The 121896-nt window shown below is 38.8% G+C and overlaps 1 protein-coding gene and 1 long non-coding RNA gene across 6 annotated transcripts; one reads left to right on the forward strand and one right to left on the reverse strand.

Annotated features, from left to right (window-relative positions):
- Positions 1–48588: 48588 nt before the first annotated feature.
- Positions 48589–121692, reverse strand: atg4c (autophagy related 4C, cysteine peptidase). Of its 5 annotated transcripts, XM_059984422.1 has the most exons (12): positions 121529–121587; positions 108927–109106; positions 108414–108552; positions 93166–93249; positions 81667–81900; positions 79760–80102; positions 67345–67415; positions 63803–63948; positions 60981–61059; positions 53232–53308; positions 51614–51733; positions 48589–48956 (listed from the first exon to the last, which is right to left on the reverse strand). In XM_059984422.1, exons 3-12 carry the CDS (start codon positions 108487–108489, stop codon positions 48780–48782), a joined length of 1407 nt encoding a protein of 468 aa, XP_059840405.1. In that variant the 5' UTR covers positions 108490–108552; positions 108927–109106; positions 121529–121587; the 3' UTR covers positions 48589–48779. The 5 variants fall into 5 exon arrangements, with proteins under 5 accessions (XP_059840405.1, XP_059840403.1, XP_059840404.1 ...); XM_059984420.1 differs by lacking the exon at positions 108927–109106 and having other exon boundaries at positions 121529–121689; XM_059984421.1 differs by lacking the exon at positions 121529–121587 and having other exon boundaries at positions 108927–113716.
- LOC132401999 (uncharacterized) lies at positions 81909–108400 on the forward strand. The gene is made up of 3 exons (XR_009514771.1): positions 81909–90375; positions 94047–94198; positions 107512–108400. It is a non-coding gene; the product is annotated as an uncharacterized LOC132401999 (long non-coding RNA).
- Positions 121693–121896: the final 204 nt, after the last annotated feature.

A 121896-nucleotide genomic window follows, 5' to 3' on the forward strand; every position in this document is an offset into this window, starting at 1 on the left:
TTGCATCATCTGTTACAGGACTGAGATGGATCGGCTGGGTGAGTGGAGTTGCAACCTTGCACTCGATGTCAGCGAGGCCAAAGAACTGATTGTGGTCTTCAGGGGGAAGTTAAGAAAACAGACTGGGATTGAAGGAATGGTGGGAAATTTCCAGATCAGGGTGATATGTAACTTGAAGAGGAGACTACAGGTCCCAGTGCTGTCATGACTCTGCTGCTCTGCACAGTAGGGAATGCAGCTTTGGGAGGGGCAAACAATAATTCAAGGCACATTGATGATGTGCATCTTGCACTCTTGCTGCATGGGTAGCTGGCAGAGTCAATGGTCAGATGGTGTGCCCATAAGCCAGTCCCCTTACTCTGGGTTGTGTTGAGGCTCTTGACTGTTGATGGAGTTACACTGCTCTAGGCACTCCATCATTTTCAGGAGTTGTACTCTGAGGATTCCAGTGATATTCCCACAATAAAATAACCTTTTCCAACCAATATCTACAAAACTTTGCTTTTGAATGCTGTGAATACTGTCCAGACATCTTAATTTGAGACATAGTCTGTTTCATTCGCTGTAGAACGTTGATCCCCACCATATTCACATTTGTTCTGACATTGAAACATGGCATTTTGAAGGTAATAATACTGCTCCCAAAAAAAGAATATTGTTATCCCCTGGACATGGTTGCAGACTCGTTGTACAATAGGCCAAGCTCAGCAAGGCCTGCATCTTGCATTCAATTTCCCACAACCCCAGCGCTCACAATTATTTTTTACAGCCCTTGGGACAAATCAGGCTCCAGAATTCACCTCCATTGCTGTCTCACCAAATGAAGCTAACCACAAGCAGCAAATGTGCCTCAGGTGGCAGATCCTGAGGCACTGTCCCCACTGCCCTGATGGATCATGTTGTCAAAAGCCTTTCCAACTCCCTCTAATTGTCTCTGATGATCAGAAAAATCGAAAAGCAATTGAAATAGTAAAAAAAATCAAAAACATTTAAAATAGTATTTTATTTAAAGACGTATCAAACATCCATTAATTAAGAGCAGAACAAAATCAAATAAGAACTATTTCCAATGAACTTTTCAATATTGTGCTACATTGATCAAACAGCAGAGCTAAGTACGGATTTCTGAATCTAACATTGGACTGGGAGGCCAGGTATCCCTGAACTGACATGCTCACTCTAATACATGGGTGCAGAACTGAGGAATGTGTTGAATTGCACAAAGCTATCAGCCAATGTTCTCTACAGAATAACTGTCAGAAGAAGAGAATAATCAGGGCCACTATGGCAGTAAACATCATTTTATTTTGTGAACATATGAGGATTCTGAGTCTAATATGGGTGCAGTCAATGGCTCCTTTCGCAGTCTGGCATCTCATTACCTTGGTAAATCTCCATTCTAGCTCAGGGTCCAGCTCTGCACCAAGTAAAAGGAATCAGGTGCTCTTTTGAGTACAGAGCCTCTGACAATCCATCATAAGCTACCTAATACTGAAAGACATGCTTTGAGAATTTGTGAACAGACATAACAGGGACTCGGAGTAAATGGATCATTTTCGGGTTGAAAGGTTGGGATTAATAAGATAGCACAGGCGAACTGCTAAAGAAACTCAGCAGGTCATGCATCAATTATAGAGAAGAATAAACAGTCAACATACCAGGGCCTTCCCTAGGAGTCCTAATGAAGAATTTCAGCTGAAACATCAACTGTTTATTCCTTTCCATAGATGTTACCTGAACTGCATTAATAAGATGCTGTCGGAATTGGAAGTGGATTGTTAATTTTGCCATAAGGGGAGATTTGAATAGAATCAGTCTATTCTCTCTTGAGTATAAAAAAAATGAGAGGTCATCTCACTGTAAGATAGAAAATTCTAATGGGCCTTGAAAGATCAGAAGATGATGAGACATAGAAGCAGAGTTAGCCACTTGGCCCATCGAGTCTGCTCCACCATTCTATCATGGGTGATTTATTATCCTTCTTAACCCCATTCGCCTGCTTTCTCGCAACCTTTGACACCTGACTAATCAATAACCTGTCAACATCTGCCTTAAGTATGCCCAATCTCTTGGCCTGTACAGCTGTCTGTGGCAATGAATTCCACATATTCACTACCTTCTGGCTAAAATGTTTGCTCATCTCTGTTCCAAATGGATGTCCCTCTATTCTGAGGCTGTGACCTCTGGTCCTGAACTCCCCAACTGTAGGAAACATCCTCTCCACATCCGTTCTATCTAGGCCTTTCAGTATTCGATAGGCTTCAATGAGGTTCCACCTCTTTCTTCTAAATACCAGCATGTAAAGGCCCAGAGTCATCAAATGCTCCTCTTATGTTCTCCATATCCAACACATCATTCTCTGCAATTTCTGCCATCTCCAAAGGGATCCTACCACCAAACATATCTTTACTTCCCCTTTTCCCTCCGCTTTCCGTAAGGATCACTCCCTCCGTGATTCCCTTGTTTATTCATCCCTCCTCACTAATCTCCTACCATGCACTTATCCTTGCAAGTGGACAAATTACTACACCTGTCCATTCACCTCGTCCCTCACCTCCATGCAGGGCCCCAAACAGTCCTTCAGGATAAGGCACCTGTGAATGTGCTGGGGTCATCTATTGTGTCCGGTGTTCCCGATATGACTTTCTCTACATTGGCAAGATCCACGTAAGTTGGGGGACTGCTTCATTGAGCACCTCTGTTCCATATGCCAAAAGGGAACTTCCCATTCCCCTTCCAACAAGTCAGTCCATGGACTCCTCTTGTGCCACAATGAGAACACCTTCAGCATGGAGGAGCAACACTCCCAAACTGATGGTGTGATTATCAATCTCTCCTTCCACTAAGAAAAATCCCATCCCTCTTCCCTCTTCTTCTAATCCCTACTCTGGACTCTTACCTCTTCTTACCTGCCTATCACCACTCCCTGGGTCCCCTCCTTCTTCCCTTTCTCCTATGGTCCAGTCTTCCACTCCTATCAGATTCCTTTCTTTCTCACCCATCTGGCTTCACCTATCAACTTCTAGCTATCCCTGTCTACTCCTCCTACCTTTTTATTCTGACATCTTCTCACTTTCTTTCCAATCCTTAAGAAGATGCTGCCTGACCTGCTGAGTTCCTCCAGAATTTTGTGTGTGCTGCTCATATGTTAAATCTTTCATTATTGGGATGATACTCATGGACCTCTTCTGGACCCTCTCCACCACTGGTCTATAATTTCCTGGGTTATCTCTACTCCCTTTCTTGATCAAGGGAACAACATTTGCAACCCTCCGATCCTCTGGTGGTACTTCTGTCCCTATTGATAATGCAAAGGTCATCACAAGAAGCTCAGCAATCTCCTCCCTCACTTCTCACAGCAGCCTGGGATATATCTCACCCGGTCTAGGTGACTTTTTAAATTTAATGCTTTTTAAAAGCTCCAGCACATCCTCTTTCTTAATATCTATATTCTCAAGTTTTTCAGTCTGCTGTAAGTCATCCCCACAATTGCCAAAGTTTTTTTCCTTGGTGAATACTGAAGCAAAGTATTCATTAAGTACCTTTGCCAACTCCTCCAACTCCATGCACACATTTCCACTATCGCACCTAATTGGTCTATTCTCACACAGTTTAGCCTCTTGCTCTTCAGATACTTGTAGAATGCCTTAGGGTTTTCCTTAATCCTGCTCACCAAGGCCTTCTCATGCCCCTTCTAGCTCTCCTAATCCATTCTTAAGCTCCTTTCTAGCACCCTTATAATTTTCTAGAGCTCTAACAGTACCTAGTTTCTTGAAGCTTTACTTTTCTTCTTAACTAGATTTTCTACATGCTTGTACACCATGATTCTTTTACCCTACCATCCTTTCCTTGCCTCGCCTCAATGGAACATACCTATGCAGAACTCCATGAAAATGTTCCCTGAGCATTTACCCTATTTCTGCTGTGCATTTCCCTGAAAACATCTGCTCCCAATTTATGCTCCCATGTTCCTGCCTAATAGCATCATATTTCCCCCTACCCGAATTAAGTGTTTTTCCAAATTGTCTGCTCCTTACCCTCTCTAGCTCTATGGTGAAGGAAATAGAATTGTGGTCACTGCCTCCAAAATGCTCTCCCACAGACACCTGACCAGGTTCATTTCCCAATAACAGATCAAGTACAGCCTTTCCTCTAGTTGGTTTATCTACATATTGCATCAGGAAACCTTCCTGAAGCCACCTTACAAACTCCACTCCATCTAAACCCCTTGCGCTAAGGAGATGTCAATCAATATTAGCGAAGTTAAAATCTTCCATCACAACAAACCTATTATTATTGCATCATTCCAGAATCTGCCTCCCTATCTGTTCCTCAATATCCCTGTACTATTGTGGGGTCTATAAAAAATACCCAGTAGTTATTGCCCCCTTCCTGTTTCTGACTTCCACCCACACTGTCTTAGTAGACAATCCCTCCATGACTTCCTACTTTTCTGCAGCCATGACGCTTTCCCTAATTAGCAATGTCACGCCCCACCTCTTTTGCCTCCCTCCCTGTTTTTTTTTTGAAACATCTAAAGCCTGGCACACTCAGTAGACATTCCTCAAACATTTCCAACTGATTTGTCACGCAAGATTTCCCCTTAAGGAATCCATGCTGACTTTGGCCTATTTTATCATGTGCTTCTAAGTACCCCAAAACCTCATCCTTAATAATGGACTCGAAACTCTTTCTAACCACTGAAATTGGGCTAACTGGTCTATAATTTCCTTTCTTCTGTCTCCCTCCCTTCTTAGAGAGTGTAGTGATATTTGCTGTAAAGGGAAAGAGTGGATGTTGAGATTATGTTTTCTCCTGGATTGGGTGTTTGAAACTAGAAATCACAGTCTCAGACAAATAAAGAGTTTTGTCACTTCCAGATAAAGATGAGAAAAAAAAATTCAGCCGGTGGGTGTAATGTTGGATCAGGTTTGTGGGTTTGGCAAGTGAGACAGAAGACACTGACTGCGAATAAGTACATTAATAATTACAAAGTGAAAATATTCAACCAAACATTCATTTTCCCTAGTTACAGACGCTACAAAGCTAAATATTCAACAAACATACTTAACTAAAAGTACACACAGAGCATACCTTTCCAATGGTTATGAGCACCACATTGCCATGAACAAAGGAAGAAAGAGCAAGCCTCTTCCTCATACTATTTTATACCTGGGATATTTGAAACTGGACAGCTAACCAATGGAAAAAGAGCTGCTGGTTCTAAACTAACCAATCAATACAAAGCGACTTTTGACAATTAGAATAAGCCTCGTCCCCCACAGGACAGTGGGTAGTGAATCTTAGACTACCCCATGTGGAGTGACCAGCACCAAGTATATTCAAGGAAAGGATCAATGGGTTTTCAGATATTAAAAGATTTGGGTTAGCACAGGAAAGTGGTGCAAGTGTAAAATATTGCTCATGATTGTGTTGTATGGTGGAGGAGGCTCGAGGAAATGAATCATCTACTCCACTTAACTTACAATGGTTTTAACCTGAACTTGTGTTTTCCAGTACTAGATTCAAAGAGCCAAAGGCATAAAAATTCAGTAAAGCTGTTATATTGACAGCCACTGACAAAGCACTTCTGGCCTTGCTATGAAGTTGAAGTGATTGCAGCGTAAGGCTAGATCTTGAGGGCCATCTTAGAGAAGCAGCGTGTCCTCAAGCTCTACTCTCAAGGCAAGTGTTACCAAGAAATCCATTGTTAATACAGCCTCCAACTCAGTCTTTCTGCCACTCTTCCCTCCTCTTCATTTTAGCATGTTGCTCTAATTTACCTCCAAGACCTGGTTGCCCTGGTGGTATTGCCACCAAAACCCAACTCATGAATGGGACTGTTATGTCTTAAACCTCAGTTTCTAAAATTCATCCATGACAGAATCATTTTTTTTGAAATGATACAAAAACACCTGTTTTCAACTTTTCTTTCCTCAAAAGCCTGCTTCACTCCTCAAGGAGATATTTTTTATATGGACAGTTTTGTGGATTACATTCACAGTCTGCTCCTGTTGCTCAATAAAGAGAACTCCTGAGATATTTAAACCAAAGTAGCATCACATTAGATTGCAATCAAGAGTGACAACGTAGGTTGACATTCCCTCTCACTATCACATGACCCAGTGCAGGCTAATAGAATAACTGGTTTCAAGAAATAAAATTTTTGTGGTGCATATAATATCAACTGTAGAACATACTTCTCCAGACCTTATGCAAGAAACAGTGACTAATATATATACAGACACATGCAATTTCTATTTGGAGCTTATGACAGATGTCAAAAGGAGGCATCAGTACAATAGGATAAAATGACAGATATTGTATTAAGTACATTGTGACAGCATGATGGCATAGTGATTATCTATTACAGTAACAGCGACCGTGTTCAATTCCCACTACTGTCTGCATGGAATTTGTACATTCTTCCTGTGACTGTGTGTGTTTCCACCAGGTGCTCTGGTTTCTTCCCACATTACAAAGACACATAGGTTAGTACGTTAATTGGTTATATGGGTGCCATTTTGGTGTCACGGGCTCGTTGGGCCAAAAGAACCTACTACCATACTGTTTGCCTAAATAAATCAAAAAAAATAGTAGAACTTGAGACCTGGAGTTACCAACATGGTGCTCAGTGTAAATTCTCCAAATCTTGTTCTGTTCCCATCAAGATCCATGATCAAACTAATGTTATATTAGTGTGTACTGCAGTTATCTTCCGCTGAATAGTCTGGTAGCCACACAGACAAAATGCTGGAGGAATTCAGCAGGCCAGGCAGCATCTATGGAAAGGAGTAAACAGTCAACGTTTTGGGTTGAGGCCCTTCATCGGGGATGCCTACCCTGAAGAAGTTTAATTCTTCCCTTCAGGGATGCCTACTCTGGCAGCGTCTTTTATTTTAAGTAATAAATTTATGAACACTGTTCAGCCCATAAAAAAACCCTATCCTTAGAGATCATGTAAAATTTCCACAATCAGGAATTCTCTCCAATTTATTAAATCTGCAAGACAGATGTGAATGCTTCTGTCCTAAGAAATACTGAAATGATTATTTTCTACCATACACCAACAACAGAGGAAAATGCATTTCTATCCACATTTCTTTTACCTAATTGCTCCATAGCCATCAGCACTTTTAGAAGTTATTCAAAATTGTCTTACTGTCCTGTTGAACTCCCTCAAGAATCATTGCAGAAAGTTCCTTTAGGAACAAGGACAGGGTTGTTAAGTAAGAATGGGAATGACAATAAACACTTAACGAGTTACAATTAACAAAGGAGTTAGAAGTTTCCATTGGAAGGCAGGTGGCAACATTTCATTTGTGGACAGTTTGAGAATGACTGAATATTAAGTGAATCAGCTCAATTAATTTTGGGGGTCAGAAATAAGAATGCCAGAGGTTTAAGTGGTAGATGGTGGTAGAACAAGGCTAGAAGGTAATCATTCGCTATTTTTCAAATTTATTTAATTACGTAGAGATACAGTGCAGAGTTGGCACTTCCCACCCTTTGAGCCACACTGCCCAGCAACCCCCGAGTTTACTCTGGCCCAATCCTGGGTCAATTTACAATGACTAATTAACCTTATAACCCTTCGATATTTTCCTTTTTTTTTAAACCATTCCTTTGCTAATGGTAAAGGAGATAATATAAAATGGTATGTGATATCAAGCCAGGAATAACTACTATATGAAAGAAAAACATTGCTTCTGTGCCATACCATAATGCCTACCAATGTGGCATTTCTCTGTACCTCACTACCAGCCATCTTAGGGTTTCTTTGATAAGATTGGCAGTATTATCTTTTCAGCTAGGTGAGTTACATGCCATCAGCCCATGCAGATCAGAAAATTAATTTTGTATTGAATCCTCGTGGCTATCACGCAAAGGCAACTTCATCCCCATCAGCATGTCCTGGACTTAAATATTGGTATTGAAACTAAAAAAACGTATCACACAACTGCACCACCCAACTCTCCTGCTGTATTCTTTCCATCTCTCTCCCCAGCAGACTGCACAACAATTGTAGCGACAATAAAAATGTATTAACTCCTGAATCTGGGAACCATTTGCTTTGTTTGATTAATTTATCCCAAACGGTAATGGCACTTTTTGGGCCTGTATTTAATGTTTCAAAGTCCTTACATATTGATCTAGCATATCTCATATTGTTGGCAAGAACACCAGAAATGATATGTCATATGCGGGTGATTATCTCATCTTTTGCTCAAACCTTTAAGGCTGTGATAGATTTACATATACTTTATTGAAACTTTGTAGTCTTTGCTTCTTCATTCTTTGAGCCTAGAAATTACAGCACACCCGATTAGATGGCAAATCTGTCAGGCCTGCACATGCAGTCTCCACCCAGCTAACAGGAGTCACCTGCCACTTGTTTTCAACTCATCACCTGCAGCCTATTTAAACCCAGCTCTCATCCGAAATCTTTGTTCACCCATCGAACTAGCCAGCCTCAGCCAGTTGCTCCTGGTCTTCAGCTACCTTGTTGCTTCTGAGTCTAGCATCTGTTCTCTCTTGTTTTGTGTCCCCTCGTGGCTTGTTGTTTTGCAGTTCATTAATTAAGTTATCTCTCACTGCTAAATTACCTCTGTTGCTCTGCTCTTGGGTTGAGTCTCCCTTGCATTTCCTGATAGGATAAGTGAACCCTCCATTGACCCAGAAATGTATGCTCATTTATTGACATGAGCACATGATCCAGAAGCAGCAGGAAACTGTTGATCACCTGCTGGCCACTCTGAACCAACTCTCGGTCTCGGCAGCCCAGTAACAACCGGCCTCCTCCCTCTGTGTCCCAGATTCCGGTGCAAACGCTTGGTGGATCGCCAGCCTGATGCTGCAATTTCCTGCTCCAGTGCATCTTGCATTTTGAGTTCTAGTTACTTCTGCATTCTGTGGACTGAGCCAAGTTTGCCTTCACCATCACTCTCTTGACTGGGCGATCGTTGACCTGGGCTGCTGCTAACTGGGACAATAAAACAACCGTTTGCAGTATGAGGAATTCACTGCTGAGATGCACCAGGTTTTTGACCATCTGGGAAGTGGAAGGGGGAAGCAGAATGGCTGCTTTCCCCTTGTCGAGGCTTGCCCACACTCGGTGCTGGACTACACCGTGGAAATCAGGAGCCTAACAACAGAGTGCGGCAGCAATGCAGAAGCACTGCTGGCCTCTCAGAGTGCCTGAAAGACGAGCTGTCTAAATGGGAGACGCCCACTGACCTCATCACTCTGGCCTCTGAACAGACAAGCGTCCCCATTTTCCCCTGTGGAGGAGCCAATGGTGAAGATCCTGTCCACCAGGGACTTGGTTCACTGCTGCTGGAATGCTTGGAAGAGAGCATGGAGGGACCTCTTAGCAGGCAACAGGCCAACTGCCAGAGGTGCTCAGCCAGTCTACTCCAGCCTGAGGATCATGCCTGGCTGTCCACCTAAGATCTGTGCCTACACACCAACTCCCATGAGCTCTCACCCTAGTTCATTAGTCCCTTCAAGATTACCTATCGGATCATTCCAGCTGCCACCATCCCTCAATATCACAGCTACCTTCCACGTGTCCTGTCTGAGGCCTGTTGTCCATGGACCAGTCAATCCACCTAAGCCTGCAGCTCTGGAACAAGGTGCTCCAGTATACACAGTTCACCAGTCAACGGATTCACATTGTTGTTGACGGGGTGTGCAGTACCTCACAGACAGGAGGAGAGCTCTTGGGTGCCATCCAGTTACATCTTAAATCCATCACTCTTCAAGGATTCCATTGGACCCATCAGGATCTTCCTGTGCCATCAGGGACAAGCCATGGAGTTGGGGGGGGGGGGGGGTTGTTGTCCTGTCAAGCCTACACAGCTAACAGGAGTCATCTGTCATTTGTTTCCCACTCATCACCTGCAGCCTATTTAAACCCAGCTCTCATCCGACAGTCCTGTGTTCACTCATCGATCCAGCCAGCCTCAACTAGTTGCTCCTACTCTTCAGTTACCTTACTGCCTGGTTCAGTATCTGGTCCCATTTGTTTTGTACTAGTTATTTTATTATTAAAATTGATGCTCACTACTAAATCATCTCCGCTGTTCTGTTTGGGGTCAAGAGTCTTCTATATTTCCTGACAGTCTCTATCACAGCCCCCTTCACTATAAATCCCAGTTACACTGATGTTCATTTGAGTACAGGGCTAAAGAACAGTCATTTGGAGTTGGAGTAGAGATACCAGCATATAGTTTTACATGGAGGGTGAGGGTGAGTGGAGGATAGCAATTCTGTGATGAATGGTTGATGGGGACAAAAGCAGGAGGCCAGCAGAATGATGCATGGTTTTGTTTGGGATTGGGAAGGGCAACAGATCGGGGTGAGAGGGCGCAGGCTTGTCAGAGCCTTGTGAAGGAGCTGTCAGAAATTGAGCAGTGCGGGATGTGGGGCGGCGGCAGAATAATATCGGCGCACAGGGTAGCGGTCGGAACTCACGTAATAAAATTGATCCACCTGACAGTGCACTAGGAGGACCAGATTGTCAGAACAGTGACTCACGATAGTCACACCTGAGACAATGTGGTTTAAATTCCCCTGCAATGCTATCTGTTGTGGACAGCATATACACATTGTTGTTTGTTGTAATGGTACGATATCATCCCCTTCACCCTGATACAGAAACACTGAATGATGTCCATCATGTTTTGCTCTGGGGGTGGGGGAGGTTAAGATAAACAGTGTTTGAATTTCTACGTATTCATTACTTGTTCCAAACCCCTAATTTTTTGCATCTTCTCTTGTGTTGAGATCAAAATGATTACAATGCATTGTATTCTAACTTATTCTTTCATTATAACCATGTAACTGTTTTCTATATTCATCCATCTCAGTCTTAAATGCTTCTTGCAATCCACGGTTTTCAAAACTAGTTCTACCTCTGCTTAACTGTTTTTTTTCACTGCTCTTCTCTTTTTCTCCCCCACTAGTGCTGTTTTGTTCTACATGCTTCAGCTATTTATTTACATTTCATCAGTAGTATTTTTCAATATTAGAAGCCAAGGGGAAAATAATCTGAATTTTCTAATCCCTTACTGCAAAGCTGTGCCTGATATCCATCTCAAAGAAAATCCAAAAACTGGTGAACAATATATGGCTATTTAATTTTAAAAGAGGTGACTGGATATTGAATAATTTTGGCCCTTCTGAAATATCTCATTTGCTAACTGACAACAGAAAGTAACAGGTGAAAAACAGTAAGGAAGATTACAGGAGATCAAGATTAAAGCCTCAGCAGACAACCACGTACCACAAAGAATTTGGTTTAATTAATAGCACATTTTACATAATGATTACACTGTAATTGCGCTGACTAGCCCGGTGTCATTAAATATATCCCTGCTCTTTTACAACACCCTCAGGCTAAAAATAATGAGTTACATTGAAAATCACCGTGCAACAGGTTTATAAATAACATTAAGCCCCTACAAGATTAGTACTTATAAATAATAAATATTTGCCTTTGTAATTGAACAAAAAATGATGGCATTCCTTCCACCTTCAATGGTAAATTGTCATTTTATACAGCTGAAAAGAAATTTTTCTCCTTCCTTGTAAGACGTGAATAATTTATTGCAGCTCCACACATCTCTATTTCAGACCCCATGCAGAGTCTAGATTGCATCTTTTACCTCTCAGCCTAACCATAACTAAACAGGGTTGATGAATGCCATGTAGCTTATCATAATGCATGCAGATTCTAAATATGATTCACTCCTGATCCTACAGAGTGTATGTGTGCAATGGTGAGTGAAGGAAAAATAACCTTTAGAAATTCTTCTTGCTGTCTTCACTGAGTGTGTTTAATGGCTGGGCTTGTCAATAGATTGAAATCGCTTGAAATGTATCAAAAACCAAGGAGGGAATATCAAGAGCGCCTGTCAGCAGCATTACGATAGCCATAGTTTGATGCAAATTATTTTTCGTGTTTCCGATCATCTTATAATCTAGAAATACATCAAGAGTTGACATGTAAATTTCGTGGTTTCTGCTTTCATTTCCAGCAGTAGTGATCAAATACAAGCTGGTCAACTGCAAAATATATGTATAAATAATTTTTGTTTCTAACATATTAACAGTCAAAATATCAGAATTTGTCATGACAGGTTAACATAATTTAAGTGCGCCAGGTAGAAAAAACTACATTGTTCAATGCCAACAAGAAATTAATGACCATCCTGAAAGGAAAGAATTTGCAAATAATTTCAGAAAAGATATTCACATAGTGCTAGTGCTGATTTTCACAGTTTATTTAGTTTAATTCTTGCTGTTATCATTAACCTGACTACAATTCAATAATACAGATTTTGCAATCAAAAATTACAGGAATATGGATGATCCCATTTAATGGATTTTTCTTGAAAAGGTAGAATTGAAGTCTAATATTCTCGCACTGATGTGTGTTACAGCCACTCTTTTATCAGCATACGGGAGTCATAACTCATTGGCCGTGAATATACCAGCACAATCTTAAACATTCTTTCTGTTCCCTTTTTTTTCTCATCTCCCTCTGGTGACTCAGTGGGTAAATTAACCCTTCTATTTTTCTTAATTTAATTTACAGGTGATGGGCATCATTTATAGGTGTACACTTTATTGACCATTCCCTAAATGCTGTTGAAAAGATAGTGCTTATAAGTCACAACAGCTTTCCTATTGAAATAGGGCATTTCAGCATTTTGGCTTAGTGGCAATGCAGGATTAGCAGGATGATACCCTGTCAAAGTAGCATGAGACTTGGAGGGCAACTTGGAGATGACAGTGTTCGATATGCCTGCTCTTCTCAATCCATTTGGGCTGGAGATGACAAGTCTGGAGAGGGCTGCTGAAGAAGCAGTGTGGCTTGCTGCAGTGTAGGTTCTCTATAGTACGTACTGCGGTCAAGTTGAACCCGTGCTGGTGAAAAACATGTTCAAGACGGTGAAAGTGTGGCAGGTCCATTAGGCCACTTTGTGCTGGATGAAGTTGAGCTTCTTGGGGTTTGGAACTGCATGTGTGTGGAGAAATTCCCATCATGTTCCCGGCTTGATCCCAGCACGTGGGCTTTGGGCAATAAGAGCATAAGTGGAACCAGCAAAGAATAACCAGCCTCCAAAACAGAAAGTGTTTGGTCCATGGTGCCTCGCATATGTTGATGTTGAGATCATAGTGATGCCAGGAGCATTGAATGTCATGGTTAACTGCTTGGGCTCTGTCTTATTGGAGACGATCACTGGCAGGCAATTGTGGCAGGCAACAGAAAAATCTTACCTGTTGTTTATCAGCTTGTGCCCGAATACTATCTAAGTCTTCTTGCATGTAGGCAAGGACAGTTACATTATCTGAGGAGTCACTAGTTCACCATAAGCTCCAAAATTCAATCTGATTTGTACTGATAATTTGTAAGGTACCAACTTGAATGCTGCAGTTACTTTCATTATCCTTCATCCGAGCAGTCAGGAAAAAATTGGCACGTTCGTGATACCCTCCTAAACTGAATGAGACCTTACTCTCTTGACTTATATTTAAGTAACTATTTAGGTGAGATACCATAAGACATTATGTGTAAGAGGAACAATTAACCAGCAAAGAGAGCCAATTCCTGTATTGTTTGAGGCGTTGCTTGGGAAAGAGATTAAACTCAGTTTGAGATCAGCATGTTAGAGAGGAAAACACCAGGACATTAGATCAGATGACAAGTAGGGATAGAGAAGCAGTAGTTTTCCTTATTATACAGCTTTGGCTGAGTGCAGCCTCAACCCACATCATCAAATGCCTACTCCTCATCTCGACCAGCATTAAATATATGATCTAGAACAGGGGAACATGCCAAGAAGAAAATTTTCTGAAAACTAAATGTACTCCTCTGATTGCCTGGTCAGTGGTCAACATAGAACGTGCCTACATCAAACAGCACTCATACTCAGTACCTGGATTATATTGAATTAGTTGGCATAAACTGAGATCTTTAATATTAAGATACTATAAAGCAATTTCTATTTTTATAATTGGCCTAAGCACTCCTGCAGTTCAGAGGAGAGAATATTTAGGCAGGACCCCCTTTTCTGGCCACTATCCAGTAATCCCTGCTGGAATATGTGTTTCTTGATATGAAAACATAAAATTCAGCCTGTCATAGTCAAAAAGGCCACCCACGTTCACTGTTCAGACTTGTACATGCCTATTTGGCTGAGGTTGCAGAGCTCTGACAAACATCGTGGAAATCTACCTCAGTCACAAATTGAGGAGAGGACAGATAGAAAATCCAAAAACCTTTAAGATCTGAGAACATATTACTTACCACATTCAGGAAGTGAGTGAGATGATATATTCCGAAAGTCAAAAAGGCTGGAAAGCAAATTTGTTTACTAACATATCAGCTTCTATGCTTCATTTAATAGACTCGGTATAAAAAGGTTGGAGGTGTTGTAGGAAAAGGTTTTACCTTGATGATATTTCCAGTGAAGCAATATAATGGACTCTAATTTCTGAACTGAAAGAAGTACATTGACATTTGATTTTCCTTTTCCTTGTACTTTTTTCAGAGCCATACATTTACCATTATGCTAATTCAAGCGTTATATCTGAAAGTGTTTACATGAATGACACAAGTGCCGTGTAGGTAAAGGGCTGTGAAATGGTCTGTAAACAGAAAGGAATTGATTCTGGGCAAAAAGCAATGCTGTTAGTGACATAGACATTGAATGCTGAGAGCTGTGGTTTGCCTTCCTGATTGCAAGATTGCAATAGACAGGAGCACCACTGCTGCAGAGTAAAAGAAGGGTGGTCAGTATTCAATAAAATTGGGGCTAGCATTAAATATTATGAAAGCAATCATTACAATTTTAATTTTTCAAGATTTGTCTGAAAAGAACAAAGTACATATTGGTGTGCATTATAAAAGAAAAAGGTCCAGCTTCTTGCAGCTTTCATTGTGCATTGCCTAGCCTAGTGCTGAGTTATCCATGTTCTGGGTGTGCTGGGTTTGTTCTTGCATAAGTCAGTCTCCGCAAAGTGAAATTAGGGTTAGTGGTTTGCCTCAGTGTGCTGCACCTATGAGCTGGGAGGAGGAAAATTACCCAGTTTCCACTTCTAATTGTTATCCAGTGACACCTGCTGGAAAATCTGTGTACATGTTCATCAGGTAAGGATCAATTTACTTAGTAATCATTCCCAGAGTTAAATTGCCTGCCAGTGCTCATTGTCAAGACTGGCAAAAAGAATGGGTACTTTAGAATGTACCAAGTATGCATTTGGAGAAGGACATCCTGGTGTAGGTTACAATAGAAGGGGAGAAATATAAAAAAAAGGTTAAATGAAACAAAAATTGTACAACATCTATACTGATTAAGGTTATGTCCTAAACACTTGCCAATTTTTCTCATTCAGCTACTGTGTGATCAGCTATGCATTCTGGCTTTTTCCGTTCTAAATTTTCAGTTTTATCTTTATTTTATTTCAGGTTGTTATTCTAAATTGCTGGATGAGGTCAGTGCAAATTGTTTACCCGAAGGCTAAGATGTACCTACTGTTCTTGTGCAGATTTGACCCCTGCTTCTTGACCTCATCTCTCTTTGTCCCTTTCTGACTCGTATAATTCACCGGATTATCTATAATCTTGTTATTGGACATAAATTTTACAAGCTGTTGAGAGTGCGGAAAATCAATACCCTTTAAATGCTGTTTGTGTGTGATTAACGGTTAATATCCTCACAAATTATTTAATATAATAAGGTCATTTGTCTTTTGCATGGGTTTGGTATCTAGCAAAGAATAATAGAATAATAAATGAGGACACTGGAAAAAGAGGAAATTTCAGATGCTTTCCTGGGTATGTTTTATTATCCTTATCAGTTTTACAGCCACAAAGCTACACTATGGTTATTTTATGCAAGTAATAAAATTAGGCTGAGATGGAATTAGCAGACTCAAAGCCCTTTATAGGTCAAGTCGGTGTTTTATGAGCCTGCGACTCCCCAGCACTATTGTCAGGAGGCTAGTTAGAGGGGTCTTTAAGCATGATTTAATATGTCCATGCTTCAGAAAATAGTTAAATAGCTAATTAAATGTAGGAGTTAATTTACATATTAATTGACCTTGCAGTAATATTTATATTGATACTTACACGAGAAGCCTTTTTGCCTTCATTGCCTTTCATCATAGTTAGTCTGAGCAAATATGGTGGAACTTTTTTTTTGTTTAAACTAAAGTTTCTTTTTTTTATTGTCACCAGAGAGTTGTTGCAAACCCTGAGAATAGCATTGTACATCTGGCCCCAGGTTTTTCTATATTAACACCAGCTATTGTTTTAGAATAATAGGGAAACATTTAGTAGACCAGGAAGAGTTGCAGGAAGCTCTTGGATCTGCGTCTGTTTCAAAGCTGGTGTTAATTATGATAATCATCACGGCTCTTCTGTCAAGCAGTCCCTTGGGTATCTAGCTCCGTGACCACGTGGAGAAATTAGCATAACATTTTACCAACAGTTATGAGTCCAGACCATCAACCCACTCTGTTACAGCAGTCAGTGGCTGGCATATAAAAATAAAAGATTACAGTGATGTACGTAGCTGCTCAACAAATACAAGCTATTGGCAAAAGCAGCTGTGTCCAGGTGAATCCACAAGAGCCACATGATGTCGCTATTCCATTTTAACACCTAATTTTTGTTTTGTAATTATTTAATTATTGGGCATCTGATTCAAAGCCTATTGTGAAAAATAATTTTCATGTCTACATTAGCTGTTATCAGCTTGTGAAAACTGGCATATTGCTGTTTGCACAACAGATACAAATGAGGGGTAAAGCTAGGTGATTGGGGGAGGGGGAGGTGTGGGGGGCTGTGACATCTGTGCACTGACAATTATCCAGGGCTCTAAACCCCAGAACATGCTACAATTTCCAAATGAATGACTCTATAAATGGACACCTGTCATGCTCTGAACGTGAATCATCGTAGAGGAGATGAGCACAAGTAGAGGAACAGTCACGGCTAGTTGGCTGCTGATGTGTCAAATACAATTGCTACTCAGGGTTCAGTGCTTCTGCCAAATATTAAAGTTATTTGTTCTTGTCAATAAACCCAAACTTTACGGTGACCCCATAGTTTTTATTATGCTACGTGTGCTTTAAGGTAGGTCTTTATTACTCGGAGTAGCTATGAATTTTTCCAGCTTTCTCTACAAAGTGTCATAATGTACTTTTTTTAAAGACATAGTGTTTTACAGAACCAGTTCAAACAAAACTGGAAAACAGATTGCTGAAATACTTTTATTGGAAACTTTAATGTATTAAAAATAGTGTTTGTGTTAACTTCTAAATAAAAAAAATACACTTTAAGGTGAAATATTAAATCTAGGCCTGGCTGCCAGTCTTCCACAGTTCTATTGAATGGAGGTCAGCTAATCTCTCAATATCCTTGTCAATATTCTTCCCTCAACTGACATGATCAAAAACTGATTAACTGGCCATTTATCTCATTATGGGATTATGTTGTGAGCAGAACGGCTACCCATTTGCCTCCACAACATCCAAAGTGGCTCATTGTAAGTGAAGTGGCTTAGAATGTATCCACCACAGACAGGGATCAATGATGATACTGTACCATATATAAACACATAATACTAGGCACTGTTGGAACAAGTCTTAATACCCTGCTCTTTCTGAACAGGAGGAAACAATATTCCCTGTTAAGTAGAGATTGTTTCTTATTTTTATTTTGAGATACAGCACGGTAACAGGACTTTCTGGCCCAACAAGCCACACCACCCAATTACACCCGTGTAACCAATTAACCTGCTAACCCTCATGTGGGACAAAACCAGAGCGCCTGGAGGAAACCCACATGGTCACGGAGAATATACGAACTCCTTACACACAGCGGCGGAATTGAATCCAGGTTACTGGCTCTGTCCACCATCATACTGTGTCACCCATGAACCTAATTTTCTTTCAGGTTATGCAGCTAAGTGAATGCGGGTTACTATACACCTTATATTTCTTCTAAAGTTAATACTTCTTGAAATATTAAGTGCAGTTCCCCAGTTTTCTGTTCACTTCTAGGCACTGATTTATATTAAGAGCACATTCCAAAAATTTGACCATCTTCTCGAACCTTGCCCATGTAATAATTCCAACTCTGGGCCACATCACAGATAACCTTGTTTCCACGCTCAACCACGCACCATTCACCCTCTAATGTACATGACTAAATTGGCATTTACCAAATGTAACTTTTCTGTCTCATGTACGTCACTTTCCATGGCAAGGGTCTGAAGACTACCCAACTATAAAAAAGTTCAAGCTGTGACTTATCCTGCTATCAAATGACATTCATTTTCCAATAGAATAGTATTTAGAGGCAAGAATCTCCTTATATATTTTTTACTCCTGTCTAGTGAGGGGCAAACACACCAGTTGTAGCATTCCGACTGCAGCGACTGAAGTCATGAGCCAACAGAGCACAGTTGGAACTCATTCCTTCTGGTCCACATAGATTGATAGCATACAGTTCTACCAACTGTGTCAAAAAGGAGTTTTAATAGTACAGTTCCAAAACAATGCCACTGAGCTTTTCTTACATGAGAACTTATGACACCTTCTATGTTATTATCACTTGTGCTTATGTGAGGATTACACGGATGACCAGTCAACCAAAACTTGTCATGCCTTTGACTGAGTAATCTATTTATAATTTCTCTTGAAATGCTATACCTTAATATTGTTTATATAATGCAAAAGAAAATAATTTATTTTAAAGAAAATGTTACATGACAGTAATGTTTTATTTGCTAGCTTTATGAGCTTTGCAGTCTTACATTGAATATAAATACCTCACCTGACTTTGGTATACATCTTTTCTCATTATTACTAAGTATTAGATGCATATTAGTATAAATGAACAGTAAATATGTCGATGTTTACATTATTGAAAATTCATCTGAGCATTGTATCCTGTATGTACTAATGCTAACCTGCCTGTGTTTGTAATAATACCATGCTTTTCAATGTATTAGCAATTCATAGTCATTCCGATTAGAAACAGAGCAAAACTTTAACCTCTTAAATGATCTAATCCTAAATTCAAAATAATACTCTCATTTGCAACTGCTTTACATTTTAATGTTCCACAACAGCTAACCTATGCATTATGACAGAGATAACCAATTAATGACAATTTAGACTTCCATACCTGTTGAAATCATCAGCTTGCACAGAAAGGAGGGACTCATCTATTTAACAAGTAAAAGTTTCAAATGCAGTGGGAGTAGTTTTCAAAATCACCGCTGGAGTATTAACTGGACAGGTTGGAATACTCAACTGCAAGGGAATTGGCCCCATTCCAAATCAAGCTGGCAGCTTATTATGACTAACCCTATCCAACTGAGAAAACTGAAAATTACCCTCAAAGTGTACTATGTAGTATGAAGATGTAGAAATTCGAATGCATATCCAGCCAATGATGAAAATACCCTCATGCGTGAAGGTGTAGCTCACCCTCAGAATTTCCATGGTTGCATAACAAAAGGTGTTGTTATCACTCCAGAAGAAAAAGCTTTTCCTTTGCAGTCAAAGAACTGCATTTATAAATTGAAACTGTGCCAGTTAAAAGTGTAATTGTAGTTGGATAAATCTATAATATTTCATTGTTTTGGCTGGTACTGTTATAATATGTAAACTAATGTAAAATCAAGATTTTACTGGCATAAGTTTCAGTGATTTTTTTTTTGCCAAAGTTTAAAATATTGCAAATGAGCCCTTTTGTGTTTTTAATATAGATATATTTTACTTTCTGGTATTTCTTGAAGATATCAACAAAGGTACAAAAGCAGGCAGACTTTAGATTCTCAGTCTATATTCAACCAAAATGCACTTACACCCTAATAAACATGTAATGTTCTTATCAGTAAAACGTCAGTTCCTGTAGTTCTCTTAAGTTAGTCAATTTATGTCTACCTTATTGTCTTAGAAACATAATGGGCCAAGAGAAAAAGCTAATGAGAGTGATTGTTCAGCTCTTCTTTCCTCTCCAAATCATGGGTATCCTGTACATTATCATGCACTTTGAACCATTTTGAGCAGAACTGCTAATGTAGAAGCCCAGACTGACAATCCAGAGACTGAATTCAAACTCAAAAATTTTCCATTCATAATCTGTAATTTGGAAAAATCCACTCTGACAACTCTGGGTATTGAGTGCAAAAGCTACTGGGTTGTTATAGGGTAGTTTCAATGAGAGTAATTTTCAACATTATTAATATTCAGTAACTACTTTTATTCAAGTGGAAATTTAAAGTTATAATATTATGTAATCTTAATTGTGTGTTTATTTTAGAGTGAAGAATTTTAATATTTTCTATTTCATACTCATAAGGAATGCCGTTTCTAAATTTACATCCAGTTCTGTAATTACAATACTAGCTTAGTACTAAATTTAAATGGATAAATATGTATGTATTCTACACATGAAATAAGATCTAGAAAATTCTGTAGCATAGTAAAATGTTTGCACAATAGAACCTATGGTGGTAAGATAATGATGTAATTTATTTAAGCAACTCAAAGCTTATTTTTCAGAACAGTTGGAAAGAGGTTGTACTTATCAAATGAAGCATTAAAATCATTAATTTTGACACGTAGTAGAAACATAAATTAATTATTTTGTATGTATGTGTTTTTCTAATTTGCATCCACTTTCTAAGTATATCCATTTGGCAGTAACAGCGATATTAAAAACAAATTTGCATTTATGGGAAAGCATATCATAACATAAGACGATAAGACATAGGAGCAGAGTTAGGACATTTGGCTCATCAAGTCTGCTCTGACATTCCATCATAGCTGATTTATTATTCCTCTCAACCTCATTCTTCCGCCTTCTCCCTGTAACCTTTGACACCCTGATTAATCAAGAACCTATCAACTTCCACTTTAAATATAGCCAATGACTTGGCTAGCACCGCTGTCTGTGGCAATGAATTCCATAGATTCACCACCCTCTGGTTAAAGACATTTTTCCTCATCTCTGCTCTAAATTCATGTCCCTCTATTCTGAGGCTGTACCCTCTGGTCCTAGACTCCCCCACTATAGGAAACATCCATTCCACATCCACTATAGCTAGGCCTTTCAACATTCAATAGGTTTCAATGAGATCCCCCATCATTCTTCTAAATTCCAACAAGTACAGGTCCAGAGCCATCAAACGTCCCTTTCATTCCTGGGATCATTCTCGTGAATCTCCTCTGGACCCTCTCCAATGTCAGGACATCTTTTCTTTGATATGGGGCCCAAAACTGCTCACAATATTCAAAGTGCAAGTCTGACCAATGCCTTGTAAAGCCTCAGCATTACATCCTTGACCTTTTATTCTGGAAGTGAATGCTAACGTTGCATTTGCCTCCCTTACAACTGATTCAACCTGCAAGTTAGCCTGCACGAGAACGCCCAAGTAACTTTACACCTCTATTTTTTGTATTTTCTCCCAGTTTAAGAAATAGTCCCTGCTTTTACTCCTTCTACCAAAGTGCATGACCACGCACTTCCCTACACTATATTCCATCTTTGCCCACTCTCCCCATATAAATCTTTCTGCAGACACCCTGCTTCCTCAACACTACCTGCCCCACTACCTATTTTTGTATCATTTGCAAACTTGGCCACAAAGTCATCAATTCCTTTTCCCAAATCATTGACAAATAGCGTGAAAAGAAACAGTCCTAACACTGACCTCTGCAGCACAACACCAGCCAACCCAGAAAATGCCATAGAATACCATGAGCTCTTATCTTCTTAGGGAGCATCATGTGTGGAACCTTGTCAAAGGCTTTCTGAAAATCCAAGTAAACAACATCCCCTGACTCTCCTTTGTCTATCCAGCCTCTTATTTCCTCAAAGAATTCCAACAGATTAGTCAGGCAAGATTTCCCCTTAAGAAAACCATGCTGACTTTGGCCTATTTTGTCATGTGCCTCCAAGTACCCCAAAACCTCACCCTTAATAATAGACTCTAACACCTTTCCAACTACAGAAGTCAGGCTAACTGACCTATAATATCCATTCTTCTGCCTCCTTCCGTTCTTAAAGAGAGGAATAGCATTTGCAATTTTCAAGTCCTCCAGAACCATTCCAGAATCTAGTGATTTTTTTGAAGTATCATTACTAATACCTCTTCACTCTCTTCAGCTACAGTACCTCTTTCAGAATCACGGGGTGTAGTCTATCTGGTCCACCTGACTTATCTACCTTCAAACTTTTCACTTTCCCAAGTACCTTCTCCTTAGTGATAGCATCCACACTCACATTTCTGGCATTCTGCTAGTGTATTCCACAGTGAAGATGGATGCAAAATACTTATTCAGTTTGTCCCCCATTACTACTTCTCCAGCAGTCTGATATCCACTCTGGTCTCTCTTTTACTCTTCATATATCCAAAGACACTTTTTGTATCTTTTATAATAATGAGAAACTTAACTTCATATTTCATCTTTCCTCTCTTTATAGCTTTTTTAATTGCCTTCTGTTGACTTTAAAAGCTTTTCAATCCACTATCTTCCTGCTATTTTTTGCTATATTATGTACCCTCCCTTGATGCAGTCTTTGACTTCCCTTGTCAACCATGGTTCCCTCATCCTTCCCTTAGAATACTTCTTCATCTTTAGGATGTACCTTCTGTGCACCTTCCAAATTTCCTCCAGAAACAGCAAACTTACTGTTCTGCCATCATCCCTGCTAGTGTCCTCTTCAATTCATCTTTGGCCAGCTCCTCTCTCATGCTTCTATAATTCCCTTTACTCCACCGTAATGCTGACACATCTGATTTTAGCTTCTCCTTCTCAAACTGTAGGGTGAACTCTATCATATTATGATCACAACCTCCTAAACTTCTTAACCAAATCTGGGTTATTACATAACACTCAATCTGGAATTGCTCTTCCCCGAGTGGGCACAAACACAAACTGTTCGAAAAAGACAGCTCATATACATTCTACAAATTCCTTCTCTTGGGATCCAGCACCAACCTGATTTTCCCAACCTACCTGCATATTGAAATCCCCATGATTTTCACATGCTTTTTCTATCATCCATTGTAATTTGTAGTCCACATTATGACTACTGTCCAGAGGTCTGTATATAATTCCCATCAGGGTCTTTTTATACATTTCTTAATTCTACCCACAAGGACTCTATATCTTCTGATCCTATGTCACCTTTTTCTAAGGTTTTGATTTTTTTTTACCAACAGAGCTATCCCACTCCCTCTGCTTACCTGCATGTCCTTTCAATACATTGTGTATCCTGGGATGTTAAGCTTCCAACTATGATCTTTCATCCATGACTCAGTGATGCCTAAAACGTCACACCTGCCAATCTCTAACTGTGCTACAAGATCATCTGCCTCATTCTGTCTACTATATACATTCAAATATAACACTTTCAGTCCTGTATTTATCACCCTTTTTGATTTTGGGCCCCTGTTACACTTTATCTCATCCCATTGACAGCAATTTTGCCTTGTCATTTGCCTGTTCTTTCTCACAACCTCACTACACACTGCATCTAATTACCCCACCCTCAGCCCTATCCCTCTGGTTCCCACCCTCCTGCCAATAATATTTTCAATAATTTATAAAGACTTTAATGAACACTTTTGAAAAGTCAATCTCTATTGCTTCCATAGGCAAATGGTATACTGTCTGTGACAAGTAATTTGCTCATTGCAATATCTTACCGAAAGTTAATGATACAAAACATCTCTCTATTTCTTCCTATTGTTTAGGGAATGAAGTAATGACAGAGACAAATAGATCTCTTTTTGCTTTCCTTTTGTCTTTCTGAACAGGTAGTCAGGTTCTTATCTCCATAGCAACCCTAATATCACCCTATCATTGATATTCTCCTGTCTAATCTATCCCTCCACAACCTTCTCTATGCCTTAAACTAACTTGGCTTTTCCTCTTTACCCATTCAGTCAGAGCAACTTTGACCTGAAATGCTATCTCTGTCTTCCTTTGCTGAGTGTTTCCAGCATTTTCGGTTTTTATTTCATAGTTATAATCATTTATCTCAAAAATAGCACCTTTAATAATACAGGAGCCATTCATATATCCCTAAAATGTTGATCTAAATCAGTACTTGAAAATTTGCAAAATACTCAGTCTATGCCAACATTTGAGGGAAAACAATACTTGTCTAGTTAAAAGGTCCTTCCTAAATCTAAGAATTAATTAATTAAACTATAAAGTCGACACACTCAAAAGGGAAATAAATTTAGTTAAGTGATGTTAAGATGTTATTTTTAAATGAGAAAAATATTTAATATACTTTAATTACACATTCTTCTCATAAAAACATTCTGAGTATCACCTGCTGGATAGAGAATATCTGGTAGCGCTTATTTATGGAAATCTTTGTGTGAAATTATCCAATTAATAAGACTGGTACTATTGGTGTATAGGGAAAAACATGAAACCCCTACAAGAGGTTTTCCATACAAATGACTCAGTAACATTAATCTTTAACTATTCTTGTTAACAAAAGACAAATACTGGAGATAATTAGAAACATACTTTTGAGAATGTTCAGAAATTATTAGGCTTTTAATAAACTTTGGTTCCACTTTTGATGTTAACATTTGGAGTTGAACTATTCTTACCTTTCAGATTAATTTAGATTCATATTTTCTTCATTAAAATATATACGTCAAATTATCTTGTTCTAACACGTCAGGGGTTTTATACTTAAAGGTTGTCATCACCAGTGACATTTAAATACCTCAAAAAGTATGAGGAAACATGGTGCCGAACCAAAATCCACACTGCAAGATATTGCTGCAGTCGAAAATGTATCATTTGATTATATAAATCAATTAACTCCAACCATTCCAAATAACAGCTCTTCTGGTTCACATTTGGTTAAATACGTGACTCTCTATTAACACTTGATGAAGTCATTACAGTTGTTTCTATGTGCTGGTCAGTCCTGGGAATTTCTAAGGGTACTTGATGTGTGGACTGCCATCATGCCAAATATACTTTTATTTATTTTTAGTTTTTTTAGGAACTCTCTAATCAAACTAGCTCTATTATTATAGTCTTTTGTAATCTTTGGGGTTCCTCCAATCTGGATTGGACTCATGCACCCCAGATTCTGAAACTTTGAAAAATTGTTAAACTTAGTAAAGTAATTTCAATGCAATTTTTTGAAATCGAATTGTAGGTTAGGAAGAAGAGTGGAGAAAATGGGCAGAGTGAAGAGACTGGGTACAGAGTAAGGAGTTGCATAATTTTGAAGTCCCTAGAGCATATAAAAGTCCAAATATATTTAATATCAAAATGGGATGTATGGAGGTGGAAGAGAATATATTTGGTATATACAATATACCAATATATATGTTTGAGCAGTAAGATACACTCTGAAAAGCATTGACCAGAGAAGTTTTTAAAGAAATAATGCAAATGAGTGTTTGCCAAAGTGAGTTATTTGTGGCCTTTCACTTCAAGAACCTAGATTTCAGTTGACTTCAGACTAATATATCTTGTAACAACAATGCTTCTGGGAAATTATGTGGTTAGAGTCTATCAGTATGAGCTAACTTAGTCCAATTTATGATGATGTAGCTCAAAGCTAGAGCTAAGTGGCTAAACAGAATCATTTTTGTATTTTTCATTCTCCTGTTTTGATATATTTCTGGGCAACTGTAGCCAGTTAGCTATAGCTTTGATCTGTACAGTTCACCACAAACTGTAGGAGTTGCCCATATCTGCTTGAAATTGAGAACATTTTAAGCTTTACTGTTTCTAACTTCATTTTATTGGATTTAACAGAAGTTTAATTGATATATCTCAATAGCTGCAAATAAATCTATTTTGATAATATTCTTATGCTGCAAACATAATTCCACTTCAGAAATTCAGAATAGTTTGCCTCTTCAGTTAATTCTTTGAGTACAAAACTGCATTTCACTTGACATTAATTAGCTAATTCACTGTTGTAAAAATAGATGGTATACAAACAATTTAATCGAGCAGTATAGTTTTTATCCTCAGAAAACAGAGCTATTATACAAAGAATTACTAAAATATCATTGTGTAGAATTTCTTCACACTGTTAATATAATGTACGTGTGCCCAACATAATAATGCTTTTTCTGAACTCTGTAATGTATTTTGATTTGAAATTTAATTTTTTTGTTCCCATTTCTGACCATATTTATCAGAGCTCTTCTTTGGAACATAAATTATTTAAACTGTAATAAAAAGCAATGTGGAACTTGTCACAACAAAACTGATCTTTTATCCATACCAAGCATTTTTTTCAGGAATGGCATGGAATTTTAAGGAGCAACTTCTACTCCAGAACCAGGTATTACAGCCAAAAGCTACAGGGTAAATCACCTGGGGCTGTGATGAAGAGAACTTTCTTCAACAAAGGAATAGTTAACCCATGAAATTCTCTACCACAGAGAGTAAATGAAGCTAAATCATAAAATATATTCAAGAAGGAGTTGAATATAATTCTAATGGCTAAAAGGTCAAAAGGTGTGGGGAGAAAGCAGCACAGGATACAGAATTTAGAAGAAGAATCACGATCATAGTGAATTGCAGAGCACAGGCCAGCATTCATTGTCCACCCCCAAGTGCTATTGAGGAGATGATGGCTCATCACCACCATTGACTGCGCTGTCCTTCAGGCGCTTCCACTACGTTGTTAGAGAGGGAGTCCCAGATTTAGTCCAAGTAATGATGAAGGCACAGTGAAATATTTCCTTGTCAGGATGGTGCTTGACTTGAAGGATAAAGAGTTGGTGCTCCTAAGAACTTGTCCATCCTGGTAATGAAGGTTGTGGGCTTGGAAGGTACTATTGCAGTCACTAGGATGAGTGAGTACAATACCTTTTGAAGGTAGTGTACACTGCCGCCATTGTGCGCAGGTGGTGAAGTTTTAGGAGTAGATGTTCCCAACTTCCTGGCAGTTGCTGGAGCTGCGCTAATCCAAGCAAATGAAGAGTATTCCATCACAATATGGAATTGAACTACATATGAGCCAATGTTCCAGCTGAGCTTCTGGTCAATGCTGATCCCTCAGGGTACTGATCATTCCACCATCTTTTGTTGGAGATGGTTATTGCCTGGCACTGCTGTGGTACAAATGTTTTGAAAAATATATTGAAGTATACTCAGTGGCCACTTTATTAGAGCATTCAGAGATGCTTTTCTGTACACCACTGTTGTGATACATGGTAATTTGAGTTACTGTTGACTTCCTGTCAGCTTGAACCTCCTCTGAGCTCTCATTAATAAGGCCTTTCTTTGTGCATAGAACTGCTGTTGTCTGGATTTTTTTTTCCACACCATTCTCTGTAAACTTTAGACACTGTTGTGCACAAAAAAATCCCAGGACATCAGCAGTTTCTGAGATACTCAAACCAACCTGCCTGACACCAACAATCATTTCAGGGTCAAAGTTACATAGATCAAATATCTTCCTCATTCTGATGTTTGGTCTAAACAACAACTGAACCTCTTGACCATGTCTGCATGCTTTTATTCATTGAGTTGCTGCCACAATTGGCTGATTTGCATTAACGAGCAGGTGTAGTGGTTTACCAAATAAAGTAGCCACTCACTGTATATCATTGCATCACTCACAAGTAATATCTTGATTGAAATAATGTTGTGGTCTCTGTATCTCTCCTGCATCTAACTTGTGCCCTGCCCACAATCACACCAAAAAAAAGCAACATCTACCTCATGTAGACACTGTCATTTTAAGATAGAGCAATGATCCTAAAAAAAAAGGTGCCAAGTTGTAAACTTCTCATCGTGATGACCCACATGTAATTTTCAGTCATGTAGCCCTGTTCCTGTAATAGAAAATAGCTTGAAATGCTCGACAGTAATAATGTTAGCTTACTCAATTTTGGTTGTGAACCTTCATCAATCATTCTGCCATGAATCAGAAATGTGGTCAAAAGATCACAAGTCTTACCAATCCTCATTTACCGCAGGGAGACTCCTCTCTCCACCCTCCTCTCCTATTGTGCGCAGACAACTAGACTGTAATCTCACTAAATGATTCAATTTTAGTATCGCATATACTTAGCACATCACCAAATGATAATTTGGAACATCAGGGAGCAGTGGCAGACCACATATTATTACATGAAGCAAAGGAGCGAAATGGTGACACTGACAAAACACTGTCACTGGAACCATCATCTGCAATGAACATCTTATCCACAATGTTAAAAGCTTTCTGGAGGAAAGAGCTCTATCATTCCATGCACGAGTCTCTGTATCCCTTTAATCACCATGCAATTCCTCTCCCTCTTAAAATGCATTTACAATCTTTCCTTGTCAGATTTTAAAACAATTACTTTTCAAGTCACATTCTTGTCTGAAATTAAATTAGATCATTTTTAAAGAATGTTGTCTTATTATTTTTTTAGATTATTTTCACCACTAATTTTCAACCTTAGCCAGTTTTTACCTTCATGACACCAGAGATTTTAAGACTATTTGAAATCAACTTACTGAATCTGAATAATGCATTTTCCCAGTCAGTAGATCTCGACTAAAAACCCCCTTTATTCTTTTGTTTTTCTTGTAAGTTGACTATTAGCCCTGAACACGAAGGATAATGATATAAATGTCCACATTTCTAATTGCAGCTTATTCCCTGGCAAACTAGTGGGACAAATAAATTGTGACTGAAAATTGGGGTGTAGAGCAGTTTCTTTCACTGTTTTTATTCATGCCTGATTTGCATCTTCCCACTGCCCCTCCTGTTTCACCCAATGTTCTAAACCTTACCAATCCCTGCGTACCACAGGAAGATTCTACTTCCGACCTGCTCTCCTGTTGTCTACAGACAACTGCACAGTAACTTAACCACACCATTTATCTTTTTCTGGCCCAAATCCTCTTCTTACAGCTGTTTATCTGAGTAAACCAATAATTTTGCTCTACTGGGTCAAACTTAGGAAGTAATGGGGTAATTGAGACCACAAGACATAGGAGTAGAATTAGGCCACTCAGACCATCAGGTCTGCTCCACCGTTCCATTATGGCTGATTTATTATCCCTCACAACCCCATTCTCCTGCCTTCTCCCTGTAGCCTTTGACACCTTGACTAACTAAGAAGCTATCCACCTCCTCCTTAAATATACATAAAGAATTGACTTGTACAGCTGTCTGTAGCAATGACTTCCACAGATTCGCCACCCTCTGGCTAAAGAAATTCTCATCTCAGTTCTAAATGGACATCCCTCTTTTCTGAAGCTGTACCCCCTTGTCCTAGATTCACCCACTATAGGAAACATCCTCCCCACATCCACTCTGTCTAGGCATTTCAATATTTAATGGGGTTTCAATGAGCTCCTCTCTCATTCTTCTAAACTCCAGCAAGTACAGGCCCAGAGCTATTAAATGCTTCTCATATGTTAACCCTTTCATTTCTGGAATCACTCTCGTGAACCTCCTCTGGACCATCTCTGATGCCAGCACATCTTTTCTTAGATGAGGAGCCCAAAACTGCTTACAACACTCCGATTGCAGTCTGGCCAATGCCTTAAAAAACCTCAACATCATTCTTTTGCTTTTATATTCTAGTCCTCTTGAAATTAATGTTGACATTGCATTTGCCTGTCTTACCACCACCTCAATCTGTAAGTTAACCTTAGGGAATCCTGCAGAAAAACTCCCAAGTCCCTTTACATCTCTGATTTTTGAATTTTCTCCCTGTATAGAAAATAGTCCATGCCTTTATTCCTTCTACCAAAGTGCATGACCATACACTTTCCTACACTGCATTCTATCTGCCACTTTGTTGCCCAATCGCCCAATCTGTCCTTCTGCAGATTCCCTGTTTCCTCAACACTATCTGTCCCTCCACATACCTTTGTATAATCTGAAAACTTGTCCAAATTGCCATCAATTCCATCATCTAAATCGTCATCATATAATGTGAGAAGAAGTGTACTGACTTACAGAACACCACTAGTCAGCAGCAGGTTCAGCAAATGTTCAGATCATAACCAGAAGTCACCTCAGCCATAAGACTGGCCAGCTCCTTGAATTCTGTTTTAGAAATTTTATTCATATTTCCCTCACCTGCACACCTTGCTGCCTGCACCACTTACAACTTTGTTCCCTTCTATCCTGAGTATGTTGACTCCTTGTTGAGCGATCATTTCCGATCCACCTGTTCTTCTCTGAGAACTCATGCAATATTTTTTTCATGTCTGAACATGAACAGTAGATGTTTTATTTAAACTCCTTACTCAACCACAAATAATCAGTGCCCGGATTTGTCCTGTGCACCCCTAATGTTCACGTCCACACACTTTAACAGCAATAGACACTAGATAATGAGCAGCTGAACTCAAGCTGATTGTTCCCCTCACTCAGCCAAGTTCGCTGAGGCCCATTGTAACGCCTCTACCAGCTGAGAACAGCTTATGTTCATTCAGTCCTCTCCCTCCCATGTATCAGAAACTGAATACACTTTTTCCCCTTCGGTTAGTTTTCTTTGTGCAATGTAGATTCAACCAAATATCCTTTGTACTATCATTACTCTTTCTTTATTCTGTAATGAAAATAAGCTTCAATAATCACATTGTAATCTGAAAATGTCAGCTCAGATGGACGACAATTAAGGCTCAAAAAGGGAAAACTTCTGCACATTAGAATGACGGTACTCTTTGTATTTGTGTAGTAAATGATATATATTGCTCTGTTTATAGGGATCTAAATGAGACCAGCTTACTTTTCAAAGATAAGTTTGGGTACTGATCAACATTATTTTGAATAACAGATGTTTGTTCTCTTATATATAAAGAGAAGGCTTAGAGCCTAGGGTGCCTAGGGTCACGAATTGCTCAGCTTCTGTCTAAACTGTGTGCGTTTAGCTAGCTGCTGGTGGCAAAGTGCTCCAGAACTACAGAGTGGCAGAGCAGCAAAGATTACTGATGTTGATCACAGTCTGGTCCTTCTGGTGTGAAAATGAGTATCAGTTGTGGACAATGTCAGGCTCAGCATTGATAAGCTACCAGTCATATATCTTGTTGACATGTAGTGAGGTCCCACTCAAGAGGTATGAACACAAAAAAAACTAGGCTGACATTCCAGGGCAGTCTGCAGATGTTGTTGCACTGTTAAAGGAGATTTCATTTGGATGAGATATTAAACTGAGGTCCAGTCTGCTCCTTCAAGTGAATTTAAAAGATCCCATAATATTATTCTGAAATGTAGGAAAGGAGTTATTCTCAGCAACCAAATCAATATTTATCCCTCACTCTATGCAACTCAATATTCCCTTGCTGTGAAAGGAGTTTGCTGTCCGTGAATTGGTTGTTATGTTTCCTACATTATTAGTGTTGATGACATTTCAAAAGTACTTCAGTATCTAGATAAGACCATGGAATGCCCTTAACAGAGTGTGGGAGATGCTATGTAACTACAAGTCTTATTGTTTTGTCTAAAATTGAGGTGTTGGAACATGATGGGTATTGGTGCCATAGAAGTGCATCTGTGTGCAAATTACAGGGAAGAAAATATTTATCAAAACAAGTAATAAGATGCTTTTATGTATACTAGCTCCATGTAATTAAATGGGGAAACATACATGTAATCAATTTGGTACACAGCCCTCTCCTAATCCAATTCCACTCTAAATCCAGACGAGATTGATGGGATAAGTATCTTTTCTTTGTTGGATTAAGAACCCAGTTTCACTCCAGTTCATAGCAGCTATTGAGCCAAATCACAAACCAATTAGTACCAACAGCTACCAATTAGTAATTTCACTCATTAATGCCTAGCTTGGCAAACATTTTGTGGGCGGGGGGGGGGTGTTTCAAATATTGTACTTAAATGTATTGAGCTACCCTAACCAGGGAATAATTGTTCTATTTAACACCAGGAATCTTTAATAAGGAAAACAACTAGTTTCCTAGAACTAACCTATGGACCATTGGTATAAAATGAACTGAAATAATTCTTTTCCTTTGAGTGGTCATGGACATCTCAGGCTATATGAGCTCCTACTGAACTATAGATTTATTTAATCCCAATGTGTTAATTACTGATGAGCACAAAATTCAGCATCATCCGTATAGATTTACTTTCAAAAGAATGTAAATATCTTATTGTTTTTATTTTCTGACTACTGTGGGTGTAATTGCTTGATGTCAAATGTTTAGAAAAATAAAAATTTCATCAGATTGACAAAGCTTCTTTTTACTGTGGCTTCACTATTCACTGCAGGCTCTCCTCTATTGAAACTGGCAGTTCACATTTTAGCTCTGGACTGACTCTGTCATCCTGCCCAGAATGTTTCTGCCACTTTACATGAGAGCTCTTCGCTGAAAGACACATGTAGTTTGAATCATACAATCAATAGAACACTTAATGGACAATTAGGGAACAGCTGTAGGCCTGTCAAAGACCCATCTGCACACAAGTTGAGCAGCTTCACCCAGGACAGGGCCTAGAAAACAAAGTAAATTGCTGCAGGGCATTGGTGCGTAATACAAAAATAAGCTCTATAAAATGTTACTGTGGGATTCATTCATCCTCTGTAATAAAAATTTAAACAGGTGCAAGAAATTAGACAAATTCAGTTAAAGACTTTTATCAGCTTGTTCCCAGAAATAAAGGGATGAATTGATCATTATTATTTTTTGTTTGTAATTTGATATCAAATAAAATGTTCTAGTTAACAAAAAGATAGCTTTCTTTTGAGGTTACTGCTGGTTTCAGCAACAACAGTGGATTCACTATTTTCAGTAAATTAGAAGAGGGAACAAGAAAACTTGTACTTCCTCGCCAGTTATAAAAGCTTCACCCCAACTTTTGCTGAGGTAAGTGGCTTCCCTTGTGTTGCAGCTCAATGATGCCTCAACCAACCCCCCCCCCCCCCATTCTCTCAGCCACGTGCACTGTTTTTCTTTAAATGATATAAACAGAGAATTAGCTGCCAGCTGACCATTCACAGTCTCTTTATTTATTCATTTCTCAAGGTACAAGTGCTGCCTGCAAGGCCAATGTGTATTGCCTATTCTTAATTGCCCTTGTGAAGGTGGTTGTAAACCACAGCAGTTCTGCTGAAGTTATTCCATGCTGAAGGGTGGGAGTAACTGGGACGTCGAAGGAATGATAATACATTTCCAAGCAAGGATAATGTGCAGTTTTGAAGAGAAGGTTTAAATTGTGATGTGCCCCTACGCCTGCTGCCCTTGGACTTCTCGATGATAAAAATCATAGATTTGGGTATGCTGCCAGAGTAACCGAGATGAGTAAATGCTGCACAGCGTAATCGCGGTGCACTGATGATGGAGGGAATGAGTGTTTAGCCAGGCACTAATTAAGCATGCTGCTTTATTCTGAATGCTATCAAGTTTGAGTGTTGGAGTTTTACTTGGGTAGCATGTGGATAGTATTCCATCATGCTCCTGCCTTGTTGAAAAGCTTGGGGATGTCAAGGAGAGAGTCACTCACTGTAAGATGCACAGCCACTGACATATTCTAAAAGTTACTCTACTTGAAATTCTGGTTGATGGTTGGGAATACAGAATCAGAAACAGGTTTAATAATACTGGCACAGGTTGTAAAACATGTAGTAGCAGTACATTGTAATTCATAATAAAAAACTATAAATTACAATAAGATATACAGGGGTGATTGATAAGTTCGTGGCCTAAGGTAGAAGGAGTCAATTTTAGAAAGCCAGTTAGAATGCTCTCCATGGTACATCTGTAGAAATTTGAGTCTTTGGTGATGTACCAAATCTCCTTAAACTCCTGATAAAATATAGCCATTATCTTTGTAATTGCATCAATATGTTGGGCACAGGATAGATCTACAGAGATGTTGGCACCCAAGAACTTGAAACTGTTCAACCTTTCCATTGCTAATCCCTCAACGAGAACTGGTGTGTATATCCTCAACTTCCACTTGCTGAAATCTGCAATCAGTTCTTTGGTCTTACTGACCATGAGTGCAAGGTTGTTGTTGTGAGATCACTCAACCAGCTGATCGATCTCACTCCTGTCTGCCTCCTCATCACCATCTGAAATTCTGCCAACAATAGTTGTGACAGTAGCTAATTTATAGAAGATGCTGGAGCTGTGCCTAGCCACGTAGGTGTAGAGAGAGTAGAGCAGTGGGCTAAGCACACACCCTTGAGATGTGCCAGTGTTGATTTTTAGCATGCTGATATTAATTCCCACCTGCTCTGACTGTGGTGAGCAAGTCAAGGATCAAGTTACAGAGGGAGGTACAGAGATCCAGGATTTGAAACTTGTTCATTAGTACCAAGTGTATGATGGTGTTGAACACTGAGCTGTAAACAATAAATAGCAGCCTGATATAGGAATTTATATCGTTCAAGTGATCCAAGGCTGAGTGGAGAGCCAGTGAGATTGCATCTGCTGTAGACTTGTGACAGTAGGCAAATTGCAGCAAGTCCAGGTCCTTGCTTAGACAGGAGTTGATCCTGCCTCTCAAGGCATCTCATCAAAGTAGATGCGAATGCAACTGGGCAATATTCATTTAGGCAGCCCACCCTGCTCTTCCTGGGCACTAGTATGATTGTTGCCCTTTTGAAGTAGGTAGAAAACTCTGACTGCAGCAGTAAGAGATTGAAGATGTCCTTGAACATTCTTGCCAGGTTTTCAGATCCTACCAGGTACATCATCAGGGCCAGGGCCTGGTGCTTTGCAAGGGTTCACCATCATGCAAGATGTGCTAACATCGGCCTCTCAGACAGAGATTTCAGGATCACCAGATGCTGCAGGGATTCACACTATTGTAGTTTTATTCTCCCTTTCAAAGTGTGCATAAAAAGCATTTAGCTCATCTGGGAATAGAGCCTCGCAGCCATGTTAGGTTTCACCTTGTAGGAAGTAATGGCTTGCAAACCCTGTCAGTGCATCCAATTCTCAACCTCAAATGAGATTGTTTTTTTCATTCTTAAAATGACCTGTAGGTAGTACCTGGACTTGTATAGTTCGGGATCACTGGTCTTGAATGCCACAGATCTAGTCCTTAGCAGACTCATCTGTGGCTTTTGATTTGAGTGTGGCCATTATGCTCTCAAAGACACACACTCGTCTTCAGGTCTTGATGAAGCCGGTAACAACCATGATGTGTTCATTCAGATTTGAAGCTGAATCCCTGAATATTGTCAATCCACCAACTCACAGCAGTCCTGTAAGTGCTCCTCCACCTCCTTTGACCATACTTTCTTGGTCCTCGCCACAGGTGTTGTGAGCTTTAGTCTCTGCCTATACAACAGGACTAGAAGTACAGTCAGGTGATTGGACTTTCCAAAGTGCAGGCATAAGATGATACGGTAAGCGTACTTGATGGTAGTATAACGGTGATCAAGTGTATTGGGTGTTCTGGTTCCATGTAGGTGGTAGTTGTCAGAAACTTTTTAAAGGTGGTTTTAATGCAGTGATAATAAGGGAAGTTGGCACTTGCGTAAAACAAATGGTCCTTACCACTTACCATTCCTGCCTGAATGTTGTCTCAGTCTGGCTACTTGCAGGCATGGAGTGATTCATTTGCTGAGTATTGAATAGAATTAAACACCATCAATCATCAGTAAATGTCTCCTTATCTTTGAATAAAAGGAAGATTATTTATGAAGCAGTTGAAGATGGTTGGGCTTAGGCACTGAAGAACAACTTCAGTGATGTTCTGGGATTAGATTGACTGCTTTCCATCAACAAGCAACCACTTGTCTTCCTTTTTAACGCCAGTTGCTGCACCATACCTTTGTTACACTCTGTGAAATGCCACCATGATGTCAAGAGCAGGCACTCTCACTTACATCTGAATTTAGCTATATGGTCTACCTTTGATCCAGGGCTGTGACAAGATCCAGAACTGAGTAGTCGAAGTACAATCTATGTTGGACATTGATAAAAAGGTTGTTGGAGAGCTGGCATTGTCTGCCGAGGGAGTTTCATTACTTTGCTCTGGAGCTTCCTCAGTAAACCTGCTCATCTCTAAACCCCACTTTTCCACTTCTCTGTAAAAACTATCTTTTGAATTAAGCATTTCTTCATTTGCCCCAATAAGAGGATCATACACAAGTTTTCTTTCAGAGCTTGGAAACATGTTTTGAATCTCAGTTGCCCATATTAAGCACAATTAACTGGAACTGGATATAGAGTTAAAATGCTCAAGGTGTGGTTTGATCAGAAATGAACATGGTGTTCCAAGTGTGCCCTCTGTTGATTGATTGCAGTGTATTCTGATTTATATTATAAAATCATAGTTCACCATTCTGTTGGCTTTGTTGATTCTTGCACTACTTTCATTCCCATGTCTTCAACTTCATTCAGTACAGCTTATAGATTATATTTACTCTCCATTGCTCCTAATGCAGAAATCCAAATTTTTTTCTGTTTAAAATTTCAATTCCTAATATACACTCACATAATTCTGGGTTGACTGCTTCCAATTTGACTGCTCCTTTGAATTTTATATCCGCTCATTGGGGAAACATTGAGTTTCTGAAACCAAATTAATTATGAATGAGCACTGCCCTGCTTTGCTTCCCAGGTGTTTTCATCTCTTGTATTGTTTTCCACTGTCATCTAATTTCTTACCCAAATCTAAGTGCTTCCCCAAGTACCCAGCTTTCAACTTAAATAATATTGGTATAGAATTTTACCTGAAGTTTTTGCAAAACTAAGTATGCAATTTGTAATAGTTTGTAACAGCTGATTTGAGTTAAAAACTGAAAATGCTGGAGATGTCCAACAGACCAGGCAGAAACTGTGACAAGAGAAATGGTTAATGTTTCAGGCTTGAGCTGCTTCATCATGAGTTCTGATGAAGGTTCTGGGCCTGAAATGTTTACTGGTTCCCATGACAGAAATGCTGTCTGACCTGTTGACTGCTTCCAGCATTTTCTGTTTTTATTTCACCTGCACATTATAGAAGTAGGAAGGGAAGGAATGTCAGAGGAGGGCGTTTAAAAAAGATACACAGAGTACTGGATGTGTAGAATGCACTGTCAGGGGTGGTGGTAGAGGCAAATGAATTAGGGGATTTCGATGGGCCAATGAATGAAAGAAAAAAATGGAGGGCTATGGGGAAGAGAAGGGTTAGGATCATCTTGAAGTAGGTTAAGTGATCGCCAAAGCATTGTGAGCTGAAGAGCTTGTGTTGTTCTATGTTAAGTTGTTTGAATTTTGTTTATAGTTGAGTTGCCATTTCCTCATTCAACTGGTCAGTGGAATCTTTCCCTTTATCAACTACAATAACTGGCGCTTGTAACAGAAATTAAGATCTTGGTTTACATCCATAAAAATCTGTTGGAGGACTGGTTAGTTATCTTACTCCTACTACTATTTATCCATTAGTTATGTTGGATCATTTTCTTGGAACAACAATTCTGTTTCTCTCTCTACCGCTGCTGCCTGATTTGATGAGTTTTCCCAGCACTTTGCTTTTATTATATTGGTTTACACACCTACCATGGATTGTGCTGAGATTTCAACTGCTGGTCAACAGCTATCTTCAGTGTACTGGGAAATTAAAGTGAAAAAAATCAAACTAGGATTTCCTTTTGATTGCTATTATGAAACCTTATGCACACAAGTGTATGCACATTTGGTGAGGGTAGATTCTTGCTTTACCCCGAGATTCAAAATCTGGACAACACCCACTGCCTTGGGTTACACACAATAAACAACTATTTGGATGAAACATTGGAGCTATCAGCATCTGTGGAACAGTCCATCAGCAAGAGTCATAGGAGATGATATTCTTTGATGATAGCACAAACAGACTATAATCAATCAGTAGCCCCTTCTACACTCTGCCTTATTTTATTTTCCAGTGACTGCAACAGAAAACAGACCTAAGCAGGTGTATAATAGACTGATAATTTACTATCATTAAAGAATATTTTCTTCCTTAGTGCCTTCAGGTAAGTTGATACAACTGGTTAAAAAAAACCCATATGAAAAACTCACCTTGAAATGGTAGCTAATATTTTCTCTGATTATGATAGGATTTTAGTAATCATATATTTAATATTTCTATTCTGGAGTGATGTTAATATTTAAATTTCTCAACATAGCTTGGCCTCTCCCATTCACATTTGGTCCCTCATAAATCCGCTGTATTTTATTGTTCTTACTTAAAGACGTGCATTTCCAGATTGTAAATTATAAATGAATACATCCATGATGAAATGGTCGCAAGTTGCCCTCAGCAAATTAATACAATGATTAGAAGAACAAAACATTTGAACTTATCAAAAGATGAAACTGTACATGCTCAGCTGTCTACACACAAAATACAATCCTTCTTGTTTTTAATATAAACCATTCATGCTCAACAAGATTGGATTAAAACATTAAGTTGATGGTGCTTTGCTCACTGTGATTATCAATTGAACTGATTCATGATCACAATTACAACTGACTGCCAGTGAGTTACCACAATGTTTATTGCAACTCTAAAACAAACTATTAATTGCTTGTGAGCTAAATGTGGACAGAGGCAAGGAATTCTTCCGTTCGCTGTTACTCTGTGGCATAATTGAGGCTGAAATGAACCTTTACAGAGACATGAAGCCTGTCTTTTTCAAGAAGTGTTATTAGCCAATTAAACAAGTCTTTCCATTCATTCATTTGTTGAGATCTGAGTATTGCTGCTATCATCATCCCTAATTGCTCTTGGGAAGGTGGTGAGGAGCTGCCTTCCACGGGGAGCTGCAGTACTTCTAGCGGAAGCTCGTGAAAGTACTTCTAGTCACTCGATTTAGTTGATAAAGATTGACAGATTTTTAGCTATTAAGCAAATCAAGGAACTATCAGGAGAATAACCTACACCTGACTTTATTTTCTTATGTTGTCATTTGTGCAAGTTAGAGGAACATGCAGGTAGTGGTGTTTCCATGTGGCCAAAACACTCACCCTTGTTGGTACAGATATTTGATAGTTTGGGTGACATATTTTACTGGAATAGTACATTGTATCCATTGTGCATTATTGGCAGAGGCATAAAGTATTCAGGTTGGTAGCTAAGATGCTATTCAAGCAGTCATCAGATTTGAATATTTTTGTACATCATAGACTATATTTAATTCAGGTGTCTCAGAGTCCTGATGAAGGGTCTTGGTTTGAAATGGCAACTGTTTATTCCCATCCATAGATACTGCCTGACCAGCTGAGCTCCCCCAACACATTTTTGTATTGTTCTAAATTTTCAGCATCTGCAGTATATCTTGTGTCACAAAGTATTAATCCTTTCTCAAAAATGCAGATTAAGAGACACTACATTCCCACCATATTCTATTTCTCTTTCAGTTTTCCAGCATTGGACAGGTATATGGATGAGAGGTGTATGGAGGGATCAGGGCCAGATGCAGGTCAGTGGGACTAGGCAGAAAAATGGTTCGGCACAGCCATGAAGGTTCAAAAGGCCTGTTTCTGTGCTGTAATGTTCTATGGTTCATTGTGGTTCTTCTTATTCTACATATAATCATCTCACACAAAACATAGTTGAATAAATGAACTTGTAATGAAACAAATAAGCTTAAAGTTCAGAGGTGACCATGCAATGACCGCAATTGAAACATTTGTCTCCTCATTTCTACCCATTTCACTGGTTCCCAAGACCTGCTGAAGATGTGGCATGTAATCAAGTATAATCACAGTTTTGCATATTATTATGGGAAGACCAAGAGACTGGATTACTGATTTACTGAATATCTCTGTCTTGACACTAAACATAATTGTATGCTCCTACACAAACTGCACACTATGTTACTTTCGATTAAGATTTCTTATTAGTCTCATATTTTGGACAGTGTGGGAAGTTCGAGAGTTGATTTCTGGGGTTTGAGAGCCATTTTAGACAAATAGAAATAGAAATAAATATGAAGTTGCAACTTCGCAGTTCCTGTTTAGTTTAGTTCAAAACACAAGAAATATATCTTTCTGGATCTGCAGTGGAAAACTGTATTTAGCAGATGATCTAATAAGCTCATGTGAATTTAAATCTCTGCGGATGATTTCATTCAGCCCTGACAGAACTCTTGTTCCTCTACAACATGCTATGGGATATACCTGGAACATTATTGAACTTTGTAAATAAAGCTCCAAATTTGTACCCAATCATTGCTCCAGAATCCAATCTTAACTGATATGGTGCTAAAATTAATCATAACAACTGCCTTATCCCACGCAACAAAGGGAAAAATTCTACAGGGTTCCCTCTCCTGACTGTTTCTTGATTTGTTGCACTAGAATAAATCAATGGAGTTGCCAGTTCCTAAAGTCATCAGAGCTGCTGAATTCCTTGATCCCTATCGCCCCCACCCTCCTGCTGTCATTACTTAAAATCAATGTTACTGACTTGCCAATACCGCTCCCTCACCAAGTCCCTGATGATCTGTCGCTAGACCTCTACAAGTGAGTGCCCTAGGTACATTTGAAGTGTATTTCTTGCCCTCAAAGTCTGATAACTGTCTCTTAATCCAATAAATGACTAAGGTGGTTTCAAAAACAATTATTGTTGACAGCACTAATATCATAGAGACATAATAAATGTGGTTTCCAGAACTTAGTCATCTTACAACTCTTCTTAATTACCAGTAACTAATTTGATCAGTGATTCTTTAAAATCAACAAATCCAATTTACTTTTCATTTTCTCTCTGTTACTTGCTTTCTTTTAACTTTTATAACCAATTATTCAAAAACATATTGGAGACTGTTAAAAGAAAGAAAACTGGTGTTAATTTTTAAAGTTTAAAGTTTAAATCGACTGAAAAACTTTACATTCCAACTTAAATCATTGCCATTGAGTAACTTCTGTTGGGAAATGCATGTAGATGATTAGGTTTGATTCTTCTTCCCCAGGGAACAGCTGGCCAGCACTCTTTATGTAAACTCATGCATGACAACCTTGGATAAAGCAGCTAAAGACTCAGATATCCTTGGAAGGGGAAAAAAATATTCTTTTTTGTGAAAAAAACCTTACACTAAAAAGTATTCCCATTGTATTTTGAAGTATCTTTCTACTATGAGCTTTTTAAGCCAAATGACTGAAGTTATGCAGCCTCCAGTACCACGTGCCCACAATGTAAGCCACCAATTCTTTCCCAAGGCTGCTCATTTCCGTAGGAAAAAAATCTTTACAAATTAGACACAGTAAATTGGTCTGATAATAGTTCAAAACTGATATCTGAATAGTGTCACTTTATAGATCTCTTTGTAACCAGGAATTTACTCCACAGAATATATTAGATTTGTAAGGTCTGAATGTCACTGACATTATTGGCAGCTGTGTTAACTGTGAAAGGAGTGTGCTGTGTATGCCATAGTTATTAAATTTCTCCAGAGACCATGACTCATTTAATCAAATATTCATACCTCTCTGTAAATACACACTGAACAGTATATCCCCTCAGAGAAAAGCACCCTTTCATGTTAAAAACTGAAACAAAAAATCCTCAGAAAATATGATCATGTTTTTGCAATTACAATGCTAGTAAAACTCTCCGCTGCCATTTCCAAAAAGGACATAACTGAACCCCTCTGACCGATTACAAAATGTTCATGGTCATACAATTAAATTAAAAATTATTCTTTCATTGCTTCATACCAACCATTTCTAATCTGTTACCAAGAGGCCTGCAATGAATTGTCCTTCTGTTCCCTTGTTTACCATCAATTCAATAGGCTCTCAAATGCAGATGAAGAAAGTTAGGCCATTGACCCATTACTACAAGAATTTGTATTTAGCATGACAACAAACTATTGCTTACACTGCCAACAGGACACAATCTTAAAAACATATTTTACTGTGGGGTGTTTCCCATAGTTGCTTAGCAAACAACTATGAGATAAACTAGCAGAGAGCTTTTACACATATTTCTCCACATAATATTTCTGAGATAAAATGCATTCTCCTAATATCATTATAAAATCTGTTCTTAGCAAATTGTCTTTGATTGCGAATAAACACACTTCTTTGGTGAGTTACTTAATAAAATGGATCTTCAGCTAGCATTGAATTAGTTGTTTGTACATGACAGTAGTTGGTCCTCTCAGAACTCCATTTGAAAGTAGAAGCTCAGCGAGCAGACCTGTTGTGGGTTGCTCCACATGGTGAATAGTGAAAATTTACATGCAATTGGCCAGATGATGAAATGAGAAATGGACTGTAACACATTCTTCAATTCCCCACCTTCCACCCCTCAAGCTAGGTAAACAGTCCAGGTCATTCAGAGTCTTGAATTGAACGGTGAGAATGAGAAATGATCTTAATCAGATATTCAAATATGGTCATCTACATTTGGCACTATAATCCACAAGAATAGATCTAAGGGAAGAGACCATCTTTCTATACCCACTGTGGGAGTGCTTAATGGAGCAGAAATTTATCCTGTATATAATTGATGGTACACTTAGCACTGCTTCAAAAAGCAGAGGGAATTTCATATCTAAATCCTACTGTAAATTAACTAGGATAATTTGCTTATGACACTGAGCTTGTAAAATGATAGGTGCCCCATTCCTTATAATGACTTCCCGAGCCTAAAATTAAGAACTGATTATCCCCTCAAAACGTAATACAATGGATTCTGGTTAATTGGGTCACATCAGGAACAATACAGTTTGGCCCAGTTAAGTGGTTACCCCAATTAGCCAAAGTTTCATGGAAACAGTTAAAAAGGTATAAAACAACAAAGAGTAACAATTTATGTATTTAAATGAAATACTGAACAAATTAGAGAACTACTGATACTAAAACAGTACTATAACACTGTATATTTGTTCATAATAGTTATCAATGGAGTAATTCATCCAGTGTGCACTGCTGTGTCCTTTTGATTGACTGTAAGTGAACAAAATCAGCGTAGGCACCTAGTGCAGATAATGGACTGCCTTCAAACAGTTCTTTTGATTATTGCATCCTCCAAATCTTCGTTTTCATTGTAACAGTCAAGTTGATTGTCAATACATTCAAATTTTTCATAGTTTCTGCCTTCTTTAAGTTCATTTTCATTTTCACTCATGGCCATTTCTGACATCTCCAAGCCTGAATACAGTACTTGAAACCACAGAGAGCAAAACAATTTTTAATTGTCTTACTACTTATTTCTCGCTAAATTCCAGTAACAAAAAATTGCTGGTTTTTGAACACAAACACACGCAATGATGCTATTTTAAAAAATGCTCTCTAAAAGCACAGTGTAACATCTAATAACCATGCAAGTGCATGCGACTGACACTAGGTGGAAACTGTTTAGCAATAGTCCCTAATTAAGCAGAATGGTGTCCCAAATAATTTAAGGGAATCCTGGCTATTTTCCTGATTTGCATTTGTTCTTCAAGAGTTATTCCAAATAAGTGGCTGTCCCGATTAGCTGATGTTCAATTAATCAAATCCAATGTATAATAATATGCATATTTCATAAATCTATTGTAAATGGCATCACTATAATTTTGATAAATTTATAGCTTTTATATTTTAAAATAATTATCTTACAACTATTTTCCACCAGTCAAAAATTTCCATATTGACTTCAATTCTTATTTTTGAAATATTATGTAATATCTTGTTTCACTGAATTCTTCACATTAGCTTATAACCTCAGGAAACAATCTTTTCAATGGGTGGAAGCGAGGTGGAGATTGAGCAAACTTCCTTCATAGTATAGTGTCATAATAAGTTCTGATTCCTTAGTATGAAGTTATTTTGTTGATTTCACTGAACAGACCAAGGAGAAAGCTAAGGGCAATATTGTAATTGACAATAAAATCCTGTAAAGAAACTAGTGATATCCGACCTAGCCTTGGCACCCACCATTGGTTACTGCTGAAAAATTGAGAATGATGGGCGTTAAATGGCAAATTGACCTAGTGTGTGGAGAACATTTTATCCCACAGTCAAAATCTAGACATGCACTTCAGAAAGACCCTTTTAAAAACACAAATCCATAGAATGATATCAGCAGAATATCCTGATAAAATTCATTCTTTTACATCTAATGACAATGTTAAACTTGTCAAGAAAAATTATATGTTCTATTATCACTCCAATAAACTCCAATCAAAAATATGAAATTAATCTGCAAAACAAGTCTAAGTCTACAGCTAATCAGGCATCTACATAATATAATTTCTTGATTTAGGTTAGTTAGGGCATAGCTGCCACTGACATATTAACCAATAATAATGCACAAAATGCATCTTCTACATGCTGTACAAGTTCAAGTTTAATTGTCAATCAACCACACATGTCTACAGCTAAACAAAACGGTGTAACTTCAAGGCCAAGGTGCAAAACACAGTACATAGAGTCACAGACAGCGTAACTATCTAGAAAGTATGTCATAAATCTAAATAATGATCAAATGTCATGCATACTTAGAAAAACACACCTAATAACAAATCTTAAATGAAGAAAAAGCAAATTAGCATCTTTTTACCAAACTGATGTATGAAAAATATACTTTCCGCCTTCCCCTTTGGAAATTACAGTCTCCAAAGCGACCAGTGACATTTCACATCAGAATGACAATCAACAAGCATTTCTATTGAATTCTTAATGTACTAACCACTGTTTTATAGAGATACAGGAATAACAAGCACCAAAAAGTGGGAGCAAATTTAAGAGATGAAACAGCAATCGGGGAGGAGGTACAGGAGCCTGTAGACAGATATATATATATCTCCCTCTCTCTCTCTCCCCCCCCCCCCCACCACCATCAGATTTCTGAATGGACGATTCACCCATATATACTACCTCTCTATTTAATTTTACTTTTTTGCTCTCTATTTGCATTACAAATTTAATATACACACACAAATATATACTTACACTCACTCAAAGATATACAGACACAGCTTCACACACACAGTACACATATATACATATACGGTACACACACATTTATATATACAGTACTGTGGAAATATGTTAGGCAAGGGTGGAGCACTGTGGGAGGGGTATGGGGCAGGGAGTAGTGCAGGGGCAGGGAGTAGTGCAGGTACAGACACACCCAACCCTGAGACACCAGGAACAGTCAATTGATTCAACACAGTTGGTTTATTGATAATTACAGAATGTCTCTGGTACACATATATAAATATTACATATACAAATATTTCTTATTGTCATTTTAAAAGATCTATTGCAATGGACTGCTGCTGCAAAACAACACATTTTATGATATGTGCCAGTGATATTAAACTTGTTTCTGCAAAAAATGTTCTTTGAATGGGATTAAAGCACTTGAAGGTAATCAACAATAGGAGGAAGGAATTCAAAATTATTTCAGAATAAAATAATTCAGAGTAAGAACAAAAGCAGAAGCAGTTAGCTCCAATTATGTCTAATAAGATGGTGCAACACTGTTTACCCTAAGTCTCACATGAGAACACGTTCAGTGCCACATTAAACTTGTGCTCTCATAGGTTACTATCTACTTTAGCAGACTAAGGCCTGATTCCTGCCCCAGTTTAGAACACAGACATTACAACAGTGGACAGTCCATTTGGCCCATGATGCTGTGCCAATCTTGTTGCCAGGTTGTATTAAATGTCCTCCTCCTGTTAACATCTAAATCCCTTCATCCATACAACTTATTTCCCTTTATATTCATGTGTACCCAAAAGCTTCTTAAACTCCACCAAATTACCTGATTCAACTACTGCTCTGGGAACACATTCCAGGCACTTACCACTCTCTGCATTTATATATTAAAAAAACTTGTCCATTATGATGCCTTCAAACTTACCCCTCCAATCTCAAAAGCATGTCCTCTGGTGTTTAACAAATAGCAGAAGTCACAGTACCAGTCCTCACAGAGCACCACTGATCGTGGACCTCCAACCAGAATAACAGCCTTCTACCCCTACTTTGTTTTCCATAGGCAAGCCAGTTCTGAATCCATACAGGTGACCTACCCTAGATCTCATGCACCTTTATCTTCTGAATCAACCTACCGAAGAACTTTGTCAAATGCCTTACTAAAATCCATGTGAATAACATAACTGTTTTTCCCTCATCAAGCACCTTTGTAATCTCCTCAAAAAACTTAAAACAAGTTTGTAAGATATGATCTGCCCTGTACAAAGCCATGCTGACTGTCCCTGACCAGGCCATGTCTTTCCAAATGAGCCTGAATCCTATCTCTTAGTATCCTTCCCAGTAGTTTCCCCACCACTGACACAAGGTTCACAGGCCTTTACCTGGATTACCCCTCTATTTCTCTTCTTGAACAAAGGCGCAACACTGTTACTCTCCAGTCCTCTGGGACATCACCTGTTGCTAATCAGGACACAAAGATTTGCATGAAAGCCCAGCAATCTCCTCCCTTGATTCTTTTGATTTTCTAGGAAAAATACCATCAGGTCCTGGGGTCTTATCCACCTTAATGCTTTTCATGAGACCCAACACTGCCTTCTTAATCTCAAGATGTCTCAGCACATTAGAGTGCTCCATTCTGTTTTCACAGCCCTCTAATTTCTTCCACTTGGTAAATATTGACACAAAGTACTCATTTACTACCTCAGCCGCTTGCTCTAAGCACATATTCTTTAATTTATCCTTGAGTGGACCTATCCTCTCCTTAGTTATCCACTTTTGCTTAAAACATATGAAATGCCTTGGGGTTCTCTTTGATCCTGCTTGCTACGGACTATTTGTGGCCTCTTTTGGCCTTCATAATGACCTGCTTGAGCACCTTCCTGCTGTCCTCATCTTCCGCAAGGACCAGTCTGATTTTGGCTTCTTAAAATCTTATGCATACTTCCTTTTCATCCCTGACTAAATTTAGGATCTTTTAAGTCATCCAAGGTTCCCTTATCCCACCACCCTTGTCCCTACTCCTTACTGGAACATTCAGATCCAGAACTCTGATCAGATGGTCTTTAAACAGCTCCCACATTTCAGACATCACTTGCCCGACAGCAGCTCGTCACAATTAATCCTCCCTTAGCTTCTGCCTTACCCTGTTGTAATTTGCCCTCTCCCAATTTTGTACCTTCCTGCATAATCGTTAGTTGACCATGTGCTCTTCAACTTGATTTAGAAAAACAGCACATTACTAAAATCAGTTTATGCTTAATTGATATAAACAAGTACTCTCAATAGCCAGAGTCCTCTCAATTTTCTTGCCTGTCACTCTACCAACTCCTGCTTTGCGGCAATTGTTACCAATGCCTCAATGGCAGATCCACCTGCTGTCCCATCAAATTGTAAAATCCTTCTCATACTCCATAGAAAACCAGTAGTCCTGAACTAACTGTGGTACATAAATTCCACTGTTCCCTGGTTCATGAACCATACATTGAATACCTGAAAAGGAGTCACATTTGGCCAAGATTAAGCAATTGCTGTGCATATAAAGAATATCTAAACAGTGCACGTGTCCTTGAGACTGAAGAAAGCCATGTTATTAGTCTGTCAACACTAAAGTTATAAGTATCCTGCTCAGGTTGGTATGGCATACAGTGTAAATTGTTAAAATAGAAGAAAGGATAAACTAAGGAAATGCAATACTTACATATTAAGTTATTGTCACCCCTGCCGATCATTAATTAACGATCACTCTTTGGTCAGATAACTAAAACAGCAGTTTACATTTACATAACAATATTAATGTATCAAGGCAGTTAAATTTCATGTCTCTGAAATGAGATGTTGAAATATGCAACCTTTGTTTTTTGGGGAAGGTGGTCAAATCTGTATGGAAAAAACTTAGCATGAATGCAAATATACCTCACATCTGCAGTGCACTGTGGCTGCAGTATATACAAACTATTGAATGCATTACAATAATTTAACTTGGATTACTTTGGCAACAACACTCTTTGCAACCTCAATCATGAAATAGGATAATCACAACAACGTTGCACACTGTCCTGTTTTAGAAATATGCATATTCCCTCCTTTTGACTTAAATTCTGTCATGATTGTGTATTAAGAAATAGGAAAGCCAAGAGATGCTATCCAATTCCAAAGACTAATGCTAATTATTCTGTATGTGTCCATCATTTTCTTTTTTTCCCATTATGATTATATTCCTTTTTCAGTAGTTTTCACTCTTTATTCTGCATAGTTATTGTTTTACCTTAGTGTAACTCAATGCACTGTGTAATGATTTGATTTGTATAAACAGTAACCAAATCAAGCTATTTAGTGTACAAATGACAATAATCTATGCAGAGGGTGATAAAAATTAGGAAATTTCACAAATGTTAATGGTCAATTACTTACTTTAAATCAGAAACTGGTTTTTGATACTAACTGTATTGAGAAATAAAAGGAAGGTAAATAACAAGTTTCCAGTCATGATTTCACACCCATACCATCAAGGTCAAGGAGGAGACGATATAAATATAAAGGGAGCTTGTTCGGAGTGAGGCAGGATAATTGGAGAAATTTTGACTAGTGCATGATCTCTGATTTATTTACTAAACCATCACAATATCTCCAAGACCGTTCTTTTGTTAATCTCAAATATCTATGATTTAACTAAGTGAGGCAAAGAAAATAAAGACGCATGAAGAAAACCATAGAAAAATGTTCAGCTGTAAAAAACTAGTATTGAAACTATTTTATTTATAGTAAATTACAAAAAACACAAGTTTACATTTTTATACAGTGAAATATATACTTTTGCAGATGTTTCACAGATTATCAATCAACATTAGTAGGCACCCATAGTTTCTGCCAGCAATGGCAGGAAACCCCATCGCAGTTACTGTGAAATTCTGTTACAACAAAACAAATTCCTCATTACTCAACCTTTCTGCTTTCCTCCTCCGAGTCCCAGAGTCCTGTGTTATTGATTCAGTTTTCAGTGTACAGTGTTTATCAACTTCATAATCTTTAGCATGACCCTTTGAAAAAGTAAATAGTGGATATTTCTCCTTAGAAGGAGAGCTGAAAACCTAAAAATTAAATAGAAAGTAAATATTTTCAGATTTTCATTTACATTTTTAAACTGATTCTTACAAAAAAATCTTACCACTTTTGATTTCAATATTCAGTTCTCACTCATTCCTCTTCAGAGTGGCTATGTTTTGGCACCTACACCAAATCTGTCATTGTCTGTGTATGACGCTACCCAGGGAGTATCATTAAATTGTTATATCTACCTGTATCTAATCCTTTTCCCACACAATTTTAGCACATGCACTTTCCAGTAGATTTCAGAGATTAACCACATGCATTAACAATTAAGTAACAATATAGAACAGGAAATCTTGCTAAGGTTCCCTTTTATGCAACAAACCAATTTTTTTAAAAACTTAGTACTGACCCAGCTAATATTAGTAAATTCAATATAGAACAACAATGAAATTTGGGATCTTCAAGTTTTGTGTAAGTCCATATTACATCAGAGAGCCTTATTACCAACAGAACCATTGGGGAGGTCAACGATTACATTTTAACAATGCATCAAGCAGACATTTCAAACAAGTCCCTGATGAATGTTGAAAGATAAAACTGCATAAATACGGAACTATACACATAATGTTGTACAACACCACTGACAAAACTATAAATGAAAAGATTCACAATTTGTTTCAGTTATTTATTTAATATGCCAATGGGCAGGATCATATTATTTGCTAGTCAGCAGTTTCGAAGACAACTACAAGCAGTGCATGGGTCAGTGCTTTCCTGATGTCTGAGCTTGTGTAGTGCAATGCAGAAATCAGGAATGTGGTCACTCAATCTACATTTACTTTCTCCAGTGCAGAGACAACCTTGGCATAAACAGCCAACTCAACAAACTAAATTGGAAGAAGTGCAACGGCTCTGCTGCTTCATTTCTTTGGGTTCTCGGATGATAGGAAGGGACAAATCAAAATAGCAGATGTTGCACTTCATTCGCATGGGAATGTGCCAAAAAAATGAGAGTGAGTGGCAAAGATGTTAAAGTGGGACAGTGAAGCAAAGAAGGTAAGGTCCCTTCAAAATGGTCAAGAGAGGGGAGGAGAAGATATGTCAAGTAGTGAATACTCATTGATGGAGGCAGGAGATATAGAAGTTGAACACATCAGAGATGTCACTATGGATACAGGAAAGATCTCATTGAAAGGTAAAAGAAAAGAGAAGACTGAAGGAAGATCTTTGTGGAAAAGGTAGAATTGGACTGTACAAGATTGTGTGTCTGAGGCTGCAGGTTGTGGAGGGTACGTCACCCAAGAAAATGAGATCAATGAAGATTGAGTAGTATGCACTACAAAGAGTATCTGAGCATCAGTTGCTAATGTGATGACTATATTTAAACAAAGGACAGGTTTATATCTGTTAAATCAATAATTTTTAACATTTAAAATGGCTAATTCTATTTTTTATGCAGAAAAGAATTTAAGATAAATTAAATTTCCTTACAGTTAAGCACATTTTCATGCACTAATAGAATAATTTCCCCCCAATTCAAACCAACTTTAATGTGCGCCATGAATGAAATAATCTATCAGAACTGCACACAATGTAAAGCTTCATTTAAGTCAGAGTATAATGAAAGTGATTTGCCAAGCTTAGATTTATTTTACTTTCAATATTGCCACCTGCTGGTGACAATATTTGACAGCTGTTTGAAAAATACAATGTCAAATGAACGAACAATGCTAATAGGAAAATTCAACCCCTGACTTCTCATTAGCAGGAATGCTTTTTAAAATTATAGATGCAGTCTTCACAAAACTGCTTTCAAAATATCATTGATGATTACAATACACAAAAATAACTGAATTTGGTGTGGTGAGTTAATTATGTTTAAGGTGATAAAAGGAATTGACAAAGTTGACCTGGCAATTTGCTCATTGTGTTTCAGGATTCAAATACCAAGGGAAACAAGAACAGGTAGGTTATGAAAAAGGGAAATGAGGCAGAAATTTTATTCTAAATAGGTAATAGAAGTGTATAATAAATCAGAGAAGTCTCTTGAAGCGAGTAATATAAACATTCCCCAGAACAGATTTTCTCAAGAAGGAAGGACTAAGGGCCATGTTGAGAAGATGGTTAGGTCAATTAAAAATATGACAGGCTTGGTAGCTTCCTGGCTTTTGTTGTGAAGAATTCATATGAAACTGAAAAAACAATGGGGTATTTCAACTCCTCCCCTTTTACTTCTAGCTTCTAACAAAAAGGATAGTTTGCCATTGTCTTTTTCAAATTTGTAAGTAAAATATGTGCACTTGACTAGTACATCTCTTATTCCTCCATCATTAACCAATACAGTGTGAAAAGCTGCAGTTCAACTAACCCGAAATTTCCCGTGTACAATTACCACAATTTTCATTAAGCACAATACTAAAGAACAAATCTATAAAATAAAGTACTATTCTTACACATCAGCGTGGGAATCTTGGATTATTTTGCCGCTCCCTAGCATCAATGCAGCAAATCTCAATTAATTCAGATCTTCCAAGAATGTATGGTTAATGCTATACCAAGTTATCATTCCCTTATTAATCTATCAGATGATTATTTACTTCTTCTAATAGATTTTAAGTATTACAGAGAAACAGTGAAGAAAGAAATTACCCAGTGACTTATCCCAGCCTACTCCATCAATAATTCTACCACTCACCTTTGTTACTTCTTCAATTATGTGTTCAAAATAGTATTTACTGGATGAATAAAGTCCTATTGTGCAGCTAGGATCCATTTTACCAAATGACATTTTTTTTGGAGATAGACAGTGATAGGACTGAAAATACAACAAAAATTGAGAATTAGCCCCTCAGCAAAAAGCACTGACAACTCCACTGGTTTACTAGTCCTGATAAATACAAATCAAACCAAATAGAGTTTACTGTCATATGCACAAGTACGGTGAGGTAGAGGTACAATGAAGAATTTGCTTGCAGCAGTATTACACTTAGCACACTTCAACTGGGGCAAACACAGCACTTATAATAATTCTAATTATACTATCAATTCTGAAATTGTAATGCATGATTATTAATGGAAGATAAAAGAATAGAGCAGAATTAGTTAGATGTATTTGCCTAGAAATTGGAACATGTAGCACAGATTTTTTTTTTGTTATGTCACATAAAACTGATGAAACCCAGAGTAAGTCAACTAACTGATCATTTCCAGGTGAAACTGCACCCACATTAAAACTCTACTGACCTTTCTGGATAAAATTCATGCCATCAGATATAACATTTTCCTAACATTAAACACATTTTGAGCAGTCAGAATGCAGGTGCTTTGAAAGGCAGCTGCCCAATTTGTGTTTCTCCAATGTACAGGAGACGACGTTATGAAATCCAGTATTCTCGCCTGGATGAAGTGTAACTGCTTCAGGACTTTTTAGATGCCTGGATGGTGGGTAAGAAAGAGGTAAAAGGGCATCTATTGCTTCTCTGCAGGGCAGCAAGCATCTGTGGTCTCCTGCCAATGCAAACATGGGGAACAGCATCTCATCTTCTACCAGTTCTGAGTTTCATGACAATTTTTGTTACTTTATCTGTGTTATCACTTTTTAAACCGTTACCATTAATCCATCAGCCACACAAATCTAATAGAGTCCAGTTCATCATTACCAAGACTTTTTGTTTTAGATTATGTTACTGAATTTAAATATGATATTGGAATTGGAACTTACATTTTAATGTTGTTAGTGCAAGTTTATGAATCACTAAATCAAATTGCTAAACCACTGTCTCACCACATAATTTTGTAATACTTTTGAGGACTCACTACACACAACATAGTTGTAACACACCAAAAATGAGAAATTCTGTTTCTATTAAAAATGACAATTGACTTTAAGTGTAATTTAAGTGTTACATAGTCAGCTTGCAAAGAATGAAATTCCCATTTATTTTACCAATGGTATAAGGATGCTATGATTAGTCTATATGCACAGTTTTGAAATATCTGTTAACTCTTGACGCACAAATGTTTTTGTGAAATTTGAAATTCAATAACATAGTCTTAATTTGGTTGTAGTTCCATTGGATTTTAAAGTTGAACTATATTCCAGGTGTCTTTAAGTAATATAAATTTACTAAAAGAAACAAAGGGATAAAGCAAAAGCTTAACAGCTCCTTCAAAATCTATTACTAACAAATCTTGATTAAGATGGAAATGTGTTCACCTTAGTGTAAAATGCCCCATAGTACAAAACTAAATAATTCTAATTTACAGACTGAACAAGAAAAATAAAGTAAGCATTTTACAGATGCAAACTTCACCTCAAGTGGAAAATCCTTCATGCTGACATCCACGAATGATTGGCAGTAATGAGGATCCATGTAAATTAAACTGTCATCTTGAAGGACAAAAAAAAGAAAATAAATTCTCAATATCCCAATCAGACATCTTACAGTCCTATTTCTTCAACATGTAAAATAATGCTCAATATATCACGTTTATTGAATGAAGTCTTCAGACAAGACTGCATTCTTTTTAAACAATTTTTCTTTAACATAGTATTTTGATGTTATTTAAGATGTTGGAAAACTTGATTTAAAAAAAAAACAGCCAGCAATGGACACCTATTTGATCTTCAGTCAAAAGGGCTCAATGTTCAATGCAGTGTGAAAGAAAATATGTTCATATGGTGAAAAGATCATGTACAGGGATTTCAAGGAGAGAGAGCTATTTTAGATAGTAAATATAAAGAGAAGAGTGACTCAATTAGTATTAAAGATAACAGTGATTATGTTAGGACTGAAAGCAGCAATACTCTATTTCAAGAGCAGTAGGATATGCAGCTGCTCTAGAGTGGAAGGGTGAATATGGAATGATGTGAATGTATACACCAGATTAAATGTAAAGAATTTGGTACAAATTAAAACATATATTTTTTTTAAATTAGAAAGAAGGAAGTCTATGGATTACACTTAGATTACAATTTCATTAAAAAAAAAACATACCTAGATGTCTGTAACGGAATGCTGCGGACTGGCACAGTCCAGGCTGCAGGAGCACAGGCTGAGGGATGCAGTCAATGCTAAGGCTCTGTCAGCAACAACCACAGTCTAGGCTCCTTCCACCACTGCTCAGAGGGGTTGATTTATGCAGGGCAGCCCCCTTCCCCCACAAATAATGAAAGGGGTAGCACCTCGGGAAATCATGAGTAGCAATTGTACTATGTGTTTGCTTTCTTTAAATGTTTACATTACTCAATGCAGTGACCATGAATGTTAAAAAATACTGTTTCTTCCTTTGTATACACTTTTTAATTGTGAATATAATCTATTTTTGAAATAATGAAAAATCTCTGTCACACAAAGGTGTGTACTTGTAAGTACTCTTCCACAAAGGAAAGGTAATGTGACAACATCCAACTGACTGGGACATTGTGCAGTAGTGCAGACAGGCCTATCTTGTGCTACACCTGGGACGAATAGAAACTTAATACAGAGTGACATTTGCTGCCCACATATTTTTGGTCCATACACTGTCTGATATAGCTACAGAGGTGATGGTCACCAGAATGGGGCAATATTGGGTACACTTTTGGCCCCTTTCTTGGGGAACGTGCATCATGACCCTCTTGGGCCCCCAGATAAACTGGTTGAGATCCTGGGTGATTCCAAGGCAGAGGAGCTGGGAACAAGCCAAACCTGCACCTCGAGAGGGTATCACACCCAACAAATCACTATTTCCACCAACCCAGTTTTTCTTTCACCATCCCACTCCACCCCAGCCAATTCTTGTTACATGCATCAGCTCTTTTGAACCAGATCACCGGCACTTTCTGGTAGTCAGGCCTGATGGTGAAAGGGACATTGGATCAGTTGGGCCAGTTACCAAAAAGCATAGCCTCGCTCTTCCTGCAGTTGATTCTGACCCGATGCCAACTCAAACTGTGAACTGACTCTGGTCCATGCAGAAGATGGCGACATCATCCATGCACAGAGAGGTGTTGAATTGTGTGTCTTCACTGTCTGGCAATGCCATTTCTCTTTTGCTCTTCCTGATGGATTTGGCAAAGGATTCTATGTAACACAAAAACAAGACAGAGAAGGGTGTACAATCCTGCCTAACTCCAGACTTTATGGGGAAACTATCCGTACCCTACCTATTAATTTGGACTGTACTACAGATATCTGTGCAGAACAGTTGGATCCAATTTCTGATTCCATTCCCAAAATTTATTTGGAGAGAGAGAACATCCATCATGTATGTGCGTGATATTCTATTCAAGACCTTCTCCCGACCAAACAGGCATTTACCTCTCAGTCCTGCATGTATGTTATGGAATCGCTAATCAGCACAAGGCTGTCAAAGATTTTCCTGCCTGATACAGCACAGGTTTTGTTTGGTGGATCTCCTGTCCAACAGCAAATTTGACTTGGTTGGCAAAAGCCCTCAAAAAAGACCCCTGTACACATTCAACAGTGAAATGGGTCTCCAATTCCTGATGACACTGCTGTCGCCCTTGTGTTTGTTGATGAGGAAGTGATGCCCTTCCTCTTGGAGTCTGACATGCTGCCATTCAGAAGCATCATTCCTTTCTAGCAGATCCAACCCAAGTCTCACAGAGCAAAGTCCAACACTGCCAACAAGCCATTCCTTCTGAGAGTTTTATTCATGCCAAGGGAAAAGATGGAGCCCTTTTCCTTTCCAATCTTGATGAAGGATCTCAGCCCAAAACATTGACTACTTATTCCCCTCAATAGATGCTGCCTAACCTGTTGATTGCCTCTAGCATTTTGGGTGTTTTACTCAAGACTTACAGCACATGTAAAATCTCGTGTCCATGAAAACAGAGGAGATGAAATTAATTTGGAAGGTACGATCAGGGTAAAGAATACAAAGCAAAAGAATTTATTGGAATAAGAGTTGGTCTATGAAAGACCAAAATTTCATATAGAGGAGGAAGACATGGGTCCAGTTCTTAATGAAAATTTTATACTGTGCTTATAAGAGTGGGATGATATCAATGTTGTAATTTAGGAGAAAGTATGAAGACTATTGGATGGGATAAACATAATATAAGAATATTTCAAAATTTAGCCTCTTTCAAAGAGAATAAATTACCAGCACGTTGAAATATAAACATTGTTGAAGGAAGCAAAGAAATATATTGCAGAAGCTCTGAACCATCATTTTTCAATCATTCCTGCCAACAAAAGTGCCAGAGAAATGGAAGGCCATTAACAATGTACCGATGTTTACAAAGGAAGGATAAATTGAGAAGATGGTTAGTTTAACTTAAAATGTGAACAAATCATTGGAATCAATTTAGAGGGACTGTATTAAGACAGAATAAAGGATTACTCAAAACAAGTCCATGTCTGACTAACTTACTATATATTTTAAGGAAAAAACAAAGGGTTGATGAGAGCACAGAGTTTTGTAGTGTACATGGATTTCAGCAAGGCTACTGACAAGTGATCATGAAGTAAGCCAGTCAAAAGAGTAATATTTCCTGGGATCAAAGGAAGAGTGCCAAACCGGATTGAAATTTAATTCAACAGTACAAAGCAGAAGGTAATGATTGTTAGCTGTTTTTGTGACTAGAATGCTCTAAACCATGATGTTCCAAAATAGTCCCTTGATTTACTTACTTATATAAAAGTGGTTTAGGCATATTTGGCAGGAAAAAGATGTTGACGACAAAAAAAATGGAGGAAAACTTTCAATTTGAGGATTTAGATTATTTGGATAGTGAGGCAGAAAAGTGGTAAAAAGAATTTGATCAGTCAAAGTCAATTAAGTAAAGGAAAAGAGGAAAAATTCAATAAATGGAAGAATAGAGAAATGCAGAAGAACAGATGTCCACAGATCCTTAAGTTGTCAACAGTTTAAAAAAGGTAAAAAAGGTAACAAAATATGCAGAAAGGTTATGAAGGAACTGTATACACTATATTCACATTAATATAGTGAATAGTTTGAGAATTGTGTACAGTTCCATAGGAAATGTACAATTGCCCTGGAGAAGATGCAGCCAGAACTGGAAAAACAGATATGAAACATTGGATGGGCTAGGGCTGTTTTTTTTTGGAATCGAGCTGAGGGAGAGCCAAATGCATAAAATTATGAAAGCATCCATTTTCCATCATTCTGTGGAGAGATTTGGGATGAACCTTCATTAAATGATATGTCCTCTTGACTTTCATAGGTGGAAGGGGAAAAGTGGCAGGAGGAAGAGAAAAGGTTCTCAACATAATTATCAGATGTGTTTGTGGACTATATATTACTGTTTAAGTAACAGTTTTGTACTACTCTGCTCAGTCCCTGCCACCCCCCCCCCCCCACCCCACCCCTGTGGTATACATCTCTTGTCTGATGAATCAGGATTTGCAAGAGATGGTGATGATATAAATTGGAACACTGGCTGACAAAGACAATTCAGAATGACTCCCATCTAAAATTTTCTAATGAGCCAGCTCTCCCAATATCTGTACATTCAGTTAGTAAAGAATTCCTTACAAGAGTTGACCGCATTGATATTGGTGGTGCCTTGCCTTAATTTGACCTACATTGCTACAAAGTATTTAAAAACACAACTGTAGCTTTGATTTCAAAGCTGGAAATCACCAAATTTATTGAGTTCAATGTCACTATTTACCATAAGTTTGAACATTCAGCCTATGGGTTCCCATTCTTTCACATTATGAGCAGAAGTTTTTATCCCCCTCTTTTAACTCATGCATTGTTCTGCATGCTGCATGATGATTGATAGATGGGTCTATCCATCAATTGCAAAAAGACAGAATGTACGGTGATATCCAAAAAGAAGGATAATCCTATCTGCAGGCTGAGAATGAATAGAATAAAACAAGTACAGAACTTTTGTTACTTAGGAAGCTGGGTGACATCAGATGGCAGGTGCAACATGGACATCAAAAGAATAGGGATGGCAAAAGACATCTTTACAAGAATGAAGAATATACTGACCAACACTAAGCTAGGCATGACAACTCGCCTCAGAGTACTGAAATGTTAATTTTATCCAGTTATGTTATATGGTTCAGAATGTTGGACAACATCAAGCAACATGAGGAAACGAATTGAAGCAGCAGAGATGTAGTTTTTGAGGAAGATGCACAGAGTATCATGGACAAAACAAATATCTAACGAGGAAGTCATGAACAGAGCAAGCACAAGAAGAGAAATAATATACGAGATCATGAAAAGGCAACGTGACTTCATTAGACGTGATGAGGAAAGAGGAGTTAGAATGCACGGTAATTAGGGGAAAGATTGAAGGGAAGAAAGCAAGAGGAAGGCAAAGACAAATGATGATGGAGACAGCAGCCAGAGAACTGGAAATGAATACTAATGAATTGATCCACTTGACCCAAAACAGGAGTGTGTGGGCCATGGCAGTCAAAGCTCAAACTGGGCACTTGATGACGATGATGATGATTGTTCTGCTAATTCAACTGCTGGAACTGCTATTCACAAAAAAAGTTTAATCCAGTTTTATACCATTCTACTGAAGTTTTCTTTTAGGAAATCCAGAGATCTTGATTCTCATTGGTGTCTCACCCAAAAATTGCTATCTGTAAGCAACTTCCAACAACAAGTATTGTGGACAGCTCTTTGACTGCAAGGGAATACAGGCAAACTCATCTTCCTTTCAGGAAATATATATGCACTCTCAAGCTGAGTTTCCTGTTTTGCTATCAACAGACAGTGTGGACTCTTCCCCCTTCAAACGAAGGGCCAAGTTTAGCTTCTGTACTGTAGATAATTCTTAAGTCCTCCTAGCTTGTACAATTCAGTTACAATCTGAAGTTAATACAATGGAGAAAACACTGAAACAAGAAAACTAAGGAATACATCTTTGTGAGTTTTCTTAGCTACACATAAAGGGGCTGAGACATTTAAAATCAATGTTCCCATTAACTAATGTAATTCAGTCTGGTGGTACAATCAAGATCATAATCAGGCAAAGGCATTGGGAACAATGCTTTCCAAAAATAAAATGTTCAGATAGGACAGGCCAAGAAATGCAAAATACAAGTGGAGATCTGAGCACAAGAATTTTAGACTATGCTTTTAGTGTGTTAAACCATACAAATATATGAAATAATTTTTTATCTTTTATCCACAAGCATTTCAAATAGTTTCCTACTATTTTCCCACTATTCTCATTTTCCCAATTTTTAATAAAAATTATTTTCATTTTTGCCAATTGTAACTCATTTAGAACACAATTCAGGAAGTTCCAGGTTCAAGTCCCATTCTAGAGGTGTACAAAGGTTTACTTCTTTGTATGCTGTATATCAATGATTGAGATGATGGAATAGATGGCTTTGTTGCCAAGTTTCCAGACAATACAAAGATAGGTGGAGAGGCAGGTAGTGCTAAGGAAACAGGTAGGCTGCAGAAGGATCTAGGAGAATAGTCAAGGAAGTGGCAAATGAAATACAATATTGGGAAATGCATGGTCATGCACTTTGGTAGTAGAAATAAATATACGGACTTTTTCAAAAAGGGGAAAAAATCCAAGAATCTGAGTTGCAAAGGGACTTGGGAGTCCTTGTGCAGAACATTCTAAAGATTAACTTGCAGGTTGAGTTGGAGATGAGGAAGGTAAATGCCATATTAGCATTCATTTCAAGAGGTCTAGAATACAAGAGCAAGGATGTGATACTGAAGTTTTATAAGGCACTGGTGAGACCTCACCTTGAGTACTGTGAACAGTTTTGGGCTCCTCATTTTAGAAAAGATGTGCTGGCATTAGAGAAGGTCCAGAGGAAGTTCACAAGATCAATTCCAGGAATGAATGGATTATCATACAAGGAACGTTTGATGGCTCTGGGCCTGTACTTCCTAGAATTTAGAAAGATAAGAGGGGATCTCATTGAAACCTTTTGAATGTTGAAAGGCTAGACGTGATGTGGAAAGGATGTTTCCCATAGTGGGCAAGTATAGGACAAGAGGGCACAGCCTTAGGATAGAGGGGCATCCATTTAAAAAGGAGATATAGAGAAATTTCTTTAGTCAGAGGGTGGTGAACTTGTGGAAGGCCAGGTCGTTGAATGTACTTAAGGCAGAGCTTGATAGGTTCTTGACTGGACACAGCGTCAAAAGTTACAGGGAGAAGGCCAGGGAGCGGGGCTGAGGAGGGAAAAAAAAAGGATCAACTATGACTGAATAGCGGAACAGACTTGATGGGCTAGATGGCCTAATTTTGCTCCTATGTCTTATGGTCTTACACTAATCTTCCAGTTTAATACTGAAAGAAACAAATGACTGAATACAGATACAGTCATGTAGGTTTTTTTTAATAGATCTTGCACTGGAGGCCTTTTCCTCTTCTTAAATAAATATTAAATATTGCAGATTATTTTGAAGAGAAGTATTATTTTTATGTTCTGGTCAAAATTTCCTTTTATTAGTAACTCCAAAATATAAAATATGTAGCTTGTAGGAGTTTGTGTAAAAAGGTTGCCAGGTTTCCTTATAAAACAGATACACTCCAATGGCTGTAAAGCACATTGGAAAACTCTGTAAAGGACTTGAAGGAAGCTAAATAAACACATTTATCTGCCAAAATTTCCTATTTTAGATCTTGATGTAATCAACTGATAAAAGAACACACACTTATAAGTAATAGCAGGAGTATGCATTTCATTTTATCATTTCTTCCAACAAGAAAAAAACTATTACCACTTTAGTTTACCATATTAAAAAAAAAACAAAGCTTTTTTTAAAAAATTCCCATGAATAGAATTAATTGCCATCATATTTTGTGAGGTGAAATTTATAGATAAGGAACTTTTACTGCGATCAAGCCGCTCAATGCATTTGTTATACTACTATTCAATTAGGTGAGAAAATGGCAGATATGCAAGATATAGTTAATATGATAAGAGATTTGTTTGGCCAATGTTATTCTAATACTTCCACCACTGATAACATCTTAATATATTGCAGCTTGCAACCAAATAAGAGTAAAATGTAAAATATATAATTACATTGCTGCTTAATTACAGGGTAAAAGAAGTTTCACATCAATTATAAAATATACAAACCTTGAAATCCCACAAAGTAGAAAGACTGCTTTGGCTTTCCACCAATAATTCCAACACAGAACTCAAGACTTAAGATCCCCTATTTGTAGAAAGAAGAACTGTGTGAGAACTTTTTAGTTTTTAGTCATTTCTATCAAACATACCTTTTCTAAATTGGGAAATAACTGAAAAACAGTGTGCAACCTTTCCCAATTATTTTAACTTTTGTGTAAACAATATCTGATGTAAAAATTCGAAAAAACTGTAAACCAGTAATGTGGACACAGATATCAGAAGGACTGTGCAGGTTGTGTGTAACCAGTGATTGTAAAATGCCAGTTCTTTTCATGTATATTTTAATTTTCATTTTCATTAACCACACTATTGATGATGCATTGCCTGAGAAGACTATAAGTTGCAAAGAAATTAAGGTGTAATGAAACAAATTTCTCTTCTGATCATCATTATTCTATAGTATTGTGAATACTAAATGCCATCCATTATCAGTGGTACCTGTTCTGCCTTATTCTAAATGAAAGGTAAATTGTACAAACATCACCATGGCCAAATCTGATTATACCCTCACCTGATGCTTTTATGCAACTGTGGCCAATAATCTCACTCTGAAAGATCTTACCAAAATTAGAAACATGAGACTCTGAATCAGCAAGGTTGATTAACACCCTGAGAAATTCTGCTTCCCATTGAACCAGAAAGATAGCTTGATTTTGAAATGAAAACAGGGATTTTATATTTACAAAATTTCAAACAAAAGCATTTAATTTATCACAAACAAGTATTTAATTGGCTACTAACATTGCCTTTCATTTAAGTCTCTATAAATAGGAAGAAACAGTTTGCTTAAATGACTTAACAGCCTTGACTCTGAAAACATATAAAGTATTTATTACCTGCCCTGCAAAGCACGCTTAGTTGGCATTCTTTTCATATGTTAAGTGAAGTACAATAAAAACTTATCATGTGGATAAATTCAAGGCTATAGTTGTGGGTAATTTGTTGCATGGTTTAGGAGGCTTTGAACACAGCCCCAAAACAACATTCCATTATAACATCATTCAATGATGCTGCAATGATTTAGAAAATGCTATAACTAATTTCAGTGAGCATGCAAATAAGCATAAATATTTAGTCTGCAGAGCAGAGTGGAATACTAGTAGACCTGCTGCTCACTGTACCAGAAACAGGGTTCAATCCTGACCTTGAGTTTGCATGTCCTCCCTATTATCACATGTGTTTCCTCCGGGTGCTCTAGTTTAAAGCACAAGACATAGATTAGACATTCAGATCAAGTTTGCTCCACCATTCCACCATGGCTGATTTATTATCCCACTCAACCCCATTTTCCTGCCTTCTCCCCATAACCTTTGATACCCTAACCAATCAAGACCCTATCAACCTCCAGTTTAAATATATTCAGTGACTTGGCCTCCATAGCTGCCTATGATAATAAATCCACAGATTCACTACCCTCTGGCTAAAGAAATTCCTCCTCATCTCTGTTCTAAATGGACGCCCCTCAATTCTGAGATGCTAGTCCTAAATTCACCCACCATAGGAAACATCCTCTCCACAAGGGCTTAATTTGATATTTGATAGATTTCAATGAGATCCCCTCTCATTCTTCTAAACTAGAGTTCAGGCTCAGAGCCATCAAACGCTCCTCATACACTAACCCTTTCATTCCCAGAATCATTCTCATGTACCTCCTCTGGACCCTCTCCAATGCCACTACATCTTTTTCTTAGATAATGGGCCCAAAACTGCCCATAATATTCCAAGTATGGTCTGACTAATGCTTTGTAAGTCCTCTGCATTACATCTTTGCTCTCAAGTTCTAGTCCTCTCGAAATGAATGCTAACATTGCATTTACTTTCCTTGCCACTGATTCAACCTGCAAATTAACCTCCCAATTCCCTTTGCAGCGCTGATACTTTAATTTTTCTCCCTGTTCAGAAAATAGTCTACAACTTTATTCCTTCTACCAAAGTTTATGACCATACACATCCCTGCACTGGATTCCATCTACCACTTCTTTGCCCATTATCTCGATCTGTCCAAGTCCTTCTCCATTCTCCCTGGCTCTTCCACCTATCTTTATAATGTCTGCAAACTTGGCCACAAAGCCATTAATTCCATCATGCAATTCACTGACATATAATATGAAAAGAAGCGGTCCCAACACGGACCCATGCAAAACGCCAGTAGTCACCAGCAGCCTCCAGAAAAGGCCACTTTTATTCCAACTCTTTGCCTGCTGCCAAATGTCCAATCTTTTATTCATGCTAGTTTCTTCCCCGTAATACCGTGTGCTCTTATCCATTATTTCATTTTCTACACATACGCATTCAAAAGCATTATTAGTCACCTTGAACTTTTGGACTCCTTAGCAGCTCATCTCCACATTAAGAAATGCTTCCTATGACATAATTGAGGTTAATGCACTTGCAGTTAACTTTCAAGATCGCTACCCAAATGCACACAGTTTACTTGAATGACATTTAGTCAACTTTTGCAACAACAGAGAACATCACAACCAGAGTAAATCCAGATTTCAATGGAGTTACAACTTGGCAGAATAATTAACAGCAGGAAGCTGCTTGATTTTACTACCCCTTCTTTGGCTATGGATAAGCCTTATTGTAACCACAGCTCTAGTAAATACCAAATTATTAAAAATTGCATGTATAACTAACTCCCTTGGTAATATAATATTACCTCGTACATTGTGAAAGGATTTGAAATTACAATGGGAACAAAAAAGTTATAACCTAGCACCAAAGAATTGTGTAGATACAATAGAATGACATTCTATTGACACTACCTTTAGAATCTCTTTGTATTCAGGGTTGACCTTCTCTCCTCCAAGTCTCACTGGTATTAGGATAACAACAGCATTCTTGTCTGATGAACCTGGTATTCCACATTCAACAGTTTGTGAGTGTTTCTCCATTACATCAGCAATATAAACTGAAAAAGAGTGTAACACTTTAATCACAGTTTGTTCTCCCAAAATTTCTAATCTGCTCTTCTATTTCCCTGCATCCCTAAACTAAGCTGAATTCAAAAATCAAGCCAATATATCCTATTACCTGTACTCTGTATTTTTTTTTTGTTTTTCTGTCAAGCTGGAAACCAAAGCTTTGTGCCCACATTCTGTTTAATATGATTTTCACTCGGATTCCTCATAAAATAGAATATAAAACATAGAGCAGTGCAACACAGTCCTGGCCTTTCGGGCCACAATGTTGAGCTGACCTTTTAATCTCTTCTAAGATCAACCTAATGCACATAGCCCTCCGTTTTTCTTACATTTATTTTCCTATCAAAGAGACTCTTTAATGTCCCTGATGTATCTGCCTCTACCATCACCCTTGGCAACATATTCCACACACCCATCACTCTCTGTGTAAAAATCCTATCTCTGACATTTCCCCCTAATCGCCTTAAAATTATACTCTCTCACATTAGCCATTTCTGCTCTGGGAAAAAGGAGCTGGCTGTCCATTCTACCTATGCCCCTTATCTTGTACACCTCTATCAAGTCACCTCTCATCCTCCTTCACTACAAAAAGAAAGCCCTAGCTCGCTCAACCTTTAATCCTAAAATATGCTCTCTAATCCAGGAAGCATCCTAGTACATCTCCTTTGCACCCTCTCTAAAGCTTTCTCATCCTTTCTAATAATGAGGAGTCCATAACTTAACACAATATTCCAAGTGTGGTCTAACAAGTTTTATAGAGCTGCAATATTAGATTGTAACTGTTGGACTCAAACCCCAACTAATGAAGGCCAACACACCATATGCTTACTAATTTCAGATATGACTTTAATCTTTGAATTCTCTTCATATAAAAGCATTAATCTTCTAAATATAGACCAATTAAAAATACAAACAGCATAATGTTATCATCTATTACAATGCAGTTCAATTCTTCTTAAGAAGATACCAGCTACTGAATATATATGATATTTTACCATTTCCCACACTAACCATCTTCTAGCTTCATGCAAGGTCTCCGATTTTAATGACAGCCAGGCCTAAAAATTTGACTGCACAACTCAGTGCTGCACAGATGGCAATTGTATTATAAGGGAGTTTGAAGAAACATTGTCGTATTTCTGAGTGATAAATTCCAATCATTAAAATAGTAGTATTCTTGGGGGAGAAAAACCTGTGCATTCTAATGTGGTTTCTCCAGTGTCCAGCTCATCCAAATGACATCAATAGTAGTGTAGTGCTTAAGATTATTCTCTAGAGTTATTTTTGACATGCACAGAACCATCTCATATGAGTGCTGAAAACTCTAAAAGGAGAATGTAAATTTATATATGTGAACCTTCCTACAAACTAAACATGAACAACAGCAATCCAACTGGGATAACTATAATCATACCACCAGCTGGCTTTAGATGGTTCCCCTTTGAGTGTTAGTACCCAGAATAATAACAATAAATTCTGCAAATAAAAATAAGCAAATCAATGTTCAACAGATAAGAAATAAAGAAAACTGCTTGGCAGAAAAGAAAGCACCCAACAACATGATCAACCTTGGCTTGGTCACAAGTAATTCTCTCACTCACATATCACAAACTAGCACTCACTTCATGTAACATCAACAATCAGGCATATATTCATATATTTCCTGCACTCCTCTCACTCCTTTTACCAATAATAAAAGGGCTAACAGACTTCTAAGTTCCAATTTCAAACTAAAGTTACATTTGTTCTCAAATTCAGATTGAGATTTGAGTCATTTCACATAGGGCATTTATATGCAGCAGAATTAAATTTTCATCCCTTTTAGGATGAATTCAAACCAAGACTCAGAGGATGTCTTATCTCCCATATATTACATAAATCACATGAACATCATAGTAACTTCTGTACAGTGATGTTATTTTTGAGGCCCTGCATGGGTCAGGTCAACCATGGATGTTGCATCCTAGCTGTCTACATGATACACAAGCCAGAACAGTACAATATGGAGAGCAAGGTGTGCCTGTGTAGCAGGCTCCCCCTCTCCACACTACTGATGAATCCAAAGGAACAGCAGAAATCAAAACAGTTCGGCTCGCAGGAGTTATCAGCCCGCTTTGAACTCAACGTTGGACTGCTTTAGGGACTCCAGCTCCAGGTTTTTCCTTGAGGTTTACTCCCGAAGCCATCCCCATGAGTGGGAAGAGCTAAAGGAGAGCAGAGGTTTGAGAGCAGAGTTTTCCTTCTCGTAGATGAGCTGCTAACCATGGCTGATGAACTCCATCTGCCTAAAGCAACTGGTTTTAAGGCGCCAGTAACCAATCTTTGCCCCTTCTCCAGTCAGTAAAACCAATTCCACTGGGCTTAGTACCTAAGCCACACATGAAGGCCAGGAGCTGGACTTAGTTGGTAGAGGCTATTTGAGATGCATACCATTGGGAGCATTTAATAGGTAGTGGGAGCTTATCCCCACCACCATTACCAGCTATAACAATCTTAACAAACCACTGTGATGTTATAGAATTAATTAAAATAACTTCAGAAAATATGTAGACCATCTCAATTCATTCTTATCAAATAAGCACAATAGGTAACTTTAAAGTGAATAAAAATATATTCCTTAATATTTATGAAGAGACCAACACAAGTGCAATCAATCACCGAAAAAAATATGTGGAGTATTAGGCAGTGTAACCTGTGAATTGGGCCTCTGATCCATTTACTTGACAGAAACAAATAAATAAATAAATGGTTTGGGCTGAATATAAATTGCAAATTTGACTCAAGCACATCCTCTAGTCACTTGGTAGAACAGATTAAAATCAGAGCTATCGCCTTTCTTATGACTTTTATATGTTTGAGGTAACATTTTGAAGCACACACTCTTGGCCCATCATTTTGAGATGAAGATACGATGCATAAATTTATTAACCTACAGGTAAATACATAAAACAGCTGTCCTTTTGTGAAATGTGTTATTACATCTGTACACTGGTGCTCGCTGTCTCAGTAGAAACTCTTCAAAATCGTTGTTCTATCTAATTCATCCTAATTCAGGTACTGCTTGATTTGTTGTATAAATCATGCAATTTCTGTATTTATATCAAATGAAGGTGGAAGTTGTGATTTACTAAAACAATGACATTGCTTATACAAGGATAAATATGTCATCGTAACCACTTTGATTTTTGTAATAAATTTAGAGTATGGACAAAAAGGATTAAAATTATGCTCCTTTAGAACACAAAAGAATTGAATTTTAGGAAATCAAACATGAGTTATGTTGAATAACGTTAAATGCTGCCTGCATTATCTAGTTCAGATGACTGGCAGAACTGGGCAAAGTTCCCAGTCAGCTTACCTCATTACCATATCATGGCACTCACCCGTACAGTCCTGAGCAACATAAACTGTTATTCCTTGCAGCTCGGGCTCCACTGCGTCTTCCACTGCTCTCCTAATAAAATGAATTTAAATAGGTTTAGACATTCACTATTGAATTGATGTTAATCAAATTGGTCTGAGTGTATTTAAAAAAATCAAACAACCGTTTCTTTATTGAGGAAAAGTTCTGGGGCAACCTATCAATATTCATCACCTTGTTGAACAACTTTTTTTAAAATTTAAAACTTTTTGCTTTTTACTTCTTAAAATTAACACCATTAGTAAGTAAAATGGCTATTCATGTTCTCTAAGTCAACACGTGCACTCCTTGTTACATCATGGCTACCAATGCCTAACCAGCTTCAGCTGCTTCTTAACTGACCATCAGTAAGTCAGAATGGCAGATGACATCATTTTTAGTTCCTTTTGCAATTCCTTAGATAAATAAACAATCCATACTTGCATGTAGCAAAGCCTGAATAACAGGCAGGCTTGTATTATAGAACTGATGCAAAGGTTACTCAACATTTAGAGCCAAACATTGCTCACTTTCAAAATAAAAGAAGCAAATCTTTTATTCCTGAAAGTTAACAATATTTTCATCATCAAATCCCAGTACTGACATCCTAAAGAACACCTTGATACTCACAAAAATGCCTGGATTTGGTGATGTTACAAGATGTAATACATCTTGACTCCTCAAAGCTTTTCCACTATTTATAAGACACAACAGAAGAATATGATAGAATACTCTCCATAGCATGCATGAGGACATATCTATCAAGAAGCTTAGTACCATCCAGGACAAGGTAGCCTACTTGATTGGCATCAGTGCTCCAAGTATACAGTGGTAACAAATGTCACATTAAGAACTATTACATTATTATTACAAAAAAAACAAGATGGCTAACAACTATCATCACTTCACCACTGCCAATAAATGCTGGGCCTAATATAAATAACCACATTACAAGATGTCAGAGAGTTATGCATTATTCCCAATATCAAACAGACAACCAGTTTAGCAATGCCTTCTTTTTCTCAGAATGAGCTTCTCTGAGTGAGCTCATCAATTTAAAGGCAAATTAGGACATGCAAAACAAAAACACCCAAAAAGATTCTCAGGATAGTAGACTATCTAGTCCACATGGTTTTAAGACCACAGTATAAACTATATTGTGATGATCCAGAGCCTCAATTCCCCAAGTCACTAAGAAATGCAAATTAAAGGACTCTTGTTAAATCTTCTTTCAATAAAATCATTAAAAAACTTGCATAGCAACTTCACTTTAAGATGTCCAGTGTCAATAAAACACATCAACTTTTTAATATTGATAAACCTTGCCCAAAGGGAGATACATCTTTCTTCAATTCATTGTCTGCAATATCATTAATGAAGGAAATATCTACCTCCCTGGGTGGCGGGGTGGAGAGACGTCTCTACCAAAGGAGGTGTAAAGTGCTCCTTCGCTGCTAGCCTGCAGGTCACCATTCGACAAGGTGTAGCACCTGCTTAGCCCCCTGAACAGGGTCACGTGTAGCCATGGAAGCAGGAAGTGGATAGACATATGAGCAACTGTTGCATTTCACAAGTCCTGCTATTGCAACCATTGATGCCAAGCAGGCAATCTCTAAAGAGTATTGATAATGGCTGGGATCATCTGTCTTGTAAAGACACCGCCCAAAAGGCAGCAATGCAAACCACTTATGTAGAAAAATTTGCCAAAAATAATCACCGTCTTGAAACCTTGATCGCCAACGTCTACAGGTACTTCTTAAAATATTCTTCATTCAGATCAGTAGGATTAGAATCTTAGAACAATTCAAACACAGCTAAACCATGAAAAATATCAGGCTTCCTCAAGGGATACCCTCCTCAATAAAGGTCATGCTCCAACCAATTCAATTCATTTTACATGATACATGATATAAAGCAGTGGATGTTGTCTAAATGGACTTCAGTAAGGCCTTTGACAAGGTTCTGCATGGAAGGTGAGTTAGGAAGGTTCAATCATTAGGTATTAATATTGAAGTAGTAAGATGGATTCAACAGTGGCTGGATGGGAGATGCCAGAGAGTAGTGGTGGATAACTGTTTGTCAGGTTGGAGGCTGGTGACTAGTGGTGTGCCTCAGGGATCTGTACTGGGTCCAATGTTGTTTGTCATATACATTAATGATCTGGATGATGGGGGGGTAAATTGGATTAGTAAGTGTGCAGATGATACTAAGATAGGTGGCGTTGTGGATAATGAAGTAAGTTTTCAAAGTTTGCAGAGAGATTTAGGTCAGTTAGAAGAGTGGGCAAAACGATGGCAGATAGAGGTTAATGCTGATAAGTGTGAGGTGCTACATTTTGGTAGGAATAATCCAAATAGGACATACATGGTAAATGGTAGGGCATTGAAGAATGCAGTAGAACAGAGTGATCTAGGAATAATAGTGCATAGTTCCCTGAAGGTGGAATCTCATGTGGATAGGGTGGTGAAGAAAGCTTTTGGTATGCTGGCCTTTATAAATCAGAGCATTGAGTATAGGAGTTGGGATGTAATGTTAAAATTGTACAAGACATTGGTAAGGCTGAATTTGGAGTATTGTGTACAGTTCTGGTCACTGAATTATAGGAAAGATGTCAACAAAATAGAGAGAGTACAGAGAAGATTTACTAGAATGTTACCTGGGGTTTGAGCACCTAAGTTATAGGGAAAAGTTGAACAAGTTAGGTCTTTATTCTTTGGAGCATAGAAGGTTGAGGGGGGACTTGATAGAGGTATTTAAAATTATGAGGCGGATAGATAAAGTTGACGTGGATAGGCTTTTTCCAATGAGAGTAGGGGAGATTCAAACAAGAGGACATGAGTTGAGAGTTAGGGGGCAAAAGTTTAAGGGTAACACGAGGGGGAATTTCTTTACTCAGAGAGTGGTAGCTGTGTGGAACGAGCTTCCAGTAGAAGTGGTAGAGGCAGGTTCGGTATTGTCATTTAAAGTAAAATTAGATAGGTATATGGACAGGAAAGGAATGGAGGGTTATAGGCTGAGTGCGGGCCAGTGGGACTAGGTGAGAGTAAGACTAGAAGGGCCGAGATGACCTGTTTCTGTGCTGTAATTGTTATATGGTTATATCCAGAAATACTGAATATTGTAAAACTATGGAAACAGACTTGCTAGCTTTGGAAATGAAGATCAATACTCTAGAACTAGCTGCTTCTCATGCCAAGCTATTGCAGTACAGTTACAATGCTGGCATTTCTTGATAATGTGGAAAATTGCCCAGGTATGTAGCATTCACAAAAAGCAGGCTATCCAATATGACAAATTAAAGTAAAAATCCAATAATCCAGCAGCCTTAAAACTTCCATAGTAAAAGTGGCAGATTTTCCAGACCACTAGATACTGATCTTATTAATAATCCAACTTGTACTTCACTCTTTTTAAGGTGTTAGAGATTTTCAGTAAACCAGCTGATTTTAAAAGAAGTATGGGAAATTGGGGGGGGGGGCAGGAGCATGATTGCTGTTTAAAAGGAGTGTCAGAAATAGGAGACTCTAGTGAATTTAAAATAAGTACGAAATACAGGTAGAGTTCCTATGAAGTTAAAAGGAGCATAGGCAACAGGAGGAAACCCACGAGTTTAAAAGGAGAATGGGAAGCAGTGTCCTGGTGAACCAGAGGCCAAAATATCAGGATTTCTGGACAAAGGATGGCATACAAAGTGAGGTGAGAAGATGCCACAGTAGTGTAGTAGTTAGCATGATGCTTCCCACAGTCCAAAGATGTAGCAGTCAGTAATTGGTCATTGTAAACTGTCCTGTGATTAAGCTAAAGTTAAATAGGTGGGTTGCTGGATGGCATAGCTCGAAGGGCTGGAAAGGCCTGATCCACACTGTATCTCTCAATAAATGAAATAAACAGCAGCTAGTTTTTGACTGTGTGCAGAATCAAGAGGAGCAGGTAAAACTGTGTTAATAGCCATGAAATGGAAAACACTCGAGTGTCCTGAATCACGCTCTTGATGAAGACAGGTGATTGTGGTTGTTGGAAGTCATTCATCCTAACCCCACAATACCATTACAGTAGTTACTCAGTGCAGGAGCTGAACAATGATCAGCAGCTTTATCAGTGACTGCCCTTTCATCATAAGGTCCCAAGTGGAGATCTTCAATCTATTTGCAACGCCTCAGTAAATGAAGCAGTCCATGCCAATGTGCAGCAAGAGCCAGACAACTTTCAGGTGAGTTAGTAAGTGGCAGGTAATATTCATAATACAAAAGAGGCTAATCATCTAACCTTTGACATTCAATGGAATTAATGTTGACAAATTCCCCACAATCCTAGCACAAACTCAAGCAAACTGTAAAAATCGTTAATTTATGTTTTTTTTCTTGCGAATGCTGCTAATATGATGCTATGTGCCCGTGATATTGCTGCATGGAAGTTTCTCATTGCACCTTTAAATACACGGGTACTCGTGCTTATAACAATAAACTCCACTTTGACTTTGATTAAAATTGTAGCTGAAAGAGCAGGTCAAAGTTTGAGTATCCTGCAAAAAAATGACTCATTGTCTGACATTCCCAAACCTTTTTCATCACCCACAAGGCTCAAATCTATATCCGAATGACTATAGGTCCAACAGCTCTTAGGAAGCTTGGCATTATTCACAACCAAGTGGCTCACTTAATTGGTATTCCTTCTATTATAGTAAATATTTATTCCTATTATTGGTGAAGTTGGCAGCGACATGCACCATTACTTGCCCAGCTACTCCTGCCACATCCGTGAGCTCTACTACCATATGACAGGAGTAGTAGGTGTATGCAAGTGTAGGAGTATATCACCAGATGCAGGACCCATCCGAGTCACACATTCTATTTTTGGAATGTATCACTGGTCTTTCATCATAACTGGGTCAAAATCCTGGAACTCCCTACAATGCAGGATTCTAGTGATTCAAGAAGGTGGCTCACCATGACCTTCCAAAAAGGAATTAGGATGGGCGATGAATATTAGCTTTGTCAGTGATGCCCAGGTACCAAAATATGAATAAAGAAAGATGTTCTCAAAAACACTATTAAAGAAAATGTAATATCCATACTGTATCACAGGAGTCCTTGGCCCACAGCCTCTCAGATTAGTTGAAGAACATCCAAGAAACCATAGAGTACTTCTGCAATTGCATAGCATCTTAAACCATCCATTCATCGACCCTATAAGCATCATCTACAAGAGTCTGCAGACATTGCACAGGCTTCTTTAAATACCTTTAAGAGGAGTGCAAGCAATTGATTGTCTATGAAGATGACAAATAACTTGTTCTTTTAAACTTGAGTTAGCCAAATTGACCAAAACTGGTCTTTCTCACTTCTTATTATCAAGTTTGGACAGGGGAGAGTTGCAAAAGGAAAAACAAAGAGTTGAAAAGAATGTAGGGATATGGGGCGGAACCAAGATAAGATGGAGGGAAGAGTAGCAAAGAAAAAAAAAGGACCATATTCATTTAATGTATTAAAAATATGAAACAACAAGATTTTTTTGTTTCTGTAATTGGATTACCCATCATACCTCAATCAGTTGGGAAAGAAATTAAAGGCTCTAATAGAACAGGTAACAATTTTTAGTGGGAACAGAAATATTTAAAAACTGAAGCAGAAAACAGATCCACTGTTAAGAATGGCCAATTATTCACAATTACTGTGGCCCATTTTTACAGCAAAGGTTGTGGGCTCGATAACATCTTTGCTCTACTGGCAAAGACCTGCACATCATAATTAAATGCCCCTTCATCCCAAGCAAGCTGTTCCAATACAGCTTTGATGCTGGTATCCAGCCAACAATTTGGCAAGTTGCCCAGGTACATCTTACCACACAAAAAAATCCCAAGATAAATCTAGCTTGACCAATTATCACTCTCTCCTTAATCAAAATATCGTACCATTAAGCAACACCTATTTTACCAATAATCTGCTGAACCACTTGTTCTAGAAATCAAAGATTTGATGTGGGCAAAAATATATGTTAAGAATGAAGGAAGTGAGAGTACAGTAGATGCCTTCATGATCAAACCTGCATTCAACTAAGCCTTAGTATAAATAATGTCACCAGGCTTTGAGAAAAAAAACCCTATAGCAGATGGAGTCATACCACACACAAGAAAAGTTCATTACAGTAATTAGAAGATAATCACTGCTGCCTGAGAATATCTGCACAGATATTCCTCAAGGCAGCATCCTTTGCGCTTCGACTATTTCATTTACATTTTCCTAGCACTGTAAATTCAGGCTATATTTGATCACAAATAATTCTACAGTGCTGAGCTTCATTTACCCAATCCATTCATGACGAACCAGCACAGCTAGCGTACTTTTGTTATCATTTTTTCATATGACAAATAAGCCAATTGGCCCATCAAGTCAATATTAATTCTCAAAGCAATCCTATCAATTTCATTCTCCTGCATTTCCTTCTAATCTATTGCCTCTCATCTGTCGTTAATTCCTCCTAATTCTCCTACCATGAACCCACACAAGGGGTAACTTAAATAGCAAATTAACCCATCCGTCAATCCAATTTCTTCATGAAACTACCAACCCTTCAGATGAAGCCTATGTGTTCCCAGGTAGAATATGTATACCCTACACAGACAGCACCAGATGGCAGGATAGAACCCAGGTCACTGGAGTAGAGATATCAGTACTACCTGTTGCACCATTAATACAAACAATCCCTCCAATTATAGTCTTATTTACAGAAGTACAGTGAAAAACTTGCATTGCATATCATTCATTTGGATCAATTCATTACAACATTGCATTGAGATAGCGCAAGGGAATATAATGAGAGAGCAGAATAAAGTTTTAGATACAGAGTAAGTGCCATGTAGGTAGACAATAGGACACAAAGTCATAATGATGCAGATTATGAGGTCAAGAGTCCATCTTATCATAATAGGATCTGTTCGATCATCCTGTAACAGCAGAATGGAAGCTGTCCTTCAGCCCGTGGTAGGTGCTTTTAAGCTTTTGTGTCATCTTCTGCCTGATGGGAAGGAGGAAAAGAGAGAATATCCAGGCTGAATAGGATTTTTGATTATGCAGGCTGCTTTATCAGGACAATGAGAAATATAGACAGTCTTGGAAGGGTCTGGTTTCAACAATGTGCTGAACTGTGTCCACAATTCTCTGTAGTTTCCTGAGGTCACAGGCAGAATAACTTCCATGTCAAGCAATAATGCATCTGATTAGTGCATCAATAAAAATTAGTGATGGTCAGATGGGACAAGCCAAATTTCCAAGGAAGGTACTCGTGAACATTTTTGGCTGTGGTATCAATATTGTTGGATTTCCACAGGCGATTGGTGATGTTCACTCTTAAGAACTCAAAACTCCTAACCTTCTTGGCTTCAGTACCATTGAGCTAAGCAGCAGCATGTACACCGGCCCTCTTTCTGAAGTAAATGAACAGCTCTTTTCATTTGCTGACATAGGAGGAAAGGTTGTTGTTATGACACCATGTAACTGGGCTCTTAATCTACTTCCTGGATTCTCACTCATTATTTGAAACAGCTTACTATCAGAATCAGAACCAGAATCAGGTTTATTATCACTGGCATGTGTTGAGAAATTTGTTAACTTAGTAGTAGCAGTTCACCGCAATACATAATATGAACAAGAAGAAGTGGAGTCATTGGGACGCCGTCGTGACGGTGTTTTTTTTAAGCAGGCTTTCTTATTTTTACAAGGCCGAGTTGCTAGCTCAATGCTCAACCCAGCACGGATGGAAAACGTGCAAGGGAGCTGGCTGGATTCAAACTCAGGAGCCTTTGCTCCAAAATCTGGCGCTGATGCCACTACACCATCAGCCAGCGAATGTAGCAGAAGAAAAACTAATAATAACAATAAATAAATCAGTTACAGTATACAAATATTGAATAGATTAAAATCATGCAAAAAACCCAGAAATTATATATATTAAAAAAGTGAGGTAGTGTTCAATGTCCATTTAGGAATCGGGTGGCAGAGGGGAAGAAGCTGTTCCTGAATCAATGAATGTGTGCCTTCAGGCTTCTGTAGCTCTTACCTGATGGTAACAGTGAGAAAAGGGCATGCCCTGGGTGCTGGAGGTCCTTAATAATGGACACTGCCTTTCTGAGACACCACTCTTTGAAGATGTCCTGGGTGGCATCATCCGCAAACTCACAGATGGAGCTAGAGCAGAATCTGGCTACACAGATGTAAAAGTACAGGCAGTAGAGTAAAAGGCTAAGAATGCAGCCTTGGGGGGCACCAATGTTGCGGATGATTGTGGTAGAGGTGTTGCAGACTGTCTTTACTGATCATCTGTGCTCTCATTGTTGGTCAGGAAGCCAAGGCAGAGGGAGGTGTTGAGTCCTAGGACAAGAGTTTCAGTTGGCTTGGAATTATAGTACTAAAGGCAGAACTGAAGTCAATAAACAAAAATCTGTCCAGATGTTCCAGACATGAATGCAGGGCAAGTGAAATAATGTCTGCCATCGGACTGTTTTGGCAGTAGGTGAATTGCAGTGGATCAAGGTTGTCTGGGAGGCTGAAGTTGATGCATACCATGAAGCATTTCATGAATGGATGTTAGAACAACTGGGCAGTAGTCATGAAGGTATGTTATCTTGTTTTTCTGAGGTAATGGATGAAAGTGAGGCAAGAAGGCACTAGTAAACTATAGCGTCGTGTTGCAGAGAGCTTGCAAAACTTCTAAATATACTTCTGAACTACTCTCAATGCAATTTGCAGTCTGTAATTTTCTTCAAGTAACACACTTTTGAACTGTCTTAACAAACAAGCGATTTCACAATCTTCTGAAGGACTCAACGGACTTGATTCTCAGGCATGCTTTAAGCGGACAAAGGTAAACTGACACAGGCAACAGAGAGGAAGGAGTTGAGGACTCCAAACCAGGCTAAATGAAGGGGTATGAAACTTCCTGTAACCAGCAACTTGTTAGAAAATGTACAGTCGCTGGAGAACAAGATTGAAGACCTAAGGGCAAGATTGCTCTTTTGGAGGGTAATGAGGTATTGCTACGTTCTCTGTTTCACAGAGCCACGGCTCACTCCAGAAACGATGGATATGTCAGTAAGGCCCATGGGGTTCTCACTACTCTCAATGGACTAGACTGCTGATTCAGAGAAGGAAAAATGTTGCATCTGTATTTCATGATAAGCTCTTTGTGGTGCTTAGACACAGCGGTCTTGTCACACTCTTGTTCCTCTGATCTGGAACATCTAATGATTAAGCGCTGACCATTCTATTTAACAAGAGGGTTCTCCTCTGTGATCAAGATTGCAGTTCACTTACTACCAAAGACTACTGTTAAGCAGACACTTGATTTATTGAGTGTCGTCATCAGCAAACAAGGAACAGCCTATCTCAACGCCTTTCATGTCATTATCAGGGACTTCAATCATCATCAACATATCATTTGCAACATCATGGGGTCCAATACACACAACCACTGTCATACAATTAGAAATGCCTACCATTTCTACCATGCCTAGACCACATCTCAGGAAATTTGATTACTTGGCTGTCCTCCTACCCACATATGGCCAGAGGCTAAAGAGCAAGGCTCTTGCAGTAAGGATGACAAAGAGGTGGTCACAAGAGTCAGAAGTGCATCTACAGGACTGCTTCAAGTCAGTAGACTGGGCTGTGTTCAAGGACTCGGAGGATCTGAGCCAATACACCATAGACTTTTTAATAAACTGTCATAGATGAGTGTGTCCTCACAATATCATTCATTCTTTCCCAACCATCAGCACAAGTGCACTACAAGGCTATGTGCTTAGCCTCACAATCTCAAGTATAAAGCCAGTAGAGCAGGGGGTTAAGCACAGCTCCAATGCCCTATTTAAATTTGCTGACAACAATACTGTCATTGCTGACTCAAAGATGGTAACGAATCAACATATAGAAGGGAAATTGAAACTCTGGCTAAATGGTGCCAGAACAACAAGACCAAATCAGCAAGTTAACAATGTCAATAAGACAAAGTAGCTGATTACTGACTACAGGAGGAGGAAAATAAAGGTCTATGAGCCAGATATCATTCGGGGGAATTGGAGGTGCAGAGGGTCAGCAACTTTAAATCCTTGATGTTATTATTTCAAAGCATCTGTCCTGGGTCCAGCACATAAGTGACATTACAAAGAAAACACAACTTCCTTCTATTTTCTTAGAAGGTTGAAAGATTTTGCATGTCAGCTAAAACTATGACAAACTTCTATAGATATGTATTGGGAGTTTATTGAATGGTTGATCATGGCCTAGTCTGGAAACACCAATGCTCCTGAATGAAAAAGTCTACAAAGAGTAGTGGAAATGGCCCAGTCCATCATGAGCAAAGCCCACCTCACCATTGAGCACATCTACATGCAGTACTGTTGCAGGAAAGCAGAATCCATCATCAAGGATTATCCCCCTCCCTACCACCCAGGCCATGCTCTCTCTCGCTGCTGCCATCAGGAAGATGATACAGGAACTTCAGAGCCCACACCACCAGGTTCAGGAACAATTATTACAACTCAACCATCAGCCTCTTGAACCAGAGGGGATAACTTCACTCGCCCCATCACTGAACTGTTCCCACAACTGAAGGGCTCATTTTCAAGACTCCTCTTCTAATCTAATAATAATTTTCTTATTATTTCTCTTTTCTCTTGTGTATTTGCACATTTTTTGTCTTTTATACATTGATGGTTTGGCTGTCCTTTTGGGGCTGGCCTTAAAAAATGTTAAAAAATATCTGTTATCACCCACTAGCTGATCGGCACAGTATCTAAGAAAACAGTCAGGGAAACCACCGTGGCCAGATGCTTTCTATGGGTTCACTCTCTGGAAGATTGATCTTACGTCCACAATCGTAACCGTGGGTTCAGGTACATAAGAGGCTATCAGGGAAGGTGATGATATTCTAATCCTCTTCAGTTCAAACATGTATAGAATGTGCTAAGCTCATTGGGAAGGGAAGCATTATCAGCGAGGCTGTCCAACTTTGTTTTGTACCCCATTGTAGCATGTAAGACTTGACACAAGTTACTGGGTCTCAACTTTGGACTGGTATTGTCTCATGACATCCTGATACCAGATTATCTTAAGATGATCTCACATAAAGATGCAGTATCTCTCTGGAACATAAGGGCACATTCATTTCAAAATACTCCAACTTCAACCATTCATGTTGAGATATGCACATAATACATATTCACAAGCTTTGCAGGCCAATTACAGCTGGGTTCATATGAAAATGAGCAGGATAACTAGAAAAGCATGGTGCTACACTTGTGCAGCAGTTAGCACACACTTCCAGGTCCCAGGAGTGGACTGCATGAAGTTTGCATGATGTCCTTGTGTTTCCTGGCCCTTCCAAACATATGCTGAAAGGTTAACTGGTTATTGTAAAGTACCCCTTACTGTAGCTAACTGGCAAAGGCAGCACAGGGGAACAGACGGACATACCAGGGAGAATAAACTAGAGGGCTCTGATGAAACGACATAATATGGAATCAATAGGATAGTTCTGTTGATCCCCTTTGGAGCCAGTGAACTAAATAACCCTATTCTACATTGTACTAAGTAAGCAGCAACCAAGAAGGTAGTCCAACCAATTGGTAATCTTAACACTGGACACATATCCATCTGCTTGTAACACATATTCAGATTTTATTGCCATAACTTTCCAAATTAATTTAACAATAGCTCCCAGTTCTGCAACTTCTTTCGTAAGTAAAACAGCCACACCATGGTAGCCCTTGTGTTTCCCTTGTTAGTTCTTCCTCTTGAAGCAATATCCAATACTATAGGAGGAATAGATCCACATTTAAACTAAAGTTAGAACTTATACTGAATAATCATTAAAGTTGTTTCATAAATAAAACAATGTTAAAAAAGGGAATAAAATGCAAGATCAAAACTGAATTCAAGGCAGTCTCTATTGTCAAGAATGAATACACATTTGAACCCAATTACATTCAGCTGCTGCAGGAGAATGATCACAAGCAGAAAATGAAACCTGCATCATCTGGGATAGCACATGCCAACTCTCTTGGTTAGAATTTATCTGGCCAAGTGGATGAGGTGAAAGAAAATTTACCCAAAATACCAGGAGTACAAAAACATTTGGTTAATATTTGTTTCTTTTGTTTTTAAGCCGCATCACATTAGTTCTTCTGAAGTTTTGTCCTTAATTAAAACCAAATATTTCATTTACAAGTTCTCTGCCTCCTTTCCAAAGCCTTAATGTGCAAAAACCAAAGCTGATTATGCAATTGGGTATCTGAAACTTGGTACGTTAAAATTCTTTTGAACTTCTTTTGTCTCATCTTCATTTCTCTAGCTAGTAGGTGTCCTGCATCAAGTTTCCATAAACAGCCTGCAATGTCCACTCACCTTAGAATATGTGCAACTAAAGCTGGGCCATACCAATCTCCAGCTCGTTTGTCAGAGTTTTCGCCCAACTCTATCAGTTTATGTATTCCAAATATTGCCTCTGGATTGTCGCCTAACCAAGTGATTATAGTTCTGTGCATCTTTTCATCCTCATTTGTTGTGCTGACTAGATTTAGAGATTGCTTTTCATTACTTGGCAAGTCCAGTTGTTCGCTCATGTCCTGTAGTGATGTTTCTAAAGGTGGCAGGAAGGTAAATCCTGATTCATCACACTCTGATGTGTTGGATTTGTACAACTCAGATTCTAATGGAACCATCTGTGGCACATCTGCCCATACCCAATCTGGAAAGCAAAATAACCAACTGATTAGATTTATTTTTAACTCATATGTTCTGGTCGTGTCCGCTTTTGAAAAAATATTGGAAAGATATTTTTGATATTATCTCTGCGGTATTGAACATTGATTTACAACCCCATCCTATTACCGCAATTTTTGGTTTACCAATGATGAACTCACTTCATATATCTTCTTCTGCCTGTCGAATGATTGCATTTCTTACACTAATGGCTAGAAGATCTATTTTGTTGAATTGGAAGGAAATTAATCCTCCTACTGTATTTCATTGGTTTTCCCAAACTATGTTATGTTTAAATTTAGAAAAAATTAGAAGTGGTGTATTTGACACCTACTAAATTTGAAAAGATATGGAGACCATTTATTCAATATTTTCATATGATGTAATTGGACCCTGTTCCAGGCCTACTTGATTTTCCAGTTTTGCTTTCATATATGTCAAGAGGATCAGAGTTGACGACACTGATGATTTTGTATTTTTGAGAGATATTATAAACAGCCCTTTTTTTTCTCTTTTTTTATTTTCTCTTTTTTTTTCTTTTTTGTTTTTTCTTCTATTATTAGATTTTTAGATTAGTTTTTGCATAATGAATTTTTTTCTTTTTTCCTTTTTATTTTTTCTTTTTATTCTATATTATGATACTGTAGCGGTGTGCTACACGCAGCGCTAAAATTACGACACGGAGTCGGTAACTGCAGTCGAAGGAAAAAACTTTATTCGAAAACTTCAGCCTCACTTTTAAGCCTCTGTCAACCGGCCCCCCATGGCGCAGAGGCTCCAAAGCTCTGTGCTCGCAAACCCCCGTAGGCTATCTAATTGTGAGTCGGTTCAGATACGCCAGGAAATGGGTCGCCACAATACACCTAGGTTTGCCTTGTCTATTTGTATATTGTATCTTTTACGATATGGGAATACTCATTTATACTGTAATCATTGTTTTTGTAATCTTTTATAGTTAGTTGAAATATGTCAAAGGTAGAGCGTTCCTATGAAACCTTCCTTAAGCCGAAATGGCATAAAGAGAAGAAACATTAACTTATATGGGAAAAATTTTCGTAAAAGTGTAAATCCTCTTTGTAATGCGAAAACAGGTTACTAATGTAGGTCTTTTGTAAAAGCAAAGTGGCGTAAAGCGAACATTCGTAAAGTGGGGGGCACCTGTACTTGACTTACCTTCTTTTCACATTGAATTGTCTCTGGTTCTATCTTGACCTGAAAGTTTTGGAATCTTTCTCGGGCATGATGCCTTGTTCCTTCTGGTACTTCAAACAACTGGCCAGTTTATACAGCCACACCTCACCAAGTTGACACACTATTGTCCCATAGACATGCATTTTCAGCAGACTCATTAGATGGCGATTAGCAATTAATTTCCCTCCACGTTGTCATCCTATCACCACTGCAGTTCAATTCAACCAACACAGCACAAATAATGAGCAAGCCAGAAATATTGTTGATACAGCTACTCTCATGCAGACAGTAAGCATTTTAATACATTACTAAAACAATATTGCAAAGTCTACTGCTGATGATCATCGAAACAAACTCACCTCGACCAAGAAAATGGAGCAGGAGACTTTGTGCTAACAACATTTGACCAGACCTCAGTGTGCAGCCCCAGCCACAATCTGTTGTGCGAGAGCATCCTTTTAACTGTGGGAACTCACAACGGTATGTTAACCAAATCCTAGTGATGAAGTCCTTACGGAACTGATGCACATTATCCGAAATCAGTTCCGCGTTTGTTACTGCATCAGTGCAGCCTGATGCACTTTCATCCTTTCCTGGAAAATGGAAAGCAACAGAACAAAAACAAAATCAATCCCTTTGAAATTTAGTTACAGAAACCTGACTAATAAAACCAGAAAAGATCATTTGTTCTGACTCGTTACAACAATGACCATATTTCAAAAGTACTTATTAATTATAAAGTGCTTTGGAATGAGACAGACTCACCTCTCATACTTTAATAACAGGGCTTTCCCACCTTGTTTTCCTTTCTGCCCATAGTGCTCAAATGTAAAATACGCTTGAGTATTAAGTTTCCCACTATATCTCTCAGAAGCCCCTTTCCAAAGCAATCTAGATAATTATTTTTGTCATTACATTGCCCTATTGACTTTTCCTTTCTCTTTGCTTTCCTAACTGCCACTTCAGGCTACGTCCACACTACACCGGATAAATCCGTAACCAAAGCGTTTTCTCTTCATTTTTACCATTTGTCCACACTAAAACGGCGTTTTCATCCCCCGAAACCGGAGCTTTTCAGAAACGCTCTCCAAAGTGTGTATTTTTGAAAACACCGGATTGGCCGGATCAGTGTGGATGGGGTAACCGGAGACTTCTGAAAGTGCTGTCAGACAGTAGCGCGCTATTTCATTGTTTTCTTGAATGCAACCTAACAATTTCAGAACAGATGGTAACGAGACTGATGCCAGAAGTGTTAGAAATGTACTCACCAAATACTTTGACCCATAAGTTACTGAATAAATAAGTATACTCACTTTGCCCCGTTTTCTGTCCTTGCTCGTATGAAGGTGGTTTACTTATTTAGAACCATAGAACATTACAGCACAGAAACAGGCCTTTTGGCCCTTCTTGGCTGTGCCGAACCATTTTTCTGCCTAGTCCCACTGACCTGCACCTGGGTCATATTCCTCCAAACCCCTCTTACCATATACCTGTCCATGATTTTCTTAAATGTCAAAAGTGAGCCCACATTCACCACTTCATCTGGCAGCTCATTCCACACTCCCACCACTCCCTGCATGAAGAAGCCCCCCCCCCAATGTTCCCTTTAAACTTTTCCCCCTTCACCCTTAACCCATGATCTCTGGTTTTTTCCTCCCCTGGCCTCAATGGAAAAAGCCTGCTTGCATTCACTCTATCTATACCCATCATAATTTTATACACCTCTATCAAATCACCCCTCATTCTCCTACACTCCAGGGAATAAAGTCCTAACCTATTCAACCTTTCTCTGTAACTCAGTGCCTCAAGTCCCGGCAACATCCTTGTAAACCTTCTCTGCACTCTTTCAACCTTATTAATATCCTTCCTGTAATTAGATGACCAAAACTGCACTCAGTACTCCAAATTCGGTCTCACCAATGCCTTATACAACCTTACCATTACATTCCAACTCTTATACTCAATACTTTGATTTATAAAGGCCAATATACCAAAAGCTTTCTTTACAACCCTATCTACTTGTGAAGCCACTTTTAGGGAATTATGTACCTGTACTCCCAGATCCCTCTGTTCTACTGCACTTCTCAGTGTCCTACCATTTACCTTGTATGTTCTACCTTGGTGTGACCTTCCAAAGTGCAATACCTCACACTTGTCCGCATTAAACTCCATCTGCCATTTTTCAGCCCATTCCTCCAACTGGCTTTGAAAACCTTCCTCATTGTCCACTATACCTCCAATCTTTGTATCATCAGCAAATTTGCTGATCCAATTTGCCACATTATCATCCAGATCATTGATATACATGACAAATAACAATGGACCCAGCACTGATCCCTGTGGCACACCACTAGTCACAGGCCTCCACTCAGAGTAGCAATCCTCCACTACCACTCTCTGGCTTCTTCCATTGAGCCAATGTCTAATCCAATTTACTACCTCTCCATGTATACCTAGTGACTGAATCTTCCTAACTAACCTCCCATGCAGGACCTTGTCAAAGGCCTTAATGAAGTCCATGTATACAACATCCACTGCCTTCCATCTCCACCTAAACTTTTCCCCCCAATTAAATCCTCATGTTCCCATTTCCCTGATAAATAGCTTTAAATCCTCCACAACAGCATTAGCAAATCAAGTGACCCAGTCCACTAAAATGGCATCTATCTGGTTTGCTGAGACTCAACCTCATTCAGGGAAAGCTCCTATTCCTCAGAAATTTAAATCCCTCCCTCCTTCATTCATTCTTTTCAACTATGCACCTGTTCTACCTTCGCATTCCTATACTCATGAAAACATAGCACATGTTTAATTATCTTTACAGTCCTGCTTTCTAACCTCTGGTTGCAGAATATCAGCACACTATCTACCTTTATAGTGTGTTTCTTTACGTTGACTCTACCTGCCTACACTGGCTCCACAGAATCTCCTTTCTTTCCCATCTTTCTTTCTACATGGATAACAACTGAATCTAAACTTCCAAATAAGATATTCTTATCTTGGTTAGTGATACATCCTTCAGGACTCATGCTTGCAACTACAGAGAATGCTATCAATACCCAGAGCTAAACTGTCTCCAACTACCACTAAATTCTTTTTCACTCGTCCAATGCGAAGCACCCCCCCCCCCCATACAACATATTGACAATTTGCTCATCCACCATTCAGTGTCTGATCTCATCCACACAGGCTGCAATAATCCTATACACCTACATTATGGACAAGTGCAAGGACAGACTCCTGAAACCCTAACCTCTGGATTCTCATGCCTACCTCCCACATCCTCCTTTACCTTTTGATTGACCAAATGCATAGTACTTAATGTAAGATGTGTGACTGGAACATAATTTCCTCTTCGCTGATGCACCACAATGTCTATAACTTGGATTCTAGCTCAGACTGGGAACTGAAGTTCCTTGAACTATGGAAACTTACTGGAAACATGGTATACAAGAATGCCAATAGTTTCCATTAACTCACATGTGGCACCATATTAGATTGAGGAGAATGATAAGGCAATAATCAACCAAATTGGAGTATGGAAGGCATTTCCCACCTTCTCAAAGATCTACAGAGCAGAATGTTGAGTCCATCTGGGTAGAGATTAAGAAAAGTAAAGGGAAAAAAATCACTGGTGGGAGTTGTCTATAGGCCACCTAATAAAAATATTGCAGTGGCAGAGGCGACTAACCAAGAAATAACTGAGGCTTGTAAGAACAGAACGGCAGTTGTCATGGGAGATCTTAAATTCCACATTGATTGGGTGAATCAGGTTGGTCAAGGAAGTCTTGAGGAGGACTTCATAGAACGCATCCGTGATAGCTTTCTTGAGCAGCATGTTAGTGAACCTACAAGGGAAAATGCTACCTTAGATCTAGTCTTGTGCAATGAGACAGGTAAGATTAACGATCTTGCAGTCAGGGATCCTCTTGGAAAGAGTGATCATAGTATGATTGAATTTCGCATACAGATGGAGGATGAAATAGATCGAAAACTAGTGTATTATGCTTGAATGAGGGAGACTACAACAGGAAGAGGGAGGAGTTGGCTAATGTGGATTGGGAGCACAGGCTATTTGGCAGGACTGTTGAGAAACAGTGGAATACTTTCAAAGAGATTTTTCATAGTGCTCAATAAAAGTATATTCATCAAAAGTAAGTACAGTAAGTGTGGGGAGAGCTAGCCTTGGATAACTAAGGAAATAAAAGATAGTATCAAATTAAAAGCTCATGTGTACAGAGTCGCAAAGAGTAGTGGGAGACTGGAGGATTGGAAAAACTTTAAAAAGCATCAAAGAACAACTAAACAAGAAATAAGGAAAGGGAAGATAGAGTATGAAATTAAATTAGCACAAAATATAAAAACAGGTAGCAAAAGTTTTTATAAACATATAAAGCAGAAGAGGGTGGCTAAAGTCAACGTAGGTCCCTTGGAAGACGAGAAAGGGAAATTGGTACTGGGTGATAAGGAAATGGCTGAGGCATTGAACAACTATTTTGTGACGGTCTTCACGGTGGAGGACATGTCTAATAGCCAAAAGATGATGTTATGGACGAAATGGGAGATGAGGATCTCAATAAAAACACTGTCACTAAAGAGATAGTGATGAGCAAACTAGAGAGCCTGAAGGTAGATAATTCCCCTGGTGCTGATGGGATGCAACCCAGGGTGCTGAGGGAATTGGAAGAGGTTATAGAAGATGCGTTGGTAATCATTTACCAAAATTCTCTAGACTCTGGGCAGGTCCCGGCGGATTAGAAGACAGCAAATGTCACACCACTTTTAAAAAAGGATGTAGGCAAAAGACAGGCAACTATAGGCCAGTTAGCTTAGCATCTGTAGTTGGAAAAATGCTTGAAGCTGTCATTAAGGAAGAAATAGCAAAACATTTAGAAAGGAGTGGTTCCATTAGACAGACACAGCATGGATTCAGAAAGGGCAGGTCCTGTTTGACAAACTTACTGGAGTTCTTTGAGGACATAATGAGTGCAGTGAGTACAGGGGAACGGGTGGTTGTTGTATACTTGGATTTTCAGAAGGCGTTTGATAAGGTGCTGCACAAGAAGCTTATAAATAATATACGGATGCATGGAGTCGGAGGAAGTGTATTGGCATAGATAGTGGATTGGTTAACCAATAGAAAGCAGAGAGTTGGTATAAATGGGTGTTTCTCCAGTTGGCAGTCAGTGGTGAATGGGGTGCTGCAGGGGTCGGTGCTGGGCCCTCAGCTGCTTACCATTTACATTGATGATTTGCAAGAGGGGAACTGAGTGTAACGTAGCAAAATTTGCTGATGACACTAAACTGAGTGGAAAAGCGAATTGTACAGAGGATGTGGAGAGTTTGCAGAGGTATACAGATAGGTTAAGTGAGTGGGCCAAGGTCTGGCAGATGGAATACAACGTTGGTAAATGTGAGATCATCCACTTTGGAAGGAATAATAGAAGAGCAGATTATTACTTAAACAGTGAAAGATTGCGGCATGCTGTTGTGCAGAGGGACTAGGGAGTGCTTGTGCATGAATCGCAAAAAGTTGGCTTGCAGGTGCAACAGGTATTAAGAAAGCAAACAGAATGTTGGCCTTCATTGCTAGAAGGATTGAATTCAAGAGCAGGGAGGTAATGCTGCAACTATACAGGGTACTGGTGAGACCGCAACTGGAGTAGTGTGTGCAGGTCTGGTCTCCATACTTGAGTTATGTCCTTCCTCAAGTAAGGCTTTAGAGGCAGTGCAGAGGAGGTTCACTAGGTTAATTCCAGAGATGAAGGGGTTAACTTATGAGGAGAGATTGAGACACCTGGGACTATGTGGCCTCCGTTGGTTATGGTCGACCATGGGTACTGCGCATCTGGTAGTCACTGGTTTGTCAAGCAGCATCGACTGTGGCTATTGAGGCCGATTCTGGAATGGTAGGCTCTGCCACAGTTGCTGCATGTGTAGTCTTAATCGTGGAATTGTTGTCCGCTGTCCGCTGTGCTCTCCGTTTAGCTCTCTGCTCTTCAAACTGACTCAGGATCATGCGCCTTGCTCTAGGTGTTGCTGAAGAGGACCGCCATTTGTTGCAGTCATCTGCTGTACCCTCCCAGCACTCTGTGTTGATTTTTAAGGCTTTCATGCCGCGCTTGCAGAGGTCCTTGAAGCAAAGCTAGGGTCTACCAACGTTCCTCTTGCCTGTTGCTACTTCTCCATAGAGGATGTCCTTCATACAACAGATGTGGCCCAGTCAGCACAGTCTGCATTGTCTTAAAAGCGTGAACATTGTGGGATGTCCAGTGCGGGGGAGGACCTCAGAGTTTGGGACTTTGTCTCTCCAGGTGATGCCAAGGATGCAGCGAAGGCTGTGCAGGTGCAGCCCTGTAAACAGGTCCTGTTTGGAGTAGATGGTCCAAGTCTCGCTACCATACAGGAGGGTGCTGATAATGCATGCATTGTACAAGGCAGTCTTGGTCTTTGTAGCGAGTTTCCGATTCTCTCAGACTCAAGAGGAGAGTCGAGCAAGGATCGATGTTGCTTTGTCGATACGCCTATTGATTTCAGCATTGAGGGAGAGAGTATCGCTAATGCTCGACCCCAAGTACGTGAACTCGTGAACCACTTCTAGATCATAGATGGCGCTGAGTTTACAGACAGATCAGTCATGATCTTATTGAATGGTGGGACAGGCTCAATGGGCCAGATGGCCTACTCCTGCTTCTTATGTTCTCAAATTGAAGGCTGACGTGTAACTGAATAAGAACAAGGTTAGGGGACTGGATAGTCAGGGGGACAGAAAGGAGATACTGTGGCAACAAAAGATTCACCAGGATAGCGTGTTGCCTCCGGGGTACAGGAATATCTGCACTGTAATGCAGGATATTCTCAAGGGGGAGAATTTACCCTAGGTTATTGAAGGAGGTGAGAGACAACATTGCCAGAACCTTGACCAGTATCTTCATGTCCTCTCTAGCCACAGGCAATGTCCTGGAGTACTGCCGAGTTGCTAATGTTGTTCCTCTATTTAAAAGGGGAACAAGGGAAAATACTCGGAACTATAGACCAATCTATAGTTGTACGTCTGTTGTACGGAAATTGCTGGAGAAAATTCTTAGGGTTAGGATATATCAGCATTTGGAAACCCATGGCCTAATTAGGGAGAGCCAGCATGGCTTTGTGCGGGGCAGGTCGTATCTTACATAAGAACACAAGAACATAAGAAATAAGAGTAGGAGCAGACCATCCAGCCCATTGAGCCTGTCCCGCCCTTCAATAAGATCATGGCTAATCTGTCTGTAAACTCAGCTCTATCTACCTGCCTTCTCCCCATAGCCCTTAATTCCCCTACTATGTAAAAATCTAACTAACTATATCTTAAATATATTTAGTGAAGAAGCCTCAACTGCTTCCCTGGGCAGAGAATTCCACAAATTCACCACTCTCTGGAAAAACAGTTTCTCCTCGTCTCCATGCTAAATCTTCTCCCCTGAATCTTGAGGCAGTGTCCCCTAGTTCTAGTCTCGCCTACCAATGGGAACAACTTTCCTATTTCTATCTTATCTATCCCTTTCAAAGTTTTGATTGTTTCTATAAGATCCCCTCTCATTCTTCTGAATTCCAGAGAGCACAGTCCCAGGCAACTCAATCTCTCCTCATAGGTTAACCCCTTCATCTCTGGAATCAACCTGGTGAACCTCCTCTGCACTGCCTCCAAAGCCAACTTGATTGAGTTTTTTGACAAGCTGATGAGAGAGATTGAAGAGGGTATGGCAGTGGATGCTGTCTACATGGAGTTCAGGAAGGCATTTCACCAAGTCCCTCATGGGAGGCTGATCTGGAAGATTAATATGCACTGGATTCACAGCAAATTAGCTGTTTAGATTCAGAATTTGTTTGCACATAGAACTCAGAGGGTAGTGGTTAAAGCGACTTATTCAAGTTGAAGGCTTTTTAACGTGGTGTTCTGCAGGGATCAGTGCTGGGACCCCTGCTGTTTGTGATGTCTATAAATGACCTGAATGAAAATGTAAGTGGGTGGGTTAGTAAGTTTGTGGATGATACAAGATTGGGGGAGTTGTGGATAGAGTAGAAAACAATACAGCATGTTATAGAACAGTTGCAGATAAAGCTGAGAAATGGCAGATGGAGTTTAAACCAGATAAATGTAAGGTGTTGTACCTTGGTAGGTCAAATGCAAGGAGACAGTACATTGTTTCAGTTTTGCTGGGCAGAGAGATCTTGGGATCCAAGTTCATGGCTCCCTCAAAGTGGCTACATAGGTTGATAAGGTGGTTAAGAAGGCTTATGGAATGCTTGCTTTTATTAGTTGAGGCACTGTTGAGTGTGTTGCAGCCATCAAATTCTAAATTTGTGTATATTTACAAAATACAATTAAGTTGGTCAGTAAACTTTTGTCAGTTTAAAAAAAAGGTTCACGTGAATTAACATATCACAGATTTTTGTTTTTATTGCATTTTGGAAAATATCCCAACTTTTTTGGAAATGGGGTTTGTATTTCTTGCACAACCCTTGCATTAAAAGCCAGCTTGTTGTATGTCAGGCTCAAGGGAAAGAGGGGTTAAATGATATTTAGTTTCACTGTCCCACCTCAAAACTTTTTCTTGCAGTCTTTGTCCTCAAATTCATCAACTTCCCCTTGCACTCAATATTTCTCCTTATTCAAATTTTTTTCCTTTGTCAACACTAGTTGCATGTCTAAAATTTTCTTACTTTACTTTCTCTTCTTATCCTAGCCTCAAACCATGTTGCCTTAAAATTAACTTTTCCTTAAATCCTGTGTTGTCCATTTACTTTTTGTTTGGCTAAACTCCACAAACAACCAAACTGTCTTCCAACACTCACCATCTAGGCTAATACACAACGAATGTTAACTTGGGTAAATTATTTACAAGTGACATTGTAGCTTTATGTAAGTCAGTACTTTCAGGAAAGCAGACAGCAATTTGAAATGTTAGATCGAACTACAAAAATTCCTTGCTGGAGGAACTCAGCCGGTCGAACAACATCTGTGGAAACGAGCAGTCAATGTTTTGGGCCAAGACCCTTCGTCAGGACTCAGTAAAAGCTCAGCACTGGTAAAAAAAAAATTCTTGTTATTCTTGTTACTTGTATATCAGAAGAGATAATGTAATAATGAGTACTAGCCACAGGGTAGTGCTGTGGATAATTGCTGCAATTTATTTCCTACAGTGACACTCAGTGGCTAGAAATGGATACTACAACAATGTAATCTAAATTAGATACTGGTGGAACACACAAATAAAGCTGGAGGTCATGCAGCACCTATAAAGGGAAATGGACATTCAATATTCCAGATAGAGACGCTTCTTCAGAACTGGAAAGATAGAGGGCAGAAGACCAAAGAAAAGGATGGGGGTGAGGGAAGATAGAAAGGTGGAGAGGGGAAAGAAGGGAATGATGTAAGAAGCTGGGAGGTGATAAATGAAGAGCCAAAGGACTAAAGGGAGAATTGAATATGACAGGACAGGAAATCATGGAATAAAAGGAAGGACATGGGAACAAATGAAGGAAGGTGTAGGTGGTGGGCAAGTTTTGGGTGAGGGAGTAGGAGAGGAAAGAGAAGGGGTAAAGGGGCCAAAGGCATAAGGGCAAAGGGAGGCAGGTGGAAAAGTAGAGGGGAGTAGTTGGTTACTAGAAGATAGAGAAATCGATGTTGATGCCATCAGGTTGCAGAGAACCAAGATGGAATATGAGGAGTTGCTCCACCCATCCGAGTATGACCTCAAAATAGCAGTAGATAAAGTGCAGACAGACATGTCAGTATGGGAATGGGAAGTGAAATTAAAATAGCTGGCTACCAGGGAATTCTGATTGTTATGGTGAAGGCTTGACAAAGCAACCCCCCCAAACTGTGTTGGGTCTCAGTGATACACACAAGGCCACATGGATTGTTCCACATAGCCAGTGAAAAAGCAGGCAGAGCCAAAGCCCATGTGAGTGCCCAAAGCTACACCTTTGATCTGGAGAAAGTGGGAGGAGCCAAAAGTGAAATTGATAAAGATGAGCACCAGCTCTGGCAGACAGAGAACGGTGGTGGTGTAGGAAAACTTGTCAGGACAGTTCTTATGAAAGAAGTGGAGAGCCTTGAGGCTTTCCTAAAGGGTGTTGTAAGTGAACAGCATCTGGACATTCATGATGAAAATCAGGCAATCAGGGCTGGAGAGCAGAAAGCTGACGACTTGGTGGAAAGCATGCGAAGTGTACAGACATTGACATCAAGTGACAAATAAAGTATATTGTATTGCTTTAAAGTCACCTTGGGTATTAAAGACAAGTTTTTTAAGCACTTAAATGCATCATTGTTCACTGTTTAATTCAGCCAGGTTGAAATGATCTTAAGAAGCACAAAATCTGTTATCAAGAAACAATAGACGCAGAATATAAATCTCAAAGGGAAAAAAAACCTCATTTAAATGGTACTTTGCTTTCAATTTTATTCCTAGGCTACTGAACAATACCTTCAAAGTTTTAGGCTAAGATATGTCAGTATTTAATATGATGGGACCCTAGCATAAAAACTGGATTAAATAAATTCTACATATAGCATGAAAGATTGCAATGGTGTTCCATACCAAACTCTCATCAAGTTCAAGAAGATTCAGAACAGTCAACCAGAATGAGAAGTTTGCTAAATCGCTCTACCATATGTCGCTCAGTTAACTAAGTAAACAGAAAGATTCAAATACTTCCGGTTATAATGAAATATCGATAATGAAATTCATACCATCTTCAGTACATCACTGCAGGCTTTGAGCATCTGAGGGAAAGAATACTTGAAGACAAGCACATTGGGAAAGCATATTTGAAGACCAACACATCAAACCTAGCAGAGAGCTCATGCTCAAATGAGCAAGAGTGATCACCAGTTTCCTGTAAATTTCTCACACTTGGCTTCCACTACAGCAGCTGCCTTCCCGTAAACTTCTTAGAAAGCAAATCTACAATAACCATTTCAAAGCAATGGACAGGTACCACCAATAGTCCACAAAATCTTCCAATTGACAGACAGGTTAAACAAAATAACATCAGCAACCTCCCCCGGATCACCATCCCTAGAACTAAGGGCATAATTATACTCCGTTGGTTCTAATGGGCAAGCTGTGTAATTCACATGTCATACACTAGACTCAAATTAGTGTTTAATTTTCAAGCTCTATGGAGGAAGTTGGATTGCCATATGGACAGAGGAAACAATTCAAATATATTCTCAAAACCTTGAAAAAGTATAATATCCCTGGCCTATAACTACTCAAAATGCCAGAACAGCTTTCAGGACAACATTGAGAACCATTCATCAGGAGCACAAAGAGATCTAATATGCCATTTACATCTCTCTAGAATTGCCCAACCAGCCATTACTTCTTGCTGCACTTGTGCCAGAGACTGCAGATCCAACATATGCCACATCAGTCAACTTGAAACTTAGATAAATGAAGTGGAAGCCAGTCTTTCATTACCTCTAGTGACCAACCAGACAAAGATCCAGAATACACACAGGTATTAATTCTAGGAAGCTGATAAAGAAAATTATAAATTTGATTAAAAACAGAAGTGAAGGAACCCAATGAACGACAGTGGGAAAACATTATTGATCAAAACTCTGGGCAGAGCTTGGTTCTCAATATTAATGCTAGTAATGTCCCCTTTCACTTTTAACGGGATGGTCATTGTGCTAAGCATTTCCAGTATTTTCTGTTTTATGTTATCCTGTTATATTCAAATCTAGCCGCAGAAGTAAAAGAATGTGAAACCCACATTATCTTTAAGCTACTCTCCCTATTAGACATTCTATGTGAAAAAAGTCAAGTATTTGAAGTAAATCAACAGCAAGCCTTTATACTTACCCTCTGACTTGAAATGATAGCATTTTCCCAGCAAAAAGACAGGCGAATTTCTACTAAACTTTGTTTTGGTTCTCACAATCCACCCTGAAGGGATAGACGACAGAAGGCTATTATTCACAAGCAATAGTACATAGCCCTAAATGGGACATTTCCACAGAGATTTTTTAAAAAGGCTGTACTGACAAAGTACAGAAGCCCATTGTTTCAGTTTAAAAACTGCCACTGGCAAAAAACCCATGTAGTCAGCATCCAAGATTTCATTAATACTATTCAAGAGGAGGGAGTGGGAAGGAAGTTGGTGCATGGGTGCAGTGAACTGATTTTTCTACTGAGATATACAGATCATTTCTTGTGTTAGCACCATCAGCTTTTTAAGATGTCATTAAATTGAATTAGCTATCGCAAAGCAACTGACTTGAATCATTTGTGTTTACCAAGCAAATATCTGCCAGTTATTCCCAACGGCTGCTGGTAACTGTGCTACATAGCATGCAATTCAATCACACACCAGTTACTACTTTGGCTTATGCAGTCAGTTGATTCTTGCAAAACATGACTAATGCTAAGTTCGGGTTTACAGGGAGGCTTGGGAAGAAAAGAACTTCCATCATAAGTCATTCTACACGGTTCCTCCTAAAAAGTATGCACATGTGGTAGTCTGATGTGTTCTAGATTGTGCTTTGGGACAAATTGCTTTCCTTAAAATTTTAATTCTGAATGTTTACTGGCACCTTATTTTAATTGAGAGCCACCAAAACTTTTATGAATGCTTTAAGATTTAAAACTGAAATATGGTTCATATGGGAGTATATTTTAAAAATGTAAACATTCAAAATCATGCATTTCCTAACGCATTGAAATATTACATCTTATAAACTCAGAATGATCGCTGTTTTATGCCAAGTCCTCACTTGATACATGGAGGACCATCAGGACTATTTCAAATGGACTAACTGCCAGATGTTTAAGGAGGCCGCCACAAAAGAAGACACAGACTTCAAGGAATATGCCTCATCTGTCATTGGCTAGATCAGTAAGTGTGTAAACGACATTGGTACTTCAAGAACGGTCACTTTATGGCCCAACCTGAAGCCCGGGCTAAATGCTGAGATACACCCTACTGAAATCTGAGACACTGCCTTCAAGTTTGGAGACAGAACAGCTCTCAGAGTAGCCAGGAGAAATCTTATCTTAGGCATCAAAAGGGCAAAGAACTGCCTATGCTCAAAAAATTCAGGAGCACCACTCCTATAATGACCCCCAGTGTACATGGCTGGCATCAAGGGCATTACTGACTGTGCAAGGCAAAATGCTGTCAACTATACCAGTGACTCACCCCTCCCTGATGCTCTAAACAACTTCTATGCTTGCTTCAAGGCTTGCAACACAATGGCAGCCACAAAAGCTACCCCTCTCCCAGGTGAGCAGCCACTATCTGTAACAGCAGCAAATCTGAGAAGAACCCTGCAGAGAGTCAGCCCTCGTAAGGCTGCTGGTTCATGTACCGTTTTCCCATTCTCATCAGTGAGGAGGCTACATAGCATCCACGCCAGACTCAAAAACAGTAACTTTCCCCAAGCAGCAAGGCTGATCAACATCTCCACCCACTAACCCACCCCCTACACCCTCAACTGACCCCTACTTTATCATTTCTTGTAAGTTATCTTACATACAGTCACTCCTGTGTCTAGCATCACTTTATGGACATACAATCAATGTGTATAAGCAATCTTACACATTTACAAGCTACTTATTGTATTATTATTATTATTATTATTATGTTCTTCAACTTATTGTGTTTTTATTGTGTTGTATCTGATCCAGAATAACTATTATTTGGTTTTCCTTAACAATTGTGTATAGGAAATGGCATTAAACAATCTTGAATCTTGAACAAACTGCAGAGTATAGGACAGATAAGTTCCAGAAAGAAGGTAGGACAAGGTTGGCAAGGAAAGGGAATTTTGAATGACAAGGGAGCTGGTGGATTTAGTCAAAGATAAAAACGAGGAGATGTACAGTTTAGAAAGCTAAAGGCAAACAGAGCACTTGAAGTTTACAAAGAAAAGAACTCAAGAAGGAAACCAGAGGAGCCAGCATGGGCCATGAAAATTCTTTGGTGACTAGGATTAAAGAAAATTCCAAGGCATTCTATGCATACATCAAGAGCAACAGGATAACTAGGGAGAGGGTAGGACCACACAGGGACAAAAGAGGGAACAGGTGCTTGATGCCAGAAGATATTGTTGAGTCTTACATAAGTAATTTACATTGGTACTTACCAAGAAGCACATGAATGATAGGGAGATCAGTATGCAGCATGCTAATATGTTAGGGAATTCTGAGAAAAAGAAAAAAGTTGTATTGGGTTTCTTGAAGAATATTAAAGAGGATCAGTTCCAAGGGAGCCTGATGGGATATACCCCAGATTATAGAGAGAGGATTTATGCGGCCTTGGCCAAGACCTTCATGCCCCCTCTAGCCACAGTTGAGATCCTGGAGTACTGAGCAGTAGGTAATATAGTTCCATCATTTAAGAAGGGAAATGGCAATAATCCTAGAAACTATTGACTTGTGAGTCTCACTTCAGAGGTAGGGAAGCTATTGAAGAGAATTCTTAAAGAAAGAATTCATAAGCACCTAGAAATACATTGGGATACTCAGCATAGCTTTGAGCAGAGCAAGATGTGACTTACTAATAACTGAGTTTTTCAAGGAGATGATGAAGGTAGATTTGGAATTTGTTCTCTATAGATTTTTATAAGGCATTTGACAAGGTCCCTCATGGTAGATTGATCAAGATTAAGATGCATAGGATCCACAATCACTTGGCTGTTTAGATTCAGAATTGGCTTATCATAGAAGACAAAGGGTATGTATTCTGATAGGAGTTCTATGACTAGATGTATTACATATTGGGACTCCTGATGTTTGAGATATATATAAATGACTTGGATAAAAATGTACATGGGTGGGTTAGTAAGTTCGCAAATGATACAAAGATTGATGGTATCATTTATAGCATAGAAGATCGCCAAAGGATACAGCAGGTTATAGATCATTTGCAGATATCAGCAGACAAATGGCATACAGAGTTTAATCTGGCCAAGTGTGAGGTCTCGCACTTTGTGAGTTCAAATATAAAGGAGCAATACACTGTTAATGGCAAGATCCTTTGATATACAGAGGGATCCTGGGGCCCAAGTCCAGGATCACTGAAAGTGACTGTACAAGTTAAAGAATGCATATGACATGCATGCCTTTATTAATTGAGGCACTGAGTCAGAAAGTTAGAAAGTACTTTTATAAAACTCTAGAATATTGCATTGAACTTTAGTCACCACATTTTAGGACAGAAGAGCGTATAGAATTCAGGCTGCTGCTTGTATTCGAGGCATATGCTCTAAGGAGAGTTTGGACAAACATGGGTTATTTTCTGTAGAGCAGCAGAAAAGGCCTGATAAATGTTTTAATATTATGAGAAGCATAGAGATTAGATAGCAATATTTTCTTCCCAGGGTCAAGATGTGTAATACTGGAGGGCATGAATGGGGGTAGGTTCAAAGGAGATGGGTAAAGCAAGTTTTTTTTTAAAAAGCAGGGAGTGATGAGTGCCTGGAATGTTCTGCCAGGGGTGCTGGTGGAGGCAAACTAGATAGAGGCATTAAAGAGGCTGTTGGAGAGGCACACGAAGGTGCAGAGAATAGAGAGACATGAATATGGTGTATAGAATGGGCTAGTTAAGTTAGACATTCAGTTGCTAGTTTCATTTATTTGACATAATATTGTGGGTCTAGGGGCCTGCTCCTGCGCTATACTATTCAATGTTCTAAATCCAAACAGATTAAAAGAATGTATGCCCATCTTTTAAAATTTGTCCACTAATTTTATCCAGAACTAGCCATTCAGTTTCCCCACAACAGAAGTTAACTGGCCTGTATTTGCTGGGTTTATCCCATTTCTCCTCTAAAATTAAAAAAAAGCAAAAGGTATTTTGGAAGATTTTTGAACTAATTGAATAACGTTTGGAGAGTATTCACTTATAAATATGGCAGCTAATAAGATTCAACAAACAACAATACAAGTAAATTACTGATCGTGAACTTACTGGGTTGATAGCCAGCAACATATGCTAGGATCCCACTACAGCAGTTCTAATTATAAAAAAATTTATTAGGCAATGGTGATGATAAAACTACCAGATTGTCCCAAATCTCAAATTGGTTTATGTAATTTCACTCAGGGTATTTCGGGGAAGGAAATCTGCCTGCCTAACCCATAAGAGACTCCAGACTCAGCAATGTGGTTGACTCTTTACTGTCAATTAAAGACAGATAATAAACTCTAACTTTGTCAGTAATGGCCATGCCTCAAAAAATAAATGTTTAAAGAAATTTAAAGGTGTTGGTGGCAAGCACTGGTTGAATTCTGATAACCAAATTTCTGAGAAACTCCACCACTATTTTCTCAATATTGCATGCAAAGTTAATATAATCACTCAGGCAGTCATGGACTCTTTTTCAATGTTTCCTTCAAATGTGAAACCTGACAGAAGTATTGTAGTCAGTCAGTACTGTATTATGATGTAGTCTTGAAGCAGATTTAAAGTCATTACATTTAGCCCAAGAAAAAATTTATTAACACTAAGCCAGCACTGTCATGAGAGGGAAAGGAACACATCAGAAAGGGGAGAGCACCCCCTCTGGGCGACCCCCTCAACAATAAGTACTCCATTTTGAGTACTGCTGGGGATGGGGGCAAATTACCTGGGGGCAGCGACAGTGGTTATGCCTCCAGTACTGAGTCTGGCCCAGTACTCAGAAGGGTAGGGAACTGAAATGATGGCAGCAATGATAGGTGACTCTATAGTCAGGGAGACAGATAGCGGATTCTGTGAATGCAAAAAGGAAACACGGATGATAACTTGCCTCCCAGGTGCCAGAGTCTGAGATGTTTCTGGATGTGTCCACAATATCCAGAAAAGGGAGGGTTAGCAGCCAGAAGTCATGGTGCATATTGGTACCAATGACATAGGAAGAAAATGGGAGGAGGTCCTTAAAAAAGAATACAAGGAGTTAAGAAGGAAGCTGAGAAGCAAGACCTCAAAGGTAGTAATCTCTGGATTGCTGCCTGTGCCACGCAGCAGTGAGGAAAGGAATTGAATAAAGAGGCAGATAAATATGTGGCTGAAGAATTGGAGCGTGGGGCAGGGAGCAGGGATTCAGATTTCTGGATATTGGGACTCTTCTGGGGGAGGTGGGACCTGTACAAAAGGGACCGGCTGCACTTTGAATCCAAGGGGGACCGATATTCTTGCAGGCAGATTTACAAGAGCAGTTGGGAGTGGTTTAAACTAATATGGCAGGGGGATGGGAACCAGGATGACAGAGCTGAGGATGAGCCAGCAGGTTGGCAAGTAGATGATGGGTGTAACATGAATATAAGGAAGGAGAAGCCAATGACTGGGTACAAATGCAGACAGCAAAGAGTTAACTTGTACCACAGAGGCAAAATTTGAAAAGGTGAAGAATGCAGGACTGAAAGTGCTCTATTTAAATGCTCTTTTTAGAGCATTCAGAATAAGGTGGACAAACTCGTCGTGCAATTAGGGATTAGTAGGTATGACGTTATGGGTATCACCAAGTCATAGCTGTAATGATGCCATAGTTGAGAGCATAACATCAAAGGATATACTTTGTATCGAAAGGACAGGCAAGAAGGCATAGGCCATGGTGTGGTTCTGATGGAAAGAGATGGAATTACATCTTTAGAAAGAGGTGACAGGACTTCCAGTAAGATGGCGATTGCTTAGCTGCTCCGAACTTTTGTTCCGTTATTTTCGCTATCTTTGCACTAAATGTCTCCATTTTTTAAACCTTAGTTAGGAACTTTATTTGGTTTCTTTCACTTGCCTGTGAACAAATCTACCTTACAATGTCTAACAAGAGTTCTAAATCCGGGAGAAAGGAAGTTTCAGCTCTGCCTCCTGAGACCCTCGCTGCGCTGGAACAACACCGAGATGATATTTTAAAGGAATTTAGAACCGCTTTCAAACAGCTGGAAGCCAAACTGGATCGGATCAACGATAGAGTGGATGAACATAAGTGAACACTTATCTCGCATTGATTCGACTTCTGAAGATTTAGAAAGTCGTGTTCGATACTTGGAGACTCTCTGTTCCAGCCTAGAGGGAAAATATAACAAACTCCTTTCCAAAATGGTGGATTTCGAAAATCGGAGCAGACGCTGTAACCTTCGAATTCTTGGGTTGCCAGAGGCCACTGAACAGGGATCAACCGCGAAGTTTTTCGCCGAGTTTCTCTGTGAGATATTCAGGAAAGATTTGCTTCCGAACCCGCCTGAGCTCGAAAGAGCACACAGGGTCTACGTCCCCCCCCCCCCCCCGGAAATCTGGGCTCCTACCCGCGACCGGTAATTTTGTGCTTTCATCAATACCAGGTAAAACACTGTCAGATTATGGAGGCACGTTGCAGAGGTACTTTTACTTTCCAAAACATAGTCATTCGCTCTGTAGAGGATTTTGCAACCCAGATCTTAAAGATGTGCGCTGAGTTTAAAGGCGTAATGAAAGTGCTTTTTGATCGTGGTTTTAAACCTTCTCTTCGCAATCCTGCCGATTTACGAATCACACTTAGTACTGGAAAATATAAGTGGTTTAAGTCAGTGAAGGAGGCTGAGGCATTTGTTGCAAGTCTTCCGGCTATCCAGCCATCTTCAGAACCCAATCGGACCTCCTAAAATGGTGGATAAGTACTTCTCGTAGTAAAATTGTTTTTTCCGGACTCAGACTTTACTTGAATCATTCAGACACTATTCATTGAAACTCTAAGGGCTGTTGACAATCTCTCCCTGGATTTGGTGTGTCTTTTTTAAATAGACATTCTGTGCTTAATGTTTCTCTATGGACATTTAAATAGTACTTGTGTAATCTATCTTATTCTTGTATAACTTTATCTATAGAATTCTACAATTGACTCTAACTTGTTTTGGAGGTTTGAAGTCTTTATTGAAGGCCTCCCTGTTTGTTGGTTCACAGTTTAACTGCTGATTATTTTTTATTTATTACTTTTTTTTCACCTTTTTTTAATTTTTGATTTTTTTTTTCCTCTCTGTAAATGGTTGATTTACCATTTATGGCTAGAATAGTTGATTCTCTTCTTGAATCTATAATTTTCCCCTTCCTCCCTTTTTTTTCCCTTTCTCTTCCTTTATTCCTCCATAATTTTTCGCGGGTAGGTTAGTTTTGGTTTTCTTCCGATTTTCTCTGTATTAAGTTTTATATTTCTGCAGAAAATGTTCCAATTTGTAGTTATGTTTTCCAGTGCATAAACTAGTTACTATTTGCTACAGTATTTATATGGAACTGCTGTTAATGACACAGATCTGGAAGTTATATTTGGGTTAATTTTTTTGGTAGAGCTAGCTGCTTTTTTTGGTAGCTGTCTAGTCTTGGGTTGTGTGGGTGGGGTGGATTTTCCAGTTCCAACATCACTCACTGTATTTATTGTTTTTCTTTATTGCTCAGGACATGTTTATGTTTTGATTTTACGAATCTATGTTTACATTTTTGCTCCCAGACTGCTATTGTATTGCTTGACTTTTTATATGCCTGCTGCCTTTTATGCATTAGTAATTGATAATGGCCAGTGCACTTAAATTCGTGAGCTGGAATGTAAAGGGATTGAATCACCCTGTTAAAAGGAGGAAGGTATTCTCACATATTAAACAACTCAAAGCTGACATTGCTTTCCTTCATGAAACTCATATTCGTTGTTTTGATAACTCCCGGCTTCTGTCAAAGTGGGCGGGTCAGCATTTTCATTCATCCTTTGCCGCTAAAGCGTTTCTGGTAAACGATATAACACTAAAGTTGTACTAGCAAACCTGTATGCCCCCAACTTTGACGATGTTAACTTTTTTGAACTTTTTTTTTCCTCACTACCAGACTTAAACTCATACTCTCTTATACTGGGTGGTGACTTCAACTGTTGGTTAGATCCTAATCTGGATCGATCGTCCTCTGTTACCAGATCACCTACTAAATCTGCCTTAGCTATCCAATCGTTTCTCTCTAATTTTGGTATCTCTGATATATGGTGTTTCCTTCATCCTACTGAGAGAGATTATTCTTTTTTTTCACATGTTCACCATACCTTCACTAGAATTGACTATTTCTTACTCGATTCCATTTGCCTACTCTTGTGACTATCAGAGTATACTGATTTCTGACCATGCCCCAATTACTCTCTCTTTAAACTTTCCTGGTCTCCCTCAGAGGAATAAACACTGGCGGTTTGATTCAACTTTATTATCGGATGATGGTTTTTTAAAAATTTATTAAGGATCAGATAACCTTTTATTTTAATACTAATACATCACCTGAAGTGTCATCCCAGATTGTCTGGGATGCCATGAAAGCATATCTGAGGGGTCAAATAATCTCTTACACAGCAAATCTCAACAGAAGATCCTGTGCAGATCGATTAGACCTCATTAACCAGATTAAAAAATTGGATCAACTGTATGGTCAAACTAAGAACCCTGAACTATACAAGAAGCGTGTAGAACTCCAAACTAAATTTAATCTTCTGTCTATTCAACCTGTCGAACGGCAACTTCTCGAAAGCAAGAGTCGCTTTTACATTCATGGGGATAAGTCTGGTAAATTTCTAGCCAATCAGCTGAGGTGTTCCAAAGACAAACAACATATTACAAAGATCCGGAAGGAGAGCAGAGACTTTACATCGGATCATTTAGAAATTAATAACGCATTTAAAATTTTTTATTGTCGGCTTTATTCCTCTGAATCTTTGAATGACAATATCTCTGTTGATCAATTTTTAAATAATCTGAATATTCCTTCACTTTCATCTGATTTTAAAGCCAAACTTAAAGCGCCTATATCATCAGAAGAAATATCTTTTGCAATTTCTGCACTGTCCTCAGGGAAATCTCCTGGACCTGATGGGTTCCCTGTAGAATTTTACAAATCATTCTCTTCACTTCTTTCTCCTCAGTTACTTTCAGTATTATCTGACTCGTTTAATTATGGCAAATTGCCACCCTCTTTTAATGAGGCATCTATTATTCTTCTATTAAAAAAGGGTAAAGACCCAACAGAGTGTTCCTCGTATAGGCCGATTTCTTTGTTCAATGTTGATGTAAAGATCTTAGCTAAAGTTTTGGCTTATAGATTAGAAACCGTTATTCCCTCTATTATCTCCGATGACCAATCAGGTTTTATTAAAAACAGTCTCCCTTTTTTTAACATTCGGCGTTTATTTAATATTTTATATTCACCTCCAACTGGGATTCCTGAATGTGTTATTTCCCTTGATACGGAGAAAGCATTTGATCGTATAGAGTGGAACTTCCTTTTTGCAGTCTTAGAAAAATTTGACCTCGGTCAAAGTTTCATCTCTTGGATCAAATTGCTGTACCTGTGTCCTACTGCTTCTGTTTTAACTAATTTTCAGAAATCCCAGGTATTTAATCTCAAACGTGGCACCCGTCAGGGATGCCCCTTAAGTCCCTTTCTCTTTGATTTGGCTATAGAACTTTGGCGATAGCATTTCGAAATTGTCCTGAATTGACTGGGATTTGGAGAGGGGGTGTTGAGCATAAAGTTTCTCTTTATGCTGATGACTTATTACTCTTTCTCTCAAATCCGTCTACATCCTTACCTCCAATGTTTTCACTTCTTGACCAGTTATAGATCTCTGGCTATAAAATTAATTTACATAAGAGTGAACTTTTCCCAATTAATAAAGAAGCACAAGAATTAACATTTCGTGATCTCCCTTTTAAAGTAGTCCATAATCAATTTACTTATCTTGGAATTACAGTCACAAGGAAGTTTAAAGATCTCTTTCGTGAAAACTTTGCCAATCTTTCATATACTATAAAACAGAGTCTGGTACAATGGTCACCTCTATCTATGTCTTTGGTAGGTCGTATTAATGTTGTTAAAATGTATGTTCTCCCCAAATTTTTATACTTATTTCAATCTATCCCAATTTTTATTCCTAAATCTTTTTTTGATTCCTTAGACTCTATTATTTTGTCATATCTGTGGAAGAATAAGCGCTCTAGAATTAATAAAATCCATCTCCAAAAACCTAAAAAAGAGGGTGGCATGGCTTTACCTAACTTTCGTTTATATTATTGGGCAGCTAATATACGTTGTGCTACCTTTTGGTCTTTCTTCCATGGCCAACCCGAGTGCCCTAATTGGGTGACAATGGAGTTGAGCTCCACTAAAGAATTATCTATCTCTGCACTTCTTGGCTCTGCACTCCCTAGTAGTCTGTCCAGATTAATAGCTATATGGGCTCAGTTTAGGAAATGCTATGGTTTCCATGGTTTTTCCGTTTCCAGCCCTGTCGTACATAATCACCTTTTTTTACCTACTACGTACGATTCAGCATTCCATGTTTGGTATAGGAAGGGCATTAGATATTTTGAAGATCTTTTCATTGATAATCGTTTTGCTTCTTTGCAGCAGCTCTCTGTTAAGTTCAATCTGCCCAATGCTCATTTTTTTAGATATCTCCAAATTAGACACTTTATTGCTCCTTTAATTCCTAACTTTCCTGAAATGCCTGCGAAAAATGTTATGGACTTATTTCTTTCCATTAATCCACTAGGTAAAGGTTTAATATCAATTATTCGAGATAAATTAGTAGCCTTATGACGGGCCCCTGTGGATAAAATTAAAATGGCATGGGAGCAGGATTTAGATACCTCCTTATCTGATGAGAGTTGGGACTCGATTCTCAAATTGGTTAACTCAACCTCTCTTTGTGCCCGCCATTGCCTTTTACAGTTTAAGATTGTTCATAGAGCCCATATGTCTAAATCTAAACTATCTCGATTCTACCCTAACATTAGTCCGCTTTGTGATAAATGCAAGAGGGGCGAGGCCTCTCTCATTCATATGTACTGGTTCTGTCCTAGCTTGGAGAAATTTTGGAAAGATGTCTTCACTACGTTATCGTATATTCTGAATCAGCACCTAGAACCAAACCCCTTAATTGCTTTGTTCGGTTTCTGGGGTGAGACAGATTTACGTCTGAGTCCGACCAAATGCTGAATATTATCCTTTGCCTCTCTCCTGGCTAGACGCTTGATCCTCCTTAGATGGAGAGATGTTGCCCTGCCCACTCATGCTCAATGGCTTAACGACATTATGGCCTGCTTGGACCTCGAAAAAATTCATTATTCAGTTCTTAATTCGGATTTAAAGTTCCATAAGGTCTGGGGACCTTTTATCGAGTACTTTCATAACCTTCCTCTTGACTAGGGTTTTTTTTTCGGTCCCTTGCTTTCAGCTCCCTTTTTTTTTCTGGTAGTAGGCATTACTATCCTCTTTTGCTAAGTGTATTCACAGTCTGGGAGTTTGATTGTCCTGATTTATATTCTCTATATTATGTTGTGGTTGGTCTGGAGTTTTTTTTTGTGTGTTGTGGGGCTTGGGGAGGATACTAAGTTTACTTGTCTTCAATTTAGGTGCTTTTTTTTTAAATTCTCTTTTTTTGTATCATATTGTCATTGTATGCTTAATTTTGCACTGTATTAATGTTCCTCATTTTGATTTGGGGTTGTTTAATTTGTAAAATGTATAAAAAAACTAATATAAAAAAAATTAAGAGGTGACACAGGGTCATAGAATGTTGAATCTATATGGGTGGAATCAAGAAACTGCAAGGGTAAAAAAAAAATCCTCATGGGAATCATATATAGGCCTCCAAATAATAGCCAAGATGTCCAGTTGAGATTGTGAAGGGAGCCAGCATTAAATAAGTGTAATGACACAATTGTAATGGGGCATTTCAATATGCAAGGGGATTGGAAAAATCAGGTTGGTGTTGGATTGCAGCAGAAGGTATTTGTTGAATGCCTACATGGTGGCTTTTTAAAGCAGTTTGTGCTTGAGTCTACTTGGGGAAAAGCTATCTTAGATTGGGTGCTGTTTAATAACCCAGATCTTATTAGGGAGCTTAACGTAAAGGAACCCTTAGGAGACAGTGATCAGAATATGATTGAATTCATACTGCTTTGAGAGGGAGAAGCAGAAGTCACATGTATCAGCATCGTATTGGAATAAAGGGAATTACAGAAGCATGAGAGAAGAGCTTACCTGGGTGGATTGGAGGAGGATACTGGTGGGTATGATGGCACAGCAGAGATGGCTGAAGTTTCTGGGAATAGTTCACAAAGCAGGGGATAGATATGTTTTACAGAGCAAGAAGTTCTCAAATGGCAGGGTTAGGCAACTGTGGCTGACAAAGGAAGTTAAGGACTGCATAAAAGCCAAGGAAATGGCATATAAGGTAGCAAAAGTGAGTGGTTAATTGGATGATTGAGAAGCTTTTAAAATCCAACAAAAAGCAACTAAAAAAGTTTTAAGAAGGAAAAAGATGAAATGTGAGGGCAGACTAACCAATAATATAAAGTACGATACCAAGAAGTTTTTTTCATTTTTATAAAGAGTAAAAGGGAGGCGAGAGTTGATATTGGACCACTGGAAAATGATGCTGGTGAGGTAGTAATGGGGGACAAAAAAACGGCGAAAGAACTTAATGGGTACTTTGTATCTGTATTCACTGTGGAAGACACTAGCAATGTGCCAGAGGTCCATGAATATTAGGAAGCAGGTGTGAGTGCCATTACTATTCCAAAGGAAAAAATGCTAGGCAAACTCAAAAGTCTTACAGAAGATAAGTCACCTGGAGCAGATGGACTACATTCCAGAATCCTGAGAGAGGTTGCTGAAGAAATAACATGCATTGGTCATGATCTTTCAGAAATCACTTGATTCGGGCATGGTCCCGAAGGACTGGAAGATTGCCAATGTCACTCCACTCTTTAAGAAGGGAGGAAGGCAAAAGAAAGGAAATTATACGCCACTTAGCCTAACCTCAGTGGTTGGGAAAATGTTGGAGTCTATGAGGTTTTGAGGTTATTGGAGACTAATAATAAAATAAGTCAAAGTCAGCATTGTTTCTGTAAAGGGAAATCTTGCCTGACAAATCCATTAAAGTTCTTTGAAAAAGAAACAAGTAGGGTGGACAAAGAAGAGAGGTAGTGGATGTCACTTGGATTTTCAGAAGACATTTAATAAGGTGCAAAATAAAGCAGCTTAACAATATAAAATCCTATGGTGTTACAGGAAAGATACTGGCATGGATAACGGAATGGCTGACAGGCAGGAGGAAGCGAGTCAAAACAAAAGGGAATTTTTCTGGTTGGCTGCCAGTGACTAGTGGTGTCCCTTAGGGGTCAGTATTGGGACCACTGCTTTTAACATTGTCGGTCAATGATTTGGATAGATGGCTTTGTGGCCAGGTTTGTGAATGATATGAAGATAGTTGGAGTGGCAGGTAATGCTAAGGAAGCAATGCGATTGGAGCTGGACTTAGACAAATTGGAAGAACGGACAAAAAAGTGGCAGATGGAATACAGTGTTGGGAAATGTATGATAATGCATTTTGGTAAAAGTAACAATAGTGCAGACTATTATCTAAATGGGGAGAAAGTTCAAACATCAGTGCTGCAGAGGGACTTAGGAGTCCTCATGCAAGACTTCCAGAAAGTTAATTTGCAAGTCGAGTCTGTGGTAAAGAAGGCAAATGCAATGCTGCCACTTATTTCAAGGAGAATAGAATATAAAAGCAAGGAGATAATGCTAAGCATTTATAAGAAACTAATCAGGCCACACTTGGGAATAGTGTCAACAGTTTTGGGCCCCATATCTCAGAAAGGATGTATTGTCATTGGAGAGAGTCCAGAGGAGGTTCGTGAGAATGATTCCAGGAATGAAGAGCCCGTACTCATTGGAATTCAGAAAAATGCAGGTGGAACTCATTGAAACCTACCGAATGATCAAAGGACTAGGTAGGGTGGATGTGGAGATGATGTTTCCTGTGGAGGGGGCATCCAGAACTAAAGGGCACAGCCTCAAAATTGAGGGGCAACCCTTTAGAACAGAGGTAAGAAGCAATCTTTTTAACTAGAGAGTAGTAAATCTGTGGAATGCTCTGCCACAGACTGTGATGGAGGCCAAGTCTGTGCATATATTTAAGACAGAAGTTGATCATTTCCTGATCGGTCAGGGCATCAAAAGATATGGAAAGAAGGCTGGTGTTGGGGTTGAATGGGTTCCAGGATCAGCCATGATGGAATGGCAGAACAGACTCAATGGGCCAATTCTGCTCCTATGTCTTATGGTCCAAATCTACAGTTTTTTGTCAATATCCCATGTTACTGCTGATTTCGTGATGATGACTGATAACAGTGGAATTTGATTTAATTTGTTTTTTCCAGCAAACCAACCTATACATGGTTAGCTGATTCAGCCATAGGAGACATCACGGCCAACTCTATCTGCTTCTACTGGATGGTTTCCCAAAGGCATCATTGGACCAGGATCAGAAGGGGAAACCCTGGCTAATGTTTCCTTTCCAAAGCCAAGAGGTATTGAGACCAACAGTACTATTGACTGCTACCCAGTTTAGAACATCAAATGACATAGATCTGGGCTCAAACCCAATGCTACATGGAGTTTATTGCTCCAACACAGCATCAAAACTATTTATTGGACTTAGCCTATAGACTTCAAGATAAAACAAGAGAAAATCTGTAGATGCTGGAAATCCAAGCAACACACACAAAACGCTGAAGAAACTCAGTAGGCCAGGCAGCATCCATGGAAAAAAAGTACAGTCGATATTTCAGGCTGCAATCCTTCAGCAGGACTGGAGAAAAAGTGATGAGGAGTGAAGAGTAAGATGTTGGGGGGAGGGAAGGAAGAAATACAAGGCAATAAGTGAAACCAGGAGAGGAGAGGGGTGAAGTAAAGAGCTGGGGAGACAATAGGTGGGAAAGAAAAAGGGCTGGAGAAGGGGGTATCTGATAGGAGAGGACTAAAGGCCATGGAAGAAAGGGAAGGGGAGGAGCACCAGAGGAGGGTGATGGACAGGTAAGCAGATAAGGTGAGGGGGGAAATGGGAATGGGAAATGGTGAGGGAGGGCATTACCAGAAATCCGAGAAACCAACGTTCAAGCCATCAGGTTGGAAGCTACCCAGACAGAATAAAGGTGTTGCCATGGACTGACATCGGAATGGGAATGGATGTGAAATTAAAATGGGTGTTTTGAAATTAAATCATCTTACTTTACTTTAAATCCCCTATTGTCCACACTAAATATTTGCAAGAATCACCTACCATACTTCACATTGTGCCATGCGGACATAAATTTTGTCTTCAGTTTATCCACTTCATCAGGTTCACTATCTTTCATTTTCAGCCTTCAACAGATATTGCCATCTCAGCTTTCTTTACTTTGATGTATGAAAACTTGATTCTGGGATGCAGCATATTTCAAACAGAGCAGAAAAAAAGAAATAAAATTATGATTAGCTATTTCATATTTAAAATGATATAGGATCTCCTTCAATTTAAAACATATCCTTTGCTCATACTCATCTTCAATGGCTGAATGAGTAAAAACAAGTGTATGTGAAAATGCGTCACTAAGATCAGAAAGACTGCTCTATCTATCCACACCAACATCCAGTTGGAACAACTATAGTGCAAGTTATTTTGCCCATTTTTTCCCTAACATAAACACAGTACCAATGCAGTGAAATCTGTTACAACAGTGAAACTACCCAAATAAATGATACAGCAACACTATGCTAATTATCCAACCCACACACAAATAGCTACTGTACTTGCCATCATTCCAGAGAGATGCTGGGCAGATTGGAATCCCTCAGTAAATGCAAAATCAACAATTTTCCATTGCCATTCCATTAGAAAATCAATTTCTCAGCCTTTTGCGCTGGCAGAAGTTTTCCCTTAAAAATCCAGGCTCCACCAAGAATTGTTGGTGCACCTGGATGGCCTCACAAGACACTGAGAAGGAAAAGGATCTTAAGATTAATTTTGAACTCAGGCATGCAGGAGTAGGGCAAGGAAGGGTTGCAGTCATTGAAAACTATACTGATATCAATTTCATATCATTAATGTCCAAGACAATCCCACATCAAAGTGAAATCATAACTTGAATCTGCTCCTATTTAGTACATGCATCAAATTCAAATGAATTATGATCAAAATGGAGACAATGTCCCATTAAAATGTCATGCTGTTTAAAAATGTTAACTTTTATCAACAAGAAACATCCTTAACAAAGGTAAAATGCAATATCATGAATTTCCAGTGGACGAACCATCCAGTGGATAAAAGATCATCCCATACAGTATTCATTAATAAGCAAATTAACAGTAGTATATACAAAACTATTTAGAAAGCAGCAGGGATTGGCTTGCTTCACCATTCATTATAATGGTTGATCATTTTCTTCAGTTTCCTGTTCCCACTTTCTCCCTTTGCACAGTAAGAAATATATCTACCTCATTCTTGAATATACTTAATAATGTAACTCCACTGCTTTGTGGCAGAGAATTCACAGGCTCATCAGTTTTTGAATGAAGAAATTTCTTCTGATCTTTGTTCCATATACACACCCTTTTGTCCTGAATCTCTGACCCATGGTTGATGACTTTCCAACCATCAGAAATATTTTTCTTGTACCTGTTTTGTTGAGTCTTGTTAGAATTTTTCAGGCTTCTATAAAATCCTCTTTCTTTCTTCCACTAATCATTGAATATAGGCCTACCTGATCCAATCTCTGCTCATACTCCTGATCTCCCAGAAATCAGTCTACTAAATCTTTGCCATACTCCTCACATGCCGAGAACATCCTTTTTCATGCAAGATCAAAACTGCAGCTCAGTCTCAATAAAGGGCCAGTGCAGTCACATAAGGATATCTTGCTCTTCTACACAAATCTACTATAAGAGGAAAACATACCATTTACCTTCCAAAATGCTGTACCTTAATCCTCAATCTGGACATCCAAATTTTAACTCTTTCTGACCTATTATCATTCAGATGATAATCTGTCTATTTCAGTGTTTAACCACACTTTAATCTGCATTAAATTGCATCTGCCCTTTATTTGATCCTCACTCAACTTGCACCCTCCTCACAGTTCACTTTGCACCCTTCTCAGCTTTTATGTAATTTGCAGACTTGGGGATGTTAGTTCCCTCATCTAAAACAGTGATATATATTATGATTAGTTGGAGATCAAACCCTCCTTGAGCATCCCACCACTCACTGCCTGTTTCTTGGAAGAAAGAAACTTTTATTCCTTATCTGCTTCCTACTTGTCAACCAATTCTCAATCTACTATCCCAATTTAATACATTAAGCTCTTATTTAGTACTTTAAAGAAAGGAGCTCTGTAAGTCCAAATATTGATCCACTGGCTCTCCTCTAATCTTTCTCCTAATTACGTCCACAAGTAGATTTGTTTCATAATTCTTTCCCTTTCAGAAATACATTCTGAATATGCCCATTCCTTTCAATACTTGATATGTGTTCTGTTATTAATCTTTTATAATGGACTCTAGCATTTCCCCACCACTGCTGCTGAACATAATTATCAGCTTTCCCTCCTCATTTATTTTTCAATAGAGGGGTTATATTTGCCACTCTCTAATCTGCAGGAGCCACCCTGGAGTCTCAAGAATTTTGCAAGATGACTCCTAATGCATCCTCCACTTCCAACCCCACTTCTTTTTGTACCCTGGGATGCAAACACCAGACCATAGGGATTTGACAGCATTTAGCTACAGTGCTCTTCTTGAAATAATGTCTTACCTAATACTGATGAACACCACTATTTGTGATTTTCTTAAATTGGAAAAAAGACAAAAAAACATTACTGTTGAAAATATATTTTCAAATAAAGTTGTGAAACCTATTGAAAGGATACATGTATCCTGTCCTTTGTTCCACTAATTTTCTTCTGAACTGTATCCATCATATATCTAAGTACAGTTGGCCGTCCATATCTGCGAGGGATTGGTTCCGGGACCCCTTGCAGATACCAAAATTCGCAGATGCTCAAATCCCATATTCAACCTGTCTCAGTGAGGTGGACCTTAGAACCCAGTGGAACCCCAGACCTTATTTAACCTGACTCAATGCGGTGGACATTAGGACCCGGCAGTAGAGATCTGAATCTGCAGAGTTTCTGTTCACGAAAATAATCACGATCACGATTGAAAATAAAGTGGAAATAATAAAGCAATCGGAAAGAGGTGAAACACCATCGGTCATTGGAAAAGCGTTAGGTTACATCGGTCAACGATTGAAACAATTTTAAAAGACAAAGTGAGAAAGGTTCTGCCCTGATGAAAGCTACAAGTATCACTAAGCAATGCAGTGGTTTAATTATTGGGTTTTGGGCTTTTGATCCTCCACATCAACCCGCCAAGGTGGAGAGGGCACTCGGGACTGATCTGTCACTAGATTGAACTCGGGAACTTCCGTTCCTGAGCCCAGCACTGAAACATATGTTCTTAAGTGTTTTATATGCATAGAAAGGTAAAATATACACTATACACTAAGACAAGTGTTTGACGAACTGACGCTAAATAATAACAGATGTACTTGTTCCAATTTACTTAGTAAGAGAACTTCCGATTTTTTTCAATCCCGATCCCTGATAACCTATGCACGTCCTCGTGTATACTTTAAATGGTCTCTAGGTTACTTATAATACCTAATACAATGTAAATGCTTTGTAAAATAGTTGTTATACTGCATTGTTTAGGGAATAATGACAAGAAGTCTGTACATGCTCAAAGAACAAGTGCTGGAAGAGCACTTCCGGGTTTTCTCGATTCACAGTTGGTTAAATTCGCCCATGCGGAACTCGTGGATAAGGAGGGCTAACTGTACAGCTACATCATCAATATCCATGACTGTCAGCTGTAGTGTAGGTTCACTCATACACACAATTTACATTAAAATATAATATGTTTAGCCTAAATTTAATGCAAGGTTAAATGCCAACTGCAAGAGATTTTTAACCAATCTGGAGACAAAGCTAACCACTTTGAAAGTAGTTAAGCTGTCATGAAACCCAGTGATTATCAAAATTATTCCCATTTTGCAAACAAAATCAATCCACTTAACACACACACAAAATGCTGGAGCAACTCAGCAGGCTGGGTAGCATTTATTAAAAAGAGCACAGTTGATGTTTCAGGCCGAAACCCTTCAGCAGCACTGAAGAAAAAAAGCTGAGGGGTAGATTTAAAAGGTGGAGGGAGCTGAAACCAGAAGGAGGTGGGATGAAGTAAAGAGCTGAGAAGTTGATTGGTGAAAGAGACAGAAGACCATGGAAGAAAGAAATGGGTGGAGCAGCACCTGAGGGAGGCAATGAGCAGGCAAGGAGATGAGTTGAGAGGGGAGAAAAGGGGATGGAAATGGTGAAGGAGTTGGGGGAGGGGGCATTACTGGAAGTTTGAGGAATCAATGTTCATGCCATCAGGCTGGAGACTATCCAAATGGAATATAAGCTGTTGTTCCTCCAACCTAAGTGTGGCCTCATCACAACAGTGGAGGACATTTGGAATGGGAATGGGAAGTGGAATTAAAATGGGTGGCCACTGGGAGATCCTGCTTGTTCTGGTGGATGGAGCATAGGTGCTCGGGGAAGCAATCACCCAATCTATATCGGGTCTCACCAATAAACAGGCGACCACACCAGGAGCACCAGATACAGTAGGTGACCCCAAGTGACACACAAGTGAAGAGGCGGCTCACCTGGAAGGACTGTTTGGAGTCCTGAGTGGTAGTGAAGGGGCAGGTGTAGCACTTGTTCCACTTGCAAGGATTAGTGCCAGGAGAGAGATCAGTGGGAAGGGACAAATGGACAAAGGAGTCATGTAGAGAGTGATCCCTGCGGAAAGCAGAAGGGGGGGGAGAGAGGGAAAGATGTGCTTAGTGGTGGGAAATGGCAGAAGATTCGGAGAATTATGTGCTGGATGCAGAGGCTGGTGGGGCGGTAGGTGAGAATAAGAGGAACCCTATCCCTTGTAGGGAGGCCGGAGGATGGGGTAAGAGCAGATGTGCATGAAATGGAAGAGACGCAGTTGAGGGCAATGTTGATGGTGGAGGAAGGGAAGCCCCTTTCTTTGAAAAATGACATCTCCTTCATTCAAGAATGAAAAGACTCGTCCTGTGAGCAGATGCAGTGGAGACAAAGGAATTGAGAGAAGGAGATGGTGCTTTCACAAGTACAGGGTGGGAAGAGGTATAGTCCAGGTAGCTGTGAGAGTCAGTATGTTTATAATAGACATCAGTGGCTAAGCTGTCTCCAGAGATTGAGACAGTGAGATTGAGAAAGGGGAGGGAGGTGTCGGAAATGGACCAGGTAAACTCGAGGGCAGGGTGGAAGTTGAAGGCAAAGTGGATGAAGTCAACAAGTTCAGCATGAGTGCAGGAAACAGCACCATGCAGTTGTTGATGTAGCATAGGAAAAGCACAGTATGGTCACCAGTGTAAGCTTGGAACACAGACTGTTCAATGTAGCCGACAAACAGGCAGGCACGGCTGGGACCTATGCACGTGCCCACGGCTACATCATTTAGTGTGTGTTGCTCGGATTTCAGCATTTTCAGATTTTCCCTTACCTGTGATTGGATTTCCACTTAACTTGATATTTCCCATAATTTAAGTCTATGCAATAGATATGTTGTGCATCAACATTGCAAGACCAAATCTTCTATGAAGGATTATGAGCTGATCATTCCATCTAAGCAATAGGTTTGAAGAGAGATATTTATACTGTCATTATCTTGACAATCCATTACTACACACTGAAATTCAGTTAAGAGCTCTGCTCTATAGTCCTCAATTAATGCCAAGTAGTGCACATAGGGGCTACAATTTAGTGGTAAATAGCAGGTGGATATCCAAGCCTACAATCCAGCCCATTATTGTAATGCTAACTTAAACAGCCATGAAAAATTCAAAAGTTCAATTTTAAAATGAAAACTATTTAAAACAATAAACTTGGCTCAGTTTTCTTTTGCTCTTATTTTCATTTTAACATTTATTTTCTTTCTAACATTTAATCACATTCTATTACTGACAGAATTATAATATCCGCAGAATATTTCTGAGAAATATTTATCATTTGCTCGTTCTCAGAAAGTGTGTCACTTACAGCCAGAAGTTTACTTCCTCTTCAGAGTTTCAAATATAAAAGTATCATTTTAAGGCAAAGTACAAATTATTTAATTGTGTATTTACTAATAAATGAAACATCACCCGACAATAATTCCAGAAGTAAAAACTGCATCAGTGTTAAATCAAAAAATTCATCCCAAGTTCAACTTCTGGTTTAACTTAGTAATCAAAATATATAAAACCAGGCTCAACAAACACTAGGATGATAGGTATACAGGATCTGGTACAAAGTAGGACATGACGGAGCTTGGATAACCTCATGTTTATGAAGAGTACAAGAGAAAAGTCCAAGAAGGTGCTGGAATAGTCAAATCAGACTAGTAGACCAGGGATGCTGACATTCACAGATGTGCTGTAGCACAGGCAGAGTTGAACTATTTTAAAGAAGTGAAAAAAGGAAGCCTTAGTCAAACTGAAAATATGAGATCACATTCAATTTAGAATGAGGAGCAAGAATTTAAGCAAATGTTGATCTCTGCACATTTAAAATAGTAATATCCAGTAGTCCAGGCACACTAAGTGGCATCCAAAGCTCTCTTGACTTTGGGAGCTATATGTGTTGATGATATAACACCCTCAAATGCTCATTTCCCAATTCCTACATCACTCACTCTGCAGTGTTTTTGAACAAAATTAATAAAATTGTGTGGTTCTTGTCAAATTCTGCAGTAATCTTATCAACTAGGCTGGTTCAAAATCTGTACTTGATGACAGAAAAGATCATAAGTAAACTCGTCTACAATCAGCCCTCCTTATTGTATATTCAGTGAAATGATGGACCATGACATTAGAACAAGAACATTTAGGATGAGAAACAGCTCTTTGCCCCAGTCTGATAGACTACTGAACTCCTTGCCACCATCCAGGTCACATCACTTATGAAACTCCAGTAGTTTACAGTAGTTAACCATTTACTTTTAAACTTGATCATATAAGCATCTCTTATTTGTTAATTCATTTGTGGCAATATTACTTTATGTGTTATGTTTTTGAGATATATGTACTGAGTTGTGCACTTTGGTCCTGAGAATGCTGTCTCCTTTGGCAGTATATATGTGTACATTTGAACAAAAATAAACTTGAACTTGAAAAACTGTGGTCATTTTGAGTAAAATGAGGAAGAATGATTTCCCTTACAAATTAGCTCACATGTAAACAAATGTTTCTCTATTGGTTTAAAGTATATTTTTATTGGTCAGTGACTCTGAAAACAATTGCATCACCAACCAACCTACCAAGAGGTCCAGAAAGATTTTATCACTTGAGTAAGTTTACATTTTTTCATCAAATGGACAAGACAGTAAATGTGCAGGATTACCTGAAACCAAATGGAACGAGTATTACTCTCATTATAAATCCAGCTTTCTAGGTAAAATTGTTGCACTGACTGTTGAATTATCAACACTTACAGATTCACATTGAAGTTCCAAGTCAATGCAATTATTCTGACTCATTCTGCCAGGACTCAAAAACAAAGAACTATTGTTTCCTTCCCAAATGATAAATGCTTTATAACTTATTCTGTCTTATGTATTATATTTTTCAATTTGAGCATTATCCTGCAAATTGTCTTTGTTCCTTGTCACTCACCAACTTCATTAAAGCAAGACAATTCCTTTTGGCTTTAAATATGAAACATACCACAAAATAACTAACTAGAAGAAGAGGAACTGCAAACAGCAAAATAGCTAATAAACTCACACAGGAGAACTGGCTGTGTTTATTAACTGACCCCTGTTTAGTTCCAGCGAATAATAAACAGTTAAAACATTTGTAATGCTTTTGAACAATTGAACTGTGGCTTAAAACAATAAAGATTATTAAATAGTGTATCCTTATTTTCATGATTTATATCACAAACTGTTATATATAATTTGTTAGCCATTATGCTTACATGTCATTTATAGAGGTACTGGCAATTTAAATTACTTTCTGTACTGGCCAAATACATTAACTCACATTAACTAAACTAATTGGGAACAATTCTAGTACCAATGTCCTCACGGTAATATTTCTGTACACTTTGTTAGGATCTAATAACAGAAGACAACCTATCAACTAACATTAACTTAAACTAACTTTTTGAAACAAAAAGCTGGTTGTGATTTTGTGGATTCCAATATTAGTGAATAATCATAAATATCAGGATCTTCTGACAAAACTGATATTTATAAATAATTGGCAAAATTATAAAATAATTTTAAATATTGATCACATTCCCACAGTTTTTTGCTGAACTGTTAAATTTATACAGAAAACCACAATATTCCTAGACAACATTAAAATTTAAAGATTGCTAGCTAAAGCAAATTAAATATGTATTTGAGAAAAAAAAAACAAGCGATAACAGCACATGAATTTAATACTGTGGATCTGGTTAATTCGGCCATTGGTTAATCAAAGCAGTTGGTTATTTGGGACAACTCATAAAGAACAAACACTAATTAAAAGAATATCTAGAATTCCATTCTTTTATTTGGGGCACTATTCTGCTTAAATGGGACAAGAGACGAGTGCCAAACAGTTTATAACTAGCATCAGTCACGTACACTTGTGTGGCCATTAGTCAGTAAACCAGGCTTAGAGGAAAGTTTTTAAATAGCATCAGTTGCATGTGCCTGTATTATGTTATCTACTTGGGCTGACAGACGCTGAATCAAAAGGCAGTGATTTTCGATACCTTCCATCTTGGATTAAGACAATGCTTCATGCAGGAAGACAATGAAAGCAGTCCATTATCTGCACTAGGTATCTGCACTGATTTTATTCACTTACAGTCAATCAAAAGAACACAGCAGGGTAAAATGGGTGACTGTATTACTCAGTGAAATAGTGGTTTGTCTTTTTTTATATACCTTCTTAACTATTTTCATGAAGCTTTGGCTAACTGGTGCAGCCACTTAATCAGGCCAAAATGTACTAGTCCGAAGGTGGGCCACTTAACTACTATATTGTGGAACTTCTTTTCCCAACAATCATTTCTTCAGACAAAATCATTTGTTTTGGCAAGATGGTGCCAGAGACCAACTACAACATCTTGCAGACAGCTTACAAAACAACTAGATACCGTTCTTCTAAATATACTTCTTCAGAACTACAATCATTTGCAGCCTGTAAGAATGCATTTTTGAACTGACTAAACAATCTCCTGTTTTTGTGATCTCCTGGATGATTTGCGGTGGAATTGCTGGGGGTGTATGCTGCATTAATTCCTAAAGGCAGAATACAAACCATGGTCAGCTCCATTACTCCATTGGGCAAGATTAAAATTGTCGAGGACTAGAGCCGAAAATGGACAGACGTTCAGCATTGTCTGCCTGCATTTGACCAGTCTCCTCTTGCTGCTGTTAGCAAGTGGAAGATGAAGGAGACTTGTGTCCCAAGCTGCTGGGTCTGGGTGCAGCTGTTGCCCTGCACCATCGTGCTACTGGACAGGCTTCACTCACATCAGTACTGAACACACTACATGGACACTGCAGTTCACATTCCTTGTGTTTTTGTTTTACTTCTTATTTTTTGCTATTTGTGCAATTTGATTGAGGAACTTCAGCGCTGGCTCACTCCGCAGTTGCAACCTGCAACCATTGGCAAGGCACTGAACTGATTCCGTGGCTGTAGACTCACTTTAGGGGACTCTGTGGTTTATGTTATTTGTTTGCACGATTTGTTACTTTTTCACACATTGGAGGTTTGATGGTCTTGTGTGTAGTTTTTACTTACACAAGTTATATTGTGATTCTTTGCTTTGCATCTGCCTGCAACAAGACAAATCTCAAGATTGTAGATTGTATACATATTCTGATAATAAATGTTCAGCACAGTACTTTGTTTTTAATGGTTACAGTTAACAGAAGCATCTCTTACTTTTGAATCTTCCAGCAAAATGTGACAATAAATCTTTTAAAAATAGTTTTGTTTCATTTCACAAGCTTGCATTAAATATGACGGCAGAATATAGTATTAATGGTAAGACTCTTGGCAGTGTGGAGGATCAGAGGGATCTTAGGGTCCGAGTCCATAGGACGCTCAAAGCAGCTGCGCAGGTTGACTCTGTTGTTAAGAAGGCATACGGTGTATTGGCCTTCATCAATCGTGGAATTGAATTTAGGAGCCGAGAGGTAATGTTGCAGCTATATAGGACTCTGGTAAGACCCCACTTGGGAGTACTGTGCTCAGTTCTAGTTGCCTCACTACAGGAAGGATGTGGAAACCATAGAAAGAATGCAAAGGAGATTTACAAGGATATTGCCTGCATTGGGGAGCATGCCTTATGAAAACAGGTTGAATGAACTTGTCCTTTTCTCCTTGGAGTGACAGAGGATGAGAGGTGACCCGATAGAGGTGTTTAAGATGATGAGAGGCATTGATCATGCGGATAGTCAGAGGCTTTTTCCCAGGGCTGAAATGGCTGCCACAAAAGGGCACAGGTTTAAGGTGCTGGGGAGTAGGTACAGAGATGTCAGGGGTAAGGTGGTTGTTTTTTTTAAAACGCAGAGTGGTGAGTGCGTGGAATGGGCTGCCAGTAACGGTGGTGGAGATGGATACGATAGGGTCTTTTAAGAGACTTTTGGATAGGTACATGGAGCTTAGAAAAATAGAGGGCTATGGGTAACCCTAGTAACTTCTAAGGTAGGGACATGTTTGGCACAACTGTAGGCCGAAGGGCCTGTATTGTGCTGTAAGTTTTCTATGTTTCTATGTTAAAATAACAAGAGATCTTCAACTGCCACTTTAAATATTAACTGCACATTGCACTGCGTAACCAAGGTCATCCAAATTGTAATAGGTAGAAAATGATTGTATTGGTGCATGCTCAAAATCTAAGATCAAGGAAATTATCAATACTTTCCCTGAAAATAAGTGAGTATGAACTTTACACTGTACACCCATAAGGCTCCTCATCAACCTGTCCCTTATATAATATACTGCCCCCAAAATTAAGATTCACAAGTAGAACCAAGAAAATATTGAACACTTCCCATTTCTTGGGAAACACCACTAGTGAAGCAAACATGGATGGTGAAATTCACTGGCATCTTTGATGTGCCAACAGAGTCTTTGTTTGATTGAAGAAAAGGGTTTATGAATATTGTGAACTCAGGACTGACCTTAGAACCTGCAATCTACAGACTGGCAGTGAGATCCTTATTCTTTTTCTATACAATTCTGAAATGTCACTGATTACTGCAAGCTTTTCAAGGCTCTGGAAAAAAAAATGCTGTTTCTACAAAATCCTCTTGTCTTGTTTCCTCTCCTAAGCCAGAATCTCCAGGATTGAAGTTCTAGTTATACTCAATTACTTTGGCAAAACCATGTCATTTGCATGCCAAACGTTAGACATTATAAGCTCTTCCAATGGGAGAAAGAGCTTAAAAAGACTCAAAGATCAACTTAAAGCATCCTTGAATAACTACAACATTCTCAGCCCCCAGGCACTACCTATGAAGTGTACATATACACACTTCATAATATCTCTGATTTGTAGAAAATGGACTTTAATGTTATATTTTGGGATTTTTTAAAATGCAGGTAACATTAACTTTGTAAGTAAAATATCAAGAGGCTGTTATCTTAATTGTAATACTTCTGCAATAATTGAGTGAACACTTACAAGAGTAAATCCAATTTTATCTGGATATACTATAAAGCCAACACAACTGGAAGGGACACTCATTTTATCTACACAACTAACATGGATATGATCTTTTGCAATTTACAGACTAAAGAGATAAAAAACTAAATTGCTTTTTTATCAGAACCGTAGGACCATATCTGCCATCACGGTGGAACACAGAAACATTAGATTGATTTACAAGTCCAAGCTCTCTCCCAAGACTCAATGTTGTATATACAAAAGAACCAAAATTAAATTAATAACCATACCCATAGTTAAACTGAAAAACCAAGATACTAGGATTTGGACTTAAAGCTCAAGTTCATAAATCCCGTGTTCTGGATTACTGGTGAAAAATCCAGTTGTTTTTTCAGTGCACTAAAACAGCTACTTTATTGAGAAGTTCATGCAAAGATCTTAAGTCAAGAACAATGATGATTGTGAAATGATCTGGCCATCAACAGCAAGGCTGAATATTTTTAAGAAGTGAAATAGAGATTTATTTTCTGGGAATTTTCATTTCCTGTACAATTCTTTACTTTTGCACCATATCTGCTGGGGCTGAGGTAATGTGGGCAAGATATTTTCAAAATACAACTGAAAATTACTTACACTTCCCCCTTTTGTGAATTATCAGGCACTGTTCTCACCTGAGTATCCACATAATATCATCATAAGGGTAGCTAGGGAACAAATTGTGCCATCTTCTAACCCATTAAAAATGCCCAAAGGAAATTGATAAATTATACAATTTCAAACCAAGTGGGATTGACACAACAGTGGACATTTGATTTAAAAAAACTTAGGAAAATCATTTTGAAATAGTGACGTATTTAAAAAGGTAATTGGTGACATGATGTCGACTTTCTTTTAAAAATTTGAAATCTAAAGACCTTCCGTTTTAGCATAAAAAGTAATTCTGCAGTGAGATATTATGATTCTTTTAAAACAATAACAATGACAAAAACCTAGCTTAATGTCGGGTCCTTCTTTTCCGGTCCTGTCAATAAACTTATGCCGTTTTTGTGGTTCTGTCAGTAAGATAATAACGTCCGATTAAGAGTTATGTTTCAATTGTCGCTAAGTTGGAAATGTTTAAAAAAAGACTTTTTGCCACCCAGTTTACTTTTCAAACGGTTTTTCATTCCAAAGAGATACAAATATCGAAGAAGCAACCGGATTCAACTGAATTCAAAACCAAAGCTTAAGAAAAGCCAACAATCAGATCGTTTAGAAACAGAAAATATCATCAGAAGCGATGCAGTTGGCAAGATGAGCAAAACGGCGTGACTAAATACTAGCTGCGCTTGGACTACAGCAGCTACCTGCATCAACAAGAACAACCGTTAAATGGGGGAGAAACTGCTAGGGGGACTCAGCAAGTCAGGCAGCATCAGTGGAGGCAGAAGAAAGATCATCGTTGTCTCTATAGATGGTGTCTGACCTCCAGCAATTTGTATGGCTCCAGATTCCCAACAGCTGCTGGTTCGCGTGTAACCGTTAAACAGCTTCAGCAAACGATTATTACCCATCTTCACATACTCTCTCACCCGGCGGTTTCCATTGCTCCGTAAATTACGTTACAGTTTATTCAATTAGAAGTTTGTACCTGAACCAAAATCAGCTGCTGTTGCTTCCGAGTGCTCGCTCCTCCCCTAAAATGGCGCCGCCGACTGAGCCACCGGGATTGGCGGAAGAGCGCAGCACGCGCTGCGGGATGTCATGTGACCGAGTGGTGACTGGCGGCTGGAGGAGCGGAGGCGGAGCGTGTGTCCAAAAATACAGCACCTATCAGAAATATAGAGTACATTTTAAGTGATGACATAAAAGGGATTAGCAATTTCATACAGATTCCGCGGTTAGCAATTTACCGTATTGAAATTAAAGAGTTTTACATAAATTGCTCAGATTGTGAATAAAAGTAAAAACAGATTACACACTGTCGAGGTACATATCAAACAGGGATTAGTAATATGA

The sequence above is a fragment of the Hypanus sabinus genome, chromosome 11, assembly GCF_030144855.1.
Source record: "Hypanus sabinus isolate sHypSab1 chromosome 11, sHypSab1.hap1, whole genome shotgun sequence".
NCBI classification, from domain to species: Eukaryota; Metazoa; Chordata; class Chondrichthyes; order Myliobatiformes; family Dasyatidae; genus Hypanus; species Hypanus sabinus.

Excerpts from the sequence above, each read along its gene's own strand:
- atg4c (XM_059984420.1), bottom strand. The coding sequence starts at position 108,489 with ATGAAAGATAGTGAACCTGATGAAGTGGATAAACTGAAGACAAAATTT. Across the intron at positions 63,949-67,344 it reads TGTTGCTCAGGACTGTACGG|TTTATATTGCTGATGTAATG; the intron begins GTGAGTGCCATG and ends ACTCTTTTTCAG. Across the intron at positions 53,309-60,980 it reads CTACTTTGTGGGATTTCAAG|ATGACAGTTTAATTTACATG; the intron begins GTTTGTATATTT and ends TTGTCCTTCAAG.